This window comes from Brassica rapa, chromosome A02, assembly GCF_000309985.2.
Source record: "Brassica rapa cultivar Chiifu-401-42 chromosome A02, CAAS_Brap_v3.01, whole genome shotgun sequence".
NCBI lineage: Eukaryota > Viridiplantae > Streptophyta > Magnoliopsida > Brassicales > Brassicaceae > Brassica > Brassica rapa.
Genome location: NC_024796.2, coordinates 24,190,206 through 24,303,453, shown reverse-complemented (window position 1 = coordinate 24,303,453; position 113,248 = coordinate 24,190,206). Strand labels below are relative to the sequence as shown.

The 113,248-nt window shown below is 31.6% G+C and overlaps 10 protein-coding genes, 2 long non-coding RNA genes and 1 pseudogene across 18 annotated transcripts; 6 read left to right on the top strand and 7 right to left on the bottom strand.

The window, feature by feature from the left end:
- The first annotated feature begins 1,472 nt into the window (after positions 1–1,472).
- On the top strand, positions 1,473–4,906 carry LOC103854037 (receptor-like kinase TMK3). The gene is made up of 2 exons (XM_033283766.1): positions 1,473–3,931; positions 4,131–4,906. The coding sequence occupies exons 1-2, from the start codon at positions 1,702–1,704 to the stop codon at positions 4,679–4,681; spliced, it is 2,781 nt and encodes a 926-aa protein (XP_033139657.1). The 5' UTR covers positions 1,473–1,701; the 3' UTR covers positions 4,682–4,906.
- A 5,909-nt stretch (positions 4,907–10,815) lies between these two features.
- Positions 10,816–20,438, bottom strand: LOC117131675. The gene is made up of 3 exons (XR_004454847.1): positions 17,112–20,438; positions 12,093–16,993; positions 10,816–11,988 (listed from the first exon to the last, which is right to left on the bottom strand). It is a non-coding gene; the product is annotated as an uncharacterized LOC117131675 (long non-coding RNA).
- Positions 20,439–21,132: 694 nt separating this feature from the next.
- Positions 21,133–25,031, top strand: LOC103854038. The gene is made up of 4 exons (XM_009130948.3): positions 21,133–22,990; positions 23,523–23,783; positions 23,946–24,104; positions 24,719–25,031. The coding sequence occupies exons 1-4, from the start codon at positions 22,982–22,984 to the stop codon at positions 24,950–24,952; spliced, it is 663 nt and encodes a 220-aa protein (XP_009129196.1). The 5' UTR covers positions 21,133–22,981; the 3' UTR covers positions 24,953–25,031.
- Positions 25,032–26,369: 1,338 nt separating this feature from the next.
- On the bottom strand, positions 26,370–37,811 carry LOC103854039 (annotated as a pseudogene).
- A 237-nt stretch (positions 37,812–38,048) lies between these two features.
- On the top strand, positions 38,049–38,692 carry LOC103854040. The gene is made up of 2 exons (XR_630422.3): positions 38,049–38,248; positions 38,370–38,692. It is a non-coding gene; the product is annotated as an uncharacterized LOC103854040 (long non-coding RNA).
- A 12,765-nt stretch (positions 38,693–51,457) lies between these two features.
- Positions 51,458–55,356, top strand: LOC103854041 (vacuolar iron transporter 1). Of its 3 annotated transcripts, none has more exons than XM_033283801.1 (5): positions 51,458–52,373; positions 52,892–52,903; positions 53,241–53,326; positions 53,410–53,524; positions 54,185–55,356. In XM_033283801.1, the coding sequence occupies exons 1-5, from the start codon at positions 52,120–52,122 to the stop codon at positions 54,480–54,482; spliced, it is 765 nt and encodes a 254-aa protein (XP_033139692.1). In that variant the 5' UTR covers positions 51,458–52,119; the 3' UTR covers positions 54,483–55,356. The 3 variants fall into 3 exon arrangements, with proteins under 3 accessions (XP_033139692.1, XP_009129202.1, XP_009129203.1); XM_009130954.3 differs by having other exon boundaries at positions 51,459–52,373; positions 52,892–52,933; XM_009130955.3 differs by lacking the exon at positions 52,892–52,903 and having other exon boundaries at positions 51,465–52,373.
- Positions 55,357–55,590: 234 nt separating this feature from the next.
- On the bottom strand, positions 55,591–57,721 carry LOC103854042 (two-component response regulator ARR14). 2 transcript variants are annotated; one of them, XM_009130956.3, is made up of 5 exons: positions 57,477–57,721; positions 57,257–57,409; positions 56,809–57,168; positions 56,650–56,726; positions 55,591–56,253 (listed from the first exon to the last, which is right to left on the bottom strand). In XM_009130956.3, exons 1-5 carry the CDS (start codon positions 57,583–57,585, stop codon positions 55,819–55,821), a joined length of 1,134 nt encoding a protein of 377 aa, XP_009129204.1. In that variant the 5' UTR covers positions 57,586–57,721; the 3' UTR covers positions 55,591–55,818. The 2 variants fall into 2 exon arrangements, with proteins under 2 accessions (XP_009129204.1, XP_009129205.1); XM_009130957.3 differs by having other exon boundaries at positions 56,650–56,723.
- Positions 57,722–60,951: 3,230 nt separating this feature from the next.
- On the bottom strand, positions 60,952–64,369 carry LOC103854044 (GDSL esterase/lipase At1g59030). Its single transcript, XM_009130958.2, has 5 exons — positions 63,305–64,369; positions 63,077–63,207; positions 62,775–62,999; positions 62,422–62,677; positions 60,952–62,316 (listed from the first exon to the last, which is right to left on the bottom strand). Exons 1-5 carry the CDS (start codon positions 63,546–63,548, stop codon positions 62,123–62,125), a joined length of 1,050 nt encoding a protein of 349 aa, XP_009129206.1. The 5' UTR covers positions 63,549–64,369; the 3' UTR covers positions 60,952–62,122.
- Positions 64,370–64,562: 193 nt separating this feature from the next.
- LOC103854045 (cleavage and polyadenylation specificity factor subunit 3-II) lies at positions 64,563–67,826 on the bottom strand. Of its 3 annotated transcripts, XM_018656280.2 has the most exons (14): positions 67,750–67,791; positions 67,672–67,711; positions 67,403–67,580; positions 67,262–67,334; positions 67,060–67,177; positions 66,887–66,960; positions 66,659–66,795; positions 66,497–66,560; positions 66,309–66,374; positions 66,157–66,226; positions 65,970–66,074; positions 65,664–65,805; positions 65,477–65,573; positions 64,563–65,397 (listed from the first exon to the last, which is right to left on the bottom strand). In XM_018656280.2, exons 2-14 carry the CDS (start codon positions 67,694–67,696, stop codon positions 64,699–64,701), a joined length of 1,848 nt encoding a protein of 615 aa, XP_018511796.1. In that variant the 5' UTR covers positions 67,697–67,711; positions 67,750–67,791; the 3' UTR covers positions 64,563–64,698. The 3 variants fall into 3 exon arrangements, with proteins under 3 accessions (XP_018511796.1, XP_009129209.1, XP_033139660.1); XM_009130961.2 differs by having other exon boundaries at positions 67,672–67,826; XM_033283769.1 differs by having other exon boundaries at positions 67,295–67,334; positions 67,672–67,826.
- Positions 67,827–67,874: 48 nt separating this feature from the next.
- Positions 67,875–72,686, top strand: LOC103854046 (dolichyl-diphosphooligosaccharide--protein glycosyltransferase subunit 1B). 2 transcript variants are annotated; one of them, XM_009130963.3, is made up of 9 exons: positions 67,875–68,029; positions 68,128–68,230; positions 68,473–68,517; positions 68,596–69,227; positions 69,304–69,451; positions 71,783–71,962; positions 72,044–72,112; positions 72,184–72,273; positions 72,372–72,686. In XM_009130963.3, exons 2-9 carry the CDS (start codon positions 68,135–68,137, stop codon positions 72,495–72,497), a joined length of 1,386 nt encoding a protein of 461 aa, XP_009129211.1. In that variant the 5' UTR covers positions 67,875–68,029; positions 68,128–68,134; the 3' UTR covers positions 72,498–72,686. The 2 variants fall into 2 exon arrangements, with proteins under 2 accessions (XP_009129211.1, XP_009129212.1); XM_009130964.3 differs by having other exon boundaries at positions 67,937–68,029; positions 68,123–68,230.
- A 498-nt stretch (positions 72,687–73,184) lies between these two features.
- Positions 73,185–74,543, bottom strand: LOC103854047. The gene has a single exon (XM_009130965.3). The coding sequence runs from the start codon at positions 74,395–74,397 to the stop codon at positions 73,456–73,458; it is 942 nt and encodes a 313-aa protein (XP_009129213.1). The 5' UTR covers positions 74,398–74,543; the 3' UTR covers positions 73,185–73,455.
- Positions 74,544–81,051: 6,508 nt separating this feature from the next.
- Positions 81,052–82,663, bottom strand: LOC103854115 (26S proteasome non-ATPase regulatory subunit 12 homolog A-like). Its single transcript, XM_033283778.1, has one exon. The coding sequence runs from the start codon at positions 82,567–82,569 to the stop codon at positions 81,241–81,243; it is 1,329 nt and encodes a 442-aa protein (XP_033139669.1). The 5' UTR covers positions 82,570–82,663; the 3' UTR covers positions 81,052–81,240.
- Positions 82,664–83,043: 380 nt separating this feature from the next.
- Positions 83,044–88,351, top strand: LOC103854048 (protein VAC14 homolog). The gene is made up of 20 exons (XM_009130966.3): positions 83,044–83,419; positions 83,510–83,623; positions 83,697–83,762; positions 84,006–84,095; positions 84,197–84,316; positions 84,397–84,425; positions 84,524–84,666; positions 84,807–84,901; positions 85,046–85,132; positions 85,261–85,368; positions 85,456–85,547; positions 85,642–85,723; positions 85,810–85,875; positions 85,978–86,093; positions 86,182–86,302; positions 86,497–86,658; positions 86,741–86,869; positions 86,952–87,020; positions 87,121–87,408; positions 87,779–88,351. Exons 1-20 carry the CDS (start codon positions 83,330–83,332, stop codon positions 87,914–87,916), a joined length of 2,205 nt encoding a protein of 734 aa, XP_009129214.1. The 5' UTR covers positions 83,044–83,329; the 3' UTR covers positions 87,917–88,351.
- Positions 88,352–113,248: the final 24,897 nt, after the last annotated feature.

Sequence of the window (113,248 nt, the reverse complement as noted above, 5' to 3'; positions counted from 1 at the left end):
AACTAAAGGTTATTATATACTATTATATTTTTATATAAAAAATTTAAACAATATATAGTATATTTTAAACAAAAAGTTAATATTTTGTTGTAGATATAAAGGTTTAACATATTTTAATAAATTTATTTTTGTCTAAAAGTATTATATAGTTTACAAATTTTAACCCACTTTAATGATGAATGATAATTTATTTAGATGATTTTTTAAATTGTTTTTGTTAATTTACCTATTTAATAGATTTTTTCATATTTAATTCATATAGCACTTTTATTTTTATATAACAGAGAATATAATTATTTAATTTATAAAGAATAGTATATAATTTTTATTTTCTTGTTTTATAATAAAAGTTTAGTTAACATTGATTTATAACAATATTATATTACTAATTACAAAATTAATTAATATGATATTTTATAAAAATATTTAAAATTTTCAGTAAGATTTTCTTAGATTCTTTTTCTCAACAGATATTGTTATAATAAAAAAAATTAAATTTATTGTTGATTTATTATTAATGTAAATAATCAAATATGTCATATTAACTAATTTTTTAAGTGGTTCTACTATGTGACTTGTTAATAGTAGATAAAAATAGGACCCTAAATTAATAGATTAGATTTTCGTCAAACAATGAAAAGAAAGAATATTACGACTACTCACGAAACCGTGTGACGGATGAATACAGTAAATTAATAACTAGATATTACGCTTTATCTTAATCTGTCTTTAAAACGTTACATATGATTTTCCCGCTAATTTGACCCTAATTATTCCATCCATGTATTGAATGACTTTTACAGTAAACATATATATGACGCGTTGGACAATTTGTCACACAAATTGGTAATAGAAGAAAATAATATTCTCTTACAGAAGCAAAAGAAAACAAAGAAAACAAATTTTTTTATAGAAGCAAATGAAAACAATGTGAAGAAAAATCCAAGATCTACACGCAATATTTAAAACAGGAAAGACAATCGAAGTTATTAGCAGTTAGCCGAAAATGCCAAAATACACAATCATAGAGATGTATATTATATGGAAGAAAATATTACAAAATCAAGACCATATCATTTTCTTATCTAGGTAGATTTTTCTTTCTTTCTAAGCATCAAAGGGTAATGGAGTAGTTACCATTTTTTCTTACAAATTCTTACACTGAAATTATTTTCTCCGACAAACAATTAATGTTAAAATATCTTGAAATGATCATACATATCATAGATTTTGTAGCTTCTCCACAACCACAGTTCTGATATTCAAAAACTTAGCGTGTATCTGAACATAAACATAGTAGATAATCCTCATTTGCATAATTACAGATTTTTAGCGGATATTATACAGTTTTACTACTGAATTACGACGCGTGCCAGCTGTGTACCACCACACTTAAATAGACAAAAATAAAATAAAAAGCTAAGAGAATAAATTCATCTTTAAATTTATCTGGTTCGTCCATTTTTCTCCAGAAGAATAAAAATCTATTAATTTAATTTTTTTGGAAGAGAAAAGGTTAATGCTTTTATGATTCCATACTCTTATCTCTCTCCCTCCATCTCCATCTCCATCTCCATCTCCGCCGATTCCATCTCTTACTCTTACTTTCCCCTTTCCCTGTAAAAAAGAAGCTCCTTTCTCCTTCTTCAATGCCACCACCATAAAACCCTAAAAAATAAAGCTCCATCCTTTACCTTGGTAATGACGAAATCTCATCTGGGTATCATCCTCTGTCTCCTCCTCTCCTCACTAAACTTCTCAGCTTCGCAGACCAGCGTCGATGGCCCCACTATGCAAGCCCTCAAATCGAGCCTAAACCTCACCAAAGGCGTCGACTGGTCCAACCCCAACCCTTGCAAATGGCCAACCGTGCAGTGCGACGCAAGCAACAGAGTCACTCGAATCCAACTCAACAACAAAGGAATCCGCGGAACCCTCCCTCCCAATCTCCAAACCCTAACCGAGCTAACCGTCCTCGAGCTCTTCAAGAACCAAATCTCCGGTCCGATCCCCGATCTCTCCGGTTTAACCCGGTTACAGACCCTCAACCTCCACGACAACCTCTTCGACTCTGTCCCCAAGAACCTCTTCTCAGGCCTAACCTCTCTCCAAGCAGCGTACCTCGAGTACAACCCTTTCTCTCCTTGGGAGATTCCCGAAACCCTAAAAGAAGCGACCTCTCTTCAGAACCTCTCTCTGGCGAGCTGTAACGTCACCGGGAAGATACCTGATTTCTTCAGCTCCCAGACGCTTCCCAGCTTGACGAGACTCCAGCTTTCTCAGAACTTGTTGCAGGGAGAGCTGCCTCCTAGCTTTGGAGCTTCTTCGTTGCAGAGTTTGTACCTCAACGGGCAAAAACTAAACGGTTCCGTCTCTTTGTTACAGAACATGACTTCGTTAGTTGAGGTTGATCTGCAAGGTAACGCTTTCTCAGGTCCGATCCCTGACCTCTCTGGTTTACAGTCTCTAAGAGTGTTCAATGTAAGAGAGAATCAGCTCACTGGTGTTGTCCCACCGTCGTTGACTGGTTCCAAATCGCTTACTACTGTGAACCTAACCAACAACTACTTTCAAGGACCTACTCCACAGTTTGGAAAAGCAGTTGGTGTTGATGTAATAACCAATACAAACAGGTTTTGTCTGGAGACTCCCGGTACTCCTTGTGACCCTCGTGTCAGCACATTGCTCTCTGTGGCTGAGTCGTTAGGTTATCCAGTGAAGCTAGCCACGAGCTGGAAAGGGAATGATCCGTGTAATAGCTGGCTTGGGATAACTTGTTCAGGAAGTAACGTTACGGTGGTGAATCTTGGGAGGCAGGGGCTTACTGGAACTATATCTCCTAGCTTTGCTAAGATTACTTCGTTGGAGACTATTAATCTCTCTGATAATTATCTCACCGGGAGTATACCTAATGAGCTTACTACATTGCCTAAGCTTAAGACGCTTGATGTGTCTGACAACAATATCTACGGAGATGTGCCGAAGTTTGGGATTGGTGTTAATGTGGTGACTACTGGTAACGCTAACATCGGAAAGGACGGACCTTCACCACCGGGTGTGTCTCCTGATGGGGATGGAGGAAGCTCTAAGATGTCAAGTAAGGTCAAGATCATAGTTCCTGTGGTTGGTGGTGTTGTTCTTGTGTTGTGTTTAGTAGGGCTTGGTGTGTGTCTCTACGCGAAGAAAAGAGCGCGGCCCGCTAAAGTACAGAGTCCAAGCAGCCATATGGTGATACATCCGGATCACTCTGGTGATGGAGATGCTATTAAACTCAGTGTTGCAGCTTCTAGTGTTGGAGGAGGAGGAGGAACAGAGAGCTCTTCCAGTGACATTCATGTGGTTGAGTCTGGTAACTTGGTTATTTCCATACAGGTTTTGAGGAATGTGACAAACAACTTTAGTGAAGAGAACATTCTCGGGAGAGGCGGGTTTGGGACAGTTTACAAAGGTGAGCTCCATGATGGAACTAAGATAGCTGTGAAGAGGATGGAGCCTTCTGCTGTTAGTGACAAAGGGCTTGAAGAGTTTAAGTCAGAGATCACAGTTTTGACTAAAATGCGTCACCGTCATCTCGTTGCACTTCTTGGTTACTGTCTTGACGGTAACGAGAAGCTTCTTGTCTATGAGTACATGCCGCAGGGGACACTGAGTCAGCATTTGTTTCACTGGAAGGAAGAAGAGAGGAAGCCGCTTGATTGGACTAGAAGATTGGCTGTTGCATTGGATGTAGCTAGAGGTGTGGAGTATCTACACACGCTTGCTCATCAGAGTTTCATCCATAGGGATCTAAAGCCTTCGAATATCCTTCTTGGTGATGATATGAGAGCTAAAGTCTCTGACTTCGGGTTGGTTCGGTTAGCCCCTGAAGGCAAATACTCCATTGAGACTAGAGTCGCTGGGACCTTTGGTTACCTTGCTCCAGAATATGCAGGTTTGTACTGACCCAAGTGTTGAAGTTTCATACTTTGATCGTTTTGCATTGACCCAAGTGTTAAAGTTTCATACTTTGATCGTTTTGCATTGACCCAAGTGTTAAAGTTTCATACTTTGATCGTTTTGCACTGACCCAAGTGGTAAAGTTTCATACTTTTAAACGTTTTGCTAATGCTATATGGTTTTGAGTTTGGCAGTGACAGGAAGAGTGACGACCAAGGTTGACATATTTAGCCTAGGAGTCATACTTATGGAGCTTATCACTGGTCGTAAAGCCCTTGACGTGACGCAGCCTGAAGACAGCGTGCATCTAGTGACGTGGTTCCGTCGTGTAGCAGCCAGCAAAGACAAAGACAAAGACGCCTTCAAGAACGCAATAGACCCAAACATCGAACTCGAGGAAGAGACTTTAGTCAGTGTCCAAAAAGTCTGGGACCTTGCTGGTCATTGCTGTGCTCGTGAGCCTTACCAAAGACCAGACATGGGTCACATTGTCAACGTCCTTTCTTCACTCACCGTCCAGTGGACACCTTCTGAGGCAGATCCTGATGACCTCTACGGGATAGACTATGATATGCCTCTTCCTCAAGCTGTTAAGAAGTGGCAAGCTAATGAGGGACTTAGCCAAACCATGGATGACTCGGGATCTTCGTCTTCAGCTTATGGAAGTAGAGACAATACACAGACGAGTATCCCTATTCGCCCATCTGGTTTTGCTGCCTCCTTCACTTCTGTGGATGGACGTTGATGAAATAAATAATGACTGCATTTTCTTATGGTTTCGTTAAAACGTTTTAGTAGTAGAAGATTGTTTTTGTTCTTCCTTTTTTTCTTTCTCACAAGCCTTTACTTATGACTTGTTATCTATCTTTTTCATCCAAGCTTTTGGTTTAAGGTCTTATCATCTTTGTAGTGTTTATGCAAATACAAAACCTTCTTTTGAGAGTTCGTATATATAAACTCTTTATTCCTACTTCAGCGTTTCTTCCACAAAAATAATTCAGAACTAGATTTTGATCCGCGCTTCGAAAGCACGAGTTTTTCTTTGGATTGTAAACAAAGATTATGAATTAGTATTTTAAAATTGTTATGCATTATTATGTTACAAAAGTTATATTATATCCAAGAATAATTTTATTTAAAATTGTATAATTTAATTATTTTATTTATGATTTTATGTATATACTTTTATGTAATTCTCCCTCTTAGATATAAACATTTTACCAGATCCGTGAAAGAAATATTGATGCTGTTTGGGTTGAGATCTAGGGCAAAGTACATATTCAATTTTTTTGGACCCACAAGTTTTCTTTGAGTCAATATCCTAACCGAGACCCAACCTAATACCCAAGTACCTGAATTTTTTGTGTATATTAGGTATATTCGGTATATTCGAGTATTTTAGATATGTTTTTGGTATTGCGAATACTTTTTAAGTTTTGCGTTCAGGTTTTCGATTTTAATTTCGGGTTTTGAGTAAAATTGTAATAAGAAAATATATAGGGTATTCGGAAATTTTTTTGGGTATTTTTCGGTTCCTCGGGTCAGATTTCATGTAAAATTTTGGATATTTTTGGTATTTTAATATTTTGGGTACTTGTTTGGGTTTTTGGGTATGTGTTTCAGTATTTGTTTTTGGGTTTTCAGGTACTTCGAGTACCTGTTACGTACCTAAAAATTACATGTATTTTATAAGTATTTGAATTATAGATTCGAGCCGATCAGGACCTGAAAATAACCAATCCAAACCTAAACCAAAAAATTAAATACCTAGTTATGTCCAAATATTTAGGATCCGAAATGAACCCGACCTGCTGACTGAGATTAGACCTACACTCTCTGATTGCATTTTTTTTTTGATCTCACACTCTCTGATTGTATTTTGTATGCATTTTATAAGAGTTACATTTTTTGAGTTGATTATTTTTAAAATGTACTTGAAATATTTTTGGCTAATTTAATAGTATAAATTTGTAAGGTTTTTAATAGTTTTAAAACTTATTTTAAATAACAAATTTTATGATAAATACTTTGTATAAAAAATAATTTAAAGTAAAATATATAATTTTTAACAGATGGTTTACTTTATTAAATTTGATTTTGTATATTTGGAAATATATAATGTATGATGACATGGTATAGTATGATGTATGATATATGTTAATTTTTAAATGAGTTATGAAATCTGTTAAAGTTGATAAAGTTATTGAATTTAAATAGCATATATGCGGTATATTATTTTTTGTTTAAAATATTTTGTAACTATGTTGCTATATCTTGTTTTTAAAATATGATAAAAGTATAAGAATATTTAATTTTTGATTTGTTTCAAATTTAGATACTTTTCAAAGTAAGATATATTCTTAGCAAATATATAAATTAGCTTTTTCATAATTTAAAACAGAAGTATAGAAAGGATGGTGTGTATTCTTACATAGTTGGTGGATCAAACGATTTATATAATTTATTTATATTGGATGAAATGAGTCATTTATTAATTATGAGACTAATGAGACATGTTTAGAGAATAATATAATAAAGTATATGTGGTACATTAGTTTTGTGAAGCAAATGGTAAGGTAATCTAATAAAGGAAAGCATATATGTCGTATAACTTTGTTCTTGTACAAAATAGTGTGGTCTAATAAATTTATTTGGTTACTTATTGTTAATTAAATATTATGGTAAGACCAAAAATATTATGGTAAGACCAAAAATATTGTTAGTTAAGGAAAGAGTCCAAACAACTTTTTTAAGTAGATTTATTAAAACTCCTTCCCTTTTCATAGTATTGATATTGGATATGATGGTGTGCGACCGTTTTTGCTCAACGCGAACGGCACGTAGTTTGACTTCACAAGCCCATCCATATGCATTGCATTTCAAAGAGAAGACCCGTTAACAGTCCGAGCGGATATTAATGGACCCAACTTTAGAGGATGTTCTCGCAAGTCGCAACTATACAACTAGGCCTAGGCATTTTTTACCTCAACTCGAAGTACCTACCTAAACCTGAACCGAAAAAACCGAAACCGAATCTGAACTGTTATATAAAAATACCTGAACGGGACTTATGAGCTTAGTACTTTGGTGTTTGGTTATAATCCAAACCGAACCGAAATCCGAACTAGGATCTGAAGATATCTGAAATTAGTTAAATATGTTAATATTTTTATATATTTTAAGATGATTTCGAAATTTTAGAATATTCAAAATATTTTTTAGTTTGTTTTAATTGTTAGTTTTAATACTTTTTAGTTAGTTTAAATAGTTTAACTAATTTTTAATTAGATTTGTAAACAATTTATATATTTTGAAAGAAAAAAAATTGTCAAATTTTGAGGTTTAAAAAAAATATTTTTGGACGATTTTAAACATTGGTTACATCGAACTAAACCCGGAAGGAACCGAACCGAACCCGATCCGATAATTAGTAAAATCTGAATGGTATTTCTGAGCATAACACCGAAATTCCAAAATTCCGAAAATCCGAATCACCCGGACCGATGGTCCACCGAACGCCCATGCCTATACACAACCCCAATGAATAAGTTTCTTGAGAACCGTGTTTTTTGTTTCTATGTCGTTTTTTTGCACTGATATATTATTGAAAAAAGTTCAAGATTACAACCGGAGTGATACAACGGCAATACTCGACGGTACAGTGAAACGATAAATCCTAAAATAGAGGTGTTAACATGAGAGGCTTGCTCAAAGTAAAGAAAACCAAAGATAATCTTCACTTGTATTTCTGCAGCGGAAGCTCCAAAGAGCTTTTCATAGTTGAAAATGACGTTGATATATCCAAACAACAAAGTTTGAAAGAGCGCAAAATTGCCTGAATAGGATCTAGATTTGGTTAAACAGCTCATTAGACAAATAAGATCTGTTTTAACACCAATAAGGCTTTCCGGAAAGACTAGATGAATCTCAAAAGCAACGAGAAGCAAACTGTTGAGGATGGTGAGACAGTTGAGGGTAATACAACAACATATGATGAAAGCTCAATTAAATTTCCTTGGTTAGAGAGAAGCCAAGAACTCGTCAGGCATGACATAAAATGCCATTTCTCCATCTACAGAGATATTCATCATGACAGTTCGAAGCTCAGTACAGATGAAATGCGGCAATGGAGAATGAGGATCCTCAAGAGGCACCACATTAGGAGGACAGCTAGGTGAAACAAATGAAAGCGTATTAGATGAATTCTGAGGTATAGTACCTTCCTGTCCTTGAGAATCATATGCTGATCAGACATGCCAGTAATAAAAATCCATGCTAATCTCAGTCCAAAACCCTGAAGTAATGTAGCTATTGGGGATTTGTTGGTGCTATAGAAAAGCGGCGGTAACGTTTGATGATTGACCACGAAAGAAGGATGTTGACGGTGTCTGTTGAAATGTGTTGCCGAGAAAGGTGTCTGTTGAAGCTTGTGATCTTTGCAGAGAAAGAATGCCATGCGGGTCTAAGAAAAAGGCCATTTCGTCTAAGAAATCTTAAAACATATTACCATTTTTATTTTTTATTAATTGTTAATTTAAAGGCAAATCTCCGAAAGAATTTTAATTCGAATATGACCACAAAAGTTTTTAAAAGAGATGATAGAAAAGTAACTTTTCTATCTTTTACCCCCCCTCCCCCCCAAAAAAAAATTATATCTTTATTTTATAGATATATAACTATAAATAAATAAATAAATTAAAATATTCTTAATTTTTGAAAATAATATTCATCTTTTTGAAAAATTTTGATTTATTTTAAATCCGAATAATTGGAACTAATTTTAAAATTATTAATTTAAAAAGGAATCCTAAAATTCAGCCTCCAAATCTCACCCCTCAAATCTAAATCATTAGTCTATATTAGAAAATCTCCATTACTCCATATTTTAGAGTGATTTTTTTTTTGTTCATTGCTCCATTTTCCATTCCATTGGGAAGTAAAATATGGAGTGATTGAGATGCCTTATTTAATCCGAGGGATATAATTACCTTTTACTTCTTTTACTATTTTAGTTATTTAAATCTTTACTAGATTTTGACCCGCCCTTTGAAAAGGCGGGATTATCTCTTTTGAAAATATCATATTTTTTTATATATATTTTTGTATGAAATAAGTAATGTGTTTTTGTCTATATATGTAGTAGTTGTTATATATATTAAGGATGAATTTTTATTGAGATATAAAGGTAATAGTATATAATCTGATGCTAGGTTATAATATATATATATATATATATAAATTTTTTTTTGAATTAAGAAGTTTTGAAAGCAATAGAATATTATTTTATTGTTAAAACTAAAAATATTTTTTATAATTTTTTGTTTCATTTTTTGATATAATTAAACAAATTTAGTTAACAAAATTAATAAAATAATCAAACAATATAACTCTATAAGTAATTTTTATGAATTATAAAATGAATCCCTATATTAAATATAAATAAAAATCCACTGATTGTTTCTTAGTATAATGAAATATTATTTTTTATACAATTAAGTTCAATTTATTGTTAGTGTAAACGAAATAAAATGTTTTTATTTATAAATCCATGTAACATTATATTAAAAAATATGGGTTCTTGATAAACCGATTTAAAAATATCCAAAATAAATTGGATTACTCGGTCTAACAATACACCTAAGATCATCTCCAATGGTTCACTCTAAAATAGAGTGATGAACAAAAAGAAATAAACTTACTCTATATATAGAGTAAACTAATTTTTACTCTATTATAGAGTAAAAATATAGAGAACCAATAGAATATTTTTACTTTAAACTCTATTTTAGAATATAAAATAGAGTGGGGTTGAAAATGCCCTAAAACCAACATTAGTGGCATATATCTTTTTATGGGTACCTAGCAATATAATAACAATATAACTAAATTTAATAATTAATATTTAAAATAGAAGAAATATAAGCAATAAAAATAGGATAGGTTGAGAGATTCTAGCTGAAGCTTCCGCCCTGTGTTCGATTTTTCTTGGCCATCTATAGACGCGTTATGTGGCAAGAAAATCTGGATTCCTATGGATCTTTTGCTGATCAGTACTTGGGCCTATAAAGCATTTGGGATCACACCAAAGTTATCAAAAAAAAAATTCAACTGTCAGATAAGATAACAATTCCTCGGGAAGGTAGTTATTCCTAATTGTGTCTCTATTTCGTCTTTTTCCTTTTAATTTTATTACTAGCTTAAGATCCGCGTAATTGTGCGGGATAAATTATATATATATATATATATATTTTTTATCTATTATTATTTATTTGTATTTATTTATTTATTTTATGTAATTAAATTAGAGTAAACACATAAATCAAAACAGTGCATCTTACGATACTTTTTTGGTAAATAAATCAAAAAATCATTTTATTTATTTTGTATAGTATATAACTAAATTTCAATGACATGGACATAAATATTTAGTATATTTTAATATAAATATTTATTATTGAGAATTTATACTCATATGATAAACACAAAATTTCTAATGTACAATTTTTGAATGCAAATTTCAAAATTAACATATTAAGGTTTCAATACTTTTTCAATACAAAATTTAGAAATTATAATATTTATGTATGTTTCTATGTTATATAGTTTAATTTTAAACTATATTAATATATAATATGAATGTCTAGTAAATGAGACTTCATATTCATACGATATATGATCATTTGTATCTTGTTATTACCAAAAAAACTAAACCATTGATTACAAAATTTTATTGTGAGACATTTAACGTTTTTAGTAATTTATAGTCATTTTAAAAATTCAAAATATAAAATATAAGAAAAAAATTATTTTCTTATTATATAGTTAATGTGGTTGTTTAATATCTTTTAATAATATAAAATTAAACAAAAAAAGGCTAAGATACAAAAATTATTATAAAATATTTATTATTCATAAACATTAATTGTCATATATACGTTAATCATATTAGGTAATTCCGTAATTTTTATTTAAGAAAAGTGCATGATTATTCTTTTGTACACTATTTATCAATTTAATACTTAGTTTAATAAAAAGTATAATATAAATTAAGATGAACCAACCTATTTTTCTAAGAATTATGAATTTCATTCTCATGACACGTAGCTATAAAACAATGTTGTAATGTTTCTCAATTAATATATAAAGGATAATAATCATGACGTACCTAGTGAGAACTTACCACTAATGGTGGCCTAATTCGGTCATTTTTTTAACTCATAATCAACTTGCATTAGCCAACTTGTTCTTCTTACATGAGTCTATCAGCTTCTACATAATTTTCCAGCCATCTTTGTACTACGGAGTATAGTTTAGGGACATTAGACATGAATGTAAAAATCTCCTTCTCTATCCTGTCAGCTGCCTTCCTCTTGGATTATAACTCGTTTTCCAGTTCTGAACCTGTGACAAATAATGATGGATCACAGCAATCGTAGGCTGCAACATAGGCCACACTTCTTCATCTCCATTCACCATTCTTGTTAAGGTTAGGGAGTCTGTTTCAAGCACAACATTCTTGTACTGAAATGAAGCAATCATACTTGCTGCCCACTTTAAAGCTTCCGCCTCCGTTTCATTGCTGGATCCCAATCTCGTCACTGCCTTTGCGCCTTCCTAAATCATCTGCCCCTTTTCGTTTTTACAAATCCATCCCACTCCACTGGTATTTCTTTGATTATGCCATGAGCCATCGGCATTGCATTTCAACCAGTGTGTCACCGGGGGTTTCCAAACAGCTTGCTGTTTATTGATGATGTGGTTTTTGCTTCATCTGCTCTTAGCCTCATTACATTCTCCCTGTTTCCTGTCTCTCCAATCCCCTGCATCTTCTTTGGCCTTCGTAACTATACTCATTTCCTCAAAATATCTTCCCTTGTATATCATTTCTAGGGTACTCTTTTCCAGTTTCAGTACATGATATATATTTGAGTACAACAATTCTGTCATCTAAAAGTGACCATTTACTTTATCTAAGTAAAAGAAAAAAAACAGAAAAAGGAAGAAAGGAAAAAAGACCAGAGAGACGGCTCTTGACCGACGAACAATCTATAACTGCAAAATCAAAAATTAATGGTGAAAATCAAAGGTCTACCACGTATATTCAAAAAAGACAACTTCAAAATGAAGAAATCGTAAGGTATAAATCATTTGCTCACCTTAAATTGTTTTGGTTCGATCACTTACAAAATAATAAAATTTTATCTTTGTTCACAGATCATAACAGAAAAGGGTTTTCTTTTCACAGATCCTAACATTCAGATGAAGAGTTTCTTAGATCTGAAATATTTTGAATGGAACCGGACTGGACGAACATCATCTGTATCATAGATGGGAGACTTTAAGACCTCTGAAGAAACAAACAAAGGTAACTGTTAATAAAGCTTCTCCATCACTTCTCAGAACAACTTCAATGGTTTCGGAACTTAATTTTGATTTGCCCACAAGTCACTCAACCGTAAGTACAAATGTGTATTCAGGTCATTTGGTAATGCAAATAGCTGAACAGAGAAGATTATAAGAAATACACCATTACACTTTTGTCTTAGTCAAGATTGGTTATACTGCTACGAAGATAACAAACTCCTAATGATTCTTATAAACCTCCAATTTATCATTTGTTAATAGGATGTATGAATGCTTTTGTATTTGTGATTAAGGAACACAATATTCTGTAACTTTTTTATTTACATAGGTGTTTGAAAGAATAAAGATCATTGGTTGTCTTCTTCGCCTGCCTGGTAGGAAATAATTTAAAGTGAAACATTACTACCACCATAGAAGATAATTTCGTTGATACAATCGTAAAAATCTTTCAGTGTACTAGACTCTTTTTTTTTGAGCAACCAGTGTATTAGACTTTCTGATATATTATGTGGCTTTAGCAGGACCATCTCCGTACTGCATGCCCCGCATCCGAATGTGAAAAATAAGTAAAATGATGAAATTTCGCCAAAACCAAAAACAAAAGATAATGTATTATTCACAGCAGAACTATATTAGTACTACTTTAGTAAAACATAATCAGTAAATTGGATATCTATACAATTAAATAAAATATTGCAAATAAATAATTGACTATAACAAACTGAGTAACCATTACGTGTTTTGGTGAGGAACAGTCTCTGTTCTTTTGAGTCTGAACGATGGTGGTGTTTGTTTCCTTTCCTTTATATGCATTATCAGAGTTAAAAAGAAAACAAACTGAGTAACCATTTATCACGCTTAACTCTTCTCTGATTGCTCAAGCTTATTGCAATCTTTTTCAAGATTTTCTTCATTAGTTTCAAACAATGTAATCGCTCTTTCCTCATCATTGAATCTGAATTTAAATATATAAAAGATTAGTTAAACCACTGATATTTAAAATCAAACTAAATTTAGAATGACTCACGAGTTCTTAAATTCTTCTGCAAACCCCCATCTTGTATGTATGATTTGTTGACCGATACATTTCTGGTGCAGTACTCAGGTTAAAATTCTAGATGTTTATCCATGCTACAACCGGAAGAAGCCTTCCTTAACTCTTTAGGTATGTCTTCTTGAATGAGGGATGGATTTTGTGACCCTTCTATATGTTCCATCTACCAATACAAAAGTTATGTTTGTAAAAATGAATCCAGCATAAAATATATGAGTTGATAAAGATTGTTTTGAGAAATATATAGGTTGTTAGTAAAAACACTTACATTCTCATCAGCTAGGATGAACTCCATGGTTTCTCCTGATAAGTTAGTATTTTTGTTTCCAAGAGTGTAGCACTTTTACATGAGCCAACTATCCCGATTTTTTTTTTTGAAACAAACCATCCCGATTTGTATAGTAGAATCCATAAGGTAAAAAGCTAAGGTCAAACGGGTTGAGAAAAAAATTGTTTCATAAGAGTGTTGAAGGTGTCATATTCATAATATGAAGAATTTTAGGTGTATAGGTAAGTTCAATATTTAAGAAATAACGTGTAGCATATTCTAAAATAATCTAGACTAGGTGATAATCCGCGCCATGCGCGGTGTAAATGACCAAAAGAGATTTTTTTTTAAAAAATTATAGATATTAGAAATTTTAAAGTTATAGGCACAAATATTAGATCTAATAATATATATGGAACAAAAGTGTGAATGTATATATAATGTAAGCTTAAGTGTTTTTTTTTCGTAAAAGATTTTTTTTTTTGAAAATATTTTTTTTGTGTAGTTGGTTATGTGTAAATTATATGTATTTTATGTAAAAAAAATATAATAATATGTAATAACTTTTATTAATTTATTATGAATTTAAGACAAAACAAAACATAGGAAATAGAATTTTTGATTTCATAATAAAAATTATGATTATAATATTGAAAAAACATAAGTAATAGAAAAAAAAAATACGAAAGAAATGAATTATAAGGAAACAAATAAAAAACTGATAAAACTAAGATGCCACGAAAATGGTCTTCAGAACTCCTTGTTTGCAATCCTATAGAGAGAAATAACTAAGAATTAGTTTACCAAACTAAACATACCTACTTAAAAATTTCACTAAACGAACTGATATACCAATTTCTGAAACGGAGTTAAAGCCAGCCATTTGTTTGCTTGAGAGAATGTTTTGATAATTAGGAAGTTGAGAAGAAGTGTGTGGTGAGTCGATGAATTGTAGAGAACATATATTTATATTAAGAAGTCAGCGCCCATGTGACTAATGATACACAAAATAATGGCTGTAATTAAAGATATTATTACATATTTAATTTAACATAACTTGGGCTCCATTCGTAATCGTAACTTACCTTAAGTTTGTAGACACTATAATTAAACTTCTTTTTATAAATTACAATTGAACTAAATGAATAAAATTCACGATTATTAATTGATTCGAATAATTTGAATCCATAATCTAACTTCATTATATCCAACATATTAATAGTTGACAAAATGTTTTAACCATAATCGACTCCCTATTATTTCCAAAAAAGTTATCAAAAATAATGGCGGATTTGATTCAAGTATTATTACCAAAACGTTTCGAACTTTGTAATTTAAAATATATTAAAGTTATTAGAAGTTTTCTTTTAACAATCATTAATCACGGTTGTCCTTTCAAATCACATTTCATTAAGAGATAGAACAATTAAAATTATTAGAAGTTTCCTTTTAACTTTCATATATATTGCAACGTTATTAGAAGTTTCCTTTTAATTTTCACCCAGATTTGAATAAAGTTATTGCAAATCACATTTCTTTTTAATATTAATAGTTAGACAACGTGATTTCGTAAAATCATTAATCACGGTTTATGATTACAATTACGATAAGTCCTTAAACGGAATTATATGGGCCATCGTGATTTCGTAATAGTTAGACATCCCGTTGTTACGATAAGTCCTTAAACGGAATTAATTTGTAGACACTATAGTTAGACATTTTGTTTTTGAATTAGACTATAGTTAGACATTATATTTAGATTTCGTTTATAACAAATTATAAAATGATATATGATGAATACTTGTAAAAACGTGTGCATATATTTTTGTCTCAATCTATTTAACTATTAACTATAAGAAGTATAATTTATAACATATGTTAGAGTTCTGCTAACATTGTGAAGAGATTATAAATTTAACGGTAATATTTCGTTACATGAAATCAGATACATATGCACATAATGGTATAATCTGAATCATTATAGATGGTCCACATACACATGTTATAAATTATACTTTTTTTGTTATATATATGTATAAAATTATACTATCTACAAAATCGTTATCTCATATATAATTAACTTTGTCGACCGAATCAGTTTGAATAAAAATGGGAATAAATGACTATATGCCCGTAAGTTTGAATAATAATGACAACGCATTAAACATGGACGTCAATTTTTTTTGTTAGTCATTGTAATGAAGAAGCTTATAGTGTATTTATAAAGTTATAATCTAATGATCAATGGCAAGCAATAGCAAGCAATGGCAATTATTGTAATTAGTCTAGTTAATAAAGAGTTTTTGAATATAAGGTGTGAGAGAGCTTGTGGTGTTGCCACGTAGGAAATGACAATTTTGAAAATAACACATGAGCTAAAGGTTAGTTATCTATAATGCTTCTCAAATAATAATAAAGGGATTTGAAACTTGGTAGATTTTGTGAATTAAAATATAGTTTTTATTTACTTGTATCAATATTTCTGGATATGATTTTCTAAAATGAGTATATTCGGTGACCATAATTTGGAAAACAATATTAACTATATTTATATGGCACATTTTATCATGATTATTGCCTTAAACTATTTTCAAGAATTAAATAATAGATTAAGAATAATAAAAATACCATATATTTAGGAGTGTATCTAGCAATCATTATGTTTTGTTGGGTTAAATTATATTGCTTGTTGATCAAGTTTGAGAAAGCAATATTTTAAAAATATTCAGCCAAATAATATTGATTTTATTATTGGAGATTACAACGATTATGAAAGCTATTACGACGGGATTGGGTTAGGAATATACTCAGTATATAATTGGAGATTACAACGATTCTAATAATCAATTATTAGTAAATCAAATATCTTTTGTAAACTTCAAAACTTGTAAACTTGACAAATATTTCATAATTTGGAAACAATTATAAGCTTAATATTCTGTGTATAATCATATTTTAAATAGTTTTAGCTTTCATTATAGTTAGCTTTATATTATGTGTATAATCATATGTTAAATAAATTAACATTTTTTATATTTAAGGGTATAGTTTAGGGTTTGTTCAGTTAGTAAATTATTAGGCTCGTATTAAATAAGTATGGTAAAACCTTAAATGTTGAAACATGAGGGTTGATGGAATGTGATGATTTAAGTTTCATAAAAAAAAATTGGTACATTTATTTTTTAACCAATGAAAAATTGGTAAATTCTTCTGCAAACCCCCATCTTGTATGTATTATTTGTTGACCGATACATTTCTGGTGCAGTACTCAGGTTAAAATTCTAGGTGTTTATCCATGCTACAACCGGAAGAAGCCTTCCTTAACTCTTTAGGTATGTCTTCTTGAATGAGGGATGGATTTTGTGACCCTTCTACATGTTCCATATACCAATAAAAAAGTTATGTTTGTAAAAATGAATACAACATAAAATATATGAGTTGATAAAGATTGTTTTGAGAAATATATAGGTTGTTAGTAAAAGCACTTACATTCTCATCAGCTAGGATGAACTCCATGGTTTCGCCTAATAAGTTAGTGTTTTGTTTCCAAGACTGTAGCAATTTTACATGAGCCAACCATCTTGATTTGTATAGTAGAACCCATAAGGTAAAAAGCGTAAGGTCAAAAGGGTTGAGAAAAAATTTGTTTCATAAGAGTGTCGACGGTGTCATATTTATAATATGAAAAACTTTAGGTGTATAGGTAAGTTCAATATTTAGGAAATAACGTGTAGCATATTCTAAAATATTCTAAATTTGAAACTTGGTAGATTTTGTGAATCAAAATATAGTTTGTATTTACTTGTATCAATATTTCTGGATATGATTTTCTAAAATGAGTATATTTGGTGCTCATAATTTGTAAAACAATATTAACTATATTTACATGGCACATTTGATCATGATTGTTGCCTAAAACTATTTTCAAGAATTAAATAATAGATTAAGAATAATAAAAAAATACCATATATTTAGGAGCGTACTGACGTTATGTTTCGCTGGGTTAAATGATATTGCTTGTTGATCAAGTTTGAGAAAGCAATATTTTAATAATATTCAGCTAAATAATATTTATTTTATTATTGAAGATTACAACAATTATGAAAACTATTACAACGGGATTGGGTTAGGAATATACTCAGTATATAATTGGAGATTACAATGATTCTAATAATCAATTATTAGTAAATCAAATATCTATTGTAAACTTGACAAAAAATTTCATAAACTGGAAACAATTATAAGCTTAATATTCTATGTATAATCATATTTTAAATAGTTTTAGCTTTCATTATAGTTAGCTTTATATTATGTGTATAATCATATGTTAAATTAATTAACTTTTTTTGTATTTAAGGGTTTAGAGTTTGTATAATTTAGGGTTTGTTCAGTTAGTAAATTCTTAGGCTCGTATTAAATAATTATGGTAAAACCTTAAATGTTGAAACATGAGGGTTGATGGAACATGATGATTTAAGTTCCATAAAAAAATTGGTACATTTATTTTTAACCAATGAAAATAAGTGTATTCAAGAAATTATCCCGTTGGTTTTAATAATATGTACAGTTTTGATTGCATACATAATGTGATCGGTTATAAATGTTTAGTTACATTAAAAGGGGAAAGGTTTTTTTTTAAAGGTGTTGCATTATAAGGAAAATCGTGGAATCTATTATAAATAAAAACCATAGGTTTTAAATGTTCCAGTGACATGAATCTGTAAATATTGTTGAAACAGAAGGGTACTTTAAAAAATGGTCTTATGTTTTAATAATATTAATGTGTTAAATTTATGATTAAAAATCTTTTAGTACTATCCTACAAAATTTCTCTGATTTATATGTATCACCAATTAACAAAAGTACCGGAGGGGCCAAGATCTAAAAAAAAGTTTTGTGTTACTTTAAGTAAAGAAAGTTAGAGAAATGAAGGTTAGAGAAAAAGTGTATATGCATCATCAATTATAATAATTTTCTTTTTAAATCAGTTTTAATGTTTTCGCTCTTAAAACAAAAGGAAATATGTAAATTTAAATTTTTTATCTATATTTTTTTTCATTTTCTTAAATAATTAAGCGGTTTCAAATCTATAGCTTTATACAATTTTCTACAATTCACAAATGTAATTTTTTAGAGATTAGTTATTTTATTATGCATATTAAAAATATAAATTTTAATATTTTATTAGATAATCCATTATTTGTTTAATAAATATGTCAATATATCATTGGTTATTACTCCGTTATTTTTATAAAATGCAAGTTTTAGAAAACAATGTTTAAGAAGATATATTTTGTACTTTTAATGCATTTAAACTAATAATGATTAATTGTAAATTTCAAAAAGTAAATTTGAAATTTTATTGGTTAGAATTATAGGAAATAGATAATCACAAACATATTTTTATAACTATAGATTTTTTACTTCCTTTGTTTCGCAAAGAACAAAGATTAAAAAAATAATTGAAATACATCTATGTTATTATTAATTACACATATTTAACCAAAAATATTAGATATAAATAAAACTATTTTTAAGATCAATGCATATGTACTTAATATTAAGCTCCAAGTAAATATAAATTGCATTAAATTCAAAAATGACACTCTTGTATAACAAGAAAAAATGTCAAATGGCACTCTTTATAAAACAGAGAAAACATGCTTTATTAGTATGTGTAAAAATCTAAAATGTATATTATTTCATATTTTAATTTTAATTTTTTATTTGAGGCATTAATGATTTTTAATATTCTGCATAATTCATCTTTGTTTGGAATCAAAACCAAGATTTCCTGGTGTAAAAGCATTATTGTACCTTTAGTCAAACTTTAAAATAACTTCTATATATTTTGCATCATCCATTAATAACAATCATTTATTAATATCATAAACTTGGCAGTTTTAAAAGATTTGATTAGAACAAGAATATATGAACTTCCAAAATTATATGATTATATTTCTAATAAAGTAAAACTTTAGTATAAGTTATTTTTGCGCTTAAAAATAAATATATTAGCATTTGGATGATTCCAAGTAATTTTATATTTTTGATTTTAGATACTAGCTTTAAAAATAAGCTAATATATTTAAATATATAATTATGATTTATATATTTTTGGATACTCAAAATGTTTTGGTTCAAGTCGGTCTAGTTCCATTTTCGGATATTAAAATTGTGGACCATTCGAGTATTTTTGCCTAGTGTGGTTTGGGTTCAGTACAACTTTAACGGGTCAGGTGTGGTTCATCGAATCAATCAATATATTTTTACCCATCATAATCAAAACTTGAAAAATGCATAACAAAGTATTTTTAAATTTTTAAAATTATTTACTTTAAAACAAAAACAATCAGGTTCAAAGTGTCTTTTAAAAGTTAAGTGCTACCTTTTTCATTTTCAATTTACTATGATAAAATTCAATATATTTGTAAGAGAAAATCCATAGGATGATTCCAAACATATTTTTATCATAAATATAGCAAATAAAAGTCAAAATAACAAAAATATTTTATTAAAGAGGTAAATAGACAATTATACTCATAGGATTAACTAATATAGATTTGGTTTAGATTATTTTTTTCACACTTTGTTTTATTAAAAGTGATTAAGAACATATTACATCATAGCAGAATACAATAAAACGATTATGAAAAATTAATGGTTCTTTCAGCTAGGGCTGGGCAAATAAACCGAACCCGAAAACCCGAACCGAATCCGATCCGATAAAAATGAATCCGAACCGATCCGAACCCGACATAAATACCAAATGGGTCTTGTTTTGTGGTATTTCGGGTTATGGGTATTATCCGAACCGAACCTGAATCTAAATGGATATCCGATAGAACCCGAAACATTCAAAACCTCGAAAAGATCTTGTACCAAACATGATCTCAATTCCTAATATGTATCCAAAATACACTAAGAAATATTGAACATATAAAATACTTATCTATTACATGAAGGTTGGTGGTTCTATTACATGAAGGTTGATGGTTAAAGATGGCCGTTGAATTTTGAAGTATTTAGATTTTGATTTTGTTTTCGTTAAACAATGTTTCTCATTTCATGAGAACTTGGTTTTCGTTTTATGCTTTTATTTATCTGGTTTTCTTTTTATCAGTAAATATGTTTACTTTTCGTTTGATTTTGAATGATCACGGTTGATGTTCCTTATTTTTGAATCGATTTTACTTAAGTTTTGGTTACAAAATAGGTACAAATCAGGTATTTTAAAACTGAAGAACCGATTTTACTCATGTTTTGGTTATAAAATAGGTAAAAATCAGGTACTTTTGAACCGAAAAACCGATTGGGACCCGAACCCGAAAGTATATTGGGTTGTACCGGTTCTTTGAAGATTTACTAACCCCGACCCGAACCCGATAGAATCCGAACCGGTCCCGAACCGAACTTTCATATAATCCGAATGGGGCTGATTTTGATAAACCCGAAAAACCGAAATCCGATTGGATAAAACCGAAACCCGATTGGGACCCCGAATGCCCAGGCCTACTTTCAGCACCGGAATCATGTGAAGATAATCATCATTGATGACACATTAGCCATACCAATTAACTAATCTTGATTTAACTAAAATAGATTAGGTGTTCCCGTTTCAATAATAGCAGATGGACTTCTAATACCTTTACCGAAAGCATGACATAAATCAGATAAATGCGAACACAAATCAGATAAATAATGGGGACTGATGGTTCATAACCAATATCCCAAAATGAAAATTGATCCACTTCCTTGCAAGAGAAGAAAGAAAGTCCAAAGCAACACCAATAACTCTATATAAGAGGTTGAGTTTTTCGGAGGTATGGTTTAGGAGTTAAATAAACAACTAAATAAATACTTAAAATTGAAAATAAAAATTTTAAAAATAGTTTCAAAAACAAAATTTGGATTTCAAAATAAAGAATTGAAAAAATTGAATTTTTTTTTTGAAAAAAGTCGAAGAATAAAAATTTATAAAAATTTTAAATTTAAAACACATTATTCAAAAAATAATGGGAAAATAATTATTTAAATCATGAACTTTCAAATTTGACTGAAAAAATCATGATTTTTTCGTGGACCATTTAAAGCCTCAATTTATCTTGACAAGCCACTTACGACCTCAGCTAATTTTGACTAAACCAATTTTTATATGTCGTTAATTCGATTAAAGATCGATTAAACGGAGTTAATCTCCAATATTTATAGATCGATCAAATCAAAATCAGACACTTTGAAATTAATCCCTTCTAAATGGTCCACAAGAAAATTCATGATTTTTCAACTAAATTTGAAATTTTGTGATTTAAATGATCGTTTTCCCAAAAAATAATAATCAAATTTGATTATTATTTATTTAAGTAATTATTTGTATGTATATATAGTTTTTTTGGTAAATATATTTATTTATTTGTAATCAAAGTGAATATAGTTTTTTTACTTCTTTATAAAACATCTTTTGGTTATTGTTCTTCGTGTGTATTTCTTTTGGTAAAAAATAGGGTTTTTTTGAGAGAATGGTTCTATTGGTATTCATTATTTCTTTTTTATTTTACAAGTTTAGTAAATTGTAAAATGAAAAAGAAATAATGGTTACCAATAGAACCATCCTCTAAAAAAAACCATGTTTTTCACCAAAGAAAGATACAATTGTGAGTATTTTTTCGGCCAACCTGTTAATTATTGCTGTTAAATATAATAATAGTACCTATATTGAATTAGTGTTTCAAAAAAATTTATATTGAATTTTAATAATGTGGTATATGCAATGCGATCGGTATATCTTTGATATCTTATATTCCTATGTATGTATATGTACAGAATGATATGATTCCAAAATTAATAGGCTAGTTTCCTTGGAAAATTCGGAGTAAATACTGGAAATTTGCTTACCTTTATCGCACCTTCTAAATTATAATGACTTCCTTTTTCCTCTCAGAGTCAAATTATTTTTCATTTGTATTTAAAACATATAGACTAATTCGTAAATGTAGGATAAACTTGGAAGGTTAAAACTTAAAAAGAGCCACAGTTATTGTTGACTATTTGGACTTTTGATTTTCCCTTATTTAATTAATTATAAAAAAAATTATTTTTCTCTTTTTAATTTATACTTTCTCAGAAAACACAATATATACAATTTATATATTCATAATATAACTTGTTTATATTTCCTTGGCCGTCTACTAATTTATTCACACTACAATCACTTGTTTCTTTTTCTTTTTGCTTCTCCTCTCTCTTTCTTCTTCCCCAAGAACCCTAAGTATTTATTTTTACTTTTGATGATTTTAATCGAAGAAATATAAAAGTCTGCCCATCTGATCCACTGAAGGAATCCACTTTCTCATACCCAAATGAATCTGGTACAAACCCTTTATACATCTATATTTTTCCAATGAATTTCATCTGTTTTTTTCATTTGTATATCAGTTCATCATAAACACCAATGGCTTCAAATTTTTTGCAGATCTCATCCTTTTCTTTGCTTATAAATCACTAGATTCGAGAATTTGGTTTCACAAAAAATGATATATAAGAAAAAATCTGCAGAATCCATCCTTTACGCCAGTCTAATATATTTATTCATTCTGTTACCAAAAAAAAAATATTCATTTTAAATTTCAATAAATTTTCAAATTTCTGCGGATCCATCTATTTCTATTGTTTCAACGAAACCCTCTAATTAAAGTTTCAAATGATTGCATGTAAAATCATTTTATATAAAATCAATAAAAGTTCTAAATTTCTACAGATTTGATATTAAATTTTGAAAATAAGTCGATTAAAATTTGTCGTACAACCATATTTATAATTCATATACATCTTAGTCAACTTTCCAAATTTCTTCTGATATTCACAAGAAAAGATTTAACTAGAAAAAAATATAAGTTGCAGAGTGAGAAGAGAAGAGTTGATGAAGATTGGATTACGACACTATTGAGCTTAGAGTTCTTTGGGATATGTATGAATCATAAGTATCTTCGAAAGAACGAGAAGAATGTCTTTTGCATTGACTGTAATGCCCAAATATGCAGACATTGTTGTAACACAGAAGCACACTTCCTCCATCGTCGTCTTCAGATTTGCAAATACGTTTATCAAGATGTTTTGCGTCTCCTCGATATTCAACACTACTTTGATTGCTCCGAGATACAGGTTTTTTCTTGATATTAAATCACTATAAAAATTAATTAAATTTATTTGAAACTACTTTTGTTTTCTAACTTCTGTTTTGATCGAGTCTTTGAAAATTCCAAATTAAATTGACATATCGCTTTTGCTTTTCTTTGTATCGGAACAATTTGTCTCTGGAAAAAGACATATAAAATAAATGGAGAACAAGCTATACATTTGAATTCGAGGCCGCAAGCAAAAGATGCAAGACCTTCAACAAAATCCAAGAATGCAGGTTCATGCGTGACGTGTAAAAGATATATTCAAGATCGTCCTAATCGATTTTGCTCTATCTCTTGCAAGGTAATATATGTTATTTCAATCTCTTTTAAAGTTTTTCCCCTATGCATTGTTACCCTATTAGTTATGCATTGTTTAAGTAGTTTTTATATTAATAGTTGGCAAAAGTATACAAAACGTTCTGATGAGAAGGTAATCAAAATGTTTTTTGATTATACGGTATACAAATTGTTTTACAGAAACAATCTTGAAATTTCAAAAGAAAGTTAAGTCTTCAATGAGACATATCTCTGACATAAGATAAATATGCGTGTTTTGAATTCTACACATTATCAACTATACATTCACACTTCAAGATATACATTTTCTTGGTTTTAGAGTCAACAATATGCGATACTCGAGGTTCATTTTAGCTTCTTCTCTTAAATAATTTGTTTTCTTTTTGTAGGTTATATCATTCGAGTATATCTTTAATTTTTTAACATGGATATATATCTATAGTTTTGACGTGTAACCTACATTGACATATGAGTATTAACTTCTTGAAACGTTAATTTGGACATAATTTATAAACATGAAATTTGCACAATTCATTTGAAATCAAATAACGTAATTTATGTTAAGTTTATGGTCTGCTAATTCAATGACATTTGCTTTGTTTTTTATTTGTTTTGTAGATTTCAGCTTCTCCAGAAAAGCACAAATTTTGTTTCTCTCCAGAAATAAACCAAAGTGCTTTGAAGAAAGAACATTATAATCAAGAACAAAACTTAGAAGAAAAAAAATCATGCACATCATCACTTACAGATGTTTCAGAAGACTCGGATGTTTTATTGGGTAATTTTTCATTGAGACCACTCATTAGGATACTCAAGAGAAAAGGAGTTTCTAGAAGATCTCCTCTTAACTGATTTTTTTTTCCGTGGATTTTGTTATCAAAACCAAAAATTATTTATATTTTCTAGTTAAGAAGGATATTATATCGGTTTATGCTTAAAATAAAAACTTTTTTGAGAGAAATATAGTTTATATAAGTTTCTTTTCTAAATAAAAATTTATAAAGAGAAATAATGAATGTTTTGAAATAAAACTTTAAAAAGGACCAGAAAGATTGTGATGTGGAATGGCATATGAGTGATTTATTTATTATCCATCATAAAGAAAAAGAGGTATGGGACCAAAAAGTTTTCAGTGTTTTGGTGTGCATGAGATTGTGTTGATTTACTGGAACCCACAAATACAAAATGTGAATGTTTTTTTTTTATTTGTGGTTAATTATGCATGACTGCATCATCCTGAGCTGTCCTATGAAATCCATGCCTGACAGTACTCCTTGCACCATGTCGCATCAATACTATTAAAAGGGAAGGAGTCTTAAAAAATCTACCTATAAAAGTTGTTTGGACTCTTTTATTTAACTCATTATTTTTTGGTCTTACCTTAAACTTAGACTAACAATATGTTATTATATATTTCTCTAACAATAATTTTACAATAATTTATTCAATTCCTTTATTTATTCAAATATCACTCCTAAATCTTAATCATTACTATTACTATATTTACCATTTTGACTTTTAATCATAAAAACATTGAAACTAATGTTTTATATTATCACTTTTATCATATAATATATGATTTAAAGCAAGAGAAGTTACACGATATAAATGTGTACATTCTAACTTCCTGTTTCCTTTATAATAACATAATCATCTCATATATAAACTTTCCTACTAAAATCTCATATTATATACTAAACTTTCAACCCTCTATAGTTTGATAGATATTTTCATATTTAAAAATGAGTTTTCTAAAAATATTTCATCAACTATGTTTTTGTACAATAACATTAAAAATCTATATCAAAAGGTTGTTGGACCCGATATAGACGTAATAGGTCCACATCTGTTCGGGTATTTAGGATCTTAAGAAAATTTGAAATATCTAAAAAATCTGAAAAATATCTGAAACACGAAAAGTACTTGAAACTCCAAACAAATACCCAAAAAAATTCAAATACCTAAAAATTCAAAATCTTATTCAAAATCTGTCACTAAACTGAAAATACCCAAAAATTTATCCAAATACCAAAAAAAAAATTTAATTTGAAAATTTACCTGAAATCAAAACAATAATCATAAACCAAAAACCTAAAAAGAATATCCATAATGCTGGAAACATATTCGAAATATCCAAATATACCTAATAAACACAACATATTTATGATTGGGTCTAGGGTAGTACCCGGACTCAAACAAAGACATGCGGTTCCAAAAAAAAACCCCAATTCTTAGCTTCTCTGGACCTGAACTAAACCTATATTTCCGGGTCGGTTCGGTTTGTCTTTTTGATCCGGATATAATTCTCATGCTTAAAAGAAATTTACGTAAAAGTGTACATATAAAATATCAAATGAACTAATTCATAGATTATATAACTGTTAGAAATTATATTTTTGATATAATAAAACTTTGTATTATAATATAATCCAAAAACCCTGCGCTTTCCAAGCGCGGATCAAAATCTATTATCTCTTATATGATTTTCTCCATAAATCTGCATAATTCACCTTTGCTGGGATTCGAAACTCAAACCTTCTAATGTAGAAACATTAATGAACCTTTAGTCAAACCACTGGATTAAGGGGACTTCCACGACAAAATTGGAATGTTATGCAATATTCTTAATGCTTTCCAAGAAAAAAAAAGTTGATTGGTACATTCGTCTACAGAATTGACGAATGAAGAAAATATAAATGTATATTACATTTTTTGTGAATGAAATGTGTATATTACATAATCTTTGTTATATACCAGAAGGCAGAAAACTAAATGTAAATCAATCTTTAATAAAACCTTGAGAAAATACATGCGTACATTATAACAACTGATCATGATAATGGTCTGCGGCAACCTGTTTTATATATTCATTATTATATCACAGAATTTTATTCAATTAAAATAGTATCACCATCATTATCATTTATTATGATAATATATACTTCGTCCATTCTAAAATAGATGCTTTAAAAAGTTTTTAATATTTCAAGATAAATGATGTTTTGATATTTTTATATTAATCTTAATTTTATTAAAAATTGTGTGACCGACGATATTTTATACTTATTTTTAAAGAATTGGTTGAACTAATTTTAGTTTATATTTTTAATGTAACTTTTTAGAAAACAGTGTATATATTAATTGTTGTACATATATTCAATATATTCAAAACATCAAGTATTTTAGAATCGAAGAATATTTTTTATTTAAATATAGTAATGTTAGGAATTCATAACTAAAAAGATAGAAGCACCGACTGAGAAAAAGAACATACGCATAACATAATCGCGATATATTCTCCAGATTTATAAAATGTTTTTGCATGCTTTAGTAAATTTGCACACAAACAACTGAAATCGAGGGAAATTCAAAAATATAAGTGAAATGAAAGTCTTTAAAATATGAAGCCAAATATACATATGTAAGTAAAGTTAATATAGGACAACTTGCTTAAACTTTGAAGAAATTTGTTAAATTTTATATTTAAGCTATTTTGATTATTAAATGTCTTAATAGTTAAATAAATATAACAAAATATTTTAAAAGAATAATAATCACCTGGGCCTCGCTAGTCGACATGGCGCGTTTATTGGGCCAGACACCTTCGTCTCGTACAAAATAAAATAAAAAGACTAGTCTATAATTATCTTTTAAACCAACTCATAATTGAAAAAAAAAAAAACCAACTCATAAGAATATTAAAAAAATCTTTAAGCATAGAGCATCCTCGTCTTGTGGCTGGATCACTGACACTGTTATTGATAATTTATTGCTCAACTTATTAAAAGATATGTAATCAATGATAGAAGAAGAATGATGGCCTTGTTCTAAAACGCGGCCGATTTGAACGATTACTCGGCGTCTAAACGCTGATCGGCAAGGAACCGTGGCGTTTTGCACAAAATCGCCCAAAAAATCGGATTTCATACTAAAAATCAACTTTTTCTCGATTTGCAAGTTTAAAATCATGTGTTAAGTTAAAATATCTATGATAAACGAGTGAAATCTAAAAGAAACGAGTTAAAACGGCCAAGAATCGCAGAAAAAAATGTCAGATTCGAAATTATAGGGTTTCTGTTCGACAGGAACAAATGAAGAAGATGAGGACATTAATGTCTTTTCGCATTCATTAATGAATAAAAGAAAAAAATAGCCAAAAAATGCGTTGTACTGGTCGAACCCGCGACCTTTTAAGCCCAACGACAAGCTCACAACCGCTGGACTACGACCTACCATCAACTTTGTTACACAAATAATAATACATATAATAAAGCCGTTTAAAATTAATCCCCGATTAATCCTCAATTAATCTCCGATTTTCTCTCAACTCGCTAGGCGCAGACCGGCCGCACGCGTTACGCCTAGCGCAATTTCAAACATGGAATGATGGTCATAATGTTTTGGCAGCAAAATCCACTTTAGAAATTTATAAATTCAAAAGAAAAAGTAACAGGAAAAACTACTAATTGGGTATGATTATGGCGGACAAAAAGTAAAGAATGAAAGAATGTTGTGTGCCAATTGGATATGACAGATTTAACCGAAAGAGTCTTAGAGACATTGGTGTAGTAGAGAATAATGCATGTGCTTTTAATCTCAGTGTTATGCATTTTCCGTTTTCCGCATGTGCAGTTGAGAATAATGTCATCGTATTCATCTTCAATACTGTAGATAGCATAGCTAAGACCATTTCCAATGGCTTACTCTATTTTTTACTGTAAAATAGAGTAACTTTATAATAGAATTTAAATTTACTTTAATGGTACTCTATTTTAGAGTAGAAAATAGAGTGATGAACAAAAAAAACACAAATTACTCTATATTATGAGTAAACCTATTTTTCACTCTATTATAGAGTGAGAAATAGAATGGGATTAGAGATGCTCTAAGTAAAAGATTAGCAGTAGCTGCTAAAAAATTTTGAGTTAATATATTGTTGATAAGAAGATATCACATCAAAAATATGAAATAGACTTAAGTAATATGTAAGGAATTTAAGCTAATCAATTTACTACCAATAGTTTTAAGTTGGAAACCTAAAAAACTTAACATGGTAGCAGAGTGGAGCGGAAAGTGGTCTCGTAGGGGTACGATAGATTATGTGATATTAATGGTTATACACACTATTATTTCGGGAAAGGGTGTTAGAAAGAAGATCACACATCGAAAATATGAAATGGACTTAAGTAATATATAACGGATTTAGGTCAATCCAGTTAATGTCAATTGGTTTTAAGTTGAAAGACGAGCAAACTTGGCATATATATATATATATATGAACATATGCTTTCAAATTGGTTAAAGGAATAGAAAAATATTTACTAAATTATTTATAACTTTTAAAATCTCATGATCTACTTTCAGTTAAGTTATATATCTTTTGCTACAGTTATACAATATTTTTTTTTTGTAACCTTAATTATACAATATTTTCTACGTACATATATATGAAGATGCATATATATTTTTCAAATGCAATAAAGCAAACATGGATAAATGGTTTGGAAATTTTCACTATGAAAATGCATGATGATAGAGGAAGCTGCAAAATTCAAAATATTCGATAAATGGTCAGTGAATTACACAGATTTTTGATCAATAGTTTTCAAAAGAAAGGAAGCTCCGCATTTCTTGTATCTTAAGCTATCAATATCCAAAACACCTGTAGCAGGAAAACGCCGAAGGCACATCTTCACCGTCTTCTATGGAATGGCACTTAGTGTGGTGCCAAACCTTGCAAGCATCACAAGCCACCATTCTCTCACCGTCATCATCTATAGCTCCGCATTTGCAGTCAACGGTCCAGTTATCAAACCCACCTTCATACCTAAGCACTGTCCATGTGTCCAGACCAAACCCAGTCACCAGAAACTCCGTCCTAATCTTATTACCACCTTCTGATTCTAGACCAGAGTTCTCATCAATCTTCTCAAGATCTTTGTTTCTGAACTCAGCGCTTTCTCTACTGCAGACTTCAGCTCTCTGATAGTTGCGTTTCGAGAAACCGTCACGAGCTCTCCAGGAGGTAACTTCCGGGTCAAGTCTCTGAGCAGCTCTTCGTGATTGGGCAGAACTTGGCAGCTCACTGTTATAGCCTCTTGTTGTTCCTGGTGAGAAGGTAATGGCCACTCTTTGACAAAGCTCTTGCAGTTCAAAATAACATCAGAGGCATCACTGTATACTTCTGAATTCAGGATACGTTAACAAGAGATTCCGATACAGATACAGAATGTCTTCATATGGGTTCAGTCCAGGAGTACTGGTTGATGCTTCTTGATTGACTTTGATAAGGGAGAATCGGATCCGTGATCCCGGAGTTGTGAACCTCTGAATGATTTGGTCTCCCATTAGAACTTTGTCAATGTGTTTGAGCAAGAAATTAATCAATCCTTTATCACGAATGCTACCACTAACAGTCTCATAAAGCTCTCGCCGAGTTAAGACGCTGTTTCAGTCTTTAAACGCATTGAGAACCGCTTGTGCTGTCTCGCTCAACCTCTCTCCAGACAATTTAGTACAGCCTTCTCCCGCAACCAAAGCATTGAACGAGTCATACTTAGTGCGACTCATCGTGTCTGTGCCAGGGGATGAGCAAGAAGGGCTATCCCAAGTGTCCTCTCCAGGAACTGGACTTGAAGAGATTGCTGCTAGCGCTATTGCGGTCTTTCTTTCAATGGGAGCTTTGGACCTGAAGGCAAGCATGAACTGAAGCAACTCAGAAAGAGTGACCAGTGGGGTTTGGCTCGATTCTCTGTAAAAATGCTCTAGTAACATAATTTTTTATAGTTACTTAGTTAGCAACAACAAAAAAAAAAATTGATACCAACTTATTCTCGATGTGGAATTATTAACATCCTAAAGAAACGATAAAAAAAACATCCTAAACAAACAATAAAAAAAATATCCTAAACAAACGATAAAAAAACATGCTAAACAAATTATATTCCATTATATATACTATAGTATCAAATCTTATAAAAAAACAGAGTTATAGTCAAGAAACGTAAAGAAAAGAATCCAGTTGACCTGGTGTGAAGAGTAGAGCAAAGACGGTCCCAAAGATCCATGGCTCGGTCGCCAGAGAGAAAACTAGAAACATTATCACTGTTGATGCAGAGCAAGTGACCAAATCCATTACAGTGAATCACACCATGCATCAAATGCCGAGAAGAAGATGAAGTAACCTCCAAGCTATCTTTCCTTAACGGCTTCATCCACTCATCACTCGCAGGGATTATCAAATGATACTTCCTCTTCAATACATAATGATGACTCCAACCTGTACAATTCATAAATCAAAGATCAAGAAAAAGAAAACGATCACGAGAAAAAGATCGAAGTCTTTTTTTTACCGACACATCTACAGAAATCGCAGAGAGGACTGGGAGAGCAATCGACTGAGACTTGTTCTTCGATGACGAAGAGGGAAACCGACGCCGGTTGCTTGGCTGGCGACGATGAGACGTGAGACGGTGGTGTTGTTTCTGTCGAGGGTGTAATCTTGAGTCTCGGCGTAGTCAGTGAGGAACGATCTGATGTTGTCGCAGAAAGGGGTTGCGGGGAGGTAGAGGAGGGGGAAGAGTCGTTGAAGATGAGGATCTTAGTGACTTTTTGCCTCTCCGTGCTTAATGCCATGAACTGTTGTAAAGGACTTTACAACGACGAGAGCAAGGTTTTGGGGCTTATATATAGGAAGGAGTAATCATTTTGGGTAGATTACGTGACATTGCGATTTGCTAAGGGAGTGAACAGTACAAAGGGTCTCTATTTTCCGTTTTGAAGTGAATTGACGTTGTGGCCCTTATTCCGGCGGCGACGTTGCTAGTCTCGTACCTTTTTGTCGTTTTGCGATTCTGGTTCTTTGGTAATTAATTAGTTTGTCAAAAGCAAGACTGAGGTTTCCGGTTTATGTGATTTACATTTGGTTTACCAAAGCTATTTTCATTTGTTATTATTTTTTTTTTGTCGACTTAGTTCCTTTTTAGGAAAGCCCAGAGGACCATGGTAAACTTGAGATTACAATCCCACCCAATTACATTTTCATAAGTCCAACCCATGATAACCAACCTAATTTATCGTTCGGATAACTATCAAATAATGGGATACAGGATAAATGCAATATGAATGCAGGCAGAAATGATATGCAGATTGTTCTGTATATTCTCCTCAATCAACATAAATAAAATGCAGAACATATTATAATATTAAAAAATAATGAGACCTGCATGCAGGATAACTTTATGTGATAAAAAAATGTTCTGCATGTAAAAGGAAAATATGGGGTGGTCGAACACAGATAGTCAATGCATGCTCCTCTTTCCTTTTTTTTTTAACATTTACTTTTTCTTTTTACCTATGAATACTTCCTACTGCTCTACTTTTTTTTCTTTAGGATATCAAAAGTCTTCTAAAGTTTAAGTTTTTTTTATTTTCGTTTTTTATATAAAATTATAAGATGAATTTTCTTATACAAATATATAAAATGACATATTTATATATATATAATAAATTTTATTAATTTCATTAGCACTTATATATATATATTTAATTTACGTATGAATTTTTCTCTTTCTGTATAGCGTTTTTATGCACATTATTTTCTGTATAATATTAAAATATATAATTACACTAATAATTAAATATAAGAGTTAGATAAACAGAAAACATATAGGCTACAATTGATTTTTATTGTTGTTGATAATTAACATACAATAATTAACTAATATTTTTTATACAGAAACTATAATGTCATTTGATTATAAAATAATACATACTATTGATTACATGTATTTTTAAATTTAAATAGTTAGTTTTACAAGCATTTAACTTTTTTATATAAATCATATTCATTCTTAAATATATATATTATAATACATTCATTATTTTAAATATTGTGTTTAACTGATTTTTCAGGTTATCTCATATATATACATCCAATAACATCAGTTAAAATAATTAAGGTACATAATAATTTTTTTTTAACAATTTATTATATGTAGTATAACACATGCATGTATTTATTAAAATAATAAAAACTATTGATAAGAATTTGTACTTTTTTAGATATTGAACTTAAAAATTATTGTTTAACATTTTTTCAAATATGTTAACTCGATAAATTATTTTAACCGGTTTGATCTGCATTTGTTCTGGCATTCCATTCGAAGTCATATGTCTGCCTTCATGTTTGTCACGTCCCCTTCTGCTCTTCTTCCTAATGACACGCGTCCACAGTCGAGGCTTCATTTATTAAACCGTGAACTTAAAAACCACAGGTCAGACCACAAAGTAATGGTCAGCCTGTGGTCGTGTATAACAATGTGCATACTTTTAACAAAGTAATGGTCAGCCTGTGGTCACCCTTCGTTAAGCTTGAGACCAGGGTTCAAATCTCTTGTTATGTATTTTTTTACAAAATTTTTTTTTTCAAAACGACGTAGTTTAGTTTCAGTTAAAAATACACACTCTTATACACCTATACACGACCGAAGGCTATATTGCTGGTTGACCACTACTTTATGATTTGACCTGTGGATTTCTAAGTCTGCGGTTTAATACATAAAAAAAATCATGTTACTGCAGAAAAAGCCTTTGTTTAATTATGGCTATCCTTTTTAGGAAATGTGTTTGTCAATAGTTTGCTAATAGGTATAGCCTATTAAGTGTTTTTTTTAGTTTAGTTTGAAAATTTTCAAATAAATGTTTTTATATATTTATTAATAATCAAACTGAAAACGGGCACCAGACCTCCGGATAACCGATAGAAAAACAGTAAACTTAAATAACAGATTAAGGCTAACTATTATACATGGAAAAGGTAAGTAAAAATCAAGTGGAAAGAAAAATAGTCTAGACTCCTAGGATTGGGATTGGTCTCTCATCATTACTGTAGATCCGCGGCCAACGACGATGCCGACTAAAAGGAAACTTGATGAATAAATTGTTTTTACAAACATGTAAGAGAGCAAAGTTGTAAATTATAGTCTTGGTAGAAAGTGTATATGATTTTTGGGTCATAGATTGAAAATCATTCAAAAAATACACTAAAAACTATTCAAACAACTGTGCAAAAGAATTTGCTATGAATAAAAAAATGCAGATGACTGTAAGGTCCAATTTGAAAATAAAAGGCCAACATAAAATGTAATGGGAAACAATAAGTAGAATTGAACTCTACCATGTAACGAATTAGGCCCAAAAAAAATGAAAATCATCTTGCAACAAGCTATCGAGCGAACAGGCAAACAGAGATCACGTGGGAATACAAGGCATATGGCGGCGACATAGATCTTTGCAATTTGAAACCATCTTTGGATTCGTTTTTGGTTTGTTAGAGAGTTGATAAGACAAACAATCATAAGAAAATTTATGGTGAAATATGTCCGGAGAATACTTTGCAAGGTTGGTCCACGTCATTCTTGAAAAAGATTCTACGTTAAAAATACTATAGACGCATTCAAACTGTTTCCCTACTTTTTATTGGATTCAGATTTCTGTTGGATAGATTCAGGTAGCCCTACTTTTTATTGATCTGGTCACGCATTTAATATCATTTGGTTGTTTTTTTTAAACGCTGATTTATTAGAATATTACAATTATGAGATGAGAAAGATTACATAGACAATTCGACAACCGACAATACTACCTGCCCTATGAAAACCTACGCCTAACTGCATCACCTGAGCCGTCCTATGAAAATCCACGTCTGACCAAATTTACTTGCATCATGTTGAATATCCTTTGTAAGTCTTTCTTCCGTGTAGTCTGCATAATTGTTTAATAAATCGCTCTCTCCGGGACTTTAAACCTGAATTTCCTGTAATCAGCAAGAAATTGCTGGGATTCGAACCCCAGATCTGGGTGTAGAAGCCTTTAAACCTTAACTAGTAGGCTACGGTGCTTCCACTCTGGTTGCTTTGTAGGTCCTTCGAGAAATTACAAATCCACCGGTAAAATAATTACGAGAATCCCGACATAAATTTATATTTATTTTTATTAAGAAAACCTTTAACATAAATATAAGATATACTATATAGTAGGTCTCATCTGGAAATATGATATATAATATGTTTGGGTTAATGTATTTGAGACTTACTAATACGCTAACAACTAAGCCGGGGATAAAATCCATAACCCGAAATCTGAACCAAAACCGAACCAAAAAACCGATTCGTACCCGGACTAAAATGTAAAAAATATCTGAATGGGTCTTGTAAAGTGGTACAAAAAATATCCGAACCCGAAGTGTTATTAACCGAACCTTAACGGGTAATCCAAAAACCGAAAAAACCGGAAAATACGATAAAATATCAGAAGAAACCGATCCGAATGTCCAAAATAATATACAATATAATTATATGAAACATGAATATATACTTCAAATATTAAATTTCCAGATTCCTGTTGGATAGATTCAGGTAGCCTTACTTTTTGATGAGTATACTTGCGGACCTGAATTGTTGAGTTTATTTTTTCATAGTATGATAGTTAGCAACAATAATAAATTATATATCTAACAGATGTTATTTTGATAATTTCTTTTTATCATTCAAGATTTTTTGATGAACCAGATTTTAATAGATGGTTCTTTAAAACATGTCAAACCGAAGTCAAAAATGTTGAAGGTAGATGACTATTTTCACTTCTAGCTTCTTATATTGTTATACCCCTAGTTAAAAAGCTTTCTGAATACACGTTTCTTAAGGTTAGAGCATGATTATCCCTAGAAACCCATTAGAATTTCTTAATGATTTTTTAATAATAAATGTTAGTTAAGAACCTTAAGTTAAGAGACACCTACTTTTTGTCCTCCATTGATAGTTTCTTAATTAAAGATTAAGAAATTGTTTTTGATTGTTTACAATAGATAAATTGTTTTTGATTGTCTACTAGATAGATGAAGAAGGAAGAACATGCGAAGGAGAATGAAGAACAAAGGCTATATATACAAGTTTGTGAATTACTTTGAATATATATAAATTTGTCTCTGCATCAAATCCTCCTGCGAACTAAACATACAACAAATAAACAGATTTATTAAGAGTTTGGACAAACAAATGTTGTAACAAAACCAAACCAAAACAGAAGAAGATGATCAAGGCCTTTTGCTTTTACCTGATGAACACGGAACGCGAATCTGACGCCTTGAACAATAAGCTCTTCCTCTTCAGGGCCACCGCCTCCAATGGCTTCAAGCTCTGCAGATACTCTCTTCATATACTTCATTGCTAGTTTCACAGACGCCAATTTTATCTGAAAATCACATTTGTAAACGCTACAAACTTCCATATTCCAAATTTTCTGTTTGCACAAACTTTCACCACCTAAACACGCAAAACAGAAAACACAATAATAGAGTGAAGACAAACCAATCTTCTTACATTGTCCTGCCTGTTCAGCCAGCAACAATTCACTTTAATCAAAGAATGGGGACCATAACAATTGTCGTTTCTATAATCTTTTTCATTCATCACACTACTCCAATCAAATAGTAAGTACTAAGTAGTGACCACAAGTAACTAGCTAACTCAAACCATTACCGATTTGTAATCAGACCATTAAGCAAAAAAACAAAACAAGAGTTTAGTGCACAAATGTTACTGACCTGACTAGTAATGCCGTTTTCGAGCATCCAATCAACAGGAATCTGGAAAGTCTTGAACTTTGTAGCAAATGATTCCTTCATCCTCGAGAGGCTATAAACACAGGGAGACTGAGACATATTAACCATCAAAAGCCTCGACCTTTGCTTCTTAATCCGCAAAACAGGGACTTTCAGTTCCTTAATCAAACCTCCAATTTATTTGTTTGGTAATCGGATGAGAATCTCCATGATGATCTCTGGAGGAAGTTCGAAAGATTCCGGTGAAGTTTTCTTCGTGATCTCTTCTCTCAGCTGTCTCCTCTTCGTCGCCTCCATTACTGCGTAGAGAGAGAGAGAGCGCAAAAAACGACGTCTCTCCTCTGTCCACTGATCTTGTGACACCTGTCACTCAATAAATGCATCTTTATTTTTTTAATCAAGAGACGTGCCTTGGATTTATTTCTTTTTTTCATTTTTTTTTAAATTCTAATTACCTTAAGAAACACATTTAAGAAAAGTCGTCAATGATGGCTTAGATGTATCATCAATGATGATATTTCATGAAAACTTTGTCTTGGTCAATTCTTCCTAAGACCACGATACTCATTCAAGACTCAATACCGATCAAGCAAAGATAGTCATGCGAAAGCAAACAGAAATATCTAAGCCAGATGGCTGTCTACCGCTACTAGTAGGGTATGGAGTGACAAAAACGTGTTTGTGTAATAGCTATTATTTTTTATCAACTTAAAAGTTTTGTAGATAAATTAGTATACATTGAAAGGTTGATACTCCATAATTGGGACCGCGTAGAGAGGTTTGATGTTTGATAGGAGCAATGGTATGTCTAATGTCCATGGATGTTGATTAGTCACTATCATTTTTCGATATGTGGTTTCAAAATTTTGATGGAAATTTAATTTTTATTAAACTGATATTAACCGGCCATCATTGAAAAAAAAAGGAGAATTTTGCTACCGAGTGAAAAACAAACAAAAATCTATTTACTTAACCATTTTCAAATACTAACATTCAGATTAACATATAAGCTGCTTTATCTATATTTCATCTATGAAGATTTACAAAGAAACATATATAGATATACACATATACATATTTATAAATTCATCAGCTGTAATTCCGCGATTACAAATAAACAAAGACGCCACAAAGTCCACATAGTCTTGTATATATATATGGACAACAATAGGATAACAAAAAGGGAACATTATATAAGTAGTTTATTATCTGGATTCCGTTTTCAGCTGGTATCGTATCACGTTTTTAAGTCCTTAAGATAATAAAGTGGAAGGACTATTCAATAGCCACATTCATATGTTAGTCAAACTTTGGTCCAAATCACCTATTTGTTTTTATCCCAATATTATAGTCTATAAATACTAATCACCCAAAGTTCATCGCTTCCAACTCTTATAAATAAGAGAAGACAAAGAGATACTACATACTAATGGCTAAGATGCCAAGTTCATCGAAGCTCCTTGCGGTGATGATTTTCTCATTCATGGCGCTTTTCATAATATCCCAAGCTCGAACCCTTTCTCCTGGTACGCTTCAATATACATCATCATATAAACATATAATATTAAATCAAATCTTGATGAATCATTGGTTTCGTGTCAACTGTGGCATTATTATTAATTAATATGGTTAGGATCTGTGTTACAGGTAGGAAATTAACTCAGTACCCGGCTCCATCGTACGGATCATACACTCCTGTTCCTCCTGGATGTTTTAATCCACCTGGTTGTCGTCCATGAGAGTTTAAATTTGGGTCACATGAACTATTAGCAAACAAATAAGGTGATGTATTATGTATATGGGTTATGGGTATCTTCATATATATCATGATTTTCTGGGGAATAAAATGCTTGTGAGATCCATGTTATAAATACAATATGTTGCAGTTTGTAATGGATAAGTGATATTTATGTTTCTTTTGTTTGGTCATCATGATGTCTCTGTTTAATGAACAAAAGTTAACATAATTATATATATGTAAATACTAGTGACATGTTATTCCCCTCTAATCATATTGAATGAACTGTGACTGGTTAATTAAACTGTATAAATTCTAGACTCTTTCTGAAAAAGGTTGAAGATTTGTAACATAATTTAAAGTCAAAGAACTCCACATCTGAATGCAAATCCGCATAGTACACTGTCATAAAAATGTGAAGATGTTTTTTTCTTATCAAATGTGAAGATATTATTAGTTTAAGATGTTACACTTAGAAAGTTCAACTGAAAAAATGCTACAATAAAACTTAGTAAGGAAAGCCCATTTATAACGTCCAACGTCAGGCCCATCATGTTTTCGCTCTCAAGAAGAGGTCTCCAATTCGTTCTTCACATTTTCATGGCATCAATGCAGAAGCGTCGAAGACCACTGTCATTTTTTTTTTGGTGACGACCACTATGTCGTATCATATAAAAATAAATAAGTGTGTTTTGTGTTTTAGTCAGAGTTAGACACATAGTATATATATAACTACAACTGATTTTATTCTAGTAATTACAGCTAAATAATCCTTCATTTATAGACGACGCAGTTGTTAGTAGGCCTCCACGTTCGGATATCCATTAGCGTTTGGATCGGGTTTTTTGGATTTCGATTCCCTTTTATAACATCTCATATGTTCCATTCTAGTAAACTTGCAAATACGCGTCGGGTTTGAATATAACACAGATCGATTTTGTATCACATCGTAGAATCAATAAAGTAATCATATATCATTCGGATTCGGGTTATATCGGATCGGTTTAGATATACCCGAAGTAAAATCTAAAATTTAAAAGCAAAACATAAGAAATACATACTTATTTATATATAATTAAGTATTTAAGGTAGTTATTTAAATTTTAAATACTTATTGTTAGATATCATATCAAAATAAATATGAAATTGAATATTTGAAGTATATATTCATGTTTCATATAATTATATTGTATATTATTTTGGACATTCGGATCGGTCTGATAGTTTATCGGATTTTCCGGTTTTTGGGTTACCCGTTCAGGTTCGGTTAATAACACTTCGGGTTCAGATATTTTTTGTACCACCTTACTAGACCCATTTGGATATTTTTTACATTTTGGACCGGATACGTGTCAATTTTTTGGTTTGGGTTCGGTCAGATTTCGAGTTATGGATTTTATGCCCGGACATAGTTGTTAGCGTATTAGTAAGTCTCAAATACATTAGCTCGTAACCCGAACGTATTATATATCATATTTCCAGATGAGACGTATATCTTATATTTATGTTAAAGTTTTTCTTAATAAAAATAAATATAAATTTATGTCGGGAGTTTCGTAATTATTTTACCGGTGGATTTGTAATTTCTCGAAAGACCTACAAAGCAACCAGATGATATTAAATACGTGACCAGATCAATAAAAAGTATGGCTATCTCTATCCAAAAATACTTAGACTAACTCAACAAAGAGCATCAATCATCAAACACAGAGATCTATAAATTTATGAAAATTTCAGAGTGGATAAAGAATTTGACAGGCGAAATTAAAAATCATTCCGTTGGTAGGTTAAAACTATTGAAAAATGGACCAAAAAAAAATTTCGAAATTTCAAAAGTATTCTAAAATTTAATCAAGTTATAAAATCAGTTTTTAATGTAAAGTTTATCACTAAACAAATAAAAATTGAGAAGACTATTAAAAAGATTAAACGAGAGCAAAAATCTAGCTTCTCATGCCTGCAACTTAGAAATTCGTTTCTTCTTTTTGGTTCAAACTCCCGTGTTAAAAATTAGAGTAGTTAATATCATTATTACCTTTAATTAATTTGTATATATAATTTATTATATAATTAAAAATGAATAATACATACTACATATTTATCTATTCTATTAAATAGCTGATTTTAATTTAATATACTAAGTTTTACAAATAAAACATATTTGAAAAAATTAAGATAATTTTTATATATTGTGTTATTATCTAAAAATAATAATTTTCTATCATAACTTTGAAAAAATAAGATATAAAAAAATTATAATTAAACAAAAATCAAGCAAAAACATTTTGTGTAAATATATTTTCTAAAATATTTTTAATACGTGATCGCTTTTAAAAATTTCAATACAATAATAAACATATATTGATAGATAAAAATCTATCATATGTAAACAATTTGAAGTTTAAATTGATTTTTAAACATAAATAATAATTTAGCTTTTTTTATTAATATGATATAACCTTATAAAAATTCATAAGAAGATTATACATACATGTGCGGGCAAAACACATAGTTTAAAGTAAAAAAAACGTTACACTTACCTAACGTGGATTTTGGTAATAAATAAAAATATTATTTATGTTTAATTAAAATTTAAAGGCAATATCACTCATGTAAATACTATAAAAATCAAAAGAAAACTTCCAAAGGTAATTCAGTTTTAATAGGATAAATTGAAATTAGTTTTCTACGTGTCGTCAATTTTCACAATACAATGGTTGATTACATACATACTTTAAATGAACTAAAAAAATTATTTTTGATTGCCATTAATAACAATTATTTATTATTTATTTTTCTTAATAAAATTGTGATTAACTTTTTAATTTAACTTTCTTTTTACTAAAGGACATAAATAATAAAAAGGAAAGATTTGTAAAATATAAACATAGACTTTTATATAAAAATAATTTTATTTTTATTATTCTTTATGTTTCCAAGAAAAAAACAGGAAACAAATATCTATAAATTTTGAAAATATGTACTTATAAATATATATATATATATATATATATAAAACATAAATTCACAAAACAAATGAAAAAAAATAAGATAATATCTTTCCTATAAGATGAAGACATTTTTATTATAAATATATTTTAATCAAATAATTAATAACAAAATAATTAATAAGAAAATAATTTTAAACATAATAAATTATTATTTAATATATTATCTCTATAAATAATTATACATTATGATTATTTAAAAACCAAAAATTTAAAAAATATATATTTATGTATTTTTAACTTTTTGATTTAACTTTCCTTTGTTTTACTAAAACACATCTCTATAACATTATTTGAAAAAATAGTTTATTATGTGTAGCGTTAACGTTAATTCTCATGATAGTTAATTACATTTTCAACCTAAATGAATTAATATTATTTTTTATTTTTATTATCAAAATTTATATTTTAGCTTTTATTAATAATTTTTTTCTTAAATAAAAAAGGAAATATCTTTATATTTAAAAATATATATTATCTATTTTTATTTTGTTTATTATAAATATGTATATATATATATATAATAATATCAATATCATAAATAAATTTAGTATAAAAAGGCAATATCTTATAAGTAAAAATACGTAGCAATTTTTTATATTTAAAACATGTAATTTTACAATCAGAAATTTCCTTTTATATAAAACCCAATGTCATAAACTATTTTACTAATGTCCATTACTAATTTTATCTATTTACATTTCCGTTCTCAATATTTTTAAATAAAATCATATCAATATCATAAAAGAGTTTAGTATCAAAAGTAATATCTTAAAAATAAAATATAGTCATTTTTAATATTTAAAACATGTGATATAAAAATAAGGAATTTCCTTTTATATAAATCTCAATTTCATAAAAATTCAATTTAGTTACAAAATCAGTATTTACTTTAATACACTAAAGAATATTGGGAAATTGCCACAAATACCACATTCATAGTACCACTTTCAAGTTTACACTAACCACTTTTACCCTCACTTTTAATGAAAGGTAAAATACAATTATACTCTTAGGATTAACTAATCTAGACTTAGGGTTTAGAGTTGAGGGGGGTGGGGTAGGGTTTTTGGAATGTAAAATTTATGATTTTAATAAATATATAAATACTTAAAAAATATATAAAAAAATTTTAAAAATAGTTTCAAACATAATTTTCGTTTTCCAAAAAGAAATTTAAAAAAAAAATAAAAAATTCGAAAAAAATTCAAAAAATTCAAAAAATTCAAAATTCAAAATTTTTTTATTTTAAAAAGTTCGAATTTGAAAAAATATAATTCCAAAACATAAAAAAAATTTACTTTTTTTTTTTAAATAATAATTTATTATATATATAATAACAAGGGTATAAGAATCTTTTGCCACTTAATGAAGAAATTATTTTTGAAAATGTCACTTTAGTGGTGGTAAAAATGAAAAGTGGTACCATGAAAGTGGTAAACATGTAATTTCCCCAAGAATATTTTTTCTTAATTATAAATTTTCTAAAATAATATTTGACTTTTTGGATAATTATTCAATCTCTTATTTTAAACAAATTCTCTCACAATTTCATACAATTGTTATTTTCCTAATTACAGATTTTCAAGCCTACTACAATATGAATGTTTCAATATCTATAAAAATAAACAAGTAATTATCCCAAATCCAATTCCATTAACAAATTATATTCCTATGAATGCGGTATTTGATAAAAGTAATTTGGTTAATAATACGTTCTAAAGCTCTAACCATCGATGTGTTTTTAAAAGATTGCAAATTTGATTCACTTATACAACTTCTAATCAACACTTTAACTTTTTTTTCTCTCATAAATTTAAACCAGAACAAAATATATCAACTTATAAATACAAATTTAGAAATTTAAAAAAAGAAACTGAACTAAATGAAATTATAAATAATCTGATTTAATATAATTAAATTCAATTTGAAAAATAGGGATAGCTCATTATACCACAAAATAACTAAACCAATCCATATTATTATACCCTAAATCATTTATTTAGTTGGGAAAATTACATGTTTATCACTTTCATGGTACTACTTTTCATTTTTACCACCACTAAGGAGACTTTTTCATAAATATCTTCTTCATTAAGTGGCAAAAGACTCTTATGCCCTTGTTATTTATATATATAATAAATTATTATTTTAATAAAAAAAAAATTAAAATTAAAAAAAAAGTAATTTTTTATGTTTTCGAATTATACCTTTTCAAATTCGAACTTTTTTATAAATTTTTTTTTTGATTTTATTTCGATTTATTTTTCATTTTTCTTTTCAAATTTCTTTTTGAAAAACAAAAATTATGTTTGAAACTATTTTTTAAAATTTTTAATATATTTTTAAGTATTTATTTATATATTTATTAGAATCATAAATTTCACATTCCAAAAACCCTACCCTACCCCTCAACTCTAAACTCTAAGTCTAGATTAGTTAACTCTAAGAGTATAATTGTATTTTACCCTTCATTAAAAATGAGGGTAAAAGTATTAGTGTAAATATGAAAAGTGGTATTATGAATGTACTATTTGTGGCAATTTCCCTATTTAGTTAAGATAACAAAATAATGAATTTTAAAAGAATATTATATTTGTTTTATAATATATAAACTACAAGACAATTTTAAAATCATCAATAAATAGAAATAAAAAGTTAATCAATTATATTGATTTTTTTATTTTTTAAATGTTTTTATCCCTGTACGAGTACGGAAAAATCACCTAGTAAATAATAAAAAGGAAAGATATGTTAAATATAAAAATATACTTTTATATAAAATGATTTTTGGTTTTATTATTTTTTATGTTTCCAAAACAACATGAATAAAAAAATCTATAAATTTTGAAAATATTTTATTATATATACTTAAACATAACTTCACAAAACAAAATTAAAAATAGGATAAATTATTTTCTAAAAGAAGAAGGCATTTTTATTATAAATATCATTTTTATCAAATCATTAAAAAAAATAATTTAAAACAGCATAAATAATTGTGTAATATATTATTTTCATAAATGATTATTTTAAAATCAAAGAAATATTTAAAATTTGAGGGCGCTACAAGATACATAATAATTCTAATTATGAATATATATATTTTTAAAATAATTAGAATTTTAACAACATTATTTAGTAACACTTTAATTTTTAATTGTATCGAAAATGACATATATCAAACTATACGTAATCTTGCAATATATATTTATCATCCTAAGCTAAAAGTAAAGAAAATCTGACTTAAAAAGATGTTCTTATTTTAGTTTAATTGTAACAAAAATTGTGATCAGAAATAAAATCTAATATACTAAAATATGAATAACCAACCATTCTTATTATGAACAGTTGAATCAACCATTTGCTATGATTTAGTATTTTCGTGTGTAGTAGTGTTAAAAAAAAAAGGTGTGGTATGAATTTTCAAAATATTACAAGTTATGTTTATTAATGCAACTCTGATTTAAGAGTTATGTTTACTATGTTTTTCTAAAACAATATATACCAACTTATACCAAAAATTACAGATATATATATAAATATAGGAGGATGAACTGAACTACATAAATTTAAGAAAATAACGATCCAACTTTAGTATAATAAAAATCATTGTTGAATTTAAAATAATATATTTAATTCAACATATCAAAATAAATATTTGAAATAATACAAAATATTGTATGTGAAATATCACATATCTAATTAAAATGGAAACATAATAATACATAATATATTTTTATTATACATATAAATTACAAAATAACTTAAAACTTTTAAATAAACGATTTTTTTATCATTTGTTATAATTCAACTATTACATAAATGTTTGTTATCCGTGTATTAACACGTAAAATCACCTGGTGAAAATGATTTTATAAACCATAGAAATTTAGATAATCTCTTCCTATATGGTTCATGTCACATGAGACTTTGAATGTTTCTAATAATCTCAACTCTGCTCAGAAAAAGTAAACAAGAAATACATTAAAGTGTGTGAATTGGAGTGTCGCATATGGCTTCATGTAGATAACATTTTCTCATCCGTTATTCTTTCGCAGACTTGTACACTATAATCTGTAAAGATTTGTAGGCTTGTAGCTTTCCCATGTAACTTTACACAGAAAGTTTCCTGTGTCCACTCCACGTAGAAAAGGCATACGTGGTTTCTTGTTGTGGACGAGCATGTGGCAAACACGCGCACTTTCACCTGAGTTCTGATCAAACCTCAAAACCGTTTCCCCTTGTCTTATATAACTTGTGTGGAACGCATAGGATCTAATCGGTGAATACAGTTTTCGGAGATGAAGTCAAAAGATTTTAGCGGTTGGAGTTAACTCATAGTGTTAGCTCGTGTTGGTTTTCCGTTGCATATTAAGTTCTCTTCTAACGGTAGAACCGCCTTCCCGCGTTCACCAAAAATCTGGCAACATCGACCTTCTCCGATTAATAATCCCCCACGAACTTAACCGTTAGATAGGTGGATCCCAAAGTTTTGTGTCAAACACTTAACTTTTTTTTTTGTAACACTGTCAAACACTTAACTATATTTGGAAAATTTGTCATTTAACTTTCAAATTTGGTTGAAAAAAAACATGAACTTTCTTGTGGACCATTTAAACATGACTAGTCGTTTTAACCACTAACATATTTTGACTAAGCTATTTTTAAAATGTTGTTAAAATGGTTAACATATTGAGTTAATGGAGTTAATCTTCGTCTATAATCTCTGTTAAATTCATACGACGTCATTTTGGAATTAAAAAAAGGAATTCAGGGGAATTGAACCTGTAACCAAGCCTTTCATGCTACAAAGCTAAACCACTAGACTATTTACAATTTCATTGACATATATGAAAACTAGTAGTTAATATTATTATACCTACAAATCATCTTCTCTCCCCCTAATTCATTTATGAGTTTAATAAACCCCAAATTGTTTCTTCTAAAAACCTGCAGAATCGAATTAGGGATTTAGGATGAGAAAAGATGATTAGGTTCAAATTCATTATTTTTAGTTTCCAAGTCCGACGAAGTTATAACCTTTAGAAGCTGAATTTGTTACAAGCAAACAAAATCTGGTTTGGTTTCCGAATTTGAAACCAACCAATCACCGCCGGATTCATCATATTCTTGTTTCTTAAAACCTAACAGTAACAAATTAGGGATTTAGGTTGGGAGAAGATGATTTGGAGTTATAATAATATTAACTATTAGTATTTATATATGTCAGCTGAATAGTAAGTAGTCTAGTGGTTTAGCTTTGTAACAAGAGAAGGTTTGGTCATGGGTTTGATTCTCCTTGAATACAATTTTTTTAAAAAAATTCCAAATCGACGTCGTATGCATTCCTTAACCCCGTTAACTCAATCTGTTAACCATTTTAACGGCGTCTTAATAATGACTTAGTCAAAATATGTTAGAGGTTAAAAAGGCTAGTCAAAATAAATTGATGCTTTAAATAATGGTCCACAAGAAAGTTGATGATTTTTTAAACCAAATTTGAAAGTTGGTGATTTAAATAACAATTTTCCCATATATATTTAGATTCTTACTTCCTTTCCATATGATTTACATACAAATCATTTTATGGGAATCTGATTAATTATCATTATATTATAATTAAGCTAGCTTTCTGTTTTTTTAAGTGTGAATATGTGATTTGTTGTTTTTTAAAATAGAAAAAAAAAACAAAACAGAAGTATTTTATATAAAAGCTTAGTAAGTTTTTGAGAACATGTCTTTTTGGTACATATTTTAAGCATATTTAAAACTTATTGTACTCAAACTTTAAACAGCCATAAGGTAAGAATTAAGATAAATTTGTGTAATCTTGGTGTATACATGTGGCAGACTTAAGATAAGATATAAAAAATAATCCCCTGTTTCGTAATGTAAATAATCCCCTGTTTCGTAATGTATGATGTTTTAAGAAATTTTTGATGTTTTTATATATAATATATTATCATTTTTCTAGGTAACTTTCATTTTATTTAAAACGTTATAACCAATAGTATTTTGTAATATATTTTGTAATTGGATAAATAATTTTTAATTTATATTAATTGATAATTTTTAGACAAAAAGTAACATTTTTTGACAAAATGTATTTTTTGACAAAAAGTAATTTTTTTAATAATTGTGCATATGTCTAAACATAATATATTTAAGAGCAAAAGAAGTATATTATAATTAATCTTATGGGGTAACTATCTTGAGAAAGTTATTATATTTTATCTTTAACTAGAGATTTTGCCCGGACTACGCCCGGGACTATATACAAATAACATATATTTTATATGTATATTACATTATATTACATCTACGTTATAAAAATATAAATAATAAATTTAATTAAAATGTGTAAAACTCACAATTTGTTGTCTTCTACTATCTAAAATATGTATGGGATATTGAAAAATGTTAATTTTAATAAAGAATTTTTTAAACCTAAGTTATTCTCAAAAATATTTTTATATATTTAGTTTATTATAAAATATATTATTAATCTCAACATGACATATTTTTTTCGTTACATGTGTTATTTATATCATGTGTATGTTTTTATGTGTCTCTTATTTAATATTTTATAATATTCACTGAAAATATGTGATGTTGAGATTAATAATATATTTTATAATTAACTAAATATGTAAAACATATTATAAAATATATTATTAATCTCAGCATCACATATTTTTATATATCTATATTATATATTTTTCTTATGATTAGAATCTGTTTTTTTTTTTAAATTATAATTAGTAAAGCTGACTTAAATACTCATTGATTTAAATAAAACAACATTTAAAAATGTTTATTATAAAATATTTTGTTATAAAATATTTTGTTTTACATATTTATTTAAATAAAACAACATTTAAATGTTTATGTTTTACATATTTAGTTTATTATAAAATATATTATTAATCTCAACATCACATATTTTTATATATCTATATTATATATATTTTCTTATGATTATAATCTGTTTTGTTTTTAATTATAATTAGTAAAGCTGATTTAAATACTCATTGATTTAAATAAAACAACATTTAAAAAATTATATGTGTTAAATACACTGAAAATTCTCTGAAGATATTATTATTTACTATATTATTTTTTTTATAAACAAAAAAAATCTTACAGTCTAGCTATAGTTTAAATATTATTTTTGATGAAAACTTGATGTTAAATGATAATCTAAATATTCTCAAAAGATATTCACATTTTATTGAACTTTGATTATTAAATATTAGTTGGTTTTACAATTAGTGTTTTTTAAATATAATCAGGTTATTACACTTTTATTAAAAATAAAAATTTATATACCAATTGGGGGAATTTTGCATATACTTTCAGTCCAATAATATGATCGAAAACATTATTTTCATATTATTTTTTGTTTCCAGTAAAAAAATTCTACAATCTTGTACTAATATCACAAATTGAGAATATCAATTATTTCTAGTTCGATATAGCTTTTTGATTTTTATTTCCGTTCACTTTTTTAGTGATTTAGGCGATTTGTTTTTTTTCTTTAAGTTAACTTTAATATTTGTTTTGTTAATTAACTTCATACACTATTTTGACTTTTAAACTTTCTTTATTTTTTTGTGAACTGGAATTTAAGAACATTTGTTGGCCTATTATTGGTTAATGTGGTATTAGTTTGTCTCTTTTAATAGTTTCCTCAAATTTTCTTACTATTCTTGTATGGTTTTCAACCTTGGACAACACATAGTTCAGACAAAGTTTTTTTTTTGACAGTTGATTTACAGTTGCAATTTATTGTTGTGTTTGTTATTGAACGGCTATCGATTAATTTCTTCAAACCAAAGCCTAAGTCAATTTCTTCATTTCTGTAACTCAACTCTCTGGGGGAATAATATCCTTTCATGAGTCTTGGATCATTTGGGATCCTTTGTAGTTCTATCCTTATAATGTCCATGGAACATGCACGCTCTCAAACATTACCTTTTTGAGCTTTTTGGGATCCTTTGAGCTTATTACACTTTTATTAAAAATAAAATTTTATATACCAATTGGGGGAATTTTGCATATACTTTCAGTCCAATAATATGATCGAAAACATTATTTTCATATTATTTTTTGTTTCCAGTAAAAAAATTCTACAATTTTGTACTAATATCACAAATTGAGAATAGCAATTATTTCTAGTTCGATATAGCCTTTTTGATTTTTATTTCCGTTCACGTTTTTAGTGATTTAGGCGATTATTTTTTTTTTACTTCAAGTTAACTTTAATATTTGTTTTGTTAATTAACTTCATACACTATTTTGACTTTTAAACTTTCTTTATTTTTTTGTGAACTGGAATTTAAAAACATTTGTTGGCCTATTATTGGTTAATGTGGTATTAGTTTGTCTCCTTTAATAGTTTCCTCAAATTTCCTTACTACTCTTGTATGGTTTTCAACCTTGGACGACACATAGTTTAGACGAAGTTTTTTTTGACAGTTGATTTACAGTTGCAATTTATTGTTGTGCTTGTTATTGAACGGCTATCGATTAGTTTCTTCAAACCAAAGCCTAAGTCAATTTCTTCATTTCTGTAACCCAACTCTCTGGGGGAATAATATCCTTTCGTGAGTCTTGGATCATTTGAGATCCTTTGTAGTTCTATCCTTATAATGTCCCTCGAACATGCATGTTCTCAAACATTACCTTTTTGAGCTTTTAATTCGACTTTATGTTGCCATGATCCTTTGAGATCATATTTTCCCTTTTCATTAGTTTTAGTGATCTTTCAAGGAAACACTTGTGCACTTTATCCCCGACATGTTGAAAAACGCAGAGCATGGCCAATAACAAATATGAAGTAAAGCATGACCAGTAAAAAATATAAAGGCCTAATGAACATATTCTTAATTTTATAAAATAAAATTACAATTTTGAAGTGAATAATGAAAGAAGTAATAAGCCTTTTGAAAATAGAATTATGTGTATTTCTTCTTGGGATAAAATCCTATTATGTCCTAAAGCCAAGAATATCTATACTATTATTTGCGAAGTAAATTTTTGCAACAGAGCTCTCACGTTAAAAGTTAGAGCGGTTAATATCGTTTATACCCTTAATGAATAATTATATAAATTAGTCAAAATATAAAAACGAATTTCAAATCTATATGATTAAAAAAGTGATTAAAATTAATAATAAATCGTTTATACCCTTAATGAATAAATTATATAAATTAGTTGAAAATAAAAATGAATTTAAAATATATCTAATTAAATAAGTGATTAAAATTAATAATACTACGAATTATCTAAATTATAAATAATTAAAAACGAATATCTATTAATACTATTATATTTATATATTATATTAGATAATTGACTATAAATAAATATAATAAAAATCTATACTATTATTTGCGAAGTAAATTTTTGCAACAGAGCTCTCACGTTAAAAGTTAGAGCGGTTAATATCGTTTATACCCTTAATGAATAATTATATAAATTAGTCAAAATATAAAAACGAATTTCAAATCTATATGATTAAAAAAGTGATTAAAATTAATAATAAATCGTTTATACCCTTAATGAATAAATTATATAAATTAGTTGAAAATAAAAATGAATTTAAAATATATCTAATTAAATAAGTGATTAAAATTAATAATACTACGAATTATCTAAATTATAAATAATTAAAAACGAATATCTATTAATACTATTATATTTATATATTATATTAGATAATTGACTATAAATAAATATAATAAAAAATTTAAAAATAAAAACATGTCTTAAAACATAAGATAATTCTTAGATATATTCTGTTGTTATCTGAAAATAATATTTTATTATAAAATTTATAGTTAGATATAAAACAATTTATAATTAAATGCTAATCAAACAAATAAATATATTTTCTAAAATATATGTGAATGTTTTTAAAGTTTAACTCAACAATAAGAATATATATATTTTGATAAAAACTAATGAATATATATTAATAATATTTTATTTATATGTTATATTGACTATAAGTAAATATAATAAAATTCTCAAAAATAAAATATATTTTTAAAACATAAGATAATTCTTAAAAATGCTGTGTTTTTATCTTAAATAATATTTTTTTATTATAAAATAGAAAGTTTAATGTTTGATTTATCTTTTTAAAAACATAATTAATAATTTATTATGTTGGTTTTGATTTAATAGTTATAAACAGATAAATATCTATAAGGATACTATGCCTACACATGCGGGCATAACACCTAGTTATTTTTTACAGACCATGTGATGCTTGTGAGAGCTAATTATTAGATTATCTAAAATCCCAATCCCAAATTAAAAGAAGCCCACACGTAAGTCGATTCAGAAAAAAATTTAATCCCAGCCCGAAAACGAAATGTTTTGATTGGATGATTATTTATGCTGACGTGGACATGCTAGAATTGGAGATTATCCCCTTTTTATTATAGTATACTAGCTTTCTTATATAAGTGGTAAGAAATATTATAATTTAAAAAAATATGAAAATAGATTAAACTGACATAAATTTAAAAAAAAAACTGTTTGATATTACTCTCGTTCTTCGCGTATATATACACAGAAACATATATCATGTTTGCACACTTCAACACTTCAGAAAGAAAAAAAAAGATTCGATCTTCCAATGGCTACGGACGAAGATATGATCACGAGGATCTCTATAGAGCCTGAGAAGCAATCACTTCTCGATCATCACACCGAGAAACACTTCACCGCCGGAGAAGTCGTCCGTGACATCATCATCGGCGTCTCCGATGGTTTAACTGTTCCTTTTGCACTCGCCGCCGGACTCTCCGGTGCTAATGCCTCTTCTTCCATCGTACTCACCGCTGGTATCGCTGAAGTCGCAGCCGGTGCTATCTCCATGGGACTCGGCGGGTTAGTTAAATTTTGATCTAATTACATTTATATTTATTCGGCTTAAATAAACTATCGTAACATTGCCTACGAAATTACGAAGTAATGACTAAAATTGGGTTTATTGATCACACATGTTATTGAGAAAACGCATCCTACATGCAATGATGTTTGAATCCTACTAGTCACATAATTATAAGAAAATGAATCCTGCTTTGTAAAAACTGTGTCCTGTTGGCAGAACCGTATGATTCTTGGAAAAAACTAGTTACATATGATAACTTGATGGTTGTCATATACTTTTATCAATCCATCATCGAGAAAAATAGTCCCATTTTCGGATTTAACATATATTGAAATTTTATACTGGTCGGATTTGATTCTGGTTCATATAAAATATTTTACTAAATCCGTTCAAGTATTTTTATAACTTTGGAGGTCTAATCTTTTTTTTTTTTTACAAATTTGAGAGCCTATTTGCATAATTGTTTTTTCAAAATTTGGGATCTGAAGCAAATCTTTTATCATGCTTGGTCCAGGATCGGCCTTGGGTATGGATTCAAGTGTTCGGCTCAGATTCGGTTTGGATTTAGTTACAAATAACCTAGTCCTGCATTCATGTTCATGTTCATGCAACATGCATTTATGATTTATGTTTATGCATGTAACCATATGTTTTATATATATATATATATCACTTGTTAATTATAACATGCGGTCTAGTTAATAAATTATATGTGATTTGAAAAATATAATATATTTGGTAAAATTCGAAATGCAACTATTTTGTTTGACGTCGTTCTAAAAAAAACTATTGTGTTAGATATAACTTAAAAAGTTTGAATTACAAAGAGTATCTTTAACAAAAAGTTTGAACTACACGTTTAGGTACTTAGCGGCCAAGAGTGAAGCGGATCATTACGCGAGAGAGATGAAACGAGAACAAGAAGAGATCGTGGCCGTTCCTGAGACTGGTAAGACCATTGTTCAACTCAATCTAAACCGTCCAACGGATGAATTATCCGGTTTAACGCAATTTACAATACTGATTTAACAGAGGCAGCTGAGGTGGCAGAGATTCTGGCACAGTATGGAGTAGAGCCACATGAATATTCACCTGTTGTTAATGCTCTTCGTAAGAATCCTCAAGCATGGCTTGATTTTATGATGAGGTTAGTCCAAAATAACTTTAGTTACTCGTTTTTATAATAATAATTACCTTGTTTGTATTGGATTATTAAACTATTAAGTAGAAAATCGAGGGAAGCTTTTAGTTTTCTGAAAAAGCTGGGCTTATACTTTCCAGGTGTGGGTAAGATTCCATCTTTAAAAAAACTATGTAAATGTTTGTCACTTTTCAAAAAAGAAAACCCCCAATATAAGTGATAAACTTTTACTAAATCCCTCATCCCTCTGTTTCGTAATATAAATTGTTATAAAATAATTTCTTTTCTTTATAAGTTATTTCATATCCCTAAACAACCTTTGTATTTATTAAATATTTTATGACAAGTTAAATTATATAATGCGTTTTCATAATTGGTTGGTTGAATATATATATATATATATATATATATATATATATATATATATATATATTACATGATTATTTTTTGAAAGTTATCTTTTAATCTTTTTAATTTTAGGTAAAACAAATTATATTATGAACACAGAAATGGAGTATTAACTAGTTTGGTATGGTTTAGACATATAGTTGAAATTTAACGTTCTTAGCTATGAATATATGTTGGCATTCGAACACACACATACATTTTTCATAGAGGTGAGACTTTATTCGTTGAATTATGACGTTAACTTGTTGTTTCACGCAGGTTTGAGCTGGGATTAGAGAAGCCAGATCCAAAGAGAGCGTTACAAAGCGCGTTCACGATTGCAATCGCTTATGTTCTTGGCGGTTTAGTACCGCTATTTCCCTACATGTTCATACCACAAGCCTTAAATGCGGTAGTGGCGTCTGCGGCTATAACTCTGATCGCTCTCTTCATATTTGGCTATGCAAAAGGGCATTTCACCGGCAGCAGACCCTTTAGGAGTGCGTTTGAAACCACTTTTATAGGAGCGATAGCTTCAGCAGCTGCTTTCTGTTTGGCTAAAGTGGTGCAACATTAATCATAGCAAACAACTGATGTTGCGTTTAATGTTTTAAATTTTAGACTTGTTTGTTACATTTAATGTGGTTGTTATCACGGGGAAAGGAAAACTTATTGCGACAAGAAAACCCCAAAAATAAAATAAAAAGCTTATTGCCACAGAAGCCTGCGTTTCTAAATAAGAGTTGGTGGTCTGCGTTTGCATGTTTGCAGTTGCATAGTATGTATATTATTCGGTGTTCTAAAACCGGTTTGCAGATGCTAATCAGAACGATTTTTCAAACGATTTTAAAAAGTCAGTACAGAAATTCAATAAATATTAAATTTGTTTTTGTTTCTTTTTGCTTAATCAAAAAGGCTATCATTACCGATTGATTTCTTGAACATTGATAATTGATAACTTGATATTATTTCTACCCCTAAAATATGACACAGCAAGAAAGAAAGGGGTAAAGTGGTCATTGTATTGATTCAAACAAAATTGAATTTGTTTTTGTTTCTTTGCTACTTTTGCTTAATCAATCTTGACTTTGTTATCCATGTTATGACTAACTCGTCCTCACAATGCTTTAACTCTCTTTAGTACAAAGACAAACTTAACATCTGTAAACATTCTTTTGCCATCCATCCATGTAAGCTTCGAAAATGCATAAGTGTTCACAGTATCAATATCTTAATTAGAAACTGCATCAAACATATATTTGTGTAGCCAAGAACCTATGTACATATATTGTATAGCCCATATTAGAGATCTTGTTTCAATGTGAAAACCATTCACTCGAGTCACTCTCTTATTATCCACAGCTAGCTCCAACTATATTTTTTTTCTATATTAAAAATTTTGCTACTAAGTCACAGCTCGGTGGTTTCCATACATTTGTCATTTCTGATATCTTTTTCTTTTAACATTTTCAAAATTTGATTTTTATTTCCATATTTCGACCTTTAAAACATGTGTTACGTTCCATTTTAATATACTAATATATGTATTTGTTAAATATCATTTCCATATTTCATGTCTCCTTCTATTCCCACGGAATGAATATCTTTGCATATTATATCACTTCACTGTGTCATAGTCACTGGATTTTCTCTTTATCATTACATGGATTCTGTCTATAACCGTATAGAGTTGTAAATACTCATCCATCTTCATTCATAGATAGTCTCAAGCCTCCACATTAAACGTAACTCTACTTGTATTAGCAATACAAACACAGGACTTTGTCCTAAACTCTTCATCATCTTCTTACACTTACCCCTAACATTTTGTAGACATACAAGTTTCCTTACAACTTCAATCCATTCTAGAGATTTGAAGGAAAAGTTACATAACCAATGCTTGTCTACTCCTCTTAAGCCTTTCGCTGTCTTAAAGGTCTTCCCAAGATCCAAGATTCTTCACTGATGCCTGACCCATTCCCTTGTCTGATTCTGTAGTCTGTGTTGTTGCTGAAACCATTACCTTGCTGTCTTACATTTCCAGAGGAAGATAAACCATGAACAGACATCGAAGCAGCAACAGATGAAGGACTGTCCAAAGCCCCAAAACACCGGTTAGAAGCTGATGATACATTAGATCCACCAAGATGATTGTCAGTAGGTATCCAAACTCCAAAACCACCAGACATATGATTGTCTATTGGTCGACCATACAAGGCAGCTAATGCCTGCGGATGTATCTGTCCAGAGGAAACCATAGCTTGAATGTTTTCATATCTTTCCATAGACTCAGCGTCCCTACTCTGAGAAGCTGCACCACTTAATCTCTTCAAATACAATCGGTACTTCTGCAATTAATCAAGAAATGTTGTGAACAAACACGAACTAATTTTGAAGAAAGCAAGCAAAAAGAATTGAGGCAAATATTTTTTAGGTTTTGTATATTATTGATTATGTGAATGAATAGATTTATAATATCTTATTTTGAAGAAAGCAAATAAACTTAAGAGAGCAAAACAAATTGAGGCAAATACTTTTTTAGAGTTTTGTATATTGACTATGTAAATGAATAAATTTACAATATATTACACCTATATTTATAATAGTTTCAAAATCCGATTTTGTTTTCCTTTTAAGAAAATATCCTTATTTTAATAAAATAACTTTTTTCTAATTCTAAGACACATCCAGAAATAAACAAGAAACCTTAAAGCTAGATTGAAAACCAAACAAAACAACCAAACCTGTAAATGACTAGCGACGTTTTCTCTGCTTAAGCTAGGCACACTCATCAACTCAAGAATCCGCTTTGGTACAGCTTCTGAAACCAAAAAAGGAGAGTTGTGGTCAGTAAAACACACATGACAAGCTACAGAGTTCTCAACATTGGTTTAAGTTCATACTCTCGATTCCAAGATGGTTTATGGCCTTAACGAATTGTTGATGCAACTCCATGGACCAAACAACACGCGACTTCTTGGAACTGTTTCCAGGATCAAGAAGATCGTCTTCTTCACTATCAACCCTTCTCTTGTTCTTCCTACGTTTCAAACTCCCCTCTGAGACTCCACTAACAGAGAAAAGACTCCCCAAGCTGCTGCTGCTGCTGCTGATACTGTTCTTGTTGATTGTGCACTTCCTGCGAACCACGTGTTGCCATATGTTCTTGAGCTCTTCAAGACGAATCGGCTTAATAAGATAATCACAAGCTCCGTGGTTGATTCCCGTCATTACCGTCGCTGTTCTTCCATCAACAGACATCACTAAAGAGAGAAGACAAAAAAAAAAACAGAGCAAAGTGTAAAGAAACAGAGAACAGAAAGAAAAAAAGTCAAAACCTTTCTTACTTACTGATGACAGGAAGATCCATCTCGAGACCGACTTGCTGGAGGAGTTTGTAGCCGTTCATACCAGGCATATGAACATCGCTCAAGACCAGATCGAAACAGCCTTTTCTTTCTCTCAAGAGGGTTAAAGCGACGTCGGCTTGGGAGCAGATGGTAACTGCAAAAACAGAGCAAAAAGGAAGGGACTTTAGAGAAGATTTTGAAGAGAGAAATGGGACAGTCACCTTGGTACATGAGGCGGAGAAGCATTTTCTCGAGGATTATCAGACAGGAAGCGTCGTCGTCTACGACAAGGACTCTTAACCCACAAGGAAACTGATCGCTGATGGTCATGCTTTCTTTGAACTCACAAAGAGAGTTGTTTAGGTGTTTGGTTTGATAATGAGAGAGGTGAGGAGAAGGAAGATAGAAATGGGGAGGAGGAGGAGGAGGAAGTTATAATGATTGAAGCCGTACACTGATGAGTAAGTAGCCCACTGGTTTGAAGAGAGAGGCCTTCGAAAGCGACTCGTGATAGCTGTTGTAGTGGCACGCATCTGTAAATGTCCTAATTGCTACTGCCCTTATTTGTAAAACAGTAACACAATATTTTCTAGTTTTAATTTTAAAAAGTTAAAAAAAATCGAAACACACAATACATCTCTAAAAATAGTTGTATCTGAAAAAAAAAACATTTATGAACCCGGGCACAAATATTCTGGAAAACAGTCATTTCACACCAAACATATCGCCATATGTTCAATATAAAATTTTTAAGAAAATATATAAAAAAATATCGGATCAGTTCGGTATATTTTTGCATGGTGGTATAAGTCGGGTACGAATTGAACATGTTGCGATATGTTGGATATGAGATAACCGTTTTCCCCAAATACTCATTACCGGACTGTTATTTTTTTAGCTATTTGGTTTGGTATTTACTCTTTACTTGTTTAGAAAAGCTATTTTTGTTGTTGTAAAAAGTAAATGATAATTTTATATTAAGAGATTCATATTTTTTTCAATCTTTTTCTATAATATGCACATATATCTTATCTTATTATATAAAGTTTAGTTCTTCAAAGTTGTTAATTAACATAATCATGACTTGTGTCAATAAAATTTTAAAAATTGACAAGTGTCAAAAATATAATACAAACTTTTTTTGTTTAGGATTTAAAATAGATTTAGAAAAGAAAAACTATTATTACAGAAAATATTTTTTACGGTTTCTTTTAGGATTATAGAAAATTAAATTACTATAACACAATCTTTTACAATTATATCCTGTTTATAATTAAAAAAAAAATATTACTATGAAATAATGATTTCCAGTTAATGTTAAATAATCTTTTACAAAAAATATATTTTTTACAATTCGTTTTTTAATATCACCACTATTTTTACAATTTGTCTTTGTCAATTAAATAGGTTTTAGTATCATGTTTAGCATAAAATTCCTAAAAATAAAAAAATTACTATTAAATAAAATTTTACAATTATTCTTGATGAGGATTTAAAAAAGAAAGAAAAAATCAAATTCTCTTTTGGTTAGGGTTTAAAAAAGAAAAATTTTACCAATCTATTTTACTAGGATTTCAGAAAAAAACAAAATTATTATCACATAATCATTTAAAAAAAATTCTAACTAAAATTTTCTAACTAATTTAAGATTGTGACATGTGTTTAATTTTTTTTATCGTAAATATACAATTATCTTATTCAAAAATATATGATAGTAACTTTAATTTTTGTAGATCCTGCACAAAAAATCATTATAAGAAGCTGAAAGTAGTTTTCCTTTAAAAATTATATAATATTATAAAATAAAAATAGTAACTTTTAAAAAAACAATCTTAAACAAAAACGAATTATAAAATTCTACAAGAACAAGAAATTATGTTAAAAATTCATAAAGAAAAACTAATCATAAAATAAGTAATATTCCTTTTTTTAACCTAATCAAAATAAAATCGTAAAAATACTCCTATGATTTTCTTATAATTAATAAATCTTCCTTTTTAATAGATAATTGTATGTTAAAAAAATTATAAATCAAATATTACTACAAATATTTCACATCTATATTTTGGTTTAAGGTTACTCATATTATTTTTACAAAAAAACAATAGTGTTTACGAGAAAACTATTACCTAGATATACTTTTTTTAATTTCTTGATACAGCTTAATTTTTACAACCCTTACTATATCTTAGGGGTGGGCACTTTACCCGAAATCCGAAGTGGCACCCGAACCCGATCCGAAAAATCCGAACCGAAATCCGAACCGAAATAGCAAAATATCCGAACAGATATTAAATTAGGAGAGATTGGATATCCGAACCCGAACGGGTAATATCCGAACCCGAATGGATATCCGAAGATAACCGAACATATGTATAATTAACCTTATATTTTTAATTTACATCTTTCATTTTATATAAAATATTTATATTGATACTACACATACTTTAAATTCATATGATATACATACAATTACGTAGAATATGATTTGTTATGCACTTAAAATACATGTCAAACTTTTTATTTCAACAATTAACAAAAAGTTACATCCAAAATTTAAAAACAATAACCAAATTAATGTCTTTTTAGTTTGAAAATGTTATATCCAAATCTATTAAAAATACAAAAAATAGTTAAGTGAAAGTTATATATTTAAATACAAGAAATTTAAAAAATGAATATTTTTTTTTTTTCAAAATCTAAATATCCGAACCCGATCCGAAATAACCGAAACCGAACTAAAAATACCCGAACCCGACCCGAAGTACAGAAATACCTGAACGGGTTCTACACCTTTATACCGAAATATCCGAAAATCCGAAATACCCGACCCGAACCCGAACGGGTACCCGAACGCCCACCCCTACTATATCTTATGATTCTGTCATAGTTTTTGTAAATTATGATGTTGTTGTCGCACGTGAGTATGTGTGAATATGATGAATATTTGTTTGTACGTATAAGACAAATATATATATATATATATATATATATATATATATATATAACTAATTAAACATAAAACTTTCTATTTGAAAGAACATAGCTGTTTAAAAACACACACAGAAAAAACGAAATATAGAATCCTTACAAATACAAAGAAATTGTTTAATGAAAAATCTCAAAGAAAAACTAATTATAAAATAAGTAATTTTAATTTCTTAAAATACAAAATAAAAAAATTGTAAAAGTAATCTTATTTTTTTATAGATAATTAAATTTTTAAGTATATAATTTTGATAACAAAGTTATAAGCAAACAAAACTTCAAATGTTTCACCTAATATGATTGTAACATGTGTGTTAATAAAAACTATATATTGAATTGTGCAACCGCACGAGTGTTTACTTTATCTTTTATATAAATATATATTTGTTGTAAGTAGACAGTGGGTGTTATATATTTCTATTAAATGTTTATTTTGCTTTTCTTATAAGTATATTATAATATTTATTTATTTTCCAAAAATATGTTGCTATTTATTTTTCATGTCACTATTATATATCATATATGTGTCATCATATAATTAATGTATTTTACATGTATCATCATATAATTAATAGAATTTTATACATACCATCATACAAATAATCATATATATTATATCTCTAAAATTTAATGTGAAATTTAAAAACCATAATTTAAGTTGGTGTTTGAAATTGGGCTTTGTATTGTATTTTTCCTATATATATTTAAAACATTTTTTTTATAATGGTTACTGAAAAATATTTTAGTAAAAACATTTTTTAATATAAGTATATTTTTGAATCAATTTTGATATAAATCAGTTTAAAATTAATATTTTGATTCCAAACATGTATATAAAGTTTAAATTTTGTTTTATGATTATTTTAGACAAAAGATGTTTTTACGTAATTTGATTGGTTCATTTTCGTATATTTTAAGGTTGACCCAGATATATAGTTTCTCATAATATAATAGATTTATATATTTTTGTAATAACATTAGCCGATTAATTTTTTTCTTAATATACTGCTATCCGTGTTTCCAAACAATATTATGTTTTTTTACTACTAACTATGTTTCCAAACATTTTCTAAATGTACTTCTACTTTAATAAGATAAATATCTCTATAATATTATTTGAGAATTCAGAATCTTACATATCGCGCTCACGTTAATTTTTACGAAAATTAATAACGGATATACTCTTAATAAATAAAAAAATCTTACATTTAGTTACCATTATTAAATTTATTTTGCTTTTTATTTGGTAGTTTTATTTTTAATTAGATTTAAATTTAATTTCTTTCTTTTGTTTTTTTTTCCAATAACGTAGATAATGTGTGAAAATTGTTTCTCTCTCGCAAGCGACACAAAAGGCAAAAACAAACAACCGTTTCTCTACAAAAATCTTCGGCCGGTGCCGGCTCCGGCGTTGGTTCGTACTCTTGTTATATTATTGTTTTTATGTTTCTAAAGCTTTTAGTTCAAATAAATGCATTGTCATCGCTTAGTTATCGAATCAAGTTTTTTATTTATTTAAATAATTATTTATTTATATATATATATAGAACAAAGATATAAGAATCTTTTGCCTCTTAATGAAAAATGTTTTTTTTTTTAAATGTTTCTTTAATAATAGTAAACATGAATAATGGTACCAAAAAAGTAGTAAACATGAAAATTGTCACGTTTATATATATTTTTCATGTTTGGTCATAAAAATAGATTATTATTATTGTTATTATTATTGTCACTGTAATGAACTTTATGTGTGTTTGGTAAAAAAACAAATCAAGCTTCGTTGTTATCTTATTACATTTTTTGTTTTTCCTATGTAATATTTGATTGGGGGAACACAATTAGACCAAGAGATAAAAACTTTTAGCTAAATGATTAAACATCAATAGAGTTTGCTTAAATATTTGTTAAGCAAGTTGTCAACGATAACTTGATAAGCTCTCTCAGTTGGGTGGTAGCTATCCCAAAATATATAGGCTGAGGAATTAGAACATGTGAATGGATTCAATGAGTTACACATGTAGGATATTGCGAGAGAACCTCTACCGCAACATCCTCTATCAGCTACCTCAAAACCTGAAACATGATATTGATAAATTCACTTATACTTCTGTAGTTTGGTTCAGGTTTTGTAATACAAATAAAAATTTTATAAAAATATATTTTATAAGATGAGCTTACCGTATTTTGCAGGATGTTGGATCATGTCGAAAAGAGTATCATAAACATCAATGTAGAAGATAACACCATCCAACTCTTTATCTAAAGATTCTAGTGCAGGTGAAAGCCTTGCGTTGAATTGTTTTGCCATGTTGTTTAAAGGTTTAACACATCCTCTTGTAAACAAACCTCCAAACACTGTTCTTTGAAGTGGTACACATCCAACCGGCACTGCGCTAAACACTCCGATTTTTTTAGCTCCAAGTTTATGTAATTCCTAAGTATTATACATAAGATATATTATAATTATTGTTAGATATAAGTTTATTATTGTTTGATTTTTATCAGTATATAAATCAGTTTAAATTACTTACTCTTACGAATTTGACTGCTGAGTCAGCCAAGAAATTGGCATATGAGGTACGGTCATATTTATGTGATTGAGCTAAGAAAGTGTGAGCAAGGTCGTTACTACTAGAACACACAACAAAAAAACTATGGTCCAATATATCTTGAGCTTTTTTCTCTCCAAAATGTTGTTTAATCGTTGATATATATTGCTTGAAATATGTTAGTTGATCCCAGACTGATATCACGGACTGCAAAATAACAAATAATAGAAAATGTATCAATTAATTATAATATGTAGCCAGCGTTAACATAGATTATAACTTACCATAATCTTAGCCGTTAGCGGATCGTAACCAGTTCCTCCAGATGCAAATGTTACACCCTTAAGAAGATCTTGAGGCTTCAAATTCGGGTTCATAAATGCTGGTAGTGACTTAGCCAATCCCAATTTTTCAGCTGAAAAAAATTGGTGAAAAACAAATGTATCATGAGATAAAAATAGCTATAAGATTTTCTATAAAAAATATATGTATAAACAACTTCAAATTGTTACCAATGAGATCAGAGGGAACTCTTCCATCAGAAAATCTTCCGGTGGCCAAGCCGCCAGGAAAGTCCTTGCCGTAGGGAGGAAAATTGCACTTCAAAAGAGTTGGAAGTCTATTGTTATTACCAGTATCCATGATTGAATCTCCAAAAACTATTAGTGCAGGGATTGTTGCATTCTTTCCTTCCTTCGCTGGATTAGCTTTGACGGCAATGAATACCAAAGCAAGCCAAAACAACTGAAGCTTCATTGTCTTAGTTGATTTGTTTATTTTTCTGCTCGAGATGTGTTTGCCTTCTACAAATTTGAAAACATGCGTGTATATATATATTATTTAAATTTGTTGAAACTTCTAAAAATATCTCTTTTGACAATAGTTGTGTTTGTTGGCTCTAGTTACTTATTACATTCCTTATGGTTTTAAAGACAACAAAGTTTAATGGTTATTTCTTACCAATAACATCGTAATAAGTTGGTTGTCACAACTTAAATTTACTATGTTTGGGATTTAGGCCAATTACATTAATGTAACCGCAAGGCATAAAATGTTAAGCCAAACTTGGTTTATAAACTACTATGATATGTTAAATTAGAATCTCGCATTTTATTAGGTTTCTTTTACCAATTTATAACTAAAAATATTTTTATTAATTATATTCACACACATGTATATATATATATAATTATAAATCACATATTATCATCATTATCTAAATTTTTAATATAATTAGGAACAAGCCATTTTCCAAATTCCAAAATAAAACAGGTATTCTTTTTAAAATAATTCTTATGTTTTTTTCTTAGTAGAGTAAACAAAACAATTATTGTTGAAAGAGGTAGAAACTTAGAGCTATAATTCCTTGACCTCTCCCTTGGCTATGGAAAAACTAAACCACATAATTCAAAAACGCACTAAATGTAGAATACACTTATCAAAGTCAGATGAGGGTTATAGACTTATTGCCAATTCAAAAACGCACTAGATGTAGAATACACTTTATCAAAAAGCACTGATCGTGTTTGTATGCAGTTTGGTTTTGAAGGAAGCAGTAGCAGACCGTTTAAGATCAGACGTCTCGCAGGCTGACCCACGAAGACCTACTAATATTGGGTACGGGTTTAGTCAGCCTTTTTGAGGACCGCAGCCCGCACGGAACAGACCCGCCGTGAGCCGCTTGAAGACGAACCCGCTATGGTTCGGAACGGGACGGGAAAGCCCAATTGCCATCTCTATGTGTGTGTGGTTAAAACATTGACGTATCAGTTAAAAACTAACATAACCACATTGGTCATGACTCATTGGATCCAAATACCTTCCAGAAAGCAAATGTACAGTAGCTGTTTTACATATTATTAAATAATTAAAATAGTCCGTCTTACATAACAAAATTGAACACTTCTCAAAGATTTTGTTTCATAGCATTGATGATTCCCCAACCAAGCTCTAAATCTGCAACAGACCAGTTGCAACACAAGAACTTAACTTCACTACAGCTACTACTTATCCCTCTTCTATGCACACACTCCTCTTTCAGACACAAAGAACCCTTGAAAGATCCAACCTGCAAACATGTCTCAGATTCATGGATCTCATCAGCACAAGACACTGTCTCCGAGATCTTTTCCGACAACTGTTTGATCAGACCAACATCATCTGATTCTCCCTTAACTTTGACAGGACAACAATAAGCCAAAGAGACCACATGGTCTTTCTCATGTAACACCTCAGAGACTTCATCTTGGTGAACAATTTTTGCCTTTTTGCTCTTCTCTATTACCAAAACCCCATCTGCGGTTCTCTGGTCCGTAACACGGAGCTGAGTAGAGGAGTTTGAGAATCTGAAGTTTGGGTTAGAGCAGATTTTAAGAAACATATCAGAAGCGTTTGCTTTTACAAAAGTGGTCGAAGCGACCGAAACCGTTTCGCCATTGGCAGGGACGAAACAGGGGATGCCAAGCTCTGAGGTTATCTTGTCCTTGAGAGACATCATGCTGGGTTTTTCTCCGTGCACGAGTACAATGTTCTTTGGGGAAAGAAACTTTGTGAGATCCATTATTCCTTTTGCATCTGTGTGAGGACTGAAAGCCACTTGATGTATCTGATAAAAAAATAACATCAAGACTTCTAATTTATGGTCTATTGTTTGAATAAGATTTAGGAAGAAAGAGCAGACAAACCTTGCAACGGACATCAACCTTGGTGCCATTGTAGAGATCAACCGTTGTTGGTTTACCAGACATCAGTTTGTGACCAACAGTACCAGCCACAGAGTAACTGTAGGGAAGAAATGAGATACAAGTGTGCCTTAGATGCTAAGAAAATAACATGAAATGCTAAGAAAGGGGAACAGTTTCGGTTAAATACCCGGGCAGGGCAACGAGATTTAGGGGTGAAGGAGCCCAATGCTTGAACACTTCTAGTGAGAATCCGGCACAGAGCATACCGGGTGTGGCAAAGAGAACACATGGCCCAGGTGCATGTATAAGAGATCGATAGAAATCTTTAACTGCAGAGTGTGAAGGTTGTAGTTACAAAGCAAGCAAAGACAAAGAACTATAAAAGAACGTAATTGTTCACGTAAAGAGCAACTAGATTCCAAATTTCAGCACAGCATTGTTTAAATTCTTTTTTATAAATGCAAATTTTGACGTTCTAGGTTAATCCGCATACCATTCTTAAAATCAAATGGGTTATGTGTAACATGCTTTTCTTTGACGTTCTGGCTTGTCCAGCTTATGAGCATTTTGTAATACATGTTTGCTTGGATGGTCAAACCTGGAAAACATACAAGTTCTTGCTGAGCTGATTAATCTGCGGAACTGATTTCAAATGAAGATTGGTGGGTGATTTGACAAACCTGACGAGAAGTAAATTGGAACCTTTATATTCATGCGTTCCCAGTAATCATCGAGCAGCATGCATAGTTCCTGAACAAGGAAACGCAGGCCCTTTTAGTTCTAAGAAAGGGATAAAGCTATCACAGAGCGCCATTACTGTAAGAAGACATACCTGAGCCCTTCCAAGAGCAAATGAAGGAATCAGAGCTTTCCCTCCGCCAGCAACACATTTATGAACCTGGAAAGATTTTTACTCAGATATCAGACAATTAACAAAACGAAAGACGAAGCCTCCTAAATGGGTACTTTAGTACATTGATGAAGGAACAAGACAACAATGATATCATCAAGCAGACTTACAGCTTGAAGAAACTCTCTCTCCCTGGGATATTTTGAGCCGCGAGTGGTAGTTGCATATGTAGACCTAAAACAACATTTAAAAAAAAAAAAATCAAATACAGTTTTTTGAATGGGAAGGCTCGAAATCACACCACTGAACAAGATTGTATTTGTTTTCCATACTCTGATATGAGAAGATCCAACTGGAGCCTGTCGATTTTCGCTGCTCCAAGATGTCTATCTGTAGTCATATTGTAATCTCCGGTGTACACAATCGCCGCATCTCCGACCTTTGCATACACCATCACTGCTCCAAGTACCTAATGAGAATCACAAGATGAACTCTAAGAAACACAGAATAAGAAACTTAAAGTCCAGACTCCAAAGTAGCTCTCGACATGAGTTTCTTACATGCCCTGCATAATAGGCACGAATTTGAAGGTCTTCATCAACTTGAATCGTTTGCTTCAAATCCAATGGAATTACTAACAAAAATGCAAAAACAAAAAAGGAAGCCAAGTTATAGACACTGCAAGCAAGTCACACATTCACCAAGATAAAAATCGAATCCAATAATCAAGCACCTTTGTTCATGCAACTAGCGATATGGGCCGAAGTGAAAAGCTCCTCCTCGCCTCTTCTATCCACCATAATCCTCCTATAGTCCTCAAGCATCAACGGAGACAAAGCCTTCGTGGGATACTACAAAAGAGACAAACAAGTAAAAAAAAACAACAAACTCACTCAGACATTTCATCGAACACCTTGAATACAATAAAAACTCACCGACATGTAAACAGGACCATTGTACCCACAGACCTCCGTGAAGTAAGGAAGCGCTCCAACATGATCCATATGACTACAAAACACACAGAGTTAAAACCCATAGAAATAAAGGAGACAACTTTAAGGAGGTGAATGAATTACAAGTGAGTGATGATGAGACAGGAGATGGTGTTATCGAAATCACCGGACTTGGAGAGGATAGAGAAATCTGGGTATCGGTTGTGATCGTCGCAGCCCATGTGCATCCCACAATCGAACATTATCTTTTTGCCATTGATCGTTACTACTACACAGCTCTTCCCTATCTCTTGTCCAGCACCTGTAAAAACACTCGCACGGAGGATACTGTTGATACTCTTATCACCCAATCGTGAAACTTTGAAGAAGGGAAGAAAATAAAGTGTTGTTACCCAGTACGAGGCAATCGATCGCCATTGCAGATGTTGCAGACGGAAAAATAAAATTAAATTAAAATAAAATATTGGGGATGAAACAAGTTAGTTAGGTTGAGAGGATGCGAATGGCGGCAAACGGGCACAGTGTTTTTTTTTTTTTTTTAAATGCTTTATACCTTATAAATGGGCTTGTATGAGTTGAAAGCCCACCAATAGCAATTAAGGCCCATTATCTTTAAAAATATAAAACGACAATGATTCATGTCATCGTTCCTCGCTCTACTCGTCCATAAATCGTGAGACTTTGTAGTTGACCGGATCATCGCTCCTCGCTTCGCCGGCCGTCGAGATCTAGCTGTTTCTCTCTTCATCGGTCTGTAATCACCTCCCTCCTCTCTCCGATCTTCCAAAATCCTATCAATTTCCCATTCTCCGAGTTCTTTGGTTTAATGAGTTTTATTCTTAGCGCAGTGACGAAATGGCTGCTCGTATCTGGATCTTCTCCGTAGCTGTAGCTCTATTCTTATCGTTTTCGTCCGGTCACGATCTCCAGATCGTGAATGCCGAGCGAAGGGTATCTCTCTCTCTCTCTCTTCCGTAACATAACTCATAAAATCTCTCTACTTTCCTTAACGTATCCGTTTCTGAGCGTTACCGATTCTCCGATCTATTTAGTACGATTGGTTTGTAGAAGTACTGTGCGATTGGTTTATCAATTTTAGGCATCAGATTTGATAGATAATGCGACTCTTTCCGTGTAGAGTTTCATCAGTTGTGCGTTTAATTTCCCCTTTGTGTTGGTGTTTTTGTTTGCAGATCGATTTAAGCTCACATATCGTGAACGCCTTCTTGACCCTTAAGGTATCTGAACTTAGGCACTGGAAATTGGAACCCTTTTCTGGTGGATTTGTTTGTTTCTTATCTGAATTCTTTATTTAGGTGGAAAATATTGGGAAAGATCCTGCGGCAGATATGCTTCTTGCTTTCCCACCTACCCAGATCAAGCATTTATCTATGGTCCAAGCCATGGCAATTACAGGCAAGAAGAAGAAGAAAACCTACTTGCCTCTAGATGTCAAACCAACCGAACAACCTGACGCACCAAACGACACCGGATACTTCCTTGTTTCCTTTGCCACCCCCTTAACCCCGGGCGAAACCGTTACACTCGAGGTGCTATACATACTGACTCATTCCCTGGAGCCTTTCCCATCAGAGATAGCCCAGTCAGAATCTCAGCTGGTTTACTACCGGGACAGTGCAGTGATACTCTCACCTTATCATATTAAGCAACAGACGACTTTTTTCAAGACTCCTAGTGCTAGAGTAGAGTCTTTCACTAGCGTCGACCCTGCCAACCGAGCTGGAAAAGAGATCAAATATGGACCGTATGAGGACCGTGCTCCGTACTCCTATGCACCTGTGATCGTTCATTTTGAGAATAACAGTCCGTTTGCTGTTGTTGAGGAGCTTGTGCGTGAGATTGAGATTTCGCACTGGGGTAGCCTTCAGATAACGGAGAATTACAGGTTGACTCATGGGGGAGCTCGTCATAAGGGTGTCTTCTCAAGGTATGTAATGGCTTATTGTATTCATACGTATGACATTCTTCTGAAATGGGTTTCTGACGTTTTGAGTTTTGGACAGGGTTGACTATCAATCTAGACGTTCCATCAGTGGTTCATCCTCATTCAATGCGCTCCTTGCAGTACTTCCTCCCAAAGTTAACTCTGTTTACTACAGGGATAACATTGGAAACATCTCAACTTCACATTTGCGTACTGGCTTTAAGAAGGTATGGTTTGGTTATCCTCGATGTTTTTAAAACCGGGCAATTATTTGGGTCATTGTTCAATATGGTTTGATGTGGTCAAGCATGGTTCAATAACTTGGTTCAGTATATTTTTAATATATAAATTTAAAATTAATATTAGTAAATATAATACTACATAATTAAAATATAGATAAATATCAAATATAAACTATTTTTTTGTTCATATGGTTGATTTACTGATTTTTTGATAGTTTTAATGGTTTTTATCTATGGTTTTCTGCAAAAAAAAACCTCAAATGTTTTTTTTTTTTGCATTTTAACCCACTAAATAAAAAAACTCACAAGTCAATCCACCAAGTGCCAGTCAAACCGCAATATAAATCATTCGTGTATTGATAACGTAACAACCATTTACTTTTTAGCAGAAATCGAAACTACATCATTTTTATACTAAGCATTAACTTAAATGATTAAATCCTAAGAGATTTGAATCTTGCACCACGAAACAAGTTAACAAGCTACCTAACCATTACGCCAATCGGACATGTTCGTTTATCGAATAAAGGAAAACGTATATATATTCTACATTCCATTTAACTTCACCTTTTCCATTTTAATGTCGTTTTCAACCAAAAACTTTGCTAAACGCCCATAATGGACATAAAATTTTCTAAGAACGCGTTCTCATACGTTAACTTTCTAATCACTCTCACTGCAATCTGATATTGCATAATCCTCTCCATAGCAAATTCCCAACTTTCAGCTTTTGATGCTCGTTTTTTCGCACGTCCAGTATAAATAGTCACATCTTCTCGACCACCGTTATCCTCATACCCACATTAAATAACCACACTAGTAGCAAAGGGCTCCCATTAGGGCTACAACTCCCAGTGACAAAATCAATTCCAGCTTGTGTCTGTCCATGCAAACCTATAATGTACCACTCAATCATGTAAAAGAAAATATATCTAACTTGCACACCAGTAATTGAATCCACGATGCGTTTGTCACGATTCAGCCACAAGGAACATTCATCGTCGACGACCTAACTTTATTACTATCCGGCTTTTCTCTTGTATTTTTCTGAATATCAAGAAGATCCTATGAGAATCGTAGATCATCCTTGTCTTCCTCACAACTTCTCAGAACTGTCTCTCTCCTTCAGGACTAAGATCAGTGATCCTCACAAGCTCCGAAGAGCATTCAAGCATCCGCTTTCGCTTAATGAGGGACGTTGAAGGGTCGTCGAGAGAGTAACTAACTGGAATCGGCTCTCCTTCCTCCAAAACTAGTACGATCGTGCTGGTTCGAGAATTGAAGACTGTTACTCTCTCCACGACCCTTCACTGTCCTTTGTTAAGCGCTCTTCGGAGCTTGTGATCATTAATCTTAGCCTTGGAGGAAGACAATTCCGAGAAGTTGTGAGGAAGACAAAGATGATCTACGATTCTCTTAGGATCTTCTTGATATTGAGAATACAAGAGAAAAGCTGGATATTAGTAAACCTGGGTCGATGACGAATGATTGTTCCTTGTTGTTGAATCACGGCAAACGCATCGTGTGTTCGATTCCTGGTGTGCAAGTTGGAGATATTTTTTTTTACATGATTGAGTTGTGCATTATAGGTTTGCATGTACATCCACAAGTTGGGAATGATTTTGTCATGAGAGTTGTAGTCCATTGCTACTAGTGTGGGTTTGAGGAGATGTGATTATTTATATATGACATCGTGGGAAAGACAAGCATCAGATGCTGAAAGGTGGAAATCTTGCTATGGAGAGGAGTATGGGATTGAGTGATTAGAGGGTTAACGTATGAGAACTCGGTTTCTAGCAAAGTTTATGTCTATGATGGGCTGTTTAGCAAAGTTTTTGGTTGAAAATGACATTAAATTGAAAAAAAAGTGATGTTTTAATGGAAAGCAGAGTATAGATATTTTCGTTTATGTCTGATTGGCATAATGGTTAGGTAGCTTGTTTCGTGGTTCAGATCCCTTAGGATTCAATTTTTTAGTTTAATGCTTAGTATCAAAACGATATAGTTTTGATTTATGTTAAAAAGTAAATGGTTATTACGTCATCAATACACAGATGGTTTATTTTATGGATTAGCTTGTGGGTTAAATTGCAAACATTGAGAGAAAACCCTTTATCTGTTTTGAGATATAATCCCGCTACGTTCATGGTTATTAGACCCAACCAGGTTACGTGACTGGTTCATGGTCCAACCATGTGGTTTTAAAAACATTGGTTATCTTCTTCTCTTTATCCAACCATGTGTGTTACATCAAATTCAAAATGGTGGTTAGCAGCGTATACCTCACACTTTCTACCTAAATGTTGGTCTTTGCAGTCAGAACTTGAATTTGAACCGCGATACCCGTTATTTGGAGGGTGGAGAGCAACATTTATCATTGGCTATCGAGTTCCATTGGAAGACTATCTCTTTGAAGCACCAGATGGCAGACGTTACTTGAACTTTACCTTTGGCTGCCCGCTCGTTGAAACTATAGTTAACAAGTTGACTATCAAAGTGGGTTTCTACCAATATTTATCATTTATCCAAGCTCTGTTGTTAGCAATCACTCGCTAACACAGGAAGATTCTGTCTCAGGTCGTGCTTCCTGAAGGATCAAAGGACCCTTCTGCTGTTTTACCCTTCACAGTCAATCAAGACTTACAGGTCAGCCGCACAGATACATGAACTGCATTTGCAAACTATAAACATGTATCTAATATGGTTCTGTGTGTCAGGTCAAATACTCATACCTTGACATCGTGGGAAGAACCGTGGTTGTGTTGCAAAAGGATAATGTAGTTCCCACTCACAACGTACCCTTCCAGGTAAAGTTTACCTTTAACCGTAGCTTCTGTACTAGCCTAGATTACATCAATGATGATGAAAAAACCAACTGATTAATGTTAATGTGATGGTTTGGCAGGTGTATTATACGTTCAAACCAATATACATGCTTGCGGAACCGTTCATGCTTGTATCGGCTTTCTTCTTCGTCTTTGTGGCTTCTCTTGCGTATGTACACATCGATCTCAATATCGTCAAGAAATAGAAAATCTCAAAGAGAAGTTCATTTATAGACTCCTAAAAGATGTAGACCGTTCATAATACTTTTTTGGTTAAAAACAAATAATTATGTAGTTGCTGACTTTCGTAGTTGTATCTTTGACGCTCTTTGTCCTAAAGACCTTTTGGAGATAGGATTGTTGTTGAGAGTTAATCAAGGACATTCAACTGCTAATGAGAGCTAAAATGCTCGGTCTTGATAAAGAACAAAGTAGTGGATCTTCATTGTCGGGGATAACCTCATGCTTCATAAGGGTAAAATAGTTACAAAAAAAAAGCTATTTTCTTATTGTCTGTGTTGGACGTGGACACTGCATATAAATCCAGCTAAACAGGTTTTTTCTTTTTTTTTTTGTCACTGTCCGTTAAACAGGTTAAACAGTGTGCTCGTACATATTTTTTGCCAGATGATTATTAAGAGTAAAATGTACGCTATGTCAGAGACAATCCTTTATCAATCGTGTAATCCAACACGCAAAATCACCGAGATACTTAACCGGTACCAAACGTCTGTGGCATTTCAACAAAAAAAAAAACACATTGTCACTCTCTTAAAACAAGTAATAAAGACACTAGTGCTAAGTTGGATTACTTATGTTCTTAAAACCAAACGCCAATATATACTTTTGATCTACACTTGGAGTATGTAAAAGAGTTTCATGAAAACAAAAACTAATGTAAAAGTAGTATGTGTTTAAATGATGCAATCAGAACATACCATCTTCAAAGCAGATTATGATACAAGAAGATGCCGATTAAGATAGGCAAATGAAAATAAAACATAGGTAGCTTGATGCCAACAAGTTACAGAGAAAAATTGCCATAGAAGAACAAAATGCATAAAGTTATAACAACTTAAATTAACAAGTTACATGAAAAAAAAAGATTAAGCTACAAACACTGATGATCCTCCTCCTAATCTTCATCTTCTCCAAACTTCACCCTCACACATTCTTCTTAGGCCTCCCTCTACCTCTCTTCTTCGGCATCCCATCAGAGTTAACTCCACCATTGTCACTCCTCACCGCCTCCGCATCTCTTTTCCCCGAACCACTTGACCATCCATCAAAGCTAATCGGAACACCGCGAGACGAACCCGCCCCGTTAACATTAGGACCAGGTTCTGTCGGAGTAACAACACCACCATTCTGCCCGAACACAGGAGGCATCCAGTTCGGAAACTTCGCTGTATCCCCCGCAGCTTCTTCTCCTCCTTTACCTCCGACGAACCCCATGGGAAAAAAACCCCAACAGCAGTAATACTCGTCCTTCCCAGGCACCAAGGGAGGCAACTGAGGAACACTCGCCGCGTGAAACGCACGCTGGCAGTTTTGGCATCTGATGCAATACTCCTGATAAACCCTAGGATACTCGTGAAGCGCGTAACAGTAAGGACACGCGGTCCAAAACGTACTCATCCTCTCGCTCGTCCCTTTCTTCTTACCCCTCCCACCACCGAGATCCACCTTCGTGAAGACGAGATCGAACTGCGACTTCTTCGACGCCGTCGAGAGCACCTCCCATGCGTCCACCACGAACCGGAACGCCTGATCGGCGTAAGGGAGGCGGTTTTTGTCAGGGTGGAGGAGGAGAGCGAGGCGGCGGTACTGCTTCTTGATCAGATCGGCGTCGGCGGAGGACTGGTCCGGATCCTCGATCTGGAGGATTTTGTACCAGTTCGGTTGGTTGTTGATGCGATTATCCGCGGCGGAAGCGAGCAAGACGTCGACCACGGCGAGGATTTGATCGGTGCCTTCGAGGAGAGGCTCTGTCTCCTGAGCTAGGATGGCGAACTCTTTTGAGCCGTTCAGATCTCGAGACTCGAGGAGCTTCTCCGAGATTCCGAGGAGGCGTTCGGCTTCGGAGCGGTTAGTGTTTTCGCCCATGTTGTTGTTGCTTGGAATCGGCGAACCTTATCGGTTATATTACGGCTATGGCGGAGAAATGGAAGCAGATCTGTTCTTTATTGAGAAGACGATGAGGGAAAGAGCTCTCATTGGTGGATTGCTCTGGGTTAAAATGGAAAACAAGTTACATTGGAATAAACGTAAATCAACTAAATAAAAATAATAATCTTACATTGTATTAAATTTAAATTTTTTTCCAAATGTAATAAAATGAGCAAATTAGCTCAATATACTGAAAAGAGTGGGATACCATTGAATTGGGAAAAAGTGGTAGTGATGAGGGGAAAAAAATTAAAGGGAAATAGGGTATGGAGTGCAAATAAGGGGGAAGTTGTGTGTAGGGAGTACAAATACTCTAATAAAATTTTGTTAACTTTTTCCTTGTATAAGAAAATTTAATAAGTTTTATAGGAGTAGTTTTTTTTTTTGAAAAACTGCAAACATTTCTAAATTGTAATAGAAAATATATAGATGATCGTTGTAATATAATTTGTTTTGTTAATAGTCTCCAAAATAACTTGTAAAGATCTTATAAAAGGAAAATTTAAATGAATTAACCATTTGTGTTAAAAAAGTTAAATCCATGTAAGGTGATCAGGAAAATGTAACTTAGTTTCGCATGGTAGGTGGATCGAACTTGAAATGTGCTGACATCGTAACGCAAACCATTCTCCTTACCACTTGATCATCAGAAACTCCCGGTCTGAATTAACCATTTTTATTAATCATTATCAACAAGTAATATTTATAAAATATATATTGAATACTTTTTAAAATGTAAATAGTTGAGAATAAGTTTCAGTAACTAACTGTTAAGAGACAAAACTAAAATTTAGATTGGTAAAATTTAGCTTTATAGTGTTGCTTGATGCTTCTAAGGACATCCACGGTAGGAGATCTTTCCCACAGTCTCTTGCCAATAAATATAATTAAGTAATTAAATGTAGGAGAGAGAACACATGTCATGTTTTAGGTGGCAGATTTCATTTTTAACAATTTAAATTTAACTAAAATTAAATTATATTAAAATATTAATATAATATTGCTGAGGTACTACAAGTTAGAAACTAATGACTAAATATGCTCTAACAATAGAAATTTTGGTTGTGAAATTTTTAAATATTATTTAAATATTTTAAAAATGTGATACATAATACAAACTATAAAAGTTGTGAATATTTTAAATATTCATTTATAAATATAAACTATATTAAAATGAAAAATTTATATGAAAACAAAGTAAAACAATACTGATTTTAAAGTAGTAAAAAGAAAACCAACACAATTGCTTGGTTTGAACTTTTGACTTCGAGTTTTTAAAGTTGTAAAGAATTTAGTGGATGGAAGTTGTAACCTTTTTTCTAAAAAATCATGTTTTGTAGGCTTTGGAAAAATATATGCTGATCAGTGAACAAAATCATAAATATGACTATATTGGTTGCTGAGATACTACAAGTTAGAAACTAATGACTAAATATGCTCTAACAATGGAGATTTTGGTTGTGAAATTTTTAAATATTATTTAAATATTTTAAAAATGTGATACATAATACAAACTATAAAAGTTGTGAATATTTTAAATATTCATTTATAAATATAAACTATATTAAAATGGAAAATTTATATGAAAACAAAGTAAAAAAATACTGATTTTAAAGTAATAAAAAGAAAACCATGACAATTGCTTGGTTTGAACTTTTGACTTCGAGTTTTTAAAGTTGTAAGAATTTAGTGGATGTAAGTTGTAACCTTTTTTCTAAAAAAATCATGTTTTGTAGGCTTTGGAAAAATATATGCTGATCAGTGAACAAAATCATAAATATGACTATCAAATTTGTCGATTAATGAAATGAATATGTTGATCTTGCTTGGCTCCATCTGCTTGCTCAAAGGAACTCTTGTAGATTACATGCAATTATTTTACATGTATGGTTCTGTTTTCATTCGATGTTTTTGGTTATGTTGTAAATTTTAGGATTAGTTTTCATCATATATCCCTTATGTGTGCTTTGGTCTCTGGAAATTTTGTTATAGTTCGCCGGCTCCGTCTTCCGGGATTATGTTAATCGTCGGCATGGTTTGTATCAGTTTCTATGCTTGGTTTTAAAAGAGAGAGAAAAAAATCAATTTCTTTTGCAAGAATGAGAATTAATGAGAGTTGAGTCTCTTGAAACTTTGATACCATGTTTTTAATTATTTGTTGTTCCATTGTCTTCAACCTGAAATTGGATGAAATAAAAAACATCAAACTAATTAAGTAAATCCACATACTTTAATGTTAACAAGAAACCACATGTTTTACCTTTAGAGATACAAATGTACCATCTTTATCCATAGAACAAAGAAACTCGAAAGTTAACCTTTCGTCGTCGAGTCGCCGCCGCCTCATGATATCCCTACCAAGTAGGCTACATCCTCTCTTGTAAGGGTTTGTTGGCTAAATGTACGCCAACCCTTACCAATCGTTGCACGGGAGTGGTAGTCATTTTTATAAGACAAGCTCTCCGTTGTCTTTCTTTTGTACTTTAATTGTATAAACTGACATGTTAACCCATGTTTCATAAAATCTTGTGTCATTTGATAGGCCACTCCTTGCACAAAACATGATATTCAAATCTTATATATTAAAAGAAAAGTCACAACTTTGACTCATGTGTGATTTTTAAAAAAATGGACCTAATAGATTTATTACTAGAAAGTCATGTTATATTTAATTTCTAATATTATCATTATTATAGATTTAAATAACTCACTTTCTAGATTATAGGAACTAAATAATATGTCTACTATATTATAGGAACTAAATAATTATCAATTTTTTCTTAGCAAAAATAAACGTGATCTGGAAACAACCAATTCAATAAAAAATTATACAATAAAAGTATTATGTTTTAAAAATATACGATACAATTATACTAATATATACCAATGTAGAATTGAAAACAAAACATTTGTACAAAAATAAATAAAAATAAACACTCGCACAGTTGCGCGGGTCGAGATCTAGTAGAGATTATAATTTTAGTGTACAAAAGAATTGAAGTTAGCATGTATTTCACATTCGATTCGAATTTAAACAGAACAAATGATGTTTAACCCAATATCTACATTGCTTCTCTGAGAAAGTAAGAAGAAAATATTTAGTCAACTGCAAAAGACTAGGGGGGGGGGTGAGATTTGAATGAAGTTACTGGCTTTAGTAAGTGAGTTTTTATAAACTGATATGATATCTAGTAATTAACTCAAGTAGCCATTTGTTGAAATGACAACAACAATGTAAAATTAGCATTCTTCATTCGTCAAATGACTTTAAAGTTTTTTTTTTGTCAACTTCAGTCGGTTTTAAAAAAGGGAAATTGCACTGTATGACGTCCCAAAAAATTATAATTAACTCAGTGACCAATTGACCTATTATACCAATATACTTTATGTCTATTATATAATAATGCCTTTTTACCCTTGTATACAACCGGTGTAACCTGCTGAAAGAAAATAAATATAAATTATTTTTTGTTTATTCTAGAGAAGTAAACGTGTCTTTTCTTTTGACACAAATTGTAAATGATAATAATTGTGAAAGCTCAATGCTTTCTTCTCCATTTTGTCCACCACTGAAATCACCGAGTATATTACCGGCGACGTTTGTGGAGTACCAGTCCGATTGTGACGCCTTTGTTGGAGATGGGAGACAAAGGATTCACGGCTTCTGAACTCGAAAGTCGCGACAATCGTAACGTCTGTGTGAGTAATTTCTCACTTCGAGATTCAACAGTTCGTGAAGACCATACTTAAACGCTTGTAAATTTCGATTTTGGAGCTGGTAGTTGTACTGCTTTAGTTGATCGGAGAAGATAAACATTTTTTCTAACATTATGTTCTATTCTATTTATATGCATATGGAATAGAAATATAAACCAATATGTATTATAAGTGTTCTGTTCATGTTATATAATGTGAATTAGTCTGTTACTATTTTTTTTACCATGTATCTTTTTATTTGAGCATTCATAAAGAATGTATTATTTTGTTCTCCAATCTGTACTAACCATTCTATTTGGGTTTAGGGTTTATACTTGGATTTAGGGTTTAGTGGTTAAAATTTAGGGTTTAGTATTTGGAAGGTGGGGGTTGAGGTTTGGGTTTAGTGACTCTATCATGTATCCATTTGACGATTAATAAATAATATACTATTTCGTTCTTGATATGTACTATACTATATATTTTGTTCCATTCTATTTAGGTTTGGGATCTACTTGGATTTAGGGTTTAATGAGTAGGATTTAGGGTTTAGTATTTGGAAGGTGGTGGTTAAGGTTTGGGTTTAGTGACCCTATCATGTATCGTTCCATTTGACGATTAATAAAAAGTGTTCTATTTTGTATATCAATATATATTATACTATGTATTTTGTTACATTCTATTTGGGTTTGGGGTATATACTTGGGTTTTTGGTCTATAATTAGGTTTAAGATTTAGTGATTATGATTTAGGGTTTAGTATTTGGAAATTGGAGGTTGAGTTTTAGATTTAGTGATAACAGTTTAAAGTTTAATATTCAAAATTTAGATTTAGATTTAGAGTTTATATATGAGTTTATGGATTATATTTGGTTTTAGGGTTTAGTGATTAGAGTTTAGGGTTTAGTGATTATTGTTTAGGATTTATTATTTAGATGTTTGTGGATTTGGGATCAAATTTATTATTTAGGGATTATGATATAGTTAAATTTTTTATACTATTTGGATGATATGTAATATAACAGTCCGATTTAATTGTGAGAAGTAAATGGAATATACTATTTATTGTAAGAGTAATTTATTTTCATGAACAGATTTACTGAGCACAGAAACATATGAAGTAGTTACGTAAATGATGTGGATGGATTTGGTGTCTTCATTTTCAACAGTGCGCAGTAAATATTGACCATACCTTATTTTCTTCAACGTCATCTACGTGACTTATTCACCGGTTACTTGTACCAGAAGAGGGTATAACCGACTAAACTTGAGCTAAATGTTATTGATTTAATAATGTCAAAATCATTGTCATATTCTTAATTATGCTTCTAAAATTGGCTATTTGGCAAATTAACCCTTTAAAAAATGCGGCCACCGCGGCCGTTTTATCTGTGTTTGAACGCTACTCACATGTAACTGGCTTTTTGGGTCAAGTCGCATAAAAAATTAGAACCCTAAAATGAATTTTTTTCTTAGTTTTGAGTTTTAAATCATGTATTATGATGAAATTCGATGAAATATGGGTATAAACGTAAAAAAAACATGAAGAAATTGTTACGAAACGTGAAAATAAAGTTTTGAAAGTGAAATTAAGGTTTATTTAGGGCCGGCTGAGGAGGGGGGACAAGCTGTGCGACCGCTCCGGGCCCAAGCCCGTGTCCCCCCGTATATCAATAGTTAGGGGGTCCAATTTTTTTTAAAAAATCTATATTTTTATATAAAATAATTATAAATATAATAAATAAAATTGAAAAGGGTTCAAAAATATTTGATATGCATATTTCATCACAAAATATACAAAATATTACTGATTAAAAATTTAAAATATTTGAAATATTTTTTGAATATAAATCTTAAAGGGTAAAAACAATTTTTTGTTGCCCTAGGACCGATAACAATGTTGAGCCGACCCTGGGTTTATTATTGACAGAGTTTGAAGGAAGGAGATGAAGATATTTTGGTAAGTTTATCATTATTAACGAAAAAGAATGAAAATCTGCTACAAACCAGCCACTGGGACACACTAGACACACATGTTTATTGTACAATTAATAAAATATATACAAAAACCAAAAAAACATAAAACTAATTCTCGGTTAATCTTAAATTTTTTTTATTCGGCGGTAGAGTAACCCGAACGTGCAAGGAACGCCTAGTGAATTTTTGAATAGAAGATAATAAGGATATGGTCTTAATAGGTAAACACAGATATAAGTTCTCAGTCTGGGAACAATGCTTCTCATCTAACTTACACGTGCTTTTCTACAACCGTTTCTGTAGACTTCACTTGGATGTTTTATTGCCTCAACCAGTAGCGAATCCAGAAGTGATAATGACTGGGTGCACCAACGTGTAAAACTATAAATTTCAATTGATACATATAAAATTAGTGAAGAAATACACTAGTTTTGTAAAAAAAGTTGTGGAGGCACGTGCACTCTGTATCCTCTTACTGGCTTCGCCCCTGGCCTCAACTATAACTTTTATTAATCAAATGGGGCTATGAGTATAATCTCACCAGAGATTAAACGACACATACAATGAAGTAATCTAATATCACCTAGGAATAGATAGATGGATCTTAGAGAAAAAGACCAAAATAGCACTAAATCAAGTTTTTGTTCCCAAACTAGCATTCAAGGTCAAAAGTCACAAAAATAACACTCAAGGGATGGGGTTTAGGGTTTAGAATTTAGGGTTTAGGGTTTAGAGTTTAGGTTTTAGGGTTTAGAGTTGAGAAGTAAGGTTTTGGGGATAAGATTTCAAATTTTAAAAAATAAAAAAATTTAAATTTTTCAAAAGATAAAAGGCTATTTTGGTCATTTTAGTTTTTGAGTACTATTTTTGTGATATAAACTTAAAAATGTGCTATTTTGGAGATTTGCCCTAGATCTTACGCTATCAGAGTCAATATTTCATTGTATTTTTTTTTTTTTTTTTTTTTTTTTTTTTACAGAACTACATTTTTCAAGTCTTGCCAAGGAAACAACTGTTTCTGAGTTTTTTTTTTCTTTCACACAAAGACGCTAATAACTCAACGAAGATCCTTAAAAAAAGGTTTCACGAAAACCAATAAACGACATGCTCAAGATCTGAGTACGGCTTTGTGAACCATGGTTTCCTTGTGGATCTGGTGGCAACTCTTTTCAACAAGATCCAAGAGCTTCTCCAAATTCACTGCCCACGAGTTGAGAATCTCGTTGCTGTCCTTTGCGATCTGGAAGCACACGATTCCTGATGGTCTGTCTATTTTTGCAATCAGTGCCTTCGACACAACCATCTCTGAGAGATACTTCTCCGCCTCCTCAATGCTTAGGCATAAAAGCTCTGCAAGTCTCTTCAAGGTTATCCTTGAGTAGTACTTAGAGACAACGAGAATATTATGTTCAATGATTCTCAATTTCAGATCTTCACCAGATTTGTCACCCAGAGAGCCTCCAACCATGCTTTTCTCGTTCTCAAACTCACCCTTGTATTTGTTCCAAAGAGCTGTCCATTGAATAACCTCCATTGTCACTACCTGTTTTAGAAGCATCTTGAAATCAGGAATTTCGGTTAAGTTCTTATCTTCCAAAGTTGCATTGAGCAAGCTTGATTGCATTGGATCATGCGGTGCCAAGACCAAGAACCAGCAGATCTTCCTCAGGATTGGAATCCACTGCTCTGGGGTTTCTTTAACAGAAGGGATGTCATATATTGACTTGTAGCTACGGCAGATTTCAAGGTACTCATTGTTATGAGAATAGTACCTAATCATTAGCTCATAGTAAATTCTCTTGAGCTCCAACAAAGTCGGTATATCAGCAGGAGCCTCCTCTACAATGTTCTCACCTTCCTTGGGTTTCTTCTTATCTTTTTTTGTATCTGCATCAAAAACTCTAGGATTGATCTTCCTAGATAAGATTTGTGCACGTACATAATCTTGACGATCCAAGCACAAACGGACTTGTTCAAGGATAAATGCAATTTTCTCAGTTTTGGCCATAGCGCCAAATGTCTCCACAGCAACTTCTTGCATAAGATCTGCAGCCTCAGCGATCTGACCCTGGTCTTCCTTAATCTTAGCAAGCTTCCTTGTCAGCCGAGCCCTCTCAATTTCAACATATATCTTTCCAGCAGACACATTGTTCAACGTCTTAATAAGCTCAATCCGAGTTTCAATATCTGGAGTCTGATCGATATACTGCATAGCTTGCTGCACCATCGATTGCACAGCCTGTTTAAGCTGGCCACGTTTCTTGGAGAGGTTGAGAATCTGCTCGTTGAGAAGCTTCCAGTCCTTAGCTTCGAAACAGAGCTGGAGAATCTCAGTCGCGGCTTTCCTCGTCCCGGCGACGTTCTCCGCGAGCCTCATCTGCTTCTCTTCATTCAGAAGCCGATCTATCGACGCCTCGAGGTTCCCGCTGTCTCCCATCGCAAAACGACAATGAATCAACTCGAAGCAAGAATAGTTGAGGTTATGGTGACGGAACGGAGAAAGGAGGCGATAGAGAGAGAGAGAGAAAGAGCTTATCTATTTCATTGTATTTTCATCCGAGGAGAACATACAAAAGCTTTTAAAGTCCTATTAATAGTCTTCCCTGAAAAGCCCATTTAAACGATCACCTGGAGAGCCCTCTATCTAACTAAACTGACTGCTCCACGGTTCTCTAAGGACAAAACACCCTATCCTAAGCTTAATCACATCTCTGGCCCTTATTAAAATCAATTTTAACAAGTACCGATATCATCTTTGTTGGCATAGCTTCCACGTTGAAGATTAAATTTGTCATTTTACTAATGTGATCACGCACTTTCCATTGGCTCCATGCTAATTTTTTTTAATTTATTTTTTATTTTAAAATTTAAACATCACCTGTGTGTTGATATTAAAAATCTATCCACATGGAAGCAAAGTAGAGCACCAAAAAGTTGTTGAAAAGGAGAGAAAATAATAATAACAATAAAAAAAAAATAGTTTAATTTCCGCTGGAAATCGAACTGGAGACACCGAGTAACTGGTAGCCACAAATCAGTTCCTCTCGATTGTGATCAGATCTGATTGCGATTGTTTTCGCTAGAGTCATCCGCTCTGAGAATTCTCCTCCACAGGTCTTGTTTCGAATTAGGTCGTCGGAGTTTTCTGTTTCTCGCTCGCGACTCCGCCGGAGAAGGTTTCAAGAATTTAAACTGACATGTCAGACGCTCTTTCAGCGATTCCGGCCGCTGTTCACCGCAATCTCTCCGATAAACTCTACGAGAAGCGCAAAAACGCCGCTCTTGATGTATGCCTATCTTTATTTTTTACTTTCTTTAGTCTTAGATGATGATGATGATGATGATGATGATGATGATGTGTAAGTGTTTAATCGCAGCTGGAGAACGCTGTGAAGGCTTTAATTACTTCGGGTGACCATGACAAGATCTCCAAAGTCATCAACCTGTTGATTAAGGACTTTGCTAAATCCCCTCAAGCCAATCATCGAAAGGTTTTGGCTATTTGATTATTAGCATTTGCGTTTATTATTTTATCTGAGGGTTTTTCGATTTTTGTTTTCATAGGGTGGACTAATTGGCTTAGCTGCTGTAACTGTTGGTTTGTCTTCAGAAGCTGCTCAATATCTTGAGGTATTTATATTTATTTATATGTAAATATTCAAACTTGTGCACTTAATGAACGTTACTTTTTTACTATAGTCTAATTAGTGTGTTAATCCATCTATGCTATGGTATATTAGTGGATTATAGAATGTTTTCTAATTACATGAAGCAAATAGTGCACTATAACACTTTTTTAATGAACATTAATTACTCTAATAAAATGGTATTAGTGTCCTTTCATTTTCTAATTCTTCTTTTTGACTCTTGTAGCAAATAGTGCCACCTGTGATTCGCGCCTTTTTTGATCAAGATAGCCGAGTTCGCTACTATGCATGCGAAGCTCTATACAACATTGCAAAGGTAAAAAAGGCTGTCACTGTATCCATGTCGTTTGTTTTTTGTTTAGCCCTATGAGTGTTTTTGGCATTGACGAAGGCACTAATCCCCTTGTTTACTTACAGGTTGTGAGAGGGGAATTCATTTTTTTCTTCAATGATATATTTGATGCTTTATGCAAACTCTCAGCTGATTCTGATGCCAATGTCCAAAGTGCTGCTCATCTTTTAGACCGCCTTGTTAAGGTATGAATATTTTCTCTTGCACGTGTGGTGTGTTGTTGATTTTAGTCGTGTGCTGATTAGAGTTGAACCTTGTGGAATAGGATATTGTGACGGAAAGTGATCAGTTCAGGTGTGTTAAGCTAGCTTTTTGTTTCTGTGTATGAAAATTAACTTTAAAGACTTTTGACTCTCCATGTGGTTCCACTTTTTGGCATTTGGATTTTGCAGTATTGAGGAATTCATACCTCTGTTAAAAGAACGCATGAACGTTTTAAACCCTTATGTTCGACAATTTCTAGTAGGATGGATCACTGTTCTTGACAGTGTTCCCGATATTGATATGCTCGGCTTTCTGCCAGACTTTCTTGATGGTAATAGTAGTTTTTGTTAACTTCAGCTACATATATATATATATATATATATATATATATATATATATATATATATATGATCTTATCCTAGTTTAGTTGTTTGTGTGTTCGGCCGAACTAACCTGTAAGTATATTTCCAGGGTTATTCAATATGTTGAGCGACTCTAGTCATGAAATACGACAGCAGGCTGATTCGGCTCTTTCAGAGTTTCTTCAAGAGATAAAGAATTCGCCAGTAAGATTCCTGTTATCTCCTGATTTAAATTCCCTTTTTTGTCTGCTTTTCTGTAGGTTTCTCATCTCTTGTTAGTTAGTGTGCTTTTTTTTAGAAAAAAATTCATTGCTAACTTTCTGACTGGAGCAGTACTGCTGTTGAAAGTCTGTAGATTATGGTCGCATGGCTGAAATACTGGTGCAGAGGGCTTCTTCTCCTGATGAATTCACTCGGTTAACAGCCATCACGTGGGTAAGAAGAAGAAAAAGACATGCTTCTACTTGGTCTCTTTTAGTTACATATATGGGTACTACTTTGACTTTCCAGAAGATCAATATGTATGCTCAGAATAGTTTTTTTCTTAAATGATACTGTTGTAGATAAACGAGTTTGTAAAACTCGGGGGTGACCAGCTCGTGCGTTACTATGCTGATATTCTTGGAGCTATCTTACCTTGCATATCTGACAAAGAAGAAAAAATCAGGGTGGTAAGTTTGGTTCCTACTCCTTAGTGATGGAAACTGTAGGTCTCGTATGCAACGTTTCACTTTCTTTGTGTTTATTTATTGCACAAGGTTGCTCGTGAAACTAATGAAGAACTTCGTTCAATCCATGTTGAACCCTCCGATGGGTTTGATGTTGGTGCAATTCTCTCTGTAGCAAGGAGGTTAGTTTTTTCCTTTTTTTGAGGGTCCTTTTGAATGCTGTCGATGATTCAATGTTCGCCTGACTTTGTGATCTGTGATTTTTGCATCGACCAGGCAGCTATCAAGCGATCATGAGGCTACTCGAATTGAAGCATTGAATTGGATATCAACACTTTTAAACAAGCATCGTACTGAGGTGAAGAGACTTTTTTGGGCATCATTATTTTTCAAATAACCTCTTTTGTTCATCGTTTTATAGTTAAATTGGTAATTTTGAAACAGGTTTTGTGCTTCCTAAATGACATATTTGACACACTACTAAAAGCACTGTCTGATTCTTCTGATGACGTAAGTTTTGTTTCCCTGAGTGTTTGTTTGGTGAATTTTTCGTTATATAGGTTTGGTAATCTTATATGATATTGAACTATCTGACATAAAAATATATCATAGGTGGTACTCTTGGTTCTGGAGGTTCATGCTGGTGTAGCAAAAGATCCACAGTACTTTCGCCAGCTCATTGTCTTTCTAGTCCACAATTTTCGAGCTGATAATTCTCTATTGGAAAGGTTAGTTAGTCCCATCTTAGTTATAGGTCTGTCTTTAAGTTTCTGGAAAGAACATGTTATTTAGTTGGTCAAAACATATCTCGTTTAGGCGTGGTGCTATTATTGTCCGGAGATTGTGTGTACTTTTGGATGCTGAAAGAGTTTATCGAGAGCTCTCAACTATACTCGAGGGAGAGGATAATCTTGATTTTGCTTCAACCATGGTTCAGGTATTTCTCTTTCCCCAAATTTCTTCGGTTAAGGGATGTTTGAAAGTGGAACTATTTAGATGATTGGTTTAGTTTGCATGTTTTATACAGGCCTTAATGTATTTCGAAGCCTTCTCCGTTCATGTTATTACTCACTTTGATTTGTTAATAACAACTATACTGTCATTTTCCTTTTTGTTTGTTTTATGTTTCAGGCGTTGAATTTGATTTTGCTTACATCTCCGGAGTTGGCAAAACTAAGAAATCTATTAAAAGGTTCGCTCGTCAGTCGCGAAGGGAAAGAACTTTTTGTTGCATTGTACGCATCATGGTGCCACTCACCTATGGCGATTATAAGTCTCTGCTTATTAGCTCAGGTAAATACAAAAAAGTATTATTGTATACTTTCTTAAAAATCACCACCAGATATTGAATATCAGAAGATGAAATTATTGACAGGCTTACCAGCACGCGAGTGTTGTGATTCAATCATTGGTAGAAGAAGACATAAACGTCAAGTTTCTCGTACAGCTCGATAAATTGATCCGGCTTCTCGAAACTCCAATCTTTACTTACCTTAGATTGCAGGTTTGCTTGATTCATCTCAACCCAAGCTCTCTCTCTCTCTCTCTTTCCAGCTTCTTCTTTTCTCACCTTTCTTCTTTTCCAGCTTCTGGAACCAGGAAGATACACATGGTTGCTGAAAACACTTTACGGTCTTCTAATGTTACTTCCACAGGTAAAAGAAAGAGAAGAATAATAGAACAACACATGTTTGATTTATCGCAAAATTGATGGTTATTTTATAGTGCCTGCTGGGTTTGTTTTCATGTATGCAGCAAAGTGCGGCGTTTAAGATACTTCGGACAAGGCTCAAAACTGTCCCAACATACTCATTCAGTGGCGGAGGCCAAATAAGCAGAGCATCTTCAGGAGTTCCTTTCTCGCAGTATATTCATCACCGCGAGGACGGTGGCGCGGAAGACAATAACATCAACAATTCTCACCAAGGAATCAATTTTGCTGCACGGCTGCAACAGTTTGAGAACGTACAGAATCAGCATCGTGGCCAGACAAGGAATAAAGTGAACTACTCGTATAACACTTCATCTTCTTCTGCATCAAAGGTACACAACGCAACACACATTTTTTTTTTTAATCTCAAGGCTTTTATTTGTAACAGAACTATTTCACAGTTTATAGCAGCTCTTATACCACACAAAAGATTATGTTTACTGTTTAGACATATCATCATTTTTTACTTTATGACAAACACAAAATAAAAGAAAGTATGTTATTATGCAAGTAGATTGTTTATGATTACTGCTCCTTGGTGATTTTGGTCAATTTGTTTCCTATAAATGTTATGTTCTCTTTCGTTTTCTGCCATTATGTCAGTTTACAAACATTACCAGTTGGAGTAGTCTGTTAATTGTTATTGATTTGAGTCATTTGACATAAGATAGAATCTCAGTGTGCTTTAATTTGATGTGTTAGGAGGTGAGGAGATCTGAAGAACAACAGCAACAACAACACCATAAACCGCCACCTTCCTCGACATCATTATCAGTTGCAGACAACAATCGACCTCCATCAATATCCTCAAGGAAAGCCCCGGGTCAATTACAGCTTTAGCCTCCTTGGTATGGTAATGATACATAATAATATATCCATCCCAGGCATCATTATCAGTAGTGTTCTTTTGGACACCACCGATCCCTTTTGTCTCCTGTAACTATTAGAGTAACTCTTCAAGTTTTGTCGGAACTTGTGGGAAAGCTACGGTCGTGTCCATCCTCTCTATCATCTCTCTCTCTCGCTGTTTTTATTTTATTTTATGAGAGATTCTTTAGCCTACCTTTTTTTTCTTGAATTTGTTTCATTGTTGTTCTTTCTTTCCTAAGGGAGATTTTTTGGTGGATGTAAGAAAAAGAAGTCATCATGTGGTTTTACGTTGTTTTTTCTTTAACTGGGAAACCACATAAGGACAATGGTGTAGAGATTACTTTTTGGATATTTATTTCGAGTGATATGCTCCTTTTGATTTTAAAAAGGGTTTGTCCAGACAAATCTCTTGCTCTTATTACCTCTCTTGTTTTTACAATGATATATAACAATAATCTTGCCTACCCAAAAAAAAAAAAAAAATATAACAATAATCTTTTGTACAAAAGTTGCAATTGTGAACTGTCAGATTCGGGTATTCGATATTTCGATATCTAAAAGACTAAAACTGTTTCTAGAATCATATACATAGACTAAGAGCTGGAATTACAAAGCGATAGCTTTATAATTTTACCATGTGGTGGTAATATAATAGCTATCACTCTATGACTAGTTTCGTTCGAATCATATACGTAAAATTAAGAGGTACTATTTAGGCCTGGGATTTCGGATATTCGGATCGGTTCCGGGTAAGATCCGTTCGGGTCCGGATATTCGGTTATTTACAAATTGTATCCAATGAGTACTTGGAACAGTTCGGTTCGGTTTCGGATCGGTTTTCGGTCGGTTCCGGGTCGGTTCCGGGTATTAAATTATTAAACCGAAACTAATATTTTTATGTATTTTATATTTTCTATTTTTTTTTTAATTTTTTTTTTAAATAGTTTAATTCAAATCGGATATATATGTATAGTTTGAAAGTAACTACAACGAAATAGAAGTGGTGCAGTGGTAAAAGTTGATGTATTTTCAACTTTCCCACCCGGGTTCGAAACCCATGAGGCGCAAATCCATATTTTTTAAACATTATTTCGGTTTAAACGGGTACCCGATCGGATCCGGATAAAAATCCGAACCGACCCGATACCCGTGGATATTCATAAACATTACCCATCGGTTAAATATGCCTTATCCGAAACCGATCCGAACCGGTCCATTTCGGGTCGGATCCGGTTCGGTATTCGGTTCCGGTTAAAAAGTCCCAGGCCTAGTACTATTTCAAGTGCTCGTTTTGAGTAGGGCTGAGATTTTTCCGGATAAATCGGTTATTTAGAAATCGTATTCAATGAGTACTTGGTTGTCTTGCGGTTTGGATTCTATTCGGTTTTATTCGGTTTCGGGTCGGTTCGGGTATACAGTTTAAAACCAGATATAATATTTTTTTATTTTTTTAAACAAAAATAAATTGAAATCAAATATATACTAGTAATATATGGGTAATTACAAAAAGAAAAGTTGATGTATCCCAGTGGTATTGCAAGTGTTGTGTCCCTTTCCACCCTGAATAAGACGCCTACATGATGCAATTCGGTGTGTTTTTACATAGAATCCGGTTTAAAACGGGTATCTGTTCGGTTCCGGATAAAAACTGAACCGACCCGATATTTGATGTGCCCCAGTCCATGGACCAGACTAATCAGAATGCTCCGGACGTCCCAGTTGAGGTTCATCCTTCCGATCAGATTAGACAGAACAATCGGGCCGTGTACCGCCTCGACCCACTTACATCCGGAATGAAGCTTCGACCAAGTCCATGTCCTGAAGACAGATCTGCCGAACCAGTACACGACCTTCCCAACCATCTCGACAAGCCAAAACCAGCAGCCGAGCCAGACTTGACTTGGATCATGTCAGACTTGACAAGGATCATGTCAGACTTGACTTGGATCATGCCAGACTTGACAAGGATCATGCCAGACTTGACTTGGATCATGCCAGACTTGACTTGGATCATGAAGTTTCACAAAATAATCGAGACTTCTCTCTTTTGGCTCGATTGGCCGATATTGCACGTACCGGCGACCGCACTGATCGACCCTTTTGATCAGTTCATGCACTTTGATCATCCAAATCTCACTAAGGCAAGGATCCTTCACCTTTCTGAAGATATAGGACGCACTTGGCCCAGTCTGGTTCATGAAACGGATATGGTGGTTCGTATGGACAGTCCCACATCCGTCCTTCTCCCTACCGCCGTTCATGCTTCAGGATACAACTAATCTGGACAGAAGCCGAACAGTCACCTTGTCTAGTCTTATCTTTTTATTTTCGTATAAAGACTAGATCAAAATCTAGATCTACTTTTCTACTTAATTCCTAGATCTACAAAACTCTATAAGTATGAAACTCACCGTGCATGATGGCTTCAAGATCTACAAAACTCTATAGGACAGAAGCCGAACAGTCACCGTGCATGATGGCTTCAAAAACCGACACTCCTTTGATCATAAAGGGAAGAAGATCACGCTCGTTCCTTTGACACCTTTGGAGGTTCATCAAGATCAGATCCAGCTCAAGAGGAACCGTGACAAGGAACCCAAGCCAGTTGAAACAGAATCATCCCAACGGAACTCCAATTTCTATATCAAACAAAGTCAGGTCAAGAGATCTATTTACTCTCAAAAGCTATTTCTTTTACTTGTGTACAAAGAATCTCTTAGGGCTTCTTCTTCTTCTGACCTTGCACCGGAGATTCCGAGTGAACTTTTAGATGATTTGCAGAAGTATTCTGATGTTTTTCCAGATGAGAATCCTAAGGGATTGCCACCAGTTTGAGGCATTGAGTATCAAATCGACCTTGTTCCTGGTGCGTCTCTACCAAACCGGCCAGCTTACCATACCAATCCGGTGGAGACCAAGGAACTTCAGAAACAGATTGGTGACCTTCTTGAGAAAGGCTACATCCGGGAAAGCCTCAGTCCTTGTGCTGTTCCTGTCCTTCTCGTGCCCAAAAAGGATGGCTCTTGGTGCATGTGTGTGGACTGTCGTGCCATCAACAACATCACAGTAAAGTATAGGCATCCCATCCCTAGGCAAGACGACATGCTTGATGAGTTGCATGGATCATGTGTCTTTTCTAAAATTGATTTGAAAAGTGGCTATCACCAGACTAGGATGAAAGAAGGTGATGAGTGGAAAACCGCATTTAAAACCAAGTTAGGATTGTATGAATGGCTTGTTATGCCATTTGGTCTTACAAATGCACCTAGCACTTTCATGCGTTTGATGAATCATGTCTTGAGGTCATTCATAGGTCATTTTATTGTTTTCTACTTTGATGACATTCTTGTCTATAGCAAAAACCTTGAAGATTATAAGATGCATCTAAAATATGTTCTTGAAGTTCTTAGAAAATAAAAACTATTTGCCAATCTTGGTTAATGCTCTTTTGGAACAGATCACGTGGTGTTCTTAGGTTTTGTTGTAGGTGTTGATAGACTGAGAATGGACGAGGAGAAAATCAAACCCATCCGAGACTGGCCGAGTCCTTCGACTGTGGGCGAGGTAAGAAGCTTTCATGGTCTGGCCGGTTTCTATAGACGGTTTGTTCCAGACTTCAGTTCCATTGCTGCTCCGCTGACTGAAGTGATCAAGAAGAACGTCGGTTTCAAATGGGAACAAGCCCAAGAAAAAGCTTTTCAGATATTAAAAGGGAAGTTGACTCATGCTCCTTTATTTGTACTTCCTGATTTTTCTAAACCTTTTAAGATTGAATGTGATGCTTCCGGAGTTGGGATCAGTGCTGTCTTGATGCAGGATAGGGAACCCATCGCTTACTTCAGTGAGAAGCTTGGAGGCGCCACACTCAACTACCCCACCTACGACCGTGAGCTATATGCTTTGGTGAGAGCTCTCCAAACGTGGTAACACTATCGTTGGTCTAAGGAGTTTGTTATCCACATGGACCACCAGTCCTTGAGACATCTTAAGGGTCAACAGAAGCTGAACAAGAGACACACACGTTGGGTTGAGTTCATTGAGACATTTCCTTATGTTATCAAGTACAAGCAAGGTAAGGAAAATGTTGTGGCTGATGTTATGTCCCGAAGGTACACTCTTCTTTTAGCCCTTGAAACGAAACTACTTAGTTTTGAATTCATCAAAGACTTGTATGAGACTGATCCGGATTTCAAAGAAATATTTCAGAAGTGTTCCAAAGTGGCTTACAGAAAGTACTTCCAAAATTCTGGATTTTTATTCTTTGATAACTGTTTATGTGTGCCCCAATGTTCTTTGAGGGAGTTGTTTCTCAGAGAATCTCATGGAGGAGGCCTTATGGGACATTTTGGAGTCAAGAAGACATACAAGACAGTTTATGATCACTTCTACTGGCCAAGCTTGTTGAAGGACGTTGAGAGGATTTGTGGCTGATGTGTGGTATGCAAGAAATCCAAAACCTAGGCATCTAATCACGGTTTGTATTCGGCTCTACCCATTTCTTCTCATCTTTGGGTAGATATTTCTATGGATTTTGTTCTTGGTTTGCCTAGGACTAAAACTGGTCGAGACTCCATCATTGTGGTTGTTGATAGGTTTTCAAAAATGGCTCATTTCATTCCATGTCATAAAACTGATGATGTTGTGCAAGTTGCTGAATTGTTCTTTAGGGAAATTGTTAGATTGCATGGAATGCGTAGGACCATTGTCTCTGATCGTGATGCTAAGTTCCTTAGCTATTTCTAGAATACTTTGTGGTTTAAATTAGAAACCAGATTGATGTTCTCTACGACTTGTCACCCACAAACTGATGGCCAAACTGAAGTAGTGAATAGAACTTTGTCTGCATTGCTTAGATCATTGGTTAAGAAAAACCTTAAGCTTTGGGAAGATTGTTTGCCTCATGTTGAGTTTGCTTATAACCATGTTATGCATTTTGCTACTAAGTTCCCACCTTTTGAAGTCGTTTATGGCTTTAATCATTTATCTCCACTTGATCTTTTGCCTTTGCCTTTAAGTGAAAGAGTTAGCACATATGGCAAGAGAAAAGCAGACACTATCAAGAAGCTACATGAGCAGATTCGTGCAAACATTGAAGCCAAAACCGAAGGATACAAAATATATGCCAACAAGAAGAGAAATGAGGTGATCTTTAAAGAGGGTGATCTTGTTTGGGTTCACTTGAGGAAAGAACGGTTTCCAGAAGAAAAAAAGTCGGAACTTATGCCTAGAATGGGGCTTCCTCTGGGCAGTCCTAACCCACTTAGGCTTCGATCAGATTTGGGTCTCATGGGTAATGAACTGTGTGGAGTCGGTGTGAAGGACCCTAAGATCGGCTCACTCAAATGGATCAGATTTGGATATGAACTCCAGATGGAGAACTAGATGGATTGAAGGGTCTCACGAAGGATGCGGATTGGCCTTCGATATTCCCAACTTCAGATGGTGCTTGATATGACTCACAAGTCCAACCAAAAGAAGAATCTCGAACCGTTGCTTGATATGACTCACAAGACCAACGATTTGAGGAAGTGTTTACTTGGATATAACTCACCAAGAAACAAGACAAGTTCTTAAACGAAGAATAAAGAGTTTAAACTCAAAACTTTAGACAAAAACGATTTCTGATTTATTAAAATGAAAGAGTTTCATACTTATGGAGTTTTGTAAATCTAGGAATTAAATAGAAAAGTAGATCTAGATCTAGTCTTTAATACAAAAATAAAGAGATAAGACTAGACAAGGTGACTGTTCGGCTTCTATCCAGATGCATCCGAACCGGCTAAGTCCAAAGCGGTATGGATCAGCACATAGGAGGGTGGATCAGCACATAGGAGGGACGATCAGCAAGGGCCGCGGGACGTTCTGATCGGACAAGTTGCGTTCCAAAAAAGCCCAAGTCTTCTGATAGCTTAAGGATCCTTGCCTTAGAGAAATTTCCAAAGGAAAAGTCAATGACCGGATCGAACAAGGTAGAGAGATCATCAGCATGGTCGTTGGTACATGCGGTACGAGCCAATCGAGCCAAAAGAGAGAAGTCTCGATCATTTTGTGAAACCTCATGATCTAAGTCAAGTTTGGCATGATCCAAGTCAAGTCTGGTATGATCCTTGTCAAGTCTGGCATGATCCAAGTCAAGTCTGGCATGATCCACGTCAAGTCTGGCATGATCCAAGTCAAGTCTGGCATGATCCAAGTCAAGTCTGGTACGGTGAAAAACATGAACCTCGGTTGAAATGTTCAGAACGTCCTGAACTCCATGCTGAGCTGGTTCCATGTAATGATCTGTGGACTGCGGCACATCACGGTGTCTTACTCTTTCCTCATTAACGGCGCCCCTATGGGTTCTGTTATCCCGTCCTGTGGCATACGGCAAGGTGATCCACTCCTCCGTACATGTTCATTCTTCGTACGGAAACTTTATCCTCCATGTGTGAGATGGCGCAACGGGATGGATCTCTATCGGGTATTAAGGTGGCTCGAGGCTATCCATCTATCAACCATCTCCTTTTCGCGGATGACGCAATGTTCTTTTGCAAATCTAGTGCCTCAAGTGTCTCAGCGCTATTGGCCATCATCCGAGCTTACGAAGAACTCTCAGGGCAATGCATAAACTATGATAAGTCTTCTATTACCTTCTCTGCGAAAACCACATCGGAGGTGAAGCACGGGTTAAAGCAGCGCTGTCTATTGAAGCGGAGGGAGGCTTGGGAAAGTATCCTGGTCTCCCCGAACATTTTGGGAGGAAAAAACGAGATAGTTTTGCCTCTATCGTTGACCGAATCCGACAGAAGATCCTCAGTTCGACTACTCGCTTCCTCTCGGGAGCACGAAAGCAAACTCTCCTTAAGTCCATTCTCACAGCTTTACCGGCCTACGCTATGTCGTGCTTCAAGCTCCCTCTCTCACTATGCAAGCAAATCCAGTCCCTTCTAACCAGATTTTGGTGAGACGCTAGTCCGGAGAAACGTAAAATGTGTTGTATAGCGTGGTCTACCCTCACGTTACCGAAGCACGCAGGTGGCCTGGGGTTTAGGGATATCGAAACCTTTAATGATTCTCTCCTCGCGTAGATAGGATAGTGCCTCATCAAGCAACCACAATCCCTACTCGCCCAGGTTATGCTAGGGAAGTATGCCAGATTCTCCACTTTCCTTGACTGTAAGGCTCCCGCGAGTATGTCCCATGGCTGGCGTAGCATACTAGTCGGGAGAAATTTATTACTGAAAGGTCTCAGCTGGACTGTGACACCCCCGATCGTAGATAACCGGAAATGACACGGTCGATGTTCCTCGATGGACGATCCGAAGTTCTCAGAATACCTTCGATCACCTTAGACCAACAACCAAAGAACACCAACGCTCTTATCGAGTATCACTCTAGGCTTTTCAACCCGAAAAAGAAATAAGTTCGTCCGGACAAGGACTAATATCATATGGAACCTATACTTTAAAAAAAACATTCTTTATATATCAATCAAAAGCATCTTACAAAATTTGTTATAAATTAACCTCGAGGTTTTCGGTCAATAAATCTTATAAATAAGAAATATCAAAACGCCTTTGCAAGGATAATAAAACTACCGCTGGCTAATGATTTTCCTTCCCGTCCTAGAGTTAGGTCTCCCACCTATTGGTTACCTGCATCACAAATGAGTCATGAGTAACTAGTTTATTCAGTGAGCCTAATCCCGCACCCCAACATATATTAATAATATCTCAAGCAATCAACTCCATTTGTATGCAGTGAAAATATATTCCATAACTAATAAAAATACATATATAAGGCCTATCAATCCATCGATGTGAATCTTATCTTAAACATCATCTCCACGACACCCGCCATTCACTCGTACTTATAATATATATATACTAAACCCGGAAAACCACAAAGGCTAACCGAGCCTAGCGGGGAAATAAATATAACTATCATCTCAATTAGATATTCCAAGATCGAAAATCTAACGCTGCATGCAGTTACACGGCCTCCAGGGTGCGACCCCATCATCGTGTCTTCGTGACCTTGTTCCGTATCACAGGAACAATTCACGGTAATGCGGGAACTCTCGGGAGAGTGAGTATACAATCAGACTTCACATGATTTATGCTTATATATTTAATACTATACATATGTATTAGTACTTGAGAACAAGTACTAAGGTTTGGAATAAACCTCTATGATCATTCATTAATATTTAATAAGTGTTTACATTAAGTAAACACCTCACCAATTCAATATTTGATCAAGAGACAAAGTCTATCAATCATCTACATTCAGTACGTTTAATCAAAAAATATTCATTCACTACTCATCAATTATCTATCTAGACTCACCTTTAATCCATGAGATTGGCTAAGGAAGACTAGACTCGAGCTCAACTAAACGTTCACCACTTGCTGATCACTCCCAAAAAGAATTAGGGCAAGGCCTGATCTGGCTGTTCTGATCACCCTCTTCGACCATCTGAATTCAAACCACAAGAACTCATGGTTAAATGATCTAAGATGGTGCTCTCCTCCAAGCTTAGCTCATGGCTGAACCGATTAAAAAGAGAGATCAAGGTTCGGTTCATATCAGAAACAGAACAAAAGCTATGGTTTATTCTGTATATCTCATCTTCTTCTTTCCCACATGTTCTAGCTGTGGCTTGAGGTTGAAGATTAAACCAACATAAATTTTCTCTTTATTTTTCTTCTGATTTTCTCTCTTTCTTTCTCTGATTTTTCTCTCAATCTCTCAATTTTTTTTCTGGTTTTCTTGCAGGTCATGGACGACCAGAAGAGAGAAGATGATGTTTTATAACATAAGAAGTTGCTTCAGCTGAGGGTTTCACTCAGCACAAAGCAAGGCTGAGAAAGGACATGTGGAGAGCAGCTTCAGCACTTCCAACAGCAAGCTGCTGTCCTTTCCCTCCCAAGAAGAAAGCTGCAAGCAGCTGGTGACAATCATGTGACTAAATTAATGAGCAAGCACAGCAAGCAGCTTGTGACTTTCATGTGCTGTTACTGAAGAAGCTAGGCAAGCAGGCAGGTGCATAACATGTGATTTAATACTAAGCAAGCAGGCTGGTGGAGAACATAACTTAGTTCTGAAATTATTTAGGAAGTTGGTCGATACTTATTAATAATTTTTCAACCAAATATTCCTTGTCTCGGCCCTCGTTTTGCTCTCGGAAAATCTCGTCCAACTTAAATAAAAAGAATTCGACCAGATATTTAAAACTCGATCAAAACTATCAAGGGAAGGTCTTTCGACCACAAGACAGTCCCGTCGAAGCATTAATTTACCGGCTTGATTTTTATTTTTAATTATGGTCGAACCAATTCCGAACTGGTCGAGCAGAATTTTTCTCGACCAAAATCCTATCAGCTCGTGAGGGTCTTTACATGGACGGTCGGAAGCGGAGATAAAATTCGAGTATGGAGAGACCCTTGGCTCTCTTGTGACTATCCAATGACACCCAATTGGTCCTGCAAATGAGCATGATGTGGAGCTGATGGTTAGTGATCTCCTCTGCCCAATATCGAATGTGTGGGACAGAGATAAGATTCGCCAATACCTTCCTCAGTTTGAGGACCATATCCTACGAATCATTACAAGCTCAGCCTCGTCTCCTGATAGTATTGTGTGGCTCCCAGACAAAACAGGATCTTACTCGATAAAATCAGGCTATGGGGTAGGAATAAAAGCTAGACAGATGCAGCCAGCCCCATTGGAAGACTTCAACTGGGCTAAGAACATATGGAATGTCAAAGATTTTCTATGGAAACTAGTGCGAGGAGCAATACCAACCAGTTCAAATCTAGCCAGGCGGGGAGTGCCAACCTTTAACTGCAAACACTGTGATGGAGTAGAAGATGACCTTCATGTGTTCTTACACTGTCGGGTCGCTGATCAGGTCTGGAATCTGGCTCCGTTGACCTGCTGCTATTACTCCCTCCATGCCGACCTTAATCTCGAAAATGGCATCTCTCACAGTCCTTCCCCCGGTGAGATTACATGTGTCTCCATGGCCTTGACTCTTATGGAATACTTGGAAGGCAAGAAATAAACTCTGTTTTGAAAATAAAACTTTTTCCAGTATGGAAATCATGATGAAGTTCATCTCTGATGCAAGAGAGTGGAAATCTGCACAGGAAGGATTCCAAACCTCAATGGCTCCATCCTCGGGGATCCCTGGTCGACCCTGTGCACCAAGAGCGCCCCCCCCCCCCATTCCGCCCAATATGACGGTCTGCAATGTTGATGCGGCGTGGGATGCTCTCTCTGGGAACTGTGGCATTGGCGGCGTCTTCTCGGGATCTTCTTGCCTGCAACTCGATCCTTTATGTGAATCTCGGTCCCATGTGTCCTCGGCGCTAATGGCTGAAGCCATCACCATCCGTTCGGCGGTTATGCATGCTGCCTCCTTGAATGTTAAATCTCTAATGATTATGTCCGACTCTCTCTCCATGGTGAAGCTTGTGAAGGGAAAAGGCTCGTTTCCAGCATTGTTTGGCATTTTATTCGACATCTATCACTTTAGCTTGTCTTTTGATGTAATTTCATTTTCGTATGTTTCTCGTTTAAGTAATGTGATGGCTGATTCGGTGGCAAGATCAGCCCTCTCATTGCTGAACTCATCCTCCGGTCATGGAGTGTAGAACCCTTTAAGATTTAATGAATGTGTGTGTTTGATCAAAAATTTGAGGATGAACATTTGGAATGTAATGCACTACGGGAAATAATTAAGTTTACTTATAATTATATTTCCCAAAGCTTTGCTTCATTTAGAAAGTAGTCGAGAAGCGGAGTTCTTGATTGGTTTTGTACCTCGTCAGGAAAATGTTTTGTTTGGTTCATTAGCTAAGATAGCGAGATCCTTCCATAGGAACTTGTATTACATTGGTTGTTCTGTTCCGGTCTGGTTTTCCAGACCACCTCAAGCTTGAGTAATAGAACAACCGTTTGAAGAAAAAAAAAAGTAGTCGAGAAGATTAACTGACGTTGATCAACCGTCTATTAAATGATGCATATGTTTTTGAAACTTATCTCATTTTAAGTTTAGCTTCTTAAAAATGTGTATCTCTATTATTATAGAAAAATTGCTTAAAATACCACATAAATTTACTGCTGTTTTTTTTTTAAATAATATTCAATCAAAAATAGCTCTAACATTTGGGATTAGACTTTAGTGATTTTTTTTAAGGGAAATTCTAATTTTTTCCATAATCTTGATACCACTTTTCAAATTTATCTTTAAAGAATGATCATTTTCATAAATATCCTAAATTTGTGATATACAAAATTAAACTAATCCTCTTAAATCATTTATAAATATTTAAGAATTATTTATAAACTTGATTACACCCCATAAATACTAAACTCTAATAATGAACCCGAACACAAATGTAAGACTATTTTTGATTGAGTGTATTTTTGAAAAATGATATCCAACTTATGGTATCTCAAACTTTTTTTTGTTTAGGGTCATTTTACCTATTAAATGAAATATTTTGGTCATTTTCTTCTTTGTGGTCTATTTTTGTGATCAAAATTTGAAAATTGTCTATTTAGGAGAATTGCCCTAAATCTTAATATATGTATAAATTGTATTAAAATTCTAAAGTAACACTTTTTGAGTAACAAAAAAAAAGTTAAGACACATATTTTTTATAAAACATTAGAAGTATGTGTTCTAAACTTCTATTGTTTAATATGTTTCCTAAAAAATTGTGTATTTCATTTCTATCAATTCTGAAATCTGATAATGATATTCAGTTGTTAAAGAGAGATATAACAAAAAATTACATTTCGTTTACTTCTAAAATATAAAATTTTACCATATTAAATAAATATATATTCAATCATAAATGTGGAAAAACGTTTTTTTTTAAATCCATAACTCTAATAGATATTTTGGATCTCAAATTTGACACCTAAAAATGCATAAAATAAACAGCAAAAAGGTAGAAAGTCAAATTTAGAAATAGAGTAAGAGTGGTTGGATAGAATCCTTCCTGATGGAAATGCACTCGACTCAAAGGCGCGTAGCGGGCACGGATCACTTATTTTTTGTCAGTGGAGTACGAGATATATATGTAGAAAATTCAAATACTTTATTTGTTTTAGTTTAATATAATCTGTTAGAATAGAAGTACAAAATAGAAATAGTCTTTAGTTTTACAAGTTATTTACATTAGAATGACACTAAAGTAATAATTGAACCTATCTTCTGGAAATATTGTCTTTTCCTGTTTTAATAATAAACTAGGTGGTTGCCCGCGAATTCGCGGATATAAAAATTGTAAGAAAATATATATTATGTATATGATGTCATAAATTTTGAATAATAATAAGAAACATTAAAAATATAATTTTTAACTTTAATTAGTTTGAAAATCAATAGTAAAGTTTATGTAAATTTGATGTAAAAATAATTGATGAATATTTAGTAATAATAAATGCTTGTGAAATATATATGTAACTATCACATTAACTTCTTCAACATATATTATACATCTTCTTTGGCATCTTTTTATTTTTCTCGTTATCATTTCGTTCTTTTTATTAAACTGTTGCTAATGTTTTCCTAATTTTTTACATCCAAATATTTATTTTTGTCTCTAAATAGCAATACAAAACATACAATCAACGAACCAAAAATCCATCTTAAAATTCTTTTCAACCATAACATTACCTTATTCACTATATTATTTAACTTAAATGCAAAAAAAAAAAATTAATCAAAGTTCTCACATGATCCGTTAAATATAATTATTCCAATCTTCAAAGCCTAATTATTTATAAAACATATATGAACATTATAAGAGATTTGTAATTATTATAGATACAATTATATTTTTATTTGAATATGAAATCATTATATTGATTTCTATAAATATAAATAGATACAACTATATTTTATTGACAAAAATTGTTTCATTAAATGTTATCAAAATTAGTTTTACCAAATGTAGTGACAAACATGACAATCACCATGAAATTATTTTGTTAAACATTGTACAAACAAATGGTGTACATGAGTTTTTGGAACTAAACAATATTAACACCTAAAGGTTACTGGTCATTCTCATTCTAGACCAAATAAATTATAAACTGATTTATTACCAAAATTATAATCGATGTATATACATATCTAATACATTTATTTGTATTTTATTATTTTAAAATGATATGATGTTTTATCTCATATGACAAAATTAATCTTTGCATCCAATGTTAATAGCTTTTAAGAAGACAAAACTTATTTTTTTAGTAACAATCCAGGTATATCTGAGCCCATCTGGTTTAGTATTTTTCTCCATGTAAATTCCTTCAACTCTAGCAATATCACATCGCATCCTGCTGGCACCTCTGTATGCGCGCCATATAGTTCGAGAATTTTCCATTTTAGGCCCATGCCGTAAGAGGCAACGCCATACAATTATATATCCTAGGCCTCTCTCTCTGACCACAATTTAATATTTTTCACTGAATTTTACCTGGTGGAGAGGCTCAACATGTTTTTGGTTGGATGAGCAATTAACTTTTAGAATACTACCAGGACTGAATTGATTTTGTAGTTCTAAAATGCTATTATAACGCGGAACACACATTCCTTCATTCAAACCAAAACACATAGCGATAACTAGCGTAAATATGAGGTAATTCATCTTCTTTTATCTAAATTATTTGTTGAAGTAAGATTATCTTATAGACATTAAACTGGAACATAATTATAGACTTTTGATAAACCATGCGTTAATATTTTATTTAATATTAAAAAAAAAGTAGTAGCTAAAATTAAACACATATACCAACCAGTCAAATCTGTGGTCCAAAAACATTTGAAGACGAGAAATAAGGTGAATCAAATGAGATTATACTTAATGAGTTACACAATCAAATTAGTGGTGACTATGAAAAGCTAAAAAAGAACTAAAACAATACATATATGATATTTAATTAAGTTAGTTTCAAAATAATAAAAATTAAAAAGTTCCGCTCATTATATTATGTAGTTTATAAATATAAAAATGAATTGATCAAGCGTTAGTATTCTTTGTATAATTTCAACATTAGTTACCATAAATAAGTATTTGTAATATAATTTAGATTTTTGGCAAGTGATATTAATTAGATCTAGATATTTTTATTTTAAATCTAAAATAACATAAATAAAATTTAAAATTATCGACCAAGCAAATTATGAAAATATTTCTTGAGACTTAACAAATGATCGACATGTAAGTGAAATTCACTTAAGTGACTTCTATTTTAATATATAGGATAATTTTATTTTTTATAAATGGTTTATAAACTCATATAAATAATTTAAAATTAAGATAAAATAATTTTGTAAGCCATGATAGATAATTTTATAAATGCTTTATTTTTTCTAAATGACTTATAAAACATATATGAAAATTATAAGACATTAGTAATTATTATAATTCTTTATATATGAATTTATTGGTTTATATAAGAATATGAAATCATTATATCGATTTCTAGAAATTATGTTCGACTAATTATATTATGTATTATATACATATAAAAAGAATTAATCAAACATTATTACACTTTCTTTAATTTTGACAATTAGTTACCATAAATCATTATTTTAATATTATTTATACTATTTAGTAAGTTATATTAATTAGTTCTAGACTTCCCTATTATTTTAGATCTATTTAAAATAATAAAAATTGATTATCTTTCAACCAATCAAATTATAACAATTTTCCTAAAGTTTCTCTATAATTGACACCTAGGCAAAATTAACTTAAGTGATTTCTCATTTAATATTTAGGAAGATTTCCTAAATTTATTATTAACCATACAAATCTCGGCAACAATAACATAGCTTTATTAAACATATGTACGATCTTAGACTAATCAACAATTCTCTTTATTTATTTTTTGGACCATGAGTCAATATCATGATTACCTTTCATAACTGAGGTTGTCACTAGAAATCAAATACAAACACTACAATTTTTTTTTTCTTTTACGAAACCATAAATTTTTTACTTTCTTCAATTTATTTTCTTCTTCAAGCATAGCTAATTAAACATGTACAAACATTAACATAGCAATAAAACATTGAATTAATTGAATTCTTTATCTTCATAGAGTCTTCTCTATATAATATCATACAAGTTTAATTCATTTTTATACACAGAAAATCAATATATGAAAAACTGAACAGAATATAGAAATAAATATATTTAACCAAGTTTAAATCCATACGTTAAATATCACCAGAATCTTTTAATAATAATAAAATCCAAAAAGTTATACACACGATTTCAACTAATTAGGAGATAAAACCATAAAATCCTAAATCAATTAATTTATTTCTACACTTATATCTATCTGTTTACTTGCGGAGGAATTTTTTTTAATTATGAATTATGAAATAAGTGATTTTGTATTTTTTTAAAAAAATCCACACTTTCCGTAAATTGAAAATTATGGAAATAAATCTCTATATCGAATATTGTTTGTAATTCATTTCTAAACTATTGTTTATACTCGTGCTCATTTCCTATTTTTAACGTTAAGAAAATCTAAACAGAATATTTTAACTTTTTTAATTTGTGATATGCTTTGGAAAGTTGGTCGCAAGATATCCTATGCTTTATTACAAACTAGATTTGGGCCCGTGCGTTGCAACGGGCTTTATTTGATATTTTAATTTAATTAAAAATATTAAAAAATCATTTTATTATTGTTTTAAAATTGTTTTTGCATATGTATTGTGAAATTTATTTTATAGTTAAGAACTCGTTTTCGCACATAAGTTTCAGTTAATATTTGGTAGAGCTAAAAAAACATCCAAGTGTAAAAATTAAAACCGGATCCAACCCGAAATAATAATTATAATGAAATAAAAAGGAATTTGGAAGTTAAATAAGGCCAAGAAGCAATGACAACATTATGCACTTTCTTATGTACTAATTTAATATTTTATTAAACTTATCTGATGTTAAATAATTTTCTTGATTCATTATTTATTAATGATATATTTTCATGATAACATTTTAATTAAAATGAATTATAAACTATTACATAGTAAAATTAAAAAATGTAATAAGATAACGATGAAGCTTGATTTGTTTTTGACTAAACATACGTACGGTGACAATAATAATAATCAATTTTTTTTATGAGCAAACATGAAAATATATATATCAAACATGTGTTTGATTTTCATATAACCAAACACATAAATACCAATCACGACAACATCCTAAGTTTTTATTTTTGTTAATTTAATAGCTTTAGCATCATACTTGTCATCAAATTCTTTTTTAAAAATACTATTAAATAGGTATGTTTACTTTTGTTAGGATTGTTTTAAAAAAGGAAAAATTATATTTTATAAATCTCGTTTTAATTTTCAATTTAAAAAAGAAAAACTATGAAATACTTTTTTATATTTTTGTTTAGGATTTTAGAAAAGGAAAAATATTTTCATATAAACTTTTACAATTATCTTCTGTTTAGAATTTCAGAAAAATATTATTGCTGTCAATTAATTATTTCTAGTTACTATTAAATAATTTCTAAACTATGATTAATACAGTTCATATCAATACTATTTTTACACTTCATTTTTAATTAAATAATTTTAGTATCATTTTCATCATCAAATTCTCTCTTGAAATATACTATTAAATAACTTCTTACAATTCTCTTTTGGTTAGGAATTAAAAAATATGATACAAATCTCTTTTGTTTAGGATTTGTTATAAGGAAAAGAACTATCAAATATTTGTTTACAGTTTTAAGGTGTTAGAAAAGAAAATTCAAATTACATAATCTTTTATAATAATCTTTTCTAGGATTTAGAAAATAAAAATACTATAAAATAATTATTTCTAGCAAATATTAACTATTTTTAAAAGTTGCTATTTGCAAAATTCGTTTTCTCAATATCACTAAATTTTTCAATTAAATATTTTCATTATCATATTTATCATTAAATTTTAAAAGTAAAAATTACTTTTACAATTCTATTTGATCAGGATTTAAAAGGAAAAAAAATCTTATTTGGTTAAGATTAAAAGAGGAAAAACTTATTTTTCAAATTTCTTTTATTTAGGATTTTAGGAAAAAAAAAGTTATTTTCACATAATGATAGATTTTTATTAATACATACACAATTTTTTTTTATACAAATGTCACAATCATATCAGGTAAAATATTTGAAATTATTTTTGGTTTATAATTTTTTAACACAAAATTATCTATCTTATTATATAAAGCTAATTTTAATTTTTTTTAAAAGGAAAATTGCAACTATAATTCGTTTTTGTTAAGATTTTTATGTAACTAATATATTTTCAATAAAATAATTATATTTAGTTAATTATATATTGTGTATTATATATACATACATATATTTTTCATATTCACGCATACTTATGTACGACAAAAACATCATAATTATAAAAAAACTTGTGTTAGCATCATAAGATGTAAAAAGAATGATAATAAATTGAGTTGTTTAAATAAATTAAAAGAAAATACTCAGATAATATTTTTCTTGTAAATACTATTTTTTATGAAAATAATATGAGAAAGCTTAAACCTAAATATAGATGTGAAAATAATATTTATTTTGGTTTATATTTTTGTAGCATACATTTATGTGTTAAAAAGGAAAGTTAGTTATTAATATGAAAATAATAAGAGTATTTTTACATTTTATTTTCTTAGTTTCTTAAAAAGGAATATCACTTATTTTATAGTAAGTTTTTTAATTTTATTTTTATTAAATAATTTCTTGTACTTGTAGGATTTTATAATTCGTTTTTACTTAAGATTATTTTTTAAAAAATTAATATTTTCTCTTACAATATCTTTCTTAAGTATCTTTAAAGATAAAAAATATAAAAAATATTTTAAAAAGGAAAAAAAACTTTCAAATAGCTTTTTACAATTATTCTTTGTTTATTGAATTTTTAAAAAATTAAATTTACTATCAAATATTTTTAAAAAACTATAAAAAGAACCATAAAATATAATTGTAAAAGATTATATAATAGTAATTTTCCTTTTCTAAGCTCCTATAAAGAACAGTAAATTATATTTTTGTATTAATTTTTCTTTTCTAGTGTCCAAAAAAATGTAATAATAATTTTCTTTTTAATAAAAATGTAATAATAATTTTTTTTCCTAAATCTTTTTAAATCATAATAAAAGACAATTGTAACATATTTTTGACACATGTCACAATCTTAATAAATTGATTGCCACATGTCACGATCATGTTAACTATATAATAGTAATTTTCCTTTTCTAAGCTCCTATAAAGAACAGTAAATTATATTTTTGTATTAATTTTCCTTTTCTAGTGTCCAAAAAAATGTAATAATAATTTTATTTTTAATAAAAATGTAATAATAATTTTTTTTCCTAAATCTTTTTAAATCATAATAAAAGATAATTGTAACATATTTTTAACACATGTCACAATCTTAATAAATTGATTGCCACATGTCACGATCATGTTAATTAGTAATTTTGAAGAACCAAGTTTTATATAATAAGATAGTAATTTTCGTTTTCTAAGCTCCTATAAAGAACAGTAAATTATATTTTTGTATTAATTTTCCTTTTCTAGTGTCCAAAAAAATGTAATAATAATTTTATTTTTAATAAAAATGTAATAATAATTTTTTTTCCTAAATCTTTTTAAATCATAATAAAAGATAATTGTAACATATTTTTAACACATGTCACAATCTTAATAAATTGATTGCCACATGTCACGATCATGTTAATTAGCAATTTTGAAGAACCAAGCTTTATATAATAAGATTTCATAGAAGTTTAATAACCATTGTATTCTCTTCAAAAATTAATAACTAATCTATCATCTTTTGTATAGCATTCTAAGTCATGGATCTCTATTTTCCATACTTTTTCAAAATAAATATTGTTTTCTATATATCCTATACAAATGTCTACTTAAATATAAATGTTGAATTTGCTTTTACGATATCGAATATCGGTCATACTATAGATAGTTAAAAACAAAATAAATTATTCAATGTATTTAGACCAATATTACAGATACAACATTAAGTACAAACAAAAAAATAAAAAGTTAAAATAAATACATGCATACCAAATATTACAAATAAACCATTTAGTATAGCTTATAGGGGTGGAAGTTCGGATACCCATTTGGGTTTGGCTTGGATTGAATCTATTCGGGTTTTGGTTTTAGGGTTTAAATTTTTTAGCCCTATTCGGGTATTTATAAATTTTGGTTCAGATCTTTGTGGGTTTGGTTCTGGGTAGCTAATATATTTAACTATATAAATATGATTCTGATATATTTAACTATATAAATATGATTCTGATATATTCGGATATCCGAATTATTTCGGTTTGGACCAGGTTTGGTTCCGGTTCTCTAAACACTAAAATTTTGAATTTTTTTTGATATTTAACCCCTTGTGGTTCTGTACTACATTTTCGGAACAGATTCAGTTCGGTCCTTTTAGATTTTTTGCCCAATCATACTTTACTACAAACAAAAAAAAACTAAAAAGTTCAAATAAATATCTGTGTGGTTGTGCGAGTCAATGTCTAGTTATGATTATAGAGTAAAATTTTAGTTATAGATAAATGTCATTTTAATGTAAACTTTGTTAACAATATTTTCTAGTTTATTTTTCTATTGGTCGAAATATGATTATGCATATATGTAATGATGTTTTTATTTTGAAAATACTCAAAACTGAATATATTTTTAATTCGTGTGCAAAACTTATAGAACGACGACTAATTTTAAATGGAAAGAATATGGGTGAATTTGGTGAATATTCATATTGGACCCTAATATTAAGCTTATAGCCATTTTACAGTGAAAAGTCTCTGATGGGACTAGTTACACCCAATAATGTCAGGAATAACCCTGCAAGCGCGTATGTGTGGAGAGAGGAGTGAAGTTAAAAACACATGTGCTTAATGTGTGCCCGCATGTTGGGTTATAAAAAAACGAAGAGGCAATACTATATTATAGTTTATGTAGTCTAGTTAAGTTCTGCCACACACAAAGTCACAACAATTGGTAAATGTGTATTCATAAGGGGTTCGAAAGTCCGAAAATATACAATATACCCATGCACGGAAACGAGACTACCCTATATTCAATGTACTATGCCCACATTTTGGTAATGTTCCAATACATGTATAGAAAGTGACCCAAACAAATTTATACTATACGATATATGGTATAGTCTAGACAAAGAAGCCAGATCTTCAATACATGCGTTCAGACAAGTTGCAGTAGCCTAATGTTATGACATGGATTGAGGCGATATAAACACACAAAAGAGAAGGCAAACACACAAATAATTGTCTCTAAACTCTAAACCGAAACGGTAGACCATTAAACCCTAAACCCAAACCGTATACCCTAAACCCAAATTCTTAACCCAAACCGTAAACCATAACGGAGCTACCTAAACCCTAAACCAAAACTCTAAACCATAAACCCAAACCCTAAACACAAATTCTTAACCCAAACCATAGACCCAAACGGAGCTACCTAAACCCTAAACCCCCTAAACCCAAATTCTAAACCCTAAACCCAAACCGTAAACCCTTAACCCAAACCCTAAACCCAAATTGTAAAACCAAACCATCGCCCATAACGGAGCTATCTAAACCCTAAGCTTGAAGGTCTAAACCATAAACCCAAACCGTAGACCCTAAACCCAAACCCTAACCCAAAACCCTCCTAAACCCAAACTCTAAACCCTAAGCCCAAACCGTAAACCCTTAACCCAAACCCTAAACCCAAATTGTAAAACCAAACCATCGCTCATAACGGAACTACCTAAACCCTAACTTTGAAGGTCTAAAATATACTATATTTCATTAGGAATAGTATGGCAATTGATGATAGTTACTATATTGATGAATGGGAAAGGAGGAAGATGGAGAGGGTGAGGAGCTGGAGGGGAGGAGGAGGAAGGAGGAAAGATAGTAGTATGGAGGAAAGGAAGGAGGAATGAAGAGAGACAGAGAAAGACCGGGGAAGGGAGGGGAGGAGAGAAAGAGTAGGAGGGAGTGTAAGAGTGAAAGCGACATAGGAGGAAACTATACTATTTTGATGAATAGATTAGTATACTATAATGTAATGTTTATTCAAATATTGTATGAAAGCTATATAAACTGTGAATATAAACATGTATGTGAATCTCCATTAACTTAGAGCATTCATTCAACACAATAGTAAAATAAAACATATTAACAAAGAGCATTGTTTTTCTTCTCCAATGCTACCCACCATCTAATTCTGAGATGGTTATTAGTGGCGGTGGTGCTGAAAAATAAGACAATGAAGCTGATGGAGAAGTGAAAGAGAAGAATTAGAAGGCGAAGGAGATACACTTTGCCGAAGAGAAAGAGAAGAATTAGCATACTACACTGTAATTATAAAATAGAATAGAATATGTTACACAACATTACTGTTCATCTTCCCCAATTCAATTTATCATCTGCTTCTTCATCACTATCTCCAATCCAACGAACCAAACATCTTGCATATATAATCACCCACAATACAACCGCCACAACCAATCACCACAAGAACCGTAAATAGCTTCTCGAACACCCTCACCCTCGCAAAGTAAAGCCGTAGAAACTAGTGGGCCCACCCCTATCTTACGCGCAGCTTCTGGTTTTTTAGTCATTATACATAAATATGAACTCTATATTGTAGTCTAACTTCCCCTATGGTTAGAATCTTAGTTTCTATTTTTCCTATAGTTATACACTCTAATTCTCCAAAGAATATATATTGAGAATCCTTTTAAAAGATACGATGTCAATCATTTTGCTCAAAAACAAAATGACGTCAATCAATTTTATTATCAATTAGGTTTGCGTCCGTATAAATTTGACTTTAACCATTGTTTCTTTTGTACAGCATTATTTTTCCAAACTAGTACAGTATTTCTAATGTAATCTTCAATGCCAATATAATTTATAAATGTTTGGTTTGGTTGATCCAACAAGATTGCCCCCACACCTGTCTACGAGGAGCCCATCAGGTCACATGGTGGCACTAATTGAATCTCACTTTAATACTTCTATAAATTAAAGTATTTTCATTATCGTGTAATCATTATAAATGTTGGAAGATTACCATACATTTAAAAAAGAGAAATTCTTGGGTTCATCCCGTAGGTGAATCTATAAGGGTGAACATGTTCATAATTAGACCGGAAAAACCTTAAGGTGTAATTAAAATGTCCAAATAAATGTACTGTTATAAAACCAATGTACTGTTGAGACATTACAAAAGCCAACTACTTTTGGCGACCATTTTATTTTATACTTCTCTAGTTAACGACATATACTTAAAAACTTTATCATATAACACCAAGAATTGAAACTAAACACTGAGCGTCCATAAAAATTTGATCTTGGTACAAGTTGGTAATACAATCATTAGGATGAATTTGTTTTTGGTTTAAACTTAGTTTGGCATCATTTTAGCTGACATTAATATCATTAGTTTACGTGTATTTCTAAAAAAAATAACAACCTTTACTTTTTAGTTTTTAGTACTACTTCTAACCAATGTTTAGAAACCCGACTCGGACCCGCGGTTGAACCGGTAAACTCGGTGATCCGCGGTTGAATCGATAAATTCGATGACCCGAATATAATTCGGTTTGGGTTTTATGAAAAGCCAATATTTCAAAATCCAGTAAAACCGGCAAAAAATCACTAAAATTCGGAAACCGGAACCGGTTGAACCTTTGGTTAAACTAGTAAATAATTTTTATTTATTTTTTAGATTTCTTAATTATGTTATTAAAATATGTTTTTTATTCGAATTAAAAGTGAGATTTTCAGGATTTACTAATATATTTTTCTGCAGCCGAATGTCTACTATGTATCTCCTTGTTCTTTTTTGATTAATTTTTTGTGAATCTCATTTACATTATTTAGTTTGTGATTAGTTTGTGATTTTTTAAGATTTTGATGAAGATCTATGCCATTTGAAAAAAATGAATTATAGGATGATAATGAAAACCAAAATTAGTTGTTGTGATTTGGTCGGTATTAGTTTATTTTTATTATCGATAATCTATTATTACAGTTTAATATTTAATTTTTAATTTAATTTTACTGTTCACATTTCACATTTAAATACTTATGGATTTCAAGTCTTGATATTTTTTTTTTTTTTTTTAACTTCAACTTTCATTACTTATATTGAGCTTACATGATCCATATGCAAGAAAGCATGTAAAAATTGGGGTACATAATAATGGAATTGAAAAACAACTTCATCTTCAACACGTTTTGCTAGTATATCCGCTGCTCCATTTGCTTTCCTACTAACCCAATTGAAAGTAATGCTTTGGAACTTCCTTGCCCACCATCTTATCTCACGTATCCAATTGTAGTGGTTGAAGTGTAGCTTTTTGTTATTTAGAATGTCAATGGCCTTTTGACAATCACTTTCCATAATTACTTGCTTATAACCGAGACTCCAACAATGTTGTATGGCCATCAGAATCGCTTGTAATTCACTTTCAAGTGCATCTTGAACTCGTTTGCCTCTTGCTTGGACCGAACCTTTATAAACTCCATTGTCATCCCTAAGAATCCAACCTGCAGTAGCATCATCCAACTGTTGTCTGAAAGAGCCATCAGTGTTACATTTAATCCATCCTAGAGGGGGTCGTTTCCATCTCTTATTTTCTTCAGTCGTAGTATCTCCTCCTCTCCTATGATGATATAGTGTATTCAAAAGATCACTCTGTTTCCATTCATTAGCATCTTCTTTCGCATGTCTTAACACAGCCTTCCACGGTATATCTTTTTGTTGGAAAACGAGGATGTTTCGACTCTTCCAAAGCCTCCATAAAATCCAAAGAGGCAAGTCTTGAAAATGAGTAAGTCTTGTGGAGAATGAGTATTGCAAGCATGCTGCTATCTTCTCTTCAAGCGTCGCCGTGGGGTTATTGATAATCAAGTTAGAGAGCCCTGAAGTCCTCCAAATACTCGCAGCATACGGACAGCCAAAGAAAATATGTTCCTCTGTTTCTTCTACATTGCAACAGCGTCGACATAAGCTATTCTGAGTGATATGCCTTCTTCTAAGGTTGTTACCGGTCGCTAAACAACCAGATAGCATCTTGATATTTTTTTATTAAATGTCATAACGTCTAACTTGTTATAAAAATTGTTAAATAGTCTGAATTATATTTTTATATTTTTATGTTAAATAAAAATAAAAATAACAAAATTTAAGTCTTTTCTAAATATTCTTAAAACATAAAATCTGTATTATATTTTTAATAGCTAATATGTTATTATTTTTAATAAATTTAATTAATTTATTGACCTGCAGTTCGTCTACGGTCGACCCAGTAATCAGATGACCCGATATATTATTCGATTCAGTGTTCGGGTCGGGTTTCAAAACATTGCTTCTAACAGTATTAATATTTTTGTTGAGTTTAATCATAGTTAGTAATGATATGTGTGTTGTAGTAAAATATGTATGTTCACATATTCAGAAAATTATCATTGGACACAATTCTTAAAGTTATCAACAAAATATATAAAAATGTTTTGATCTTCCGTTTATAAGAATATGTTAACCTATTTAAAACTATTAAAAAGACAAAAAAAATCACGACTTGTCAATTTGTCATAAATGAAAACAACAACAAAAAAACAATAAACAAGACTTGGCTAGAGAGGTTGGCTGGGCTCATAATAAGGTACTTTATTAGAGAGGGGAAGAGAGCATGTGGCTGTCCGACCATTTCTACCCTCACGACTTGCTCCGGTCTTCCTTTGATGCCGACATCTTCTTCTTTTCTTTTTTTTTGTCGACATCTTCTTCTTTTCTAATATTTCTAAAAAAGATTCTAAAATTTTTAGACTATTTATAGGTTCTAGTGAAATTAATTATCACCAATCAAAATTCAAACTAGTCTCTTAATTCTATAGCTGTTTCTTATAGTGCAGTAATCAAGAAAGTAAATTCAGTAAAGATTGATGCAAGATCTCGACCAAGACCAACCGAAAGAAGGTTAATTAAAAATTAATTTAAACCCATGCAACTAATTTTCCACGCTTTGCTATGCAATACGTATAGTTAACAATTTAAAATGGACATCATTCAACGTCATTGTCAAATTTTCTTTTATTCATAGTAGTACATTACATAAATATAATATCATAGAGGTTAGGTTTAGGTTTTGTAATTTAAATATTATATTTCTCACAAACTTAAGAAATATTCATTTTTCAGTCTGCTTTAAA

Bases quoted from the DNA above. Each gene is read 5' to 3' on its own strand.
- LOC103854037 (XM_033283766.1), top strand. From the start codon at position 1,702: ATGACGAAATCTCATCTGGGTATCATCCTCTGTCTCCTCCTCTCCTCA. The intron at 3,932-4,130 runs GTTTGTACTGAC...TGAGTTTGGCAG, and splicing joins CCTTGCTCCAGAATATGCAG to TGACAGGAAGAGTGACGACC.
- LOC103854038 (XM_009130948.3), top strand. The intron at 23,784-23,945 runs GTTTTTTCTTGA...CTCTGGAAAAAG, and splicing joins TTGATTGCTCCGAGATACAG to ACATATAAAATAAATGGAGA. The intron at 24,105-24,718 runs GTAATATATGTT...TTTGTTTTGTAG, and splicing joins TTTGCTCTATCTCTTGCAAG to ATTTCAGCTTCTCCAGAAAA.
- LOC103854041 (XM_009130954.3), top strand. From the start codon at position 52,120: ATGGCTACGGACGAAGATATGATCACGAGGATCTCTATAGAGCCTGAG. The intron at 52,374-52,891 runs GTTAGTTAAATT...TGCTTGGTCCAG, and splicing joins ATCTCCATGGGACTCGGCGG to GATCGGCCTTGGGTATGGAT. The intron at 52,934-53,240 runs GTTTGGATTTAG...CTACACGTTTAG, and splicing joins AAGTGTTCGGCTCAGATTCG to GTACTTAGCGGCCAAGAGTG.
- LOC103854042 (XM_009130956.3), bottom strand. From the start codon at position 57,585: ATGACCATCAGCGATCAGTTTCCTTGTGGGTTAAGAGTCCTTGTCGTA. The intron at 57,169-57,256 runs GTAAGTAAGAAA...TTCTCTCTTTAG, and splicing joins GATGGATCTTCCTGTCATCA to TGATGTCTGTTGATGGAAGA. The intron at 56,254-56,649 runs GTTTGGTTGTTT...GATTAATTGCAG, and splicing joins ACGTCGCTAGTCATTTACAG to AAGTACCGATTGTATTTGAA.
- LOC103854044 (XM_009130958.2), bottom strand. From the start codon at position 63,548: ATGAAGCTTCAGTTGTTTTGGCTTGCTTTGGTATTCATTGCCGTCAAA. The intron at 63,208-63,304 runs GTAACAATTTGA...AATTTTTTTCAG, and splicing joins AGTTCCCTCTGATCTCATTG to CTGAAAAATTGGGATTGGCT. The intron at 62,317-62,421 runs GTAAGCTCATCT...ATCATGTTTCAG, and splicing joins CCAACATCCTGCAAAATACG to GTTTTGAGGTAGCTGATAGA.
- LOC103854045 (XM_009130961.2), bottom strand. From the start codon at position 67,696: ATGGCGATCGATTGCCTCGTACTGG. The intron at 66,561-66,658 runs GTATGGAAAACA...ATGTTGTTTTAG, and splicing joins TTGGATCTTCTCATATCAGA to GTCTACATATGCAACTACCA. The intron at 66,227-66,308 runs GTATGTCTTCTT...TTCCTTGTTCAG, and splicing joins TTGCTCTTGGAAGGGCTCAG to GAACTATGCATGCTGCTCGA.
- LOC103854046 (XM_009130963.3), top strand. From the start codon at position 68,135: ATGGCTGCTCGTATCTGGATCTTCTCCGTAGCTGTAGCTCTATTCTTA. The intron at 69,452-71,782 runs GTATGGTTTGGT...TGGTCTTTGCAG, and splicing joins TGCGTACTGGCTTTAAGAAG to TCAGAACTTGAATTTGAACC. The intron at 72,113-72,183 runs GTCAGCCGCACA...TCTGTGTGTCAG, and splicing joins CAGTCAATCAAGACTTACAG to GTCAAATACTCATACCTTGA.
- LOC103854047 (XM_009130965.3), bottom strand. From the start codon at position 74,397: ATGGGCGAAAACACTAACCGCTCCGAAGCCGAACGCCTCCTCGGAATC.
- LOC103854115 (XM_033283778.1), bottom strand. From the start codon at position 82,569: ATGGGAGACAGCGGGAACCTCGAGGCGTCGATAGATCGGCTTCTGAAT.
- LOC103854048 (XM_009130966.3), top strand. From the start codon at position 83,330: ATGTCAGACGCTCTTTCAGCGATTCCGGCCGCTGTTCACCGCAATCTC. The intron at 84,667-84,806 runs GTAATAGTAGTT...GTATATTTCCAG, and splicing joins TCTGCCAGACTTTCTTGATG to GGTTATTCAATATGTTGAGC. The intron at 86,303-86,496 runs GTATTTCTCTTT...TTTATGTTTCAG, and splicing joins TTGCTTCAACCATGGTTCAG to GCGTTGAATTTGATTTTGCT.